We start from the raw sequence: 113,855 nt of genomic DNA, 5'->3' as shown, positions 1-113,855 counted from the left end.
GGTGGAAGGAGAAGGGGAAGAGAGAATTTTGACCAGGCTCCACGCCCAGCACTGAGCCCCACATGGGACTTGATCTCACAACTCTGAAATCATGACCTGAGCCAAAATCAAGAATTGGACATTCAACCGACTGAGCCCCCCTGGAGTCCCTTTATGCGATAATCTCATAAATCATCTCTGTGTAAACACTCTTTATTTTACTCAGTAATTATTTACTGAGTTCCCAATAAGTGCTAGGTACCCAGGTTTAAAGAAGCATGTAGATAAAAGGTGTCAGGAATGGATTTTTTAGAGATAATGCCTGAACTGAGACAGCAACACTGAGGTCAGACAGATTCAAAGGGGTAAAGGGCGGAAAATGAGGGGAGTATATAAGCCCGTAGTAAGACAAGGGAGAGAAGCACACAACATGGTAAATATCTGTCTAAAATACAGGAATCAAAGAGGAAGACATCACCAGCAGTTCAGAATGGCAGAGAAAAGTGCAGACAGTAGAAAGGGTTGGAGAGTTTAGCAGAACTCAAAATTATGAAAGCTTTATATGTAATTTTAAGATATCTGGACACAAACATATTTTCAGCAATGGTTCACAGTCATATTTGCATTTGATACAGGCCACTCTCAATGCTGTGGGGAGGGATGAATTTGAGGGGCATTTTAATATAAGATGGGAGATGAATGAGAAGGCACTGATGAAAAATAAAGATGAAGCACACCTGAACTGACAGACTCGTTCTAGAAATATTGAGGATATAAAATTATCAGGGCCAGTACAGAATAAATCTATTCTAAATGAATAAACACACAATCTTGTGTCCTTAGCAACCAACTCTGCTCATTACTTTACAAAAGGTATCAAGTGTGAATTATTCTACATGAACTGTTTTAAGTTGCATGTATTTATTTTATAATTTTTCTGTTCCATATCTTCCTGTGTTACAGGAACCTATAGGTGCTTTGTTTTAAAAGTCCTGCTTCTTGGATCCACCAAGCTCATGAGGAAGTAACAGGAGCAAATCACTTGTATAGGTAAATAACTTTGAATTTATTGTCTGTATTCACTACTCTAGGAGATTAATTGAAAATCTTTTGAAAATATAGCGTTAGTTCTACAAGTAAAGAAAGAACATAAAACTACAGGGCTGAAAAAAGTACTGTACAATTTATTAGTACCAATCTGATCATATGACTGATGAAAGGCCCTCAGCTAACTGGTACATTAAGTAGAGCACAAATTAGAAATGGTTAATCAATAAACTGAGTATCAGGAGAATATTATTTTTAAATGATATAGTACTCCTGAAAACCAATATTCCACCTATTCATCAAAATTAATGAAGGGGGGTGCCTGGGTGGCTCAGTCAGTTAAACAGCTGCTTTCAGCTCAGGTCATGACTGGGTCCTGGGATGGAGTCCTGCATCGGGCTCCCAGGTCAGTGGGGAGTCTGTTTCTCCCTCTGCCCCTCCTCCCACTTTTTCTCTCAATCTCTCTCAAATAAATAAAATCATTAAGTAATAATAACAACAACAATAATAATAATAATAAAGGGGCATCTGGGTGGGTCAGTGAGTTAAGGGTCTGACTCTGGATGTCAGCTCACGTCATGATCTCATGGTCATGAGATCGAGCCCCACATCAGACCCCATGCTAAGCGTGAAGCCTGCTGCTTAGGGTTCTCACCCTCCCTCTCCTTCTGCCTTCCCTCCCTCCCTCCCCACTTTCTTGCTCTCTAAAAAAAAATAAAAATAATAAAACAAGGAGATAGAAAATGTGTACATAATTGAGAAGACAGTACTATATAGTAAATTCTCAGTGATTCCCATTATGGCTGGGAAAGCCAACGCTAAAATAAAGTCATAGAGAATTTAGGAAATATTCTAATATTTGGCTTGGGAAGCTGCTTTTTCTAGTTACATTGAATATAATTTGACCAATACTTGTGAATTTAAAGCTATAAAAATAAGGCTAAGAAACTTTGTTTTCAATAAGCAATCTTTAGACCTCTACTTAGTATTCCCAGCTGGGCACAAGCATCTAAATATAATCCTGCCACCCACTCTAAAGGGAATGCTAAAAAAAAAGCCTAAAAGAAATTATTTTCTCCTAATTCTTTTTTTAAAAAAGATTCTATTTATTAAAATTTAAAAAATATGTATTTCAGAATTAGTGTCACACTTACTGATAATAAAAATTTTAACATGTAGGGAACCAATCCTGTAATTCTATAATTTCCAAAAGGAGTTTGATTTGGTAGATCATATCGGTCTTTTAAGGGTTTTTGGAAACAACTATCAAATCAAAAAATTAAATATCTTTACCAAAAAAAGCCATAGCTTCCATATCTCATTTGAATAATAAATACCAATATGACCTGTATCTTTGATGTCCAATAGACCTGAGGAGGATGAATATGTGGCTATGATTTACCCCATGTCTAGCACTCCATCTGCTTTCAGTATTCTTTGTGGCGCTGCTGTGATTAAATCTGTTCTAGTGCAAATACCCTCAAACCATCTTAAGTGAATTCTCTGGAGTTTCCTGCTCAACTCCAAAATTCTCAGCTAACGAGCCGTTCTTTTTTTTTCTTTTTTAAAGATTTTATTTATTTATTTGACAGAGAGAAATCACAAGTAGATGGAGAGGCAGGCAGAGAGAGAGGAAGGGAAGCAGGCTCCCTGCTGAGCAGAGAGCCCGATGTAGGACTCGATCCCAGGACCCTGAGATCATGACCCGAGCCGAAGGCAGCGGCCTAACCCACTGAGCCACCCAGGTGCCCTACGAGCCGTTCTTTTTCCCCTTGTTCCCATGACTGTCCCCTTCCTCAAAAGTAATTACTGAAAAAAAGAAAAAAGAAGTAATTTCTGGGGACACATGAATAGAGCCTTGGCTTGCACATCTGGCTCTTGATTTCAGCTCCCATCATGATTGAAAGGTCCCTGGATAGAGTCTCACATCTGCCTCCAGGCTTGGAAGCTGGTCTCCTCCAGAGAGGCAGGCAGAGAGAGAGGTGGAAGCAGGCTCCCTGCGGAGCAGAGAGCCAGATGCAGGGCTCAATCCCAGGATCCTGAGATCATGACCTGAGCCCAAGGCAGAGGCTAAACTCACTGAGCCACACACGTGCCCCTCACCATGTGCATTTTTAACAAGGTCTCTGATAATTCAGTAAAATTGGAGAAATTCTGGTCCATACTGAGTTGCTGCCACATTCTGTTACCTTAACTTCACCTTCTAGAGCAAGCCTCATGTTCGTCACTATCAATTCCTCAAAACTGGAAATGTCTTAAAAGTCATTAACTTTCTAAGCTCCCCTGATTCCCTTGAACTGGCCCTGCTCTCTTTCTCCTTCCAATTCTCTTACTTTGCACTCAATGATATTACTTAGGAAGTACCACCATTTTATAAGCCATTAAGACACACACACACTTACTGCTGACCAGGACATAGCTCTGCATAATCTGCCACGTCAGTCCTTAATGTTTGTCCAACTGTGAGGAAAGCAGGAAGGGGGGGGGCGGAATTTTGGTATACTACACTGACAGGTTTTGGTAGTCTGCTCCTCCTTTTAAAAGAATTGACCTAAAGCTTACGTGTTTTAAAAGCTCTTTTTCTTAGGCTTGTAAATTTCTTTTGTTCTAACATGGATATCAAGCAATAACCTCTCCCTTATTTATGTCCAATCCTTCACTTAAACTTGGTCAAAAAAATTAATCATAATTCAGAAGAAGACTGTGAGCATTTTAAATATTGAAATGTACTTCTTTCCATTGTTACATTCCTATTGTAAAATTTACCTGATTTGGATGTTTGTCTTTTCTCCATTTCTCCTCCTTTCTTAGAAACAGAACGTTTCTCCTTGACAGGAGGCTCCAGAGGTATTGAAACAATAGGATTAGTACATAATGTACATTCCATACAATCTGTAGTTAAAAAATCAAAATAAAAATATAAGTTTTACCTTCAAGAAAGAATATTTTCCCGGAGACTCTAAAATGCAAAAGGGACATATAGTTAATTATATGTACATATGAAAAACAACTAAATTTTCATGCAGTTCGTACTAAGATGAATCCTCATGCCTGGCTGTGGTTACATTAGGTTTTCATTTTCTGTTTCTAGAGATAGGAAGGTGGCTTAGGACAGTGACAAGACAGAAATATGAACCCATTATAAGTATTGAACAAAATAACCAAATATATGCTCAACAAAACGTGCAGTTAGGATTTCAAAAGTCAGATGATGTTTCAAAGGAGCATACCTAATAGAGAAGACTGCACGTATACCGATGTGAACATGCTGACTGATGGGGAGAAAAGCAACTTTTCATAAGAGGAATAAATGATGACCCTGAGAGGACAAACATGAAAGCCAATGGTAGAATGCTACATCACATCCTTCATGCAGTACAGCGGAATCCTTTTTATCATTATACTACAAGCATTAACCATGTTCTTCCATTTGTCATGTAATTTAAGCAGTCCACGTTTGTAATGTTAGCTCAAATGAAGGCATAATTGAGTTTTCATCAGAGAAAGCATTATGAATTGATTGGCTTGGGTATACACTTGTGGGATAAGGGTTACTAAAAGTACTCATTTTGTCCATATCCATGTGGACTACTGGTTTGCCTACATTTCTTGTATCCTCTAGTTTAGCCATCTTAAAGTTTCTGGGTTTTTTATTTATTTATTTACTTTATTTATTTGACACAGAGAGAGAGAGAGAGCACAAGTAGGCAAACAGGCAGACAGAGAGGGAGGGGGAAGCAGGCTCCCTGTTGAGCAGAGAGCCCAATGCGGGGCTCGATCACAGGACCCCGAGACCATGACCCGAGCTGAAGGCAGAGCCTTTAACCCACTGAGCCACACAGGTGTCCCCATCTTAAAGTTTCCTGATCCACTCATGCAAGAAGGTATATAAAACACATCTTAGAAACAATGTACAATAAGCTTTCAATATGGAAATATGACTATCAAAATGGAAAAATGCTATTTAATTGCCACAGAATACTTAGGCACTGAAAATCTTTTGTATTTCAGAATCAGTGTCATACTTACTGATACTAGCAATTTTAGCATGTAGGGAACCAACCCTATAAGTACTTTTGTTTCCAAAAGTAGTTTGATTTGGTAGACAATGTCAGGGTTTTTTTCTTAATTTTTTATTTCTTTTCAGAGTAACAGTATTCATTGTTTTTGCACCACACCCAGTGCTCCATGCAATCCGTGCCCTCTATAATACCCACCACCTGGTTCCCCCAACCTCCCACCCTTACCCCTTCAAAACCCTCAGATTGTTTTTCAAATAGTTTGTTTTGCATCATCTCTCATGGTTCACCTCCCCTTCCAATTTCCCTCATCTCCCTTCTCCACTCCATCTCCCCTTGTCCTCCATGCTATTTGTTATGCTCCACAACTAAGTGAAACCATACGATAATTGAATCTCTCTGCTTGACTTATTTCACTCAGCAGAATCTCTTCCAGTCCCATCCATGTTGCTACAAAAGGTGGGTATTCATCCTTTCTGATGGAGGCATAATGCTCCATAGTGTATATGGACCACATCTTCTTTATCCATTCATCCATTGAAGGGCATCTTGGTTCTTTCAACAGTTTGGTGACCATGGCCATTGCTTCTATAAACACTGGGGTATAGATGGCCCTTCTTTTCACTACATCTGTATCTTTGGGGTAAATACCCAGTAGCACAATTGCAAGATCATAGGGAAGCTCTATTTTTAATTTCTTGAGGAATCTCTACAATGTTCTCCAAAGTGGCTGCACCAACTTGCATTCCCACCAACAGTGTAAGAGGGTTCCCCTTTCTCCACATCCTCTCCAACACATGTTGCTTCTAGTCTTGCTAATTTTGGCGATTCTAACTGGTGTAAGGTGGTATCTTGATATGGTTTTAATTTGAATCTCCCTGATGGCCTGTGATGATGAACATTTTTTCATGTGTCTGAAAACCATTTGTATATCTTCATTGGAGAAGGGTCTGGTAGTATTTTCTGCCCATTTTTTTTATATTACAGCATGGTACTGGCATAACAGACACATAGACCAGTGGAACAGAGTAGAGAGCCCTGATATGGACCCTCAACTCTATGGTCAAATAATCTTCCACCAAACAGGTAAAAATATACATTGATAAAAAGACAGTCTCTTCAATAAACGTGCTGGGAAAACTGAACAGCTATATGTAGAATAATGAAACTTGACCATTCTCTTACACCGCACACAAAGGTAAACTCAAAATGCATAAAAGACCTCAACATGAGACAGGAATCCATCAGAATCCTAGAGGAGAACATAGGCAGTAACCTCTTCAATATCAGCCACAGCAATTTCTTTCAAGATATGTCTCCAAAGGCAAAGGAAACAAAAGTGAAAATGAACTTTTGGGACTTCATCAAGATCAAAAGCTTCTGCACAGCAAAGGAAACAGTCAACAAAACAGAGAGGCAGCCCTCAGAATGGAAGAAGATATTTGCAAATGACAGTACAGACAAAAGGTTGATATCCTGGATCTATAAAAACTCCTCAAACTCAACACACACAAACAATCATGTTTAAAAAATGGGCAGAAGATATGAACAGATAATGTCAGTTTTTACAGGGTTTTTCAATCAGCAATAATATCAATAAATTACCTATGTTAAAAAAATAAAAAGCTATAGCTTGCGTTTCTCATTTAAATAATGAATATCAATCTAACATATATCTTTGATGTCCAGTAGACCTGAGAAGGATGAATACGTGGCTATGATTTACCCCATGTCTAGCACTCCATCTGCTTTCAGTATTCTCTGTAGAGCTTCTGTGATTTAATCTGTTTAGTGCAAATACCCTCAAGCCATCTCAAGTGAATTCTCTGGAGTTTCCTCCTCAACTCCAAAATTTCCCAGCTAATGTGCCCTTCCTTTTTCCATCATTCCTGTCACTGTCCCTCTTCTCCAAAAGTAATTCTGGGGGCACCTGGGTGGCAGCAGATTTGCCATCCAACTGTTGATTTCGGCTCAAGTCATGATGGCACCGTCTTGGGATTGAGCCCCACATTGGGATCTAGTCTCAGAAGTGAACCTGTTTGAGGCATCTCTCTCCCTCTCCCTTTGCCCATCCCCCTAATCACTCACTGTCTCTCTCATTCTCTCTCCCTAAAATAAATAAAGAAATCCTTAAAACAGAATTATTTCTGGATCTATGGTCTTGATTGTTCTGCTTTTACACCCATTTTTCTAGGGTTCATCTTCACCATTTCTTTCCTCTTTATTTAGCACTAGTATCTCACATCTATAATCTCTTTCTGCATCTCCTTGCTTCCCTCTAGCTAAAAACGTGCTCACAAATAAAAACAAAATAATACTTCTCCTTGATCCCATGGTGTCCTGAACTATCCACTGGCCCTTCCAGATATCTCTACAGAAACCCCTTGCTACAGAGCACATGACACAGGGACCAAAGACATTGGCATCACCTGAGAGGTCAGAAGCAGAATCCCACCTGCTGCTCACAATCTGCATTTTTAGTAAGGTCTCTGATTACTAAAGTTGGAGAAATTCTAGTCCATTCTGTGTCTGCTACCACGTTCCTTTACCTTAACTTCACCTTCTAGAAACAAGCCTTATGTGCATCACTATCAATTCTTCAAAAGTGGAAATGTCTTAAAAGCCATAAGCTATCTAATGGACTTTTTATCATGGCTAAAATTTCCTTGATTTCTCCTGAACTGACCCTCCTCCCTTCTTCCTTCCAATACTCTTTCTTTGCACTCAATGATACTATTTATGAAGTACCACAACTTTTATGCCATTAAGATACACACATAGCTCTGCATCATCAACCAGGGAAGTCCTGAATGTCTTCCCAACCATGAGGAAAGAAGTAAGAGCAGGAAAATTTTGGTATCCTACTCAAACAGGTTTTGGTACTGGAAGCTCACCTGATATTATTCTTGCAATTCATATAGTCTGCTCCTCATTTAAAAGAATTATTTTGGTGGGGTTATGGGCATTGGGTAGGGTATGTGCTATGGTCAATGCTGTGCAGTGTGTAAACCTGGAGATTCACAGACCTGTACCCCTGCAGCTAAGAACACATTATATGTAAATAAAAAAATAAAAAATATTAAAAAGAAAATAAAAAATAAAGAATTGTTTTACTTTACCACCTTCCACTTTAAGAGCTGCTTATTGTCCTTCATTTACTCCCTGTATTCTTGACTTTCTTTTTTTTTAATTTACATTTTATTTATTTTCATCATAACAGTATTCATTATTTTTGCACCACACCCAGTGCTCCATGCAATCCATGCCCTCTATAATACCCACCACCTGGTACCCCAACCTCCCACTCCCCGCCCCTTCAAAACCCTCAGATTGTTTTTCAGTGTCCATAGTCTCTCATGGTTCACATCCCCTTCCAATTTCCCCCAACTCCCTTCTCCTCTCTATCTCCCCATGTCCTCCATGCTATTTATTATGCTCCGCAATAAGTGAAACCATGAGATAATTGACTGACTCTGCTTGACTTCACTCAGCATAATCTTTTCCAGTCCCGTCCATGTTGCTACAAAAGTTGGGTATTCGTTCTTTCTGATGGAGGCAAAATACTCCATAGTGTATATGGACCACATCTTCCTTATCCATTCATCCGTTGAAGGGCATCTTGGTTCTTTCCACATCAGTCACTCGTTTTATCCTTTCCACTTATTTCCTGATGTTCCTTTGGTCTTAGAGTATATTGAAATGGAACCACTAATTAATCTCCTTTTTGGCACCCTCAATTTCATCTGTTACTGACACTGACACCTGATAAGACTTCAACTTATCTCCTTTTCAATCTTTCTCCTCTTTATCTCTAATTCAATAGGTGACTTTCTTTGGATATTTAAATATATCAGTGTTCCCATTTTACATCAGTATTTTATCAAATGACTTTTTAATAAAATACAATTCTTACCTTCTACTTGTTCTTTTAATGTACTTGCCCCCTTCTGATCTGCATTTCCAGGTAAATGAACAACGTATGTTTCTGGAAGACTCTCAGAATTAATCTGTTAAAATGAACAACAAAAATGAGTTGCATAAAGATTCCCTAATACTTTTCTAAGAAAATATCTGAATTTCCTACATTAATACTAATCAGACTCACAAATAAGGAAAGCATATACACTTGAAAATAATTAATAGTAATCAGACTCACAAATAAGAAAAGCAAAACATTTGAAAAACTCATATATGCTTTCTAAATTAAATATAATGTTTAATCTTCATTTGGCCACTGGCTGTAAACTGAACATCAAATGCCAGAGTAAATATTTTCTTGGACAGAACACGGACTTATATGTACATTTCCACAGGAACTAACAAAACACCTAACTCTCCTTTGCATTCCCCACCAAAATAAAAGGATATTAAAAATATGTATTAAATAAATTCTTTAATAAGTATATTTGCTACAAATTTAAACTGTTCCTAACAGCAGAACTTTTTTCCATGTTAAAATAGGACACTTGACATAAGAAACCTTGGAGTAGACCATGTTGAGTATAAAGAGTACAGTGTGGTAACTGCTGCTTCATTTGGATAAACAAAGGCTTGGAAACTTTATTGACAGGATAATGGTTAAAGGCAATGGCAAAGTAGGAAGAAAAACTTTTCTTGAAATTATGTTTAAATAATAGCAAAAAGTTTTATATATAGGTATGAAACTCTCCAAAAAGTATAATAAGCTTTCATAAGGGAATAATAAGAACATTTATTTATTAATTACCTAAAAGGTACCAGGCACTTATTTTAGTATACCCATTTTCATTTATACAAACAACAATAATACCAATGGTTATGACAATGGGGTGGATCTTCCTGCTTCCTGGGCATTCCAAGACATTAGAGTGAAATGATGAACAGGTGTGATCCACAGTTCTGTCTGTCTAGAATGTCTAGAAGGTCTCCAAGACCTTCATACAACTGGTCCTTCTCATCCTTTACTTGGCAGTTCTTGCCACACTCAGAGAGATTGTTTCTGACCAACAAAATTCCATACGTGTTCTCATCCCCATTCTAACTGCAAACTCCCCCACTATTCCCTAACCTAACATTCCCATTTTCTTTATGTGAATCACTAACAGTGACTTACAGTGGGTTGTTGTTTCCTCATTTTTCTGCTTCAACCACTACAGCCTAACCCCTCAACTTGTACAGGCTGGTACATAGCTGGTATTCAATAATAAATGTATTTAAGGTCAAAACACTTAAAATAATCTCACTGAGGGGGAATCTATATGGATCAGTCAGTCAAGCAACTGACTGTTGATTTCAGTTCAGTTCATGATCTCAGGGTTGGGAGATTAAGCCCCATGTTGGGCTTCATGGTGAGCATGAAGCCTACTTGGGAATCTTTCTGTCCCTCTTTTTCTGCCCCTCCACATCCCCCTCACATGCTTGCTCTCTCTCTCTTTCTCTAAAAAACAATAATAACAAGCTCACTGAGAAGGTCTCAAGTACCAAGTCACTATACTAGGTATCGATCCTTGCACAATGCAAGGGTTAAAGGCATTGATAGCCGTGCAGTCCAAACTCCACATATAACTTTGGATTCCCCAAAAACTTTACTAATCTCCTATTGAACTTCCTACTTCAAAAGCAGTTAGACTTAAAAACAGCAAAAGTATATATTAAAAACCAAAATATTGAAATAGAAGACCTTTTATCTCTAGAGTAGAGATCATTAGATCTCTAGATCTAATCTACTTCTTAATCCTCATTTGACCATTGACTCTGTAAACTGAGCACAGAAGGTCAAAGTAAATTATAACCTAATGAACTTACCAATAACGTAAAGTCAATTAACACATTTTGTATGTCCTATATATTATATACTGTATTCCTACAATATAAACTAAAGAAAAGGTTATTAAGAAAATCATAATGAAGAGAAGATACATTAACAGTACTGTACTGTATCAAAAAAAAGTCCGAGTGTAAGTGGACAAGCAATTCAAACCCATCTTGTTCAAGGGTCAACTGTATACCTATGCAATGTCACTGAAATTTAACATAGCCCAAATTAGAAATCCACCTGCCCATTCTAACTTTCCCCTTCTTTTCTTGACACTACTGCCATTTATTTTATGGTCCTTCAGAAATCTTCACATTTCAAAAAAGTGTCCTCGATATTTAGTAAATCACTAAATACTGCTGTGATCATTTTTGTCTGGTATTTCTATAGTGCCCTTAACAGTTTACAAAGTGTTTTCACATTTGTTCTTTACACATACCTGAGAGGTAGGTATTAGAACCATTTTTATGAATGAGGTCTGTGACATTCAAACAGGTTAAACAAGTTTTTCTGGGATCCCACAGCTACCAAGTGACAGAACCTGGGTGCCACTGTATCTTTTGACTTCAAACATGGTGCTTGCAGCACTGTGTAGCACCTACCTGTGCTAAGAGATCAGGCCCTTTTTACCTCCTTCCATAGCCCATCACCTTAGAAAAGGTCATCATTACTTTACACTCATGCTTCTACAAGTATGGTTGCCACAAAGATACTCAAGGCATACTATTTTAACTATCCAAAATAGTTTTTACCTATTGAAAACACCACTAGACCAGCGATGCCTGGGCATTTCTGGGATTTAGCCCCACATGACAGCAGGGAGCCTGCTTCTCCCTTGCCCTCTGTCCCTCCCCCAACTCATGATCCCTTTCTCTCTCTCTCTCAAATAAATAAATAAAATCTTCTAAAAAATAAATAAACAAAACACCACTAAACCAATAATACCACTAATACCATTATATTATTGTAATTTTTATTATAATCCCAATACTCTTTGTAAATTTACTTAACAATCCAAATAAAATAGTTTCAGGGCCCCTGATGGCTCAGTTGAGCTCTGTGCTCAGACTGGAGTCTGCTTCAGATTCTCCCTCTCCCTCCCACTCACTCACTCTCTCTCTCAAATACTTAAATAAACTAAATATTTTAAAAAATATACATATACATATGCATATCATACATATAGATAGACAGATAGATAGATGATAGATAGGTAGATAGACTTTCAAGTCCCAGGCATTATCTTTTCAAGTTCCAAGTTGTAAAAAACTAAAAATCTGAACTCTTTCTAGATCTTATTAGGGGTTTTGCACATCCATATACACCACAGAATCATATATATGGCCATAAGCTGGCCTGGAGTAATTCTTTGGTTATTTAGATAACTTAATTTCAAAACAAAGCTAATTCCTTATCACGTCTAAGCCTCCGTTTTCTGCAACACTACTACACAGCATTCATTAGGTTAAGTTTGTAAAATAATAGAACTGTATTATGCTGTATTATTATATTTAGCACATAAATATTTTATCAATTACAGGTAAAAAGTATAAGGAAATAGTTTTTCTGGGCAAATGAAGAGATGAGAGAGTAAAGTCTAAGTATCCCTTTTACATTTTAACATCATTCCATGCTTTTATTTTAAAATAATAATAAAACAGTACCTCAGAATCCCAAGGTGGTTCTTCAGTTTGTTCTGTGAATGCTAATGCTGACAGCGTAACTATAAAATACAGTCACAGATACATTAATGAGAACATGTATTATGAATTTTAAATGTGTATACAAGCCTATCCCCCTTCATGATTACTTTAATAAAATAAAAGTAAAAGCAGTAAAGATTTTTGGAGGGTTGAAGTATTTTCAGGAAGAAAAAGCTGGTAGCAGTTGGGATACTTAAAAAGAAAGACAGCATTGGGAGGGAGACAAACCATAAGTGACTCTTAATCTCACAAAACAAACTGAGGGTTGCTGGGGGGAGGGGGTTTGGGAGAAGGGGGTGGGATTATGGACATTGGGGAGGGTATGTGCTTTGGTGAGTGCTGTGAAGTATGTAAACCTGGTGATTCACAGACCTGTACCCCTGGGGATAAAAATATATGTTTATAAAAAATAAAAAATAAAAAGAAAGATGGCAAAAAGAATAAGAAAAATATCTTAAAGAAATGGGTAACATAACTGGATCTACATACTGTGATATTTTCTATACTAGCATTTAAGCCTAGAAAAAAATGTATGGATGTTCACTAACTTACCATGTCTATGATTTTTATCTGCCCTGTCAGCAGAAGTCAAACAGTCATTAATTGTTTGTGCTTGTGGAACACTTTCAGTGATACCATCGTCCTTTGTTCCAGTTGCTGGCCTCTCCTCTCCTTCCTATAAAAACAACAAAAACCAAAAACCCAACTTCAGAAAACATCACATCAATTCACGTGCTCACCCACTCACTCAGAAAGACAAAGGCTTCTGTCAAGTCATAGGCACTATCTTTGGAGAAACTGGAAATATAAATAAAAGAGACTGCCATATATACTAGTAGGGGTAGAGATGGACAAAAACAAGAACAGAAGAGTATCATTTACTAGTTCTACAGGTGAAGTGAATAAAGCACAGTGAAGGCACAAAGGGGAAAACAGTTGTATATGGGAAGCTCAGGAAATGCTGCAAAGGTAGGGCTGTATTTTGAGAGAGAGACAACACAAAGACGGTGCGAAGGGCATTCTAGAAAAGATAGAATGAGCAAAAGGATGATGTATGGAATAACACAGTAAGTGACGATAGCTACAGAAGGTGGCAAAACTGGAACACAATTTTTGGGTGTGGGATAGAGAGATAGAATTGGAAAATCAGGACTGAAACCAAAAAGGCAAGTGTCATGCAGGAATATGAACTTTCTCCTTCAGGTAATGGGTAGCCACTAAAGAAGCAGAGGAGTTACATCACCACAAATATATTCTAGAAAGGTCACTCTGACAGCAATGTAGAGATGAACATAAAGGAACCCAAAGGACACCTGGGTGGCTCAATGTGTTAAAGCCTCTGCCTTCGGCTCAGGTCATGATCCTGGGGTCCTGAGATCAAGCCCCAATCAGGCTCTCTGCTCATCGGGGAGCCTGCTTCCTCCTCTCTCTCTGTCTGCCTCTCTGCCTACTTGTTATCTGTCTGTCAAATAAATAAATAAAATAAAAGAAAGAAAGAAAGAAAAAGGAACCCAAGCCAGAAGAGGATTTCAAAATTATAGGTGAGAGAGGGAATTATAGTAAGATATGAAAAATGGGAAGCAGGTACAAAATAATGAATGCAGAGTGTGACTAAATGTGGTGATTTTATTTAAATATTTTTTGAAGGTTTTATATGTATTTGTCAGAGAGAGAGAGAGCACAAGCAAGAAGAGCGGCAGGCAGAGAAATCAGCAGACTCCTCGCTGAGCAAGGAGCCCAACGAGGGACTCAAGCCCAGAACCCTGGGATCATGTTCTGAGCTGAAGGCAGATGCTTAACCGACTGAGCCACTCAGGTGCCCCTTTTTCTAATTAAATTCAATTAATTAACATATAATGTATTATTTCAGAGGTAGAGATGTGATGATTTTTTTCTAAAAGATTTAATTTATTTATATTTAGAAGGAGATGGTGTGTATGCCGGTGGAGGGGCAGAGGGAGAGGAAGAGAGAGAATCCTCAAGTAGACTCCCTACTCAGTATGGGGCCCAATCAGGGCCTTCATACCAGGACCCTGACATCATGACCTGAGCAACACCAACAGTCAGATGCTTAACCGAGCAAGCCACCGAATGCCCCTGGATGTAGTACTTTCAGGGAAGTTTGGAGTCCAGGATTTTTCCTACTTCAGTGTTTCAGTGGTGCTATCTACTAGGATGGGGAAAACAAATGACAGAGCAGATTACAAAAAGTCAGGGAAGAAGAAAGGGTCAGAAACAATGTCTTCAACCTGGGACATACCAAATTTGAAGCACCCAGGAGACTTTTTTTTTTAAAGATTTTATTTATTTATTTGTCAGAGACAGAGAGTACAAGTAGAGGGAGGGGCAGGCAGAGGAAGAAGCAGGCTACCCACTGAACAAGAAGCCCAATGCAGGACTCAATCCCAGCACCCTGGTATCATAACCTGAACCAAAGATAGATGCTTAACTGACTGAGCCACCCAGACATCCTGAAGCACCCAGAAGACTTATGAAGAAAGTTCTAGACAAATACATTTGGAGTAGGAAAAATGACATTACTCATAATGTTAAAAAGATAAATATTGGGTGCCTGGGTGGCTCTGTGGGTTGAGCCTCTGCCTTCAGCTCATGTCATAATCTCAGGGTCCTGGGATCGAGCTCCACATGGGGCTCTCTGCTCAGCAGGCAGCCTGCTTTCCCCCTCTCTCTCTGCCTGCCTCTCTGCCTCCTGCCTCTCTGTCAAATAAAAGCATAAAAATCTAAAAAAAAAAAAGATAAATAAATATACTAAATATAGATATACTAAAATGTACTAATCTGATATGATTAAATAATGTAAACCTACACAGAACTCTTGAAATTTTCAGAATAAAAATAAAAGCAGGGAGGAAAAAACCCATGGGATTCAATATTTCAATTATATACTTCAACATTAGTTTCAAGGATGCAAAATATATTTTATTAGCGTAGGCAAGTTAATGGGCGCCTAGGTGGCTCAGTTGGTTAAGCATCTGACCCTTGATTTTGGCTCAGGTGACGATCTCAGGTTTATGAGACTGAGTCCCACATCACGCTCCTGCTCAGCAGGGAGTCTGCTTCTTTCCCTCTCTCTTCCTCTCCCTCTGTCCCTCCACCCCCAACTCTCTCTCTCCCTTGCTCTGAAATAAATAAATCTTTAGAAAAAAATATATAAGCAAGATTCATTTCTGTAATGAATACCATTTTTAAGATTAATGAAGATTTAATTGCAAAACACCAATTCAAGATTTTTATAAGAATACTCATTTTTAAAAATTAATCTTAAAAGATTTAAATTATATAAGAGAAATATGGGATTTTAGAATTCTGAGGCATTTTTAAGTACTACTATGATGTATGAGAAAAATATAAAACTCTATTTTAAAATTCACATGGTTTTCTTATTCCACTGTGAACAGCATATTTTACCAGTAGTTAAGGACCAGAGAAAGAATCTAGTATTAAAAAATAATCATGATCATCCAAGTTGAAGGTTTTTAAGTCTCCAAATACATGTGTCATTATCAAGCAAGACCCAATATTCACATGAGGAAAGAAGAAAGGGACAAAAAAATATATCAAATCACCAGTATTTCTGAGTTTCAGATATGAAAGAATTCACATGTTAAATTTAACAACTATGGGAACTCCTGGCTGGTTCACTGGGAAGAATGTGTGATTCTCTTTTTTTTTTTTCAATTTATTTATTTTCAGAAAAACAGTATCCATTATTTTTTCACCACACCCAGTGCTCCATGCAATCCGTGCCCTCTATAATACCCACTACCTGGTACCCCAACCTCCCAGACCCCCGCCACTTCAAACCCCTCAGATTGTTTTTCAGAGTCCATAGTCTCTCATGATTCACCTCCCCTTCCAATTTACCCCGACTCCCTTCTCCTCTCTAACACCCCTTGTCCTCCATGATATTTGTTATGCTCCACAAATAAGTGATAATTGACTCTCTCTGCTTGACTTATTTCACTCAGCATAATCTCTTCCAGTCCCGTCCCTGTTGCTACAAAAGTTGGGTATTCATCCTTTCTGATGGAGGCATAATACTCCATAGTGTATATGGACCACATCTTCCTTATCCATTTGTCCGTTGAAGGGCATCTTGATTCTTTCCACAGTTTGGGGACCGTGGCCATTGCTGCTATAAACATTGGGATACAGATGGCCCTTCTTTTCACATCTGTATCTTTGGGGTAAATACCCAGGAGTGCAATTGCAGGGTTATAGGGAAGCTCTATTTTTAATTTCTTGAGGAATCTCCACACTGTTCTCCAAAGAGGCTGCACCAACTTTCATTCCCACCAACAGTGGAAGAGGGTTCCCCTTTCTCCACATCCTTTCCAACACCTGTTGTTTACTGTCTTGTTGATTTTGGCCATTCTAACTTGTGTAAGGTGGTATCTCAATGTGTTTTTGATTTGAATCTCTCTGATGGCTAATGACGATGAACACATGGAACTGGCACAAAAACAGACACATATCCAAGAAAAAACAATTTGCAATAAATAACTGGTCCACTAAAGATTTATTTAGGCATGAGTATTATAAAAGTCATGTTAGAAGAAAAGAGAGAAAGAAAAAGGAAAAGAAAAGTCATGATACGATAATTTAAAACTCACAGTAAGAATCCTTATCCTAGACCAAATGTCCTATTTCCTCCATCATGGGAAAGCTTTTTCCAATATAATTTTTTCTGTCATGATACATTTCCAGCCTATTTTTTCAACCTTCATTATTTAATGGAGTTAAAAAAAATTCAACTTGTCATATTTCTATAAAATGGTTTGTTCTGACCAACTTTCCACTTCAAACATAAAATGATGATAGGCAGGCCACTGTTAAATTTTAAGAGTAATAATACACAAAACTAAATTTAGAGCAGGAAAATTAATTTCACAAGAGAGTACATTACCTTGGTATTCAAACTTAAGTCTTCAACACCTGATGCAGGCCATGAAGCATCATCATCACCAGGTTTAATGGAAATACTTTAGAGCAAAAATACACAACAAAAACAAGTTCGTGAAAAAGAAAAACTGAGTTAAAAGTCAGCTATCTACATATTGAATGAAGTTTCTTGATGTAATTGAACTTTGACCTCTGTTTTTGTTATTTTTTATTTTAATTCCAGTATCATTAACACACAGTGCTGTATTATTTCATGTAGACAATATAATGATTTGGTAATTCCATCACCCAGTGCTCATCACGACAAGTGCATTCCTTAAACCTTAGCTCCTATTTCACCCATTCCCCCACCCATCTCCCGTCTGGTAACCATCAACTTGTTCTCTATATTTAAGAGTCAGTTTCTTGGTTGTCTGTCTCTCATTTTTTATTTTTTTCTTTGCTCATTTCTATTGTTTCTTAAATTCTACATGAGTGAAATCTTATAGTATTTGTCTTTCTCTGACAACTCTGCTTAGCACAATATTCTCTAGTTCCCTCCATTTCAGTGCAAATGGCAAATTTTGATTCTTTTCTATGGCTGAATATTCCATTGTATATATATATATATATGTCACTTCTTCTTTACCATTCATCTATCAATGGACACTTGGGTTGACTATTGTTAACTAATGCTGTAGTAACCACAGGGGTACATGTATCCCTTTGAGTTAGTGTTTTCATATTTTGGGGAGTAAATATCCAATAGTGTGATTACTGCATTGTAGGGTAGTTCAATTTTTAACTTTTGGAGGAAACTCCATACTGTTTCCACAGTGGCTGCTTTAGTTTGCATTCCCACCAATAATCAAAGAGGATTCCTTTTTCTCCATATACTTGCTGACATTGTTACTTGGTTTTTTTTTTTTTTTTAACCATTCTAACAGGTATGCAGTGGTTATTCATTGTAGTGTTGATTTCCATTTGCCTGATGATGAGTGATGCTGAGTATCTTCTTAGGTGTCTGTAGGTCATCTGTATGTTTTCTTTGGAAAAATATCTGTTCGTGTCTTCTGATAATTTTTTTACATTTACTTTTTTATAATTTTTAATATATTTTTAAATGTATTTTTAATTTGTTTTCAGCATAACAGTATTCATTATTTTTGCACCACACCCAGTGCTCCATGCAATCCATGCCCTCTCTAATACCCACCACCTGGTACCCCAACCTCCAACCCACTCCCGCCACTTCAAACCATTCAGATTGTTTTTCAGAGTCCATAGTCTCTCATGGTTCACCTCCCCTTCAATTTACCCCAACTCCCTTCTCCTCTCTAACTCCCCATGTCCTCCATGCTATTTATTATGCTTCACAAATAAGTAAAACCGTATGATAACTGATTCTCTCTGCTTGACTGATTTCGCTCAGCATAATCTCTCCCAGTCCCGTCCATGTTCTTACAAAAGTTGGGTATTCATCCTTTCTGATGGAGGCATAATACTCCATAGTGTATATAGACCACATCTTCCTTATCCATTCGTCCATTGAAGGCATTTGGTTCTTTCCACAGTTTGGTGACCGTGGCCATTGTTGCTATAAACATTGGGGTACAGATGGCCCTTCTTTTCACTACATCTGTATCTTTGGGGTAAATACCCAGTTTTTTTATTTATTTTCAGCATAACAGTATTCATTATTTGTACACCACACCCAGTGCTCAATTCTGATAATTTTTAAATTGGGTTTAAAAATTTAAAAATTGGGTGTTTTGGTGCTGAGTTCTATCAATTCTTTATATTTGTATACTAACCCTTTACTGGCTATATCATTTGCAAATATCTGCTCCTATTCCATAGGTTGCCTTTTTGTTGTGTGAATTGATTCCTTCACTGTGCAAAAGCTTTTGATTTTGATGTAGTCCCAACTTGCTACTGAGGCAAGAGCAGTAAAAGCAAAAGTAAACAGAAACAGACCCAGAAATACAGAGAATTCTGTATCACCAGAAGGGAAGGGGGTGGGAGGATGGACAAAATGGGTAAAGGGGAATGTGAGGTTCAGGATTCCAGTTATAGTAAGTCACAGGGATACAGGTACAGCATAGGGAATACAGTCAATGGTATTGTAATAGCATCATGCAGTAAGAGATAGCTATGCTTGTGGTAGGCATGGTGTAACATTCAGAGTTCTTAAATTGTCTGAAACACAACATCACATTAAGTGTCAACTATGCTTCAATTTAAATAAATAAACAAACAAATATACACATGTTAAAGAACAAATTTATGTTATTAGTGGGAATACTGTTCCCAGAGAGGTTAAAAACTATAAGGTCCAACTTTTTCCCTACACAGGTCCTGCCTTATTTAGGTCTACCTGAACCTTCATAAGCACTGAGATACCCAAGAAGAGAGACTGCTATAAAAATAGAGTCCTGGTAGCTGTGCCTCTATTTCCCTATACACCGCCTAATATTTTCTTTCTGTGAGCTCTTAGATCACTCTTTTGCAGGGCTCAGTCGTACCCTCCAACCTTTTAAAACTTTAGCCTATGAAAGCAGATTCCCAAAACAAGCACACCTTCAAATGGCCAAGAGTAGGAGCCATGTCCTGCTCCTGAAGGACAAGCTAAACTGAAAGTCATCCATGTAATCATCTCAATGTAGACATGTTACCAACTACCCAAATGAAGCTCTGTTACTGATCTGACAGCCAGTCCTAGCCCACCAAACCCTACATGTACATGGGAAAGACATCAAAGAATTAGAAAAAGAGGTGGAGTGAGGAGACCCCTACCTTGGGCCATATATCTGTGTGGTTCAGAATCTCCATTCCCCCTTAGATACTCAAGAGGATCTTAGCCAAGATTGGGCAGGAAGTAGATGATATCACATTCCTATATGCTGTAAAAAGCCTTCCTCATGGCTCAAATGATTTTAAAACCTCTCAACAGCGGGGAGTGGGAAGTCGGGGTACAAGGTGGTGGGTATTATAGAGGAAACGGATTGCATGAAGCACTGGGTGTGGTACAAAAATAATGAATACTGTTATGCTGAAAAGAAATAATAAATAAATTAAAAATAAATAAATAAATAAGAGAACCAAAAAAAAAAAAAAACAAAGAAAGAAAGAAAGAAAGAAAACCTGAAGTATGCTAGTTCATTCAATTAAACAAATCATCAAAAAAAATGCTCGTGATTCTCTTGAACCCTCTATTTTAATAAGCTTTTCTAAACAACTCCCAATATCCTATGTCCTTCATTCCTTCCCATGTGTGTGTCCTTCATTTCTGTAATCCATCTTTATCTAACTTATCATATGCCCAAATATTGTGACATCGTTTCTAAAACTCTTATTCCTATCCAACCCAGTGTTGTTATTCTTGAAAGTTGGCCTCTCCTGCCAATTCCTTCCTTACGCACCTTCACTGTGTTCACTAGACCAACTCCCCATCTTTCTATTATTAAAACATTCACCTATTAAGATGAGAAAAAAAGGGGAAACCTGAATGTAAATCTCATTTCTGTCACTTATATCCAAATGAGTTACTTTAATCTCTTTTGCATTTCAAATTCTCGATTTAAATAATCACTTGGTGAGGATGTTAAACACAGGTTATAGTACCAGAGAGTATTTTGATTAGTTCATCTCTAAGATGTCCTAAAATCCTGAAATTCTATGTGCTTTTGATTTTGTCTACAGAAAAACAGAATACTTACCTGGCAGAAAGGGAAAAAATGGAATAAAAGAAATGCCAAGAAAAGCAGAGAAGAAAGAAAAAAGAAAAAAAAAAACAAGAAAAGATTATAGAAAAGTCAACAGAGAAAAGGAAAAAAATCTACAAAAAAAGAAAGAGCTTCAAGATCAAGGGAACTAGCCTAAAGGAAAAACTAGAGTGGGAAGTCAGTAAACAGAGAATCATTTAGAAATATCTTCTAAAGAGATGATAAAATTAATTAACATATCAAGGCCTACACCTAAATTACATATACATCACTTCTGGAAAATCATTCATCTCAAGGAGAGCAGACATCTCTATGTCTAAGAACTTGCCTGATTAGGTCTTGTTTATATAAAAGCTATGTACTATGGCCATAGGTAATGAGAGCCATTCTAAAATCTTTGACAGTAAAAACAAGAGACTAGTTGCCACTGCACTAATTACCCCTAGTTATCATTAGTTGTCAAATATATTAGGACAAATGCTTGGACTAACCTGGTCTCTTAGGAAAATCTAAATAAGCAAACACATAACTACATTTGACTCTCTGAATTGATCTGACTAGGATTTGTACCTTAACCCCAGTGCTGCTGAGGGACAAAAGAATCGGTGTGGGAGTCACACAGGCTGACAGTCAATTCATGGGTCTACTACTCGTTTGTGTGTGTTTTGTTTTTTTTTTTACATTAAAGGATTCCTTTATAGTATGATACCCTCCTTAAACAGAAACACAATTCAAACATAAACACACTTGTAAAACTCTTTTTCTCTTAATCAAACCTTCGCTGACTACCACATTCAGCCACTAGCGGCATTTGGATGCAAAGGTTTCACTTGTGCTAATCTGGACAAGCCAAGGCAGAGACTCTGATTTGGAGACTTAACAGACACCCCTGCCAGTGGGCTCCTGCTGCTGTTGCTGCTGCTGCTGCTTCCAGACAGCGCTGGTGGCATCTACTTATGTTTTCTGCTTCCAGCTTCAGCTGGAAGGTTTGCATATTTGTAGTGGTTTCCAAATGGCCTCTTCACTGATAAAGCCGTTTTTGGTGAAGGCTGAGATTCTGATTTCAGGGCAGCTGGAGCACAGTCTCTTGAAGTCACTTCCAAAGTATCACGTTTGGATTTAGGTTTCTTCTCCTTTTTTTCAACTGGGGATTTTACCTTCACTTCTTTCTTTTTAATTTCTTCCACTTTATTTTCTCCCAGAGTGAAGTTAGCATCATCATCTTCACTCTCCCTAAAATCAGACTCATCCTCAGACTCTCCACCAGCGGTTCAGAGTCATCAGCACTACTGCCATCACTGCCTTCCAAAAGAATCTTCCTCTGTTGTACCACAGCTTTTGATGCTGCTTTTCTTTTCCCTTAAGCACTGCACACATCATCTTCCTCGGTAAGCTTATCCAAATCTAAATCATCACTGGCTACACTGCAATCGGAGAGATGGGGAGCCTTAGTCATTGTCCCAATTTCGCTGCTGCCACATTTTTTTGGTGCTTGTATCTTGAGCCTCTCCCACATCAATGGTGACCGCTGGAAGTTCCTTCACTGATAAAGCTAGTGCCACTTCTAAGTCTGGCTGGTAGAGCTCATCACCTAAAGACATCCTTTTTCAGGGGTTTTCTCATGTAGTGGGATATCTTCTTTCTGGAGATTCTTCAGTTTAGGTTTCCTTGTTTCTCATATTAACTCTTTTGGCATTGTTCTGGGCTTCTTATTCAAAGGTGTGGTTGCGGAAACAAAGTCATCATCGCTGCCAGAAATTTCAAACTGTGAGTAACTGACTAGTTTCTTATGCCTCACCGGGGGCACCATGGCCCCCTCCAAGACTGAAAATTCACAGTGTTCAAGCTCTTGTTAGCAGCAGTGGCCATTTCTGGGTCTGCTACTCTTTAACTATAGAATCATAGGTCAATTAATCAGTGTTCCTGAACCACAGATGACTAATTAATAAAAAAAAATGGGCTGTAACAGCACATCTACTTCGTGATGCTATTGTAATGACTATATAAGTAATAAATGTCAAGCACATAATATAGTGCCTAGCACACAGTAGAACTCTCAACAAATGCTTTTCTCTGCATTCCCTTGTTAACACAGAATTTGTTAAAAAAAAAAAAATCCACAAAAATCCTACCTGGTTATAAAGTCTTCTTCAGAAGACTTATTCTCTGTAAAGAAAAAAGCAAAATACATTTAAATCAACAACAGAGAAATACAGAATATTCAAAGTCTAAGACTGATGTTGTGTTAAAAAGTATTCTTCAGGACCATACCTGGCAACCACACTGGAGTGAATATTAATTATACTATTGGTAGGCAGTTAACTCGCTAAGAAATCTTACTTTCTCCTCTACATTTACCAAATGGAAGAAAAGAATGCTATTTATCAGAATTTGATACCTACAAGTGGATGTTTATAATGACCACAATTTTAACCAAACCCTTGAGACTGACAGAAAATGGTGTCATTAGCAGAATCATCATCATAGACTGACAATGTCAGGATTCTTCTGAATTCTTCAGGACTTTCACTATGAGACGCAGTTAAAAGAGACTATACTTATTTCGCTATAACACAACAGAACTTCTCCAGACCTCCAGCAGGGGCTGTTAAGTTTGGGGTGAAACACCTCATCACAAAGTTTGGTCTACAGCCACTCTACTTTGCAGCATGGCAAAACATAGCAAACAGACTCTCTCTGGCCTTATTTCCAATTGCAAGGTAAGTATGAATGCTTTTAGTGATTTTAATGATTCTGGTTCTCTTGAGATGACCTATTTTTATTGCTGGAGAGTCTATCTGGATCCACCTCTTAGACCAGAATGGTACCAGTGATTTGGCTAGGTAGCAGGATATGATGTCATTGTTCTCAATATTCCCCACTATGTGACAAACGTCTGTAGAAATCACACTTTTTCAGTCTGTAAGGCATATGTCATTAGATCCTACACTGATGAACATAACAAAGGACAAAGATTATCTTGAATCACTATATTCAATTACCTCGGAATTTTAATTTTTAAAAAATTCAAGAAGATATCCACTGTATGATTGCAACTATATGACATTCTGGTAAAAGTAAAACTTTTTAAGTTAGGAGTTAAGGGTTGTAGCAAGGGGAACAGGCACAGCACAGAGAAATTTTAAGGCAGTGAAACTATTCTATGTGATACCACATGATAGATACATGTCATCACACATTTGTTAAAACCCATAGAATGTACAACACCAAGAATGAACCCTGATGTAAATTATGGATGTGGACAGTAAAGATGAGCTAATATAAATAAAACAATGTACCACTGTGGTTCAGGATGTTAGCAACAAGGAAGGCTACACGTGTAGAGGAACATGCGGTAAATGGAAACTCTCTGTACTTTCTGCTATATTGCGCAATGAACTTGAAAATGCTGTAAAAAATGAGGCCTATTTACTGTGAAGGAAAAAAACAAAAGGTATCCATTGAGACTGCTAAGTGTTGGTACAAACCAGGTGATTTATCTAGTACTTATTACTTGATTTCCTTCTGGGAACCAGAATTTTGATATATGCTAGGGAGAAGATGCCTACATGATTATCACTTAAAGAAAAATTCAGGCACTGAGTATCTATAAGATTCTTGTATTGGCAGACAACATCTCACACGAGTTGTCATGATTTGATGCTGGAAAAATTAAGTACACCCATAGGCAGAGGATTCTTAGAAGCCTGCACTTGGCTTCCTCTAGACTTCACTCCAGGCACCTTTTCTCTGCTGATTTTGCTTTGTATCATTTCACCATAATAATCCACAGACATGCGTACAAATATGCTGAGACGTGCGAGTTCCTCCAGTGAATAACCAAACCTGGGTGTCATTTTGGGGGCCTCTAATACCGATGCATTATATGCAATTTTTATGATTAAGGTTGATGTTTTAAGACACGATTACAGTTAGAAGGTTATTTCACAGAACACCTTTCCTTGAATCTGTTTTTCTTAGTATTTGCCTGGGAGACTGCTGTATTTCTATATCCATTTGAATAAAGGCATAAAAGGAATGGATGAAATAATGTCAGAAAATAATGTGAAACAAGTAACAATCGTATTTTAATTGGGGGAAAAAAAAAGAGAATTCTGATGGTTACCAATATGTCCTACAGTATAAAAGTTCCTATAAAAAAACTAAAAGGTCACATAAATTTTCTGCAACTTAATAGGGCTTAATTCACTTCTATTGTAGTTATGAATCGATAAGGTAACTGGGATAATTATAGAAAAATATATAACTATCATACACAGTATAATAACACACTATTGGTTATAGAGATTTTTGTTTCCACTCGTTTTCTTAATTTCTTAAGAATTAGAAACAGTTCACCTATTAAAGGCAGTTGTTGACAAACTGCTCAAAAACTCAGAAATACTACAGTCAAAATGTAGGATGAGTTATCCACTCCAGCCTGAAAATAGTGGATTTGATCATTAGAGATCAACAGAACTCATTTGGGGGAAAACAAAGTGAGTTATCTTATATACATAGGTGGTTAAAAACTTGTCAATCTAATCGGCCACATATTCTTGTTAAGGCACAGTTTACCAAATTCTGAAAAAATACAAAAGCATGTCACATTAAAATTTCCGATAATCCGGAAAATGCTTTCAATCTTGGCTAAATATCATCACTAACTCTGTCACTGTGGTACAGCTACAAAGAAATTTACCATAAGAAACAACAAAATATGAAATACATTTTAGATGGGGTAGCCTGTTACCTTTGAAGGAAATAAACATATGGTAGAAATGTGTTCCAATAGTGATAGATTCCAAGACAGTATTCCTTAGTGCTTTCTTTACAGATGAAATTCTTTGGGACTTCATCAAAATCAAAAGCTTCTGCACAGCAAAGGAAACAGTCAAAAAAACAAAGAGGCAACCCATGGAATGGGAGAAGATATTTGAAAATGACAGTACAGAAAAAAGGTTGATATCCAGGATCTATAATGAACTCCTCAAACTCAACAAACACAAAACAGACAATCATATCAAAAAATGGGCAGAAGATATGAACAGAGACTTCTCCAATGAAGACATACAAATGGCTATCAGATACATGAAAAAATGCTCATCATCACTAGTCATCAGGGAGATTCAAATTAAAACCACATTGAGATATCACCTTACACCAGTTAGAATGGCCAAAATTAACAAGACAGGAAACAACATGTGTTGGAGGGGATGTGGAGAAAGGGAAACCCTCTTCCACTGTTGGTGGGAATGCAAGTTGGTGCAGCCTCTTTGGATAACAGTGTGGAGATTCCTCAAGAAATTAAAAATAGAACTTCCCTATGACCCTGCAATTGCACTACTGGGTATTTATCCCAAAGATACAGATGTCGTGAAAAGAAGAGCCATCTGTACCCCAATGTTTACAGCAGCAATGGCCACCACGGTCGCCAAACTGTGGAAAGAACCAAGATGCCCTTCAACGGACGAATGGATAAGGAAGATGTGCTTCACATACACTATGGAGTATTATGCCTCCATCAGAAAGGATGAATACCCAACTTTTGTAGCAACATGGCCGGGACTGGAAGAGATTCTGCTGAGTGAAATAAGTCAAGCAGAGAGAGTCAATTATCATAGGGTTTTACTTATTTGTGGAGCATAACAAATAGCATGGAGGACATGGGGAGTTAGAGAGGAGAAGGGAGTTGGGGGAAATTGGAAGGGGAGATGAACAATGAGAGACTATGGACTCTAAAAAACAATCTGAGGGGTTTGAAGTGGCGGGGGGTAGAGGTTGGGGTACCAGGTAGTGGGTATTATAGAGGGCACAGATTGCATGGAGCACTGGGTGTGGTGCTAAAATAATGAATACTGTTTTTCTGAAAATAAATAAAAAATAAATTTTAAAAAATGATCAGTAAAAGTAGAGATATCAGAAGAAGGCAAATGAAAGAGGATGGAGAGAGACAGCACTAACAAAAATAGTCCAGTACTGACATTTTTTACTGACACAGAATCCCTGGCAAATGAGAACTAGTATAGTCAGCATATCACCTTATATTTCCTCCTTGATATTATACTAATTTTCTGCAATAAAATACTTAGAAGGGGTCAGTTTCTCCCAAACTGCTGGTCTGTGTAAAATATTTCTGATCAAAATTTAAAATTGTCAAAATACAGCTGCATCGTGATTCCATTTCAAAGATAGGGCCTGACAGTGACTTCCTGCCTATTGCTTCCAGATTGTGGCCCTAGTATTAATCCAGGAGAATGTACCAGGGACTTGAAGAAAAGCTCAAGTACCTCTAAACAAAAAAAGTAAGAAAGACAACACTTTTCCTCACACTTGACCCCTAGGTTTTGACAATTATGGGAAAATGTTGGCCACTCTACTCACCAGGCTAGACCATTTCCCCTTGACCCTGTCCAGGTAGATACTGCAGTTAGAAAAAGTTAGGGAAGACCTTACTTGATGTGTTATTTTTCCATATTTGGACACAGAATGTACCAGTCACATAAATAATAGACCTTACAACTCAAAAATGGTTCCTTTACCATTTTTGGTAAGGACTTTTAAAAGTTAAATCCAACTTTTTTTAGTGATTTTATTTGATACAATTAATACTCCATGAAATTTTTTTTCAAATTTTTCAACAACATTTCCTCTAATTTCTTATCCTAAGTTTCCCCAGCCACTTCTCAGTCTTCTCTACCAAGTCTTACACCTCCATCCACTCTTTATATATTGGTATTCCCAGGCTTTGTTCACTGGCCTTCGTCTATTTCTATATGTTTTCCATCATGGACAAGCTCAATCTTTGTCCGAGCTATGACTTTGCCTAATAATTCTAATCAGTTTATTTCAAATAAGCACCTCCAAACTTGATGTTCTATATCCAGCTAGAAACTCCTAGTATTCAATTATCCAATTACTAAAAATATACTACATGGATATTCCATCAAATTCAACATATACAGAAAATACCTGGTCTTCCCTATTCCCACTGCACTCCGATAAAGTCCTACTCATTCTTCATGGCCAGTTTAAATGTTAGTGTACAACCTGGAAATGTATGACTCTTCTAAGATTTCTTCTTCCCCCTCCCCTTTTTTAAGATTTTATTTATTTATTTGACAGAGAGACACAGAGAGAGAGGGAACACAAGCAGGGGGAGTGGGAGAGTGAGAAGCAGGCTTCCCATGGAGCAGGGACCCCAATGTGGGGTTTTATCCCAGGACCTTGGGATCATGACCTGAGCTGAAGGCGGCTACTAAATAACTGAGCCACCCAGGCATTCCCCTCTCTCCTCTTTCTACATTCAATAATCATGAAACTGTATTAACTATACTTCTTTTCTCTCATTGCTTTATATTTCCCCTGCCACTGCCCTACACAAACATGAGCTCCTAACTGATGACTTCCAGAAGAAAAAAAAAAAGCCACCAACTAATGTTATTTCTTAAATGAATAAAAAGTTTTTAAGCAAAACAAATGAGAAAGGGGGCACCTAGGTGACTCAGCTAAGCATCTACCTTCACCTCAAGTCATGGTCTCAGGGTCCTGGGATCAAGCCCCATACCAGGCTCCCTGCTCAATGGGGAGTCTGCTTCTCCCTCTCCTTCTGCCCCTCTGCCCCACTTGTGCTCTCTCTCAAATAAATAAAATCTTTTGAAAAGTTTTAAATTTTTAAAAAATCAGAAAGATAAGGCCTAGAAAAAGAACAACATTGTAAATTGAATAAATTGAGCCTCCTGATGTTTTCAGTATAGAGGAGAGAACATTTCATAATGGACTGATACTAGACTAAGGAAATATAAGCGTCCTTTATCTTCCAGTATCTCTACATGGTTTTTTTCCAATCTATCCTCCACATGAGGGGTGACCAAACTATGGCCACAGGCCAAGTCAGACCAGTCACGTGCCTGTGCCCCCATAAAACTTTATTTACAGTACCAGATGGTTGGCTCTTCTATTCACCTATGTATTGCTATGGCTGCTTTCACACTATAGTGGTATTTGTAGTTGAAAAACCACAGGGCCTAAAATATTCACTGTCTGGCCCTTTAGAGAAAAAGCTTGGTGATCACTATTTTGTGCCACAACCAGAAGGCCCTAATTCAAATCTAATCTTGTTACCCTTCTGCTTCACATTCTCCAGTGAGTCTCTGCATCAAGTACTGCTGGCTCCCTCCCCAATAACCGTGCCATAGTCTTCATTCTTGCTGGAAAACCACAACTTTATTTGGATATTTATTGTCCCAAACACGAAGAAGGTGGCCTTACCCCAGCTTCAAAAGGAAAAAGGATTATTCTAAGCTAATCACAGTACCTGGTTTACCAGTGGCTGGTTTAGGAACAAGCATGTGATATAACCAAGCTTATGAGATGTTAGAGGAAAGTTGCTGCAAGCCTCTGAGTTTTCTTCCTATTTAAAAGAAACATATAGGGGTGCCTGGGTGGCTCAGTTGTTAAGCGTCAGCCTTCGGCTCAGGTCATGATTCAAGGGTCCTGGGATCCAGCCCCACATCAGGCTCTCTGCTCAGCAAGAGGCCTGCTCTCCCTCTGCCGCTTCCCCCTGCTTGTATTCCCTCTCTGTCTGTCTCTCTGTGTCAAATAAATAAACAAAATCTTTAAAAAAAAAAAAAAGAAAAGAAACATATAAAGAAAAACAGTCCTTCCAGTCAATGGATATTGTCATATGAGAATATGCCTCTAACTGTTGCTAATTAGCCAATCAGGAAACGGCATAGACAACTGGGATCCTGGAGACATCACTGATCCATCAAACCAATTCTGGTTCCTACTGTTTTAGTCCCTGTTTTGTTTGGTTTGCTTTTTTTAGATATATTTATTTGAGAGAGAGTGAACGCATACTAGAGAGAGTGCACAAATGGGAGAATGGCAGAGGAAGAGAATCGTCAAGTAGACTCCATGCTGAGCTTGGGGCTTGATCTCATGACCCATGAGACTGTGACCTGAGCTGAAACTAAGAGTCAATGCATAATGACTAAGCCACCCAGGTGGGCCCATTTTAGTCACTATTATAAGTCACCTGTTAATTTGCAGCTAAAAGCATTTGACCTGATAAATTTCCCAAGGTCTACAGGGTAAAATCTACACCTTTCCATGGTACTGAAAAACTTTCATTAGCTTGCCTTAGCTAAGTATTCACTCATTCCAACCATTCCCATAGCACACTTTCTGCACCAGCAAAACTGAACTGCTCCTAAGTGCTCCGAAGTTCACTCATACATCTGAGCGTCCGCACTGCTGTTCCCTCTGCAAAACATGTAATCTCGATGGACGTTCCTCCTGCCAAACATGGTTCTTCTGCTTATTTACCTGGCAAACTTACTACTCAGTCTGCATACTATCGACTTACATATTAAATACCAATAAAAACATAACAATGAGAATTATAAACATTAGGGGACTCTGGCCCATACTAAGCATGGAATAAACTAAATAATAAAAATAAAATAGTGAAAATAGAGTAAATAATAAAAATGACAATGATAATAACAAACTTCTGGAGGGCAAGGATTGTGTTTTTTGAATGTTTGTATTCTACATCAGAGTAACAGTAGCTAAAAGACACTTGATAGTTATTTGCTAAGTGAACAAATGAAAATGAGTAAATTGCAAAACCAAACCAACCAACAGCTTTCTTTGATAAAAGTCTACTAAATTAAATGTATCTTCATACATTTCAGATTGTACAATGCACTAGGTGCCACATCTAGGAAGCAATGGTAGCATTTTTGTTTTTGTGAACCATTTTTGTGCATTTATTATAATCTGTTGAGCCTCAGTTGCCCCATTTGAATTTTTATTATAATAATCTCTTTACTAATGGCAACAGAGTATCGTGTTCTAACAAAATTACACTATCCTGGGGTGCCTGGGTGGCTCAGTGGGTTAAAGCCTCTGCCTTCGGCTCGGGTGATGATCCCAGGGCCCTGGGATCGAGCCCTGCTTTGGGCTCTCTGCTCAGCAGGGAGTCTGTTTCCCTTCCTCCCTCTGCCTGCCTCTCTGCCTACCTGTGATTTCTCTCTGTCAAATAAATAAATAAAATCTTTTTTTAAATTACACTATCATGACAATTATGCAACAAACAGAAGAAAACATTGCTCTAATAAAGTCAACATATCTCATTCTCTTTTACTAATGAGAAATTAGTAAATAGTTGTTAATGGTGAGATCTTGTTGATACAACAATATGTAAAACAACCTATGCTTCTCAAGGCATTTCTTTTCTGATTTCTGTACCATAGACGGTCACCTTTAAAGAAAAAAAAAAAAAAAACAGTCTCACTGGTATTGCTGCATACTAGCTAAGTTTTCCAGTTCGTATTTTTTGCCATTTCTTTACGGTACCAGGAATGTATTGTAGAGTTCCCAGTTTTAAGGATAGCTCCTTTTTTAATGAAACAAATCAGTATGTAATAATATTTACTAAATGTAAACCACTTGTAAAACTTAAAAGATCCATTTTCATAACAAGTTCAATTTGTTTTAATATGCTTAAAGAGGACATATAAAACATACTAACTTAAAAATCTTTCTCTTATTTACACAAAGATATAAGGGATTTTAGGGGTCATGATTATAATAATTTCTTTTCAGACAATAATGCCTTATATTTTAAATTCCCTACAATTAAAATCCTTTTTTGTTATTGTTCACACTGAGGCACTTTTATTTTTTAATTATGTTCAGTAGCCAGCATATACTACATCGTAAGTTTCGGATGTAGTGTTCAATGATTAATTAGCTGCGTATAACACCGAGTGCTCATCACAACACGTGCCCTCCTTAATACTCATCACCCAGTTCCCCCATACCCCAAGCCCCTCCCTTTCATATCCCTCAGTTTATTTCCTGGAGTCCGGTCTCTCTCATGGATTTGTTCCTATTGTTCATGACAGTATTTAAATTCTTAAATAATTCTGAATACTGGACTATAAAGAAAGATACTAATGCCCTTCAAGGGATGAATGGATAAGGAAGATGTGGTCCATATACACTATGGAGTATTATGCCTCCATCAGAAAGGAAGAATACCCAACTTTTGTAGCAACATGGACGGTACTGGAAGAGATTATGCTGAGTGAAATAAGTCAAGCAGAGTCAGTCAATTATCTCATGGTTTCACTTATTTGTGGAGCATAACAAATAGCATGGAGGACATGGGGAGATAGAGAGGAGAAGGGAGTTGGGGGAAATTGGAAGGGGAGGTGAACCACGAGAGAATATGGAATCTGAAAAACAATCTGAGGGTTTTGAAGGGGCGGGGGGTGGGAGGTCGGGGTACCAGGTGGTGGATATTATAGAGGGCACGGATTGCATGGAGCACTAGGTGTGGTGCAAAAATAATGAATACTGTTATGCTGAAAATAAATAAAAAGTAAATTTAAAAAAGAGAGAGAGAGAGAGAGAGGCTTTTTCCCACTGTGTATTTGTTCCTCCTTTGTTGAAGATTATTTGCCCATATAGTTGAGGGTCCATATCTGGTTTCTCTACTCTGTTCCACTGGTCTATGTGTCTGTTTTTATGTCAGTACCATGCTGTCTTCGTGATCACAGCTTTGTAGTAAAGCTTGAAATCAGGTAATGTGATGCAGCCAGTTTTGTTTTTCTTTTTCAACATTTCTTTAGCAATTTGGGGTCTCTTCTGATTCCATACAAATTTTAGGATTATTTCCTTCAGGACTTTGAAATATACTGGTGGAATTTTAATCGGAATGTCTTTCTAATTGCTCGAGGCAGTATAGACATTTTAACAATGTTTATTCTTCTGATCCAAGAGCATGGAATGGTCTTCCATCTTTTTATGTCTTCTTTGAGTTCTTTCATGAGTGTTCTGCAGTTCCTTGAGTAGAGACCCTTTACCTCTTTGGTTAGGTTTATTCCCAGGTATCTTATGGTTCTTGGTGCTATAGTAAATGGAATTGATTCTCTAATTTCCCTTTCTGTGTTTTCATTATTAGTGTATAAGAAAGCCACTGATTTCTGTACACTGACTTTGTATCCTGCCACATTACTGAATTGCTGTATGAGTTCTAGTAGTTTGGGGATGGAGTCTTTTGGGTTTTCCATATAAAGTATCATGTCATCTGCGAAGAGAGAGAGTTTGACTTCTTCATTGCCAATGTGGATACCTTTTATTTCTCTTTGTCTGATTGCTGTTGCTAAGAACTTCTAATACTATGTTGAACAAGAGTGGTAAGAGTGGGCCTTCTTGTCGTGTTCCTGATCTCAATGGGAAGGCTATGAGCTTTTATTTTATTTTATTGAGCTTTTATTCAATTTTTATATTATTGAGCTCTTATTCAATTTTACTGAGGATGATATTTGCTGTGGGTTTTCCATAGATAGGTTTTATGAAGTTGAGGAATGTTCCCTCTCTCCCTATACTTTGAAGCGTCTTAATCAGGAATGAATGCTGGATTTTGTCAAATGCTTTTTCCTGCATCAATTGCAAGGACCATGTGGTTCTTTTTTCTCTCTTCTATTATTGATTTGCTCTATCACATTGATTGATTTGCGAATGTTGAACCATCCTTGCAACCCAGGGATGAATCCCACCTGGTCATGGTGGATAATCTTTTTAATGTGCTGTTGGATCCTATTTGCTAGGATCTTGTTGAGAATCTTAGCACCCATAATCATCAGTGATATTGGTCTGAAATTCTCCTTTTTAGTGGGCTCTTTGCCAGCTTTGGGGATCAGGATAATGCTGGCTTAAAGACAGTCTCTTCAATAAATGGTGCTGGGAGGGATGCCTGGGTGGCTCAGTTGGTTAAGCAGCTGCCTTCGACTCAGGTCATGATCCCAGCATTGTGTGACCGAGTCCCACATCGGGCTTCATGCTCAAAAGGGAGCCTGCTTCTCCCTCTGCCTCTGCCTGCCATTCTGTCTGCCTGTGCTTGCTCCCTCTCCCTCTCTCTCTCTCTCTGATAAATAAATTAAAATCTTTTAAAAAATAAAAAATAAAATAAATGGTGCTGGGAAAATTGGACAGCTATATGTAGAAGAATGAAACTCAACCATTCTCTTACATCATACACAAAGATAACCTCGAAGTGGATAAAAGACCTCAACATGAGACAGGAGTCCATCAGAATCCTAGAGGAGAACATAGGCAGTAACCTCTTCAACACTGGCCACAGCAACTTCTTTTAAGATATGTCTCCAAAGGCAAAGGAAACAAAAGTGCAAATGAAATTTTGGGACCTCATCAAAATCAAAAGCTTCTGCACAGCAAAGAAAACAGTCAACAAAACAGAGAGGCAGCCCACGGAATGGGAGAAGATATTTGCATACGACAGTACCCAGGATCTATAAAGAACTTCTCAAACTCAACACACACAAAACAGATAACCATATCAAAAACTGGGCAGAAGACATGAAAAGACACTTCTCCAATGAAGACATACAGATGACTATCAGACACATGAAAAAGTGTTCATCATCACTAGCCATCAGGGATAATTTAATTAAAACCACATTGAGATACCACCTTACACCAGTTAGACTGGCCAAAATTAGCAAGATAAGAAACAACGTGTGTTGGAGAGCATGTGGAGGAAGGGGAACCTTCTTCCACTGTTGGTGGGAATGCAAGTTGGTGCAGCCATTTTGCAGAACAGTGTGGAGTTTCCTTAAGAAATTAAAAATAGAGCTTCCCTATGACCCTGCAATTGCACTACTGGGTATTTACCCCAAAGATACACATGTAGTGAAAAGAAGGACCATCTGTACCCCAATGTTCATAGCAGAAATGGCCACGGTCGCCAAACTGTGGAAAGAACCAAGATGCCCTTCAATGGATGAATGGATAAAGAAGATGTGGTCCATATTCACTAGGGAGTATTGTGCCTCCATCAGAAAGGATGAATACCCACCTTTTGTAGCAACATGGATGGGACTAGAAGAGATTATGCCAAGTGAAATCGGTCAAGCAGAGAGAGTCAGTTATCATATGGTTTCACTTATTTGTGGAGCATAACAAATAACATGGAAGACATGGGGAGATGGAGAGGAGAAGGGAGTTGAGGGAAATTGGAGGGGGACATGTACCATGAGAGACTATGGACTCTGAAAAACAATCTGAGGATTTTGAAGGTGCAGGGGGTGGGAGGTTGGGGGGATCCAGGTGGTGGGTATTATGGAAGACACGTATTGCATGGAGCACGGGGTGGGGTGCTTACACAATGAATTCTGTTACACTGAAAAGAAATTTAAAAAATAATTGAAAGATATTAAGAAAGGGAAAAAAAATAGGGGCCCCTGGGTGGCTCAGTTGGATAAGCATCTGCCTTCAGCTCAGGTCAAGATCCCTGGACCCTGGGATTGAGCTCCACATTGGGCTCAGTGAGAAATCAGCTTCTCCCTGTCCCTCTGCCTGTGCTCTCTCACTTTCTCTGTGTCAAATAAGTAAAATCAAGAGGTGGGGGAGAGAAAGAGAAAGAAAGCAAGAAAGTGAACTTAACAATTTACACTTACGGTTTTGGGTTTTTTTCCCACTATTCTTTCATTATCAAAACTTTTTTACTCTGACTTCTTCTATGTGACCACCAAAAGTACTTCACTCTGAAAAGTCTTACCTGGATTGTTATTTTGCGAAAAATTTTTAAGTCTTTCTTCTGTATGTTTGGCAATTATTTGGTGATTGCTACATATAAGAAGGGTGATAAACAATGTTACTATTTTAATACTGATATGAAAAACATTTACCAAATATATCAAATTCATAAGTGTATTTGAAATAATATCAGAGCTAATATAAAAACTTAAATTACCCTATATACTTCAAAGTAAGGTGAACTAGTCATGAAGTAGTAATTTAGCAATTAGTAGTGTTAGCTTGCCATAATGGAACGTGTTTTTAATTCAGTGGTCCTAACTCTATAATCACAGCTATTTGCTCTTGGAGGAGCCACTTCACTCTGTCTCCAAGTCTTCCTCTATAAAACAGGCATCTTACTGCCTTATTTCACAATGTTGTTAAGAGGACTTAATGAAATATTAAAACATGGCCTCACGGGAAAGGTGATGCCCACCACTCTGGGAAGGTCAGTATGACACCTTTCATCACCTCATAAGAAAAGGCGCTCTGCAGGATTTAAATCAGGCTTGAGATACAGGCCTAGTAACAAAGGGGAAGGGAAAGCCCAGGCTCTTCCTGTAGCATTATTTGAACCTCTTTAACAGCTTAGAAGAGCCCCAACTATCATCTGCTAGCAGGATAGACAAGCAAAATCCTCGAGCTGTACTTCATTATGAAAGTCTGCACTAACATATGGGCTTCATGTAAGGCTTTTGAGTGTGAAGGGAAGGGTGTGTATGATTAAAGCCAGGGGGCCTGGCGGCCAGAACAGGGTGTGGTGCCTTGGAATAGCAGCTGAGCATATAAGCATATGTCATAAACTAAAAAATGTTGTAACTTTGAAGTCTCATTGTGGGTCACCATGAAGACTGGAGAATGTGGATCAGCAAGGGCTTCCTGGGAGCAAAGGTTAATCATAACCAGACTACAGGGGGGAAAAATTGCCTTCTAGAGAACAGGTCTGTATAAGAAGTTATTTGCAGGGGTGCCAGGGTGGCTCAGTCCTTTAAGTGTCTGCCTTCAGCTCCGTCATGATCTCGGGGTCCTGAAATTGAGCCCAAATCTGGCTCCCTACTCAAACCCTCCCCCTGCTCATGCTCATGTTCTTGCTCTCTCTCTCTCTTTCAAAAAATTAATTCTTTTTTTTCATTCTTTCTTTTTTTTAAGATATTTATTTATTTGAGAGAGAGAATGAGAGAGGGAGAGAGAGAACATGAGAGAGGGGAGGGTCAGAAGGAGAAGACTCCCCTCTGAGCAGGGAGCCCACCTGTGGGACTCAATCCTGGGACCTCAGGATCATGACATGAGCCAAAGACAGTCGCTTAACCAACTGAGTCACCAAGGCACCACACAGCAATATTGCAGCAATAGAATCAAAGGAAACAAGGGAATGATAAGAATTTCCTTTTTTTCCTTCCAAATGACTTGAGAAAGAGGGTGGTCTCTTTGGTCTTAGGGAACTCCTTAGGTTCTTGGAAAATTCAAAGGGGAAAGAATAGGAGATAACCGTCAAGGGAAAGGATAGGATTTTCTACTAAACTGAGCATCTCAGGACCCAAGTAACTAGTGGGGTGGGGGGTGATGATGGGGCACCTAGGTGGCTCACTTGGCACTTGGTTAAGCATCTGCATTCAGCTCGGGTCACAGTCTTGGGGTCCTGGGATTGAGCCCCACATCAGGCTCCCTGCTCAGCAGGGAATCTGCTTATTCCTCTGTCCCTACTCTGCCCCTCTCTGAAATAATTATAAATGAAATCTACAAAGAAAGGAAAGGAGGAGAGGGAGGGAGGAGAGGGAGGAAGGGAGGGAGGCAGGAAGGAATAAACACACAGATGTAACATTCTTTGTACCCCATGCATAACAGTTATCCTTGGAATGAAACAGATACAGTTACGATCCCTAAATATAAAGGTCTCGATAGTCCTGAGATAAAAAAAAAAAAAAAATCCTGCACTCATTTCTAATGCTGACTAGTCTAGCCTTTGTCTTGGTTTCTGGCAAGTGACATGGGCTAACTCACTGCAGCCCCAAAATTGCCGGAATCAAACTACAAACTCTCATCTGTTACATAAGAACTAAGAGTTCAATTATTTTAAACTTCACTTTAGTAATAACTGACATTTTAATGTAAACACTTACCCATCAGATCCACTAAAAAGAGCATAGTCTCCTGCCGTCCATCCACGTTCATCTCGAGAAGAGGTATTAACACCTTGCTGAAGAAGAAGCCTGACTATATCTGGAGATTTAGAAGGTGCAGCAAACATGAGGGCTGTTCTAAAATAACAGAGACATAACTTCACCCTTAGGAACTTAGGGTTATCTAAACAGCAAATTTCATATACGTTACCAGGTTAATATCTTTCCTGTCAGTACAGAATTGACCATTAACAACTTCAAGTGTTTATTTTTGTAAATTACCTCCATGGCTAAAAATAAAAGACAAAAAAGAAGCCTCTTGTCCCACCTGGGTATGATAGTAGAAGTTGCTAGTTTAAAGTCATTTTATGAACAAGAAACTATGCTGAGATCACTTAACTAAATGAGTGAAGATTTTAAAAAAGAATTCCCCATTTTTTTCCTTAAGCTGATTCAGTGTACTTCCAAGCCTTCTAGAGGACAGGTCTGTATAAAAAGTTATTTGCAGGGGTTCCTGGGTGGCTCAGTTGGTTAAGCCTCTGCCTTCAGCTCAGGTCATGATCTTAGGGTCCTGGGATCGAGCCCCACATTGGTCTCTCCGCTCAGTGTGGAGCCTGCTTTCCCTCCCTCTCTGCCTGCCTCTCTGGCTACTTGTGATCTCTGTCAAATAAATAAATAAAATCTTTTTTAAAACAGTTATTTGCAGGGGTGTTTGGGTGGCTCAGTCATTTAAATGTCTGCCTTCAGCTCAGTCATGAACTTGGGGTCCTAGAAGTGAGGTTCCCTGCTCTAACCCCTTTCCCTGCTCATGCTCGCTCCCTCTCTCTCTCAAAATAAATAAATAAATAAATAAATAAAATCTTTAAAAATAAAAAAATAAAACAACAAAAAATCTACTTGCAGGCTTAAAATAACAGCATTCATACTAACAATAATAAAAGAGTCATAGTTGCAGTTAATGGTACTAAAATAAGCATGGTTAGGCACTAAATTAAATACTATATATATAAGATATTATTTACACACAACAACCCTTGAAGGATATATTATCCTCCTTTTCATATCAGAGAACGTATCTGATGATGATAAGTAATGTTTCCAGAGTCACATACCCAGCAAGTAGGAAAGGAATTAAGCCTAGTCTTGTGTCTATCTAAAGTCCATCTCTTTTCTCTTTATCATAAACCTATGATTTGTCCTCACAAAAAGAAAAATCTATTCAATTAAAGTTATATTTCATCCTTCTACCCTTACCAATGGAAACTATATATATATATACATATACATATATACATATATATATGATCCCTTTTCATGATATATCATGAAAAAGGATGATAAGCCCACCCTATCTGGTAATAGTAATTAATAATCACTTAGGGATCATCTAACATCAGTATTCTTTACAAAAAAATTTAAAGCAAGGAGTCATCCAAAAGATAAAACAACTCCTATTTATGTTTAATATGCATCTTTTAAGGAAAATGTATATAAAGTAGAAGTTTCTAAAAAATACTATAAAAGGGTTAAGAAGTTTAATACTGTGTCATAGAATAAAAGGAGTCCACACTTTATAATAAAACTAATATGAAACCCTTTTAGCTAACATAAAGTCATATGGCAGAAAAAAAAAAAGACTGCAGATCACATCAGTCAATAATATGAAAGAATATAAATTTTGTGTATACTGTTCTTCATGTTGCCCCATCAGAATAATTGCTTTCTGCCTAACTGATGACATGTCGACATTTTTCACTATGTAATTATAAATTATCCTCTTCTTATTAAGTTAATCTTTCTGACTTATTACCACCCTAGAACAATATAAGTTTAAAAAAAAACAACTACTGTACCTTTTAAACTTATCAACCACATGTACATCTGCTTTTTCTCTAATTAACAATTCCACCATTTTGTGGTTGTTTTCATTTACAGCAAGTAAAAATGGTGTGAATTCGACCTGTAAAAGTGTAAAAACAATTTATAATTTACAAAATTACATATTTCCATACTGAATTTTAAAACCTATAAAGGATCCTCTAACCTTAAACACATACATAAGTACTCTCAACCCCCCACCTTCCCCAGCCCTCAGTCTTCCCCACCCCCTCACACCGCCCCTACCCTCCCCCCCGCCCCCACCCCCACCCCTCTCTTTCACCAGCTGCTCCTTCTCTTGGCAATAGCCCTCCTCAGGGGACCTGGGCAGCTCAATCTGAGGGTCTGCCTTCAGCTCAGGTCCTGAGCCCAGGGTTCTGGGATCCAGCCTCACGTCAGGCTCCCTGCTCAGTGGGGAGTCAGCTTCTCCTTCTCCCTCTTCCCCACCCCTCTGCTCACATCTCTCTCCCATTCTCACTCTCTCAAATAAATAAATATTTTTGAAAAAATAAAATAAATTAAATTAAGTTAAATAGCCCTCCTCCACCTCTTCAACAGATTAACTGTAGTCATTCTCCAAATCTTACTTCAAACATTGACCGGTTCCAAGAATCTCGGCTTCTATCACAGCATTTACCACTGTATACTCCACTTATTTTATTGTACCCATCGAAACCAAGAGCTTCTTGAGGGAAAGGACTATATTTTATCTCTGTATCTCCAAACTCTAAAACATAGCTGTAAAAGCTGAAAGTATTTTTACTGAGTTAACAGCCTAAAGGATTATCTCCGGAGTAGTGTTTCTTAAATTATATTCCAAAGAACATATACTTCCTGGAAGGTGAGGATTGTGCCTCAATAGAAAGATTCAATGATCCGTGAGGATTGTGCCTCAATAGAAAGATTCAATGATCCTCGATGTTTGAGAAATATTACAGAACTGCACATTATCTCTAGCGCAAAAGAAATCAGTTTAAATTTGCTTATCCCCATTTTACAATACTTTCATGGCAAACATTAACATTTCAGAATTAGAGTTTCAGGGATACAGTGTTGAGAGCTTTCCAGTAAAGGTGAAGCTTTTCTCCAGGTTATACCAACATGCTTGATTCTCTTCTATCAATGGTATCAGGATCCCAGATGTCAACATAAAGCACTCTTGCTCCAAATGGGTCACTAAGGAGATGGACTCTGAATTAAAAGAGCAGCTGTGGGGCATCTGGGTGGATCAGTCAGTTAAGTGTCTGCCTTTGGCTCAGGTCCTGTTCTTGGGGTCTTGGGATCCAGCCCTGCATCAGGCTCCCCTACTTTTCCCTCTCCCTATGCCCTTCCTCCCTACTCATGTGTGCACTCTCACGTTCTCTCTCAAATACATAAGATCTTTCTTTTTAAAAAAGTTCATTAAAGTGAAATCTTAAAACTTCAAATAACTGACTTGACAGTTTACAGCACTGTTAGCCAAAGCCGGCCTCTTTCAAAACTTGAAGAAAACCAACACTTGGGTCAACAAAAACTTAAGAACTATAATCAATTGTAGATAATTGCTGCATTTAAGAATGAAAGTGTATCAAAGACTAGTATTAATATCAACTGAATCATAGAAACATAGATCACTTCCCTATCCCTATAACTAGATCATGGTCTTAGAGCAGAATAAGGCATATTCCATGTAAAATTACTCAGAATTACTACTTGGGTTAGCAGTCAAGAAAGAAAAATTCTTGCTATGTGAAGAACATGCTTCTCTCCTTATAAGTCTGCGTATGTGCTTTCTTCCTGCTTTCTTTATTTACAGTCCCTAAAAAAATGTATTTCCAATCTTAGACAATTAAGTTATTTAAAAATATTTTCATTCAGGGAATGCTCGAGCTTCTACGTATGAAAAATTGACCCTATCTATGTCAACCAACAGTGCTTCCTTAAGGGCAATGGTAGGAGGTAAGGCATGTCAAAGAAATAACAAATGGAAGAGTGAGTGTGGTCCCCCTCAACTCCCCATGCACAGCTACTACCCCCTGAGGACCTACACAATGCTGAGCAGGAACTACTCTGTGAAATGGGAGACCCCAGTGTGGGACATGGCAGGCAGAGTGGCTATGAGCACAAGTAGATGCCCCTGGAGGATGTCAGGACCCGATCCCCGTGCTCTCATCTTCAGAACCTTGGGGCCTGCAGTGCCCGGGGCCTGCAACCTGCTGCTTTCTCCTCCCACTCAAACTCACCCAAGTTACCCCACTGGGTCATGGTCTCCCACCCCTTCCCAAGAGCACCCGTTTCCTAAGCCCCTGCACAGCACCCAGCCTCCATCATCACCTCACTCCCCTCAGGCCTTCAAGCCTTTGTGGGCTCTGAGCCCACCATCCACTCCCAAACACTAATGGGAAGATTCTCCTCCTGGGGTGGAAGGGCGGCTGGGAAACAGAACTCTACCCTTTCCGTGGGCTTCATCGTTCTCTAGTCCTCCCTGCCCTGGCTTTGGAGTTGTTTCCCTGGTACAGGACTTGATGTATAGAATTCAGTATTTATTATTTATTACATATAGGAATAAATACATAAATAAATGTTTTGTAGCTAAAATATATATGTGTGTGTGTGTGTGTGTGTGTGTGTGTTTTAAAATTTTGAATACTTTATAAATAATGTTGACGTACCTTGTTTCTTGCTTCAATATTTGCATGGTATAAAATCAGCTTCTCTACTATTGATGTGTTCTCACCAGCAACAGCATAGTGGAGGGCAGTATTGCCAAACTTATCCGTAAGATCTGGATTAGCCCCATGTTCTAAAAGAGTAGTTACACATGCCTCTTCCTGGTATTGTACAGCCTGTCAGTAGTATCCCAAGAAACAGAGTGTAAATTCTGGGAATTTAAAGCAAGCATGCTACAACCAATTAGTTACATTTAATTGCAATAAATTTTCATTCTAAGTAATTAAATCAAATCCACCTCAGGCAGACACAGCTGCTACCACACACCTTCATTAGAGGAGTCCTATAGTCTCCATCATAGAGGTCAAGCTTGCATTTCCTCTCTACAAGAAAATCTACCATGTCGGCATGGCCGATGGTACAGGCCAGATGGAGAGGTGTCCTATGAAAGTGAAAGAATGTTTTAGGAAATTATAGTGCACAATTTCAAAACATGCAATTAATTCATGTAATTGTAAACATTAAATAGCATCTTATTCCTTTGACTCAAAAACAAAGATTTCATTTTCTTTTGAAGAAAGTACAATAATTATTAGTGATCATTCACCATACTAATAAAAGAGCAGTCTATCTGACTAGGTAGAGCATGACCTCAGGATTCAGCTCAACCTACTTAATAGTTATGGCTCAGCCTTATCCTCAATTTCCTCATCAAATAATGGAGATAAAAACAGTTAGCTCATGTTCCTGCCTTGCTCAGTTTGAAGGTCATGTGACTCTTGATCTCAAGGATCATGAATTCAAGCCTCATGTTGGCTACAGAGATTACTAAAAACTAATAAAAATAAAGTAAAGAATAGGTATCTCATGAGACCTCGTCACCATGCTTAAATGAGGATCTATGCAAAGTTTGTTACATATTATTATTATGACTATTACTATTGATACTACTGTACAAATCCCATTAGGTAAAGTGATACAATCATGCCTACTTCTCAGATATGCTTTAAATATTCACAAGAATACTACATATCAATGATTCTAGGAGGCTCATTTTGTCACCTTTTAGTATCTCTGACATTGGAATGTGATTTATAATTCAAAATGTCTTACAACTATAATTGGCAGAATTTTTTAAGATTTCTTATTGGTATACAAAATGGTGGGGCATCACACAATCAATGTGCCTTACGTTAAATGTAATAATGTTATATACATACAACAGCTCTACTGCAGTTCTAGTCACATGGTTGGCATTTAAATAAATTTTAGTTCTTGAAAGCATTATAGGAAAAGAGGACTAAAATAATGAAGAATTCTTTTTAAGTAATTCTTCACTCTGATTTTCAAGAAACTTTAAGCCAAAGGAAGCTCAGGATTCAAATAAACAGGAACAGTTTTATTTTTGTACATTATGTATTTTATATATATTTTATATGAAATAATATATTTTATATATCTTATACATAAATATATCATGTTTATATATGATATATTTTCATATATATTATATGAAATAATGAAATTATTTTTTTCATTTTATTAGATTTATAGATCATATGAAAATCAAGAATTACCAATTATCAATATTAGTATTTAATACCATTATAAATAAATAAATAGCAGATCTTTCTTCACCACTTATGAATGATTCACCTTTTCCTACTAATATGAAATGTCACCATATTGGGGTGTTTGGCATTTTCTTCTCTACCCCATTCATTCATCTATCCTTTCAGCCATTAGTAACTGTGTAATTTGTGGAAATTTAAGATACATTTTGATATCTGGAAGGGTATATCTGTCTACTTATAAAAATTTAAGTTTTTATTTTAATTCCAGTTAACATGCAGTGTTATATTACTTTCAGGTGTACACTCTAGTGATTCCAAAAAATTTCTTAATGTCATCACAATGATAAAAGACAGCAGGAGTAACACAAAATTCTTAAAACCATGATGATTTTATTTGCATTATGGAATGTCGATAAATACAGGAAGAGTACACATTTTGAGAAATACGTCTTCCTAATCACAAACAGAACCATCTTCCCAATTCAAAATTTATTTCGACAGCCATTCAGTAAATAACATACATACAAAGTGGACACAGATAAAAATTATATATTGGATTTTATCGAAAGAATTTGTAGCCCAGAAGTTGATCTATTATGGGATTAGACTTTTTTTATAACATTATCGTATAAAAAGATGTCCATTAAATATAAAATACTGGAGGTGCCTGGGTGGCTCAGTCATTCAGCATCTGCCTTGGGTTCAGGTCCTGATCTCAGGGTCCTAAGATCAAGTCCCCCATCGGGCTTTCTGCTGGTGGTGGGGGGCTGCTTCCATCTCTCCCACTCCCTCTGCTGTATTCGCTCCCTCTGTGTCTCTGTCAATAATAAAATCTTAAAAAATAAAGTGAAATACTGTATATACTTCATTTCTTTTCTGTCACTATTGAAATGTGGTTCAGTCATATCAAAGCTGTCTCTCAACTGGCCTATATGGGGACTTATGAGTGGGTCAAAAGGCAGCTGAGGATTTTGTTTTGTAGCTCAGCCAGCCTGGGCGCTAGACCCCTTGCTGCCCAGCCTCAGGAGGGAAGACCGCCAAGTGCCCTCAGTGACAGGAGGGTATTTACCCCAAAGATACATATGTAGTGAAAAGAAGGGCCATCTGTACCCCAATGTTCATAGCAACAATGGCCACGGCTGCCAAACTGTGGAAAGAACCAAGATGCCCTTCAATGGATGAATGGATAAGGAAGATGTGGTCCATATACACTATGGAGTATGAGGCCTCCATCGGGCTCCTTGCTCCGCAGGGAGCCTGCTTCTCCCTCTGACTCTGCCTTCCACTCTGTCTGCCTGTGCTCGCTCTCACTCACTCTCTGACAAATAAATAAATAAAATCTTTAAAAAAAAAAAAAAAAGAAAAAGAAAGGATGAATACCTAACTTTTGTAGCAACATGGCCGGGACTGGAAGAGATTATGCTAAGTGAAATAAGTCAAGCTCAGAGAGTCAATTATCATATGGTTTCACTTATTTGTGGAGCATAACAAATATCATGGAGGACATGGGGAGATGGAGAGGAGAAGGGAGTTGGGGGAAATTGGAAGGGGAGTTGAACCATGAGACACTATGGACTCTAAAAAACAATCTGAGGGGTTTGAAGTGGCAGGGGGGTAGAGGTTGGGGTACCAGGTAGTGGGTGTTATAGAGGGCACAGATTGCATGGAGCACTGGGTGTGGTGCAAAAACAATAAATACTATTATGCTGAAAAGAAATAAAAAATAAATTTAAAAAATGATAACATTAAAAAAAAATTCCTGGTTCCTTACCTCTTTCTCTTTTCCCTCTTCCCATTCTAGTTCCTCCTGCATTTACTCCCTGGCATTTAGCACATCCATGAACTACATCCTGAAACATACGCCCTAATTTAGAAACCTGGAACTGCTTGCCTATAAGCTCCTTAAGTTTTCATGTCCTCAAATGAGTACCCTGATTTATCTGGCCTACTAAGTTCTTACCTAGTCTCCGAGAAAGAATTAACTTTCCTGTTTTAGTCTTAGCCCAATTCCCCTCATGGTCTAATTTAGGCCATTTTTGTAAATACTTTAAATCTTCTGAATAGTTCAGTTTTTCTGGTAGGGCTGGAGCCAGAAGTGTAACCAGCTCCTGCACTGTTTTTTTGGGGGTGCTTGCTTTGCAGGTTGATCTGCTAATTGGTTTCCTTTTGAAGTCAGATCAGTCCCCTTTTAGTGTCCTGGGCAGTGCATAACGGCCACCTCTTTTGAGTCCCAAATAGCTGGGAGGAGAGCCAGTACTACTTCTCTGTTTTTAATTCTTTTTCCTTCTGCTGTTAATAGGCTCCTTTCTTTATGAATAGCCCCATGTATATGGAGAGTAGCAAGGGCATACCTGCTGTCCATATAGATGTTGGCAGTTTTACCTTTGGCCATCAGCAGTACAATCAGCTCCGCTTTTTGCACCGATGTTCCATGTGGCAGGGCTGCTGTCCAGAGTTCCTGCTCAGGGGAAACCACCGCAGCCCCTGCATCCCTTTCTCCATTGACCATGTAACTACTCCCATCCATGAACAGAGTCACCTCTGCATCCAGAAGGTGAATGTCTCTGAGGGCCGGCCTTACTTCTGTGACTCGGGTTAGGACCTCCCCGCAGTCATGTAGGTGGTGAGCCAGCTCTACTGGCAGCAGCGTGGCTGGATTTAGCACCACTGGGGGCCGGAAGCTCACTCTTGTTTCGTTGAGGAGGAGGCCCTGATACCCTGTCACTCGGGTGTTCATCACTCATCGGTCTGGTGGATTCTGGAGGAGGCCTTTGGTAGTGTGGGTGGTGGTCAAGATGAGATTTTGACCCAAAGTCAATTTACTTGCATCCTTGACCAGGAGGGCCATGGCAGCAATTATGCAGAGGCAAGGGGGAACCCAGCTGCTACTGGATCTAGTTTCTTGCTAAGATATGATACTGGCCTTTGCCAAGCCTCCAGAGTCTGAGTCAAAACTCCTTTGGCCACCTCTGCTTTTTCATCCACATACAACTGGAAGGGCTTCTGGGATGGCCAATGCTGGGGCACTCAGTAAGGCTGTTTGTAATTCCCAAGATGCTCCTTCTGCCTCAGCCATCCACTCTGTCATAGTGAGCCCACATTTTGCCAGTTCATAGAGAGGTCAGGCAATCTCCGTAGACTGCAGTATCCACAGCCTACAGTAGCCCACCATCCCAAGAAACTCCCTCACTTGTTGGGACGTGGTGGGGCGGGGGTATTGGGTGATCACCTGTTTCCTGGACTCAGACAGTGAACGCACTAACTCATGGAGATCAAAGCCTAGATAAGTAGCATGGCTCTGACAGAGCTGTGCTTTCTTTGCTGACACCCAATACCCTTTTCCTGCAGAATCTGTAAGAGAGCTCCCATCCCCACGAACATGACTCATAGTCCTCAGTGGCTATTAGCAAGTTATCAACATACTGTAACAGAGTGACTCCCAGGTTAGAGGTTCTATACTCATGCAAATCCTCATGTAGGGCCTCTCTGAAGATAGTGGGTGAATTCTTGAACCCTTGGGGAAGTCCTGTCTAGGTGAGTTGGCCTTGAAATCCTTCCTGTGGATTGGGCCACTCAAAAGCAAAGAAGGGGCTGAGACTCCCTTGCTAAAGATATGCAGAAATATGCATCTTTGAGATCTAAGATGGTATAAACAGTTCTTTGGGGGCCCAGGAGGGAGAGGATGGCATAAGGATTAGGCCCCATTGTTTCCTGGAGGGTTTGGAGAAGGCTCCCTTCTCTTGTCTCCACTGGTTCTGAGACTGGCTCGTAAAGAAGGTATTCATCTACAGCTGCCACAGACATCTGCACAGTTGTACATTTATGTCTTTCTATGCCATTCACACCTTGTACCAAGACTTCCTCTTCAGATAGTTTTCCCATAGGTTTCAATTGATTTTCCCTCCACTTCAGTTTTTACCTGAGGTTTGGGGAGGGGCTCTGAACCACAGCCCCTTCAGTCTCTGGAGGACAGCATGGCCATCTTCCATTCGGGGCACTCCCTGGCCCAATGCCCTTTTTCCTTACAGTAAGCACACTGATCTGAATCTACGTCTTCCTGCCTGCCTTCTCTGTGCTTAGGCTTTTCCTTCCATTTACCATCCTCTACCTGCCAGATTGTAAGGCCAAAACCTTCCTCCTGTGCATCCCTGTTGTTAAACACCTTTTCTACTAGTCCCACTCACTCAGTCACATTCTTCCCTTCCAATCCTTCAATTTTCTGAAGTTTCCTCCCTATATCTGCAGCTGACTGACTGGCAAAAGCAAGATCATCTAAACAAGCTATCATGCAACTTCCCTGATGTTTACCTCAGGTTGTGTAGCTTAGGTAAACAAGCATTTAAAGACAATCACATGTAGAAGTTAACATCCATAAAGGTGTATTATTAAAACATAATTTTTCTCTCTAAAATAGCCCTCATTTCCAGAGATAACCAAATCAGGACTAATTTATTTGAAAAACAAGTCCAGTTTTAACAAACTTGGCCTAATTACTTACATAAGCTCTGCAAGAACAGTGAGTGATCATATAAATCTTTTAGAATCTGCTTTGCTGGAACTTCTCATAAGGAATCTCTAGGTTGAACTTATAGTAGCCTCTCCAGGCCAGAAGCCAAGCCACGTACTTGCCATCAGACATGCCTGCAATACCTCTCGATTTGGGCGAATTCCTCTTCCTGAGGTCCCCAAAGTATCCTGAGGTTCCTGCATCTGCCAGGAAGTTATATCCTTTACTCGCCTGGGGAGGCTGTTGGGAACTCTCTAAGCAAGGTATCAGGCCAACAGTACCAAAGGGCTTTCAGGCTCCAGGTTTTATAAAGTCCACCTTAGTTCCTTTAAGCTGTCTAGGCATAGCTGAATCTTTTCAAATATGACATTCCAGTCAAAGCCTTGGTAAAATAACCAGTGTTTCCAATGGTGTCTTGTTACAAGGAGAACCGATTCTTACTGAACTTGTGCAAATGACTGATTGCCATGGAAGAAAGAATACTTGCTGAGACCTTTCGGTTTCAGAGGGTTCAGATAGAGAGAAAGAGTTGAATACCTTGATTTGTTTACAAATGACTACTTTTACATCTCTGTAAGTTACAGATAACTTAAGAAAAAGTTTAACAAGCCTGGAAAAGCAAACACTACAGAACCAGTAATGTTTAAAATAAGACAAAACATCAAGAGATACAACATTACAATCTTTCAGTTCATCTAGTCCCATGTTACTAATTCTGGTTTAGTCTGAATGCAGCTTTTACTTCTGGCAATTCTTACCCATTTTAGTTCCAGGATTTTAACATATCAAAGACCTGTATTTGTCCTGAAAGTCTACCCATATGAATTTCCTTTAAGGCGGAAGTCATTTTACAAGAGAATTCTTAGAAGGCAAATTTATGAATCAGTTAAGTACAAAACATGTTCACCAGCAGATTTCAAAAGCACAAAACAGTTCCAGCAACCAACGCTCTAGCATTTTATCCCATTTGGTTAAGACCTAGATGTACAACAAATTTAATTCCATTTGTCATTCAAGCAAACCTTCATGTTTTCACAGTTTCAGGATACCAAAGACTTTGAGAGCTACTTTAACAATTACCCATTAAGACCCTGAGACAGACAATTAACCATCAGTTTAGTAACCTCTTTCTTAACATATTTCATGTTCCACCTGGGCCCACTCCACTTCAGATGCCATGCTCTCCTGCCAGCAAGGGGGAGGGGCTAGGCAGTCCACATCGGGCCATAGAAGACAGGAACTGCCCCAAAACAAAGAGAGTTTCAGCAGCTGCTTGGGAATATTCCTTAAAGTCTCTGTCTCGAGTTAGACTAACCACAGTCAGTTCCAGTTATACCCATTAAAAGTCAGAGTCCCCTCATTCTCTGCTTGCCCCATTTTTTCAAACACAGCAAACAACACAACAGACAACAACAACAACAACAAAAAAAAACAAGACAAAGACAACTGCAGGCCCAGTGGTCCTGCCACAGGTGGGGATTTTCTAGGGGGACTCGAAACCCCTGACAGCCTAGGGGGACTTGAACCCCCTGGCTGCCTAGGGGGACTCGAACACCTGGTGACAGCTTAGGGGGACTCAAACCCCCTGACTGCTTATAGGGACTTGAACCCCCTGGCGACCTACCAGTGGAGGGAAGGGGCATCCCCGCATCCACTCTAGCCCTGGGGAGCATGGCTGCTCCAGCTCCTTCCCGGTGGGCCATACCCTGGAGTTCCACAATCAGACAGACAGGATCCCGTGATCTTACATCCAGAGGCTTTTCCCAGAAATCCTGATACTGGCTCAGTGCTCATTGTTTTTTCCCGGACAATCCCGTAATCAAAGGAATGAGACTGATACAAAGCAAAGGTCAAGCAATGCTTTATTTCGCCCCAAGCATCGAGAATCAAACTGACCGCTCAGGGCTGTCTCTTGCAAAGAGATGAACCCTCCCAGCCTCACAGACTTTTCTAGAGGTCGTTTAGCCGGGCTATACACAGGTGGGCAATGAGATTGTGATACACAGAGAAAACTGCACAATCATGCTAGGTCTGCAACACACAGAGAAAACTGCCTGGGCTTTCTCTGTGTGGCCAATTGAATTTCAATTTACCCTAGTAAATATACGGATGGCCAACTGAATTTCAATTTACCCTAGTAGATATATGCGCATCCCACTGATTGGATGTCTTCACCTGGCCTGACATGCCCTTGTATCTATCTAGGCTTTGCAAGTAATTTCCTCAGGGAGGGGCGGGGTCAATCTAAGTTCACTACATAAACACAAAATGACTCCCTCTGGCTACGCAGGCCCTTAATGCCTATTACCTTTTCCTCTTGTCTCTTTTATTCACGTTCTTCCCACGCAGTAGCAACTGATCCATATTCCATATATCACCCAGGAGAGCAACTTTGTGGATCTTTTTGAGCTCTTTCCGGCGGATGTTATACCGGGGCTGGGTCTCCGTGACTTCCTCCTTGTGAACCCAAGCCATCAAGTCATTCATCCCCTCGATGTCCGAGGATGAGCACACCTTCCCACTCTGAAAACAAAAAAACTTCTTCATTGCAAAGCCTAGAGGCTTTACCACCACTTCACCTTCCGCTTGGCTCTTCACCGCTTCTAGACACCAACACCAGTGCTAGAGATAAGCCGAACCCACCACGCAACAGTTCGGAATCTTGGAGCACCTAACAACGGTAACTATGACGCCAAGCACAAATGCGCATGCGCAACTCTGAATCCGGCGTGGCTGCGCCTGCGCATAAAGGGCAGCCACTAAGGGTGCCCAAAGCACACGTGCGAGGCTCAAGCCTCACAGATCGTAGTGTGGCAGAGCCTCCGCTCGGCTCCCCGCTCCGGGGCGACGGGGCAGCGGGCCTGCGGGGCGGCGGGGCCTCCGCTCGGCTCCGGGGCGGCGGGGCGGCGGGGCGGCGGGGCGGCGGGGCGGCGGGAGGGCGGGGCCGCGGGGCCTCCGCTCTGCTTGCCGCTCCGGGGCGGCGGGGGCGGCGGGGCGGCGGGGCGGCGGGGCGGCGGGGCGGCGGGGCGGCGGGGCTTCCGCTCAGCTCCTGCTCTGGGGCTATAAATCTGAATAATAATAAAGACTCAGAGGACCTACAACAAACTAAGAAGTGTTTATTCATGAAAATTACTGAAGTTTGATTGGAGTTGTGAGAGTCTGCTGTGCTCTCACCTCCCATGCCAGAAACCTGTCACTTAGAGAAGGGACTTGCCTGACCTGAGGCAGAGTAAGTCAAAGGGGTGGCCTCCATGCTAAGCAGACAGGGTTCTCTAGCCTGAGGTTGCAATGCTGTTTGGTAACAGTAGCAAGGTACTTAACTGTAAGCTCTGAGAGGTCAGAGAGCCATCTGAATGTGATAAGCACTATACATAAACTCCAGGTTTACCCAAGGCATGCAGTTGAAACTGAAGCTGGTTCAAGCCACCCACATACCCATGGTTGCCAAGCCATGCACATATACGCAAAGAAGCAAAAAGCTTGTTAGCAAAAACCAGGCAGCCTTGAAAATGACCCAAGTGTTGAATGGACTTAGAAGCCCACACAGATCCATCAGCAGAGGAGAAAGCATGAATAATGGGGTCTGCACACAACATCTGCCCAATCGTTGGCTAAATGTGAAAGGATGCAGGCACAGCAGCAACATGTAGGAAGCAAGACTTAAAAATTTAAGAAATGAACAGAGACATCAATGGCTGCACACTGCAGGAGAGACAGACTTCATAAATTTACTGGAGGCAAGTTATTAAGCAGAACAAGACAACCCCCTGGGGTGGAAATCAGAACCCCTAATTGCTACATTACCTGAAATTCAACAAGATTATAAAACAAAGGGACAAGAAAGGTGACCCTTACTACAAAAAGCATTAAGGAGAAACCATCTAAGTATTTCCAGATGGTAGATTCAGCAAAGATTTAAAAGCAGCTACATGGACATGGTCAAAGACGAATGGAAATAGTGCTGAAAACCATGATGAAAATGACACATGAAGAGTCTCAATAAAAAGATACAGGGGTGCCTGGGTGGCTCAGTGGGTTAAGCCTCTACCTTCAGCTCAGATCATGATCTCAGGATCCTGGGAACGAGGCCCACATTGGGCCCTCTGCTCAGCAGGGAGCCTGCTTCCCCCTCTCTCTCTGCCTGTCTATATGCCTACTTATGATCTCTCTGTCAAATAAGCCTTTAAAAAATAAAAATTTAAATTTAAAAAAAATACAAAGTAAAAGAATTGAATGAGAACTTACAGCTGAAAAATACAGTACCTGCAATGGAAAATTCAACTGATTTGAGATGACAGGAGAATCAGTGAACTTGAAGAATCAACAGAAATTACTCAATCTCAAGCAGAGAGGTAGAAAAAAAAAAAAAAACAATAAAGAAAATGAACAAAGCCTGAGACCAGATCAACGATAAGGAGATCCCCAGAAGGAAGACAGAAAAGGATTAATAAATATATTTGAAGAAGCAATTGCCAAAAATTGCTTAAATTTGATGAAAACCTAATCTGCAGATCCATGAAGCCCAGTAAATCCTAACCAGGAAATAGACAAGGACATCCACACCTAAACGTGTCATCATGGGGTCAAACCGCTAAAATCAAGGATAAGCAAATGAACACAAAACCTTGAAATCTGCAAGAGAAAAAAACCAACCTATCACAAAAGGAGACCAAAATTATGATTAACAGCTGACTTCTTACAAAAAAATAATGGAAGCTAGGAGTCTATGGCATAACATAATCTAAATGATTACAGATTTTTAAAAAAGGCAACCATGTATTCTATATCCAGCAAAACTATTCTTAAAAAAAAACAAAGGCAAAAATAAATGACATTCCCAGAGAAAGACTGTGGAAAGAAGAGTCTATAAAGCACTAGTTATGTCACTGTATTGTTGAGTTGCTGTAACATGCACAGATATAACATATGACACTAGGAGCACAGAGAAGAAAATGAGATCTACTGAAACAAAGTTCCCACATTTGACCAGAATTAGAGTAGACTGACAAGATGCACACAGTCATACCTAGATCAATCACTAAGATCTAACTCAAAAAAGGAGGAACAGAAGAATCTCTTGGGATATGAGAAAACCAGGAAAGAAAAAGCAAAGTGGGAAGTGAAGAAACAAGTATATCAAAACTAAATCTGAATTAACTAAACACTCCACTAAACAGAGATTGTCAATTGGATTTTTAAAAAGCAAGATTGATAAAGAACTTGTGTTCAGAATATATGATCTCTTACACCACATAATAAGACAACCCAAAAGGGACAGTGAGGGTGCTCTGAATGGATGTTTCTCCAAAGAAAATATACACACGGCCAATAAAACAGGAGAGGATATCACTAGTGTAGCTAACCGTATGTTAATCCATGAGGTATTATTTCATTCACACCAGAATGACTCTCTAAGAATGACATTTTTATCAAAAAGTCTCTAAGAATATGCTGTAGAAGATACGGAGAATGATGCATTTCATCAGGTCCGTAAAAAGGTAAACAGAAACTTACTACATGACCCAGCAACTTCTACCCCAGAAGTCTGTCTAGGATAAATAAAAACCTGCATCCACACAAAGACATGTATACACACAGGGAGAAGGAAGGAAGGAGAGAGTGACAGGGAAGGATGAAAGAGGAGAGAAAGGGGAAAGGGAAGTGGCCAATTAAAAAATGGGATAATGAATCTGGACCAAAGGTACACGGGGTTCCTTGTATTATTCAAGTAACATTTCTATAAGTTTGAAATTAGATCAAGATTTAAAGCTACCAAAAAAAAAAAAAGAGGCAAGATACTGTATAGCAAACTCCCTCTATCAACTTCTTCAATTAAGACCATATACAGCTTAAAAGTTATTAGAAAACTGTAGGTAATTTTAATAAAATCACTTCAAGAATATAATCTGGTTGCAAAGCCAATACAATGAGCTCTAAAATAATTCTCTATTCAGTTAAATAAAGTCATCTGTAAATCCTGTAACAACATGTTCATATTCACAAAATCTGAATGAAAAGCAAATATGATTTTCCATAACCAGGAGGGTAATAAAATTCACTTTGAAAGGACTGAGATTTGGGGTTAATCTTTTAATACCAAGCAAAATTGTATAGTTATTCAGATTTTGAAGTGACTTGCTTTTTATTTAACAAAATATTTGCTGCTCTGAAATAAATTTCATTAGAAAGAATGATGATGTATAAAACAACAACAACAAAAAAAGACCATGAAAATACAAGCTGCATTTCTAAAAGGATGTAATCATTTAAATTTTGATTAAATCTGTACATTTACAATTCTATCTTAGATAGACAAAAACAGAACTATTTTTTATATGGACAATCGGGAGCACAATAATTAAGTGCATCTTAATGAAGGTTCCACTGACCTATATAGAAATATGCTTCACTTGAGCCAAACGGCAGCCTTTCTTCATCAAAGATAAATGGTACTATATAAAAACAAAGATAAGCCTTTGATAATTTTACGTTGCCAAGTAAAAGTACTTCCCAAGAGCTAAAGGCACAATTTTTATTTACATCTAGTAGAGGAACCAACCATAAAATCATTACTTATTTTCAACTGAATAACTGATTAACATTTCTCAAATAAGCTTCTTCCAGTCCTAGTAGTTCTTTATTTTTCTTAACACATTTGCTAGGTTGATAATTTACCATAGGTGTCATCATGAGAATAACCAGAATTAGATTAAATGTGAAAAAAGAGAGGCAAAGTGTTTCACACTCTTGAGTGATACCAAGGCAAGAATGGGAGAAAAGCATCGCAAAAGGAGACTACGGAAATGCTACTTATATATTCCTGCAGCAAAACCAGCAATGCATCCATTTTAAAAGTTATCATCTTCGGGGCGCCTGGGTGGCTCAGTGGGTTGGGCCTCTGCCTTCGGCTCGGGTCATGATCTCAGAGTCCTGGGATCGAGAGCCCCGCATCAGGCTCTCTGCTCAGCAGGGAGCCTGCTTCCTCCTCTCTCTCTGCCTGCCTCTCTGCCTGCTTGTGATCTCTGCCAAATAAATAAATAAAATCTTTAAAAAAAAAAAAGAATTAAAAGTTATCATCTCACTACCAATTTCTTTCCCTCAAGAACAATTTGAATCTCTTTGGCATCCAAAGTCTCATAAGTTAGTAAAGCTTCTGCTAGATTCTTACGCTCTTTTGCATGAGTCTTCAAGATACGTTTCGCTCGTTCTTATGAGTCCTGAAATGACAAAAAGGAGGTATCTAAGAGGCAGAAAACGTAGTAGAAGCAAAAAGCATAAAAAGTATATGCCTTTAAAAAAGTGAACTATATTCATTTCTATTTATAAAAGATAAAAGCATGAAGCTCTTTTTAAAAATTAACATAGAATGTATTATTTGCCCCAGGGGTACGGGCTTGTGAATCATCAGGCTTACACATTTCACAGCACTCACCATAGCATATACTCTCCCCGCTGTCCAGAACCAGCCACCCGATCCCTCCCCCCACCTCCCCCCAACAACCCTCAGTTTGTTTTATGAGATTGAGTCTCTTAAGGCATGGAGCTTTTAAACACCAGCATGAAGCCTACTTGATTAATTGATTGATAGATAAGGCAACCTTGGTTCTCAAAGATTAGTTTCATACTTGGAAATGTTCTATTTTAACCTCAAAATGTATCACATGGATAAGTGAGGACTACTTAGACAGATATACTTAAAGATACATAAATATATACTAAACTTATCTGTTTTTCTATTCTTATTTGGTAACAACTTACCTCTCAGTCAGTGACCACTATATCACTGTAAAATGAGTTTAACAACACCAAGAAGCATACGTCATATAAAAATAACACAATTATTAAAAATAAAGATCCTTAGACATTCTGAACAAAACTGTTATGGTCAAGTGAAATATCAAATTAAAGAGAACATATAAAGTATTATAAATATGTCATGGAATATTGAAACTAAAAACCTAGGATGAATTAGTATTAACTTTATAAACTCCATTGGAATGAAACCCGTACACTGTAACATGTGAGACTATGCTAAGGTTTTTATATCTTTAAGTTTCATATACATTTGAACCTAAAACGTATACTAAGCATCATTTTCCTTAATAACAATGTAAGTGTGCCATCTAGTGGAAAGAGTACCTAACGCCCTCGCAAGCTTAACATTTCAGAAAAGGATTAAGAGCAAAGAAAGAGTATTTCCAATGCTCTAATACTAGAAGAGATAATTTACTCAAGATAACATAAACATTAAAAAAAGGAATAAAGATCCAGGCAAGGGAGAGAGAATTCCTCTTCTGAAACACCTTCTAAACCTTTCCAACATATAAACTTTTCATAAACTTAAAGACTTTAAAGCTTTTACCTCCTTGAGTTAATCAAAACCTGGCCCTCCTGGGGACACTCTGAATCCCTCGACTGACAGCTACTGATTCCCTCCTATCCCAGATCTTTCAGAGTAAAGAGGTGAGACCATGGCTCCCCTCACCACTGACAGACGATTACTTTACCATCCTCTTCTATAAAGCATGATTTCTTTGAAGTTTACACCATCTGACTTCAACATCCTTTATTCAGCCATCTACAACCCTAATTCCAGTTCTCATTCACTAGACTTTCTGCCACGTAGCTCAGTCTTTTCCATTCCAAGACCTGCCTTCATGTACATCCAAATGGAATGCACATATCCAACCTCTGCACTAAGCACCAGACCCACGTATCCCTCCCCACGTGAAATTTTCACTAAGACACCTCAAATTCAGGAGCTGAGCTGGTTAAGTGTCTGCCTTCAGCTCTGGTCATGATCCCAGAGTCCAGGGATCGTGCCCCACATCAGGCTCCCTGCTCAACAGGGATATCTGCTTCTCCCTCTGCCCCTCATGCACCCCACTTTATGCTCATGCTCTCTCGCTCTCTCTCAAATAAACAAGTAAAACCTTAAAAAAAGTAAACACTTCAAATTCAATATGTATAAAACTCAGCTTGTAATCTACACACTTCCCCAACTTAGGTCATCATCAGTGGTTTCTCAGTCAATGGCACACAACTAGATGGCACCAGGCAGAAATCGAGAACACAGCTTTGTTACGTAATTTAGCTGCACTCTCACCCAAATATCAGAAAGGCATTCGATTCCACTAGATCAGAATCTCTTGAATGCTTTCATTTTTCTCAATTTCCCCTCTCACTGCCCTAATCCAAGCATCTGCACTGCCTTAAGCAGATTACACAGAACCTACTCACTCATCTCACTGAATTGACGCTCACGTACTCTGTACTGGACCCTGCAATCAAAAAGGCTTTTGTTTTCAAAGACCTTTATGCTTCATTCTCAGTGTATGTACACAGCGAGGCACAAAGCAACTAATATTTGTGGAATAAAATATGTTTCAGAGTGAAAAACTAATAAAGATTCAAATAATCAAATATCCTCCCTATTCTAACAACACTATCGTTTTACAGATGATGTAGAATATTTAAAATTACTGATATTGACAGTTCCTAGCCTATGGCCACAATAAAATAAAGATTCAGTCTATGACCAGAGGCTCCCAACTACATACTGAAATCGTGGCTTCAATGGTGCACTCATTCTCTTGATTATATATAGTGACAGCTCTACACAGGGGATAACCATTATCTTCTGGTAGCACCTATTTAGGCACATTAATGACTAGACAGATGAATAAGCACAGAAAAAAAGGAATTATTACCCTTAGAAGGATTCTAATTTCTTGTTCAATAGCAGATTGAGTTTCTGGACTCAGTTTCCCAGTATCACTGTAGATCATAACTCCAAGCTAAAACAAATGAAAAGAAAGAAATTGAACAGAAACACCCGAAACCACTAATGCATGTAAACAGAGGAAGTACTATCCTATACTTAAGGAAACCTCATCAAGGGCAAGGAAGAAATTCAGGATACAAATTTCATCATTCTTCTGAAAGTGTAAGACTAAAAAGCATGAACAAGAGAGAAACTTTAAAATCCCAAGTATGGTTCTGAGTACCTTCTTAGAAAACCTTTGCCACTATTCTAAATCCAGAAATCCACAATGTAGTTACTAGAAGTGCTGTATGAAGCCACAGTGATAACGTAGGAGAGTGAAATACATGGGAAGGGCAAAGTAAGCAAGCTCAGCAAACAGAAGTTTTATGTCATATGAACAGAAACAGGATATCTTATCGTTTGCTTAACTCATGACATACTACTATTGTCCAAGCAGCAAGAATGGAAAGTGAATACTATACTTTAGCACTCAAAAAAAAAAAAAAAGTTTAGTTTAGAATGAGCTGTGACAAATCTACTCGGAATGAGAGGGGGAAAGTAAATGTTACCAGTTTATAACAAGAACCCTCTCTCCTAAGGTGCCTGGGGTAGCTCAGTGGGTTAAGAGACTCACTTCAGCTCCAGTCATGGTGCCGGCGTCCTAGGATCAAGTCCTGCACTGGGCTCCCTGCTCAGCTGGGAGTCTGCTTCTCCCTCTGACCATCCCCCCTCTCATGCACGCTCTCTCCAATAAAATAAATAAATAAAATAAAGTCTCAAGAATAAAAAAAGAACCCTGTCTCATAAGGAGACACTTGGCAAATCATTTGATACATGAGGGAGGGGTAAAATTAGCTATTCCCTTTTCGCTCATTCCAAATTTTGGTAACCATCCGCTTTGCAATTTTGGCTGCATTATCAAAATCACTGGAAGCCCCTAAAATTTAAAAATATACATAGACTCAATATTTTAAAATATTTTTATATCAGCAAGCACAATATGAACTAAAGCCATTCTTTACAGCCAACCTGTTGTGATATGGTCAGTTCCAAAAATAATCTCCTCAGCCCCTCTTCTTCCCATACTAACATCCATCTGCACAAGCAGCTGAGCTCTAGTTTCATTCCATCTGTCATTCTCAGGCAAGAGGGACACCTAGACAATTGGAAACAAAGAAAAACTCCAGACACAGTTGGAAATATTTACATTAATGATTAGAATTATCATCTGGCTCTTGCTATAGCACTTAATGTCATGATGCTGACAGTTCAGACATTTAGTAGAGTTGGTCTCAGAGACTAATGACAAAACTGGCATTATACAAAGGAAGAAAAATTCCTTACAAAGCAAAAGTTCATTTTACATGTCATAGCTCTATAACCCTGCAATAGGATAATGCTGCAAGAGGATGGACTTGTACACAGGTGCTGTAAAGGGCTTAAAATGTCTATCGTTAGAAAGATAAGAAAATGAAACTTGTACTCAGTGAGAAAAATCTTAAAGGACTATGGAACCACTAACCTAATTTCTTTGTGGAGGGAAAAAAGCAGTGACATATTTAAGAATGATACTTTGTTGTCATTCAAGACTTAAATTTCATCATGTAGATATATAATATTTGAATTCTTAGTATTCTTTATTAGCATATAAGTTCATGAGTATCTCTGATCTCACAATGGTTCAGAATGTTAAAGAAGAAAGTTATCAGCAAACTTAGAACTTAGTTGAATTTTCTTTTAAATTGTTTTCCTCAACAGTTTCCTACAGCTTTTAGAGAGTGTTATTTTAAGGAAAAGAGGGGGAAAAAAAGATACATGTCCAGGTGTTGGCCCTCTTGGCATGATTGTAGCTTTGTTGATAGGCATTGCGTCCTTAGTGTAATATGCAATAATAGCATGAGCGGATTCGTGATATCCTGTGATGGTTTTGTTTTTATTGTCAATCTCCATGCTTCTACATTCATGCCCTAAGGATAAAAATTTAATTGAATAAAATCATTCCATTAGTAAGGTATATTTAGATGAATGAAACCCACTTGCCTTTAAGCAATTCTTAGAGTGACATGACTTAATATCATTAATAAGTTATTTTAAACCAAAATAAGTTGCCAACTGACAATCAAATTTGTAAGAGCTGTCCTCTTACTCCTTACTATCAACCAGGAAAGTTTAATCCTATTTCCAGAAAATAAATTTAAACAAGAAATGTCACAACGAAATTGTTCTGAAGTTCATTCAAGATTTAAAATCAAATACTTAAAATTAGAAAAATTTTTCTTTTATCAGTACAATTATTCTTTTATCAGCTATACCAGACAAGAGTAAACACATAGGCACCCCCTGCCCCCAAACTGTATAATCATATAAACTGTATTTGTTCTGTAAGAGGCCCAGTTGTGTGGCTACTTTGGAGTAAATATTTTCTTGCTCCTATAACTTTCTTTATTATAACACTTTTCTCAAAAAGAATTTATTCTCTAATATAATGAACAGTGTAAGACAGGGAAAATGAAAAAGAAAAAAGAACCTACCCATTAGAATTTTATCTTTGGAAAACTCTAGTTCCTTCATGGTAACCATTTCTTTTCCATCAAGAGCTGCCTTTAATGCAGACTGGTTCACAAGATTCTCCAACTCTGCTCCAGAAAAGCCAACAGTACCTCGAGCTACAATTTCTGGATCCACAGCTATGTAGATAAACACAATATTAAAATTCCAAAATGACTCTTCACAAATGACTCATATTCCAAAAGAAAAAAGAAAATAACTATCCTGAACTAGAACTTAAAATATTTATATCACTGTAACTACAAAATAAACTTACTTTTTCTAAAGGAAAACCAAAATTGCCATTAAATAAATCATTAAAATCCCATTAGGACACATCACAAAAGTTCTTAAATTTAGACAACTTTGTGAAAAATAAAGAAATGCAGAGTTGCCAGACATGATTTATAAATCTTTAAATTATAACCTAAACTGTTATTAGCCTAAGCACAGCTGAAAACATTCAGAAAACATTTTGTTTTCTGAATTTCATCTTGAAATACTTTATACTTAAGTGTTTAGTATTATATGTACCTTTATAAAAGCTACCCCTATTAAAGGAAACATACCAGGCTTTTTTTAAAAGATTTTATTTACTTTTATTTGAGAGAGAGAGAGCATGAGAGGGGAGAATGTCAGAGGGAGAAGCTCCCTCATGGAGATGGGAGCCCGATGTGGGACTCGATCCTGGGACTCCAGGATCGTGACCTGAGCTGAAGGCAGTCACTTAACCTACAGAGCCACCCAGGTGCCCCAACATATCAGGTTTTATAAATTGATTCACCTGTCCTTGAAAATACTAGAGCTTAATTTAATAGCTGCATTTATTACTCAAGTGGGTCCATAATATTTTCCTATGTTTTGTTTTACAGTTTGCTTCTTTTTGGTCCAAAGTGATGACATTTTATGTGCTTTTTCTATTATTTCATATTTTACATTCATCTAAAACCACTTATATTTATCTTCAACAATTATCTAAATATTCTCAAGAAAACATTCCTTTTTAAAAAAAGAATTTTTTTGAAAATTGCTAAATTTTGTCAATCCCATTTACAATTGCACCCAAACCCATAAGATACCTAGAAAAAAACTCAACCAAAGAGGCAAAGAATCTATACTCAGAAAACTATAAAGTACTCATGAAAAAAATTGAGGAAGACACAAAGAAATGGAAAAATATTCCATGCTCATGGATTGGAAGAACAAATATTGTGAAAATGTCTATGCTACCTCAAGCAATCTACACATTTAATGCAATCCCTATCAAAATACCATCCATTTTTTTCTAAGAAAGAAAACAAATAATCCTAAAATTTATATGGAATCAGAAAAGACCTCGAATAGACAAAGGAATATTGAAAAAGAAAGCCAAAGTTGGTGGCATCATGATTCCAGACTTCAAGCTCTCTTACAAAGCTGTCATCATCAAGATAGTATGGTACTGGCACAAAAACAGACACATAGATCAATGGAACAGAATAGAGAGCCCAGAAATAGACCCTCGACTCTATGGTCAACTAATCTTCAACAAAGCAGGAAAGAATGTCCACTGGAAAAAAGACAGCCTCTTCAACAAATGGTGTTCGGAAAATTGGACAGTCACATGCAGAAAAAGGACTATTTCCTTACACCACACATGAAAATAGACTCAAAATGGATGAAGGACCTCAATGTGAGAAAGGAATCCACCCAATCCTTGAGGAGAACACAGGCAGCAACCTCTTTGACCTCAGCCACAGCAACTTCTTCCTAGGCACATCGCCAAAGGCAAGGGAAGCAAGGGCAAAAATGAACTATTAGGACATCATCAAGATCAAAAGCTTTTGCACAGCAAAGGAAACAGTCAACAAAACCAAAAAGACAACTGGCAGAATGGGAGAAAATATTTGCAAACAACATATAAGACAAAGGGCTAGAATCCAAAATCTATAAAGGGCTCAGCAAACTCAACACCCAAAGGACAAATAATCCAATCAAGAAATGGGCAGAGGACATGAACAGACATTTCTGCAAAGAGACATCCAGATGGCCAACAGACACATGAAAAAATGCTCCACATCACTTGGCATCAGGGAAATACAAATCAAAACCACAATGAGATACCACCTCACACCAGTCAGAATGGCTAAAATTAGCAAGTCAGGAAATGACAGATGCTGGCGAGGATGTGGAGAAAGGAACCCTCCTACACTGTTGGTGGAATGCAAGCTGGTGCAACCACTCTGGAAAACAGCATGGAGGTTTCTTAAAAAGCAGAAAATAGAGCTACCGTATGACCCAGTGATGGCACCACTGGGTATATACCCTAAAGATATAAACGTGGTGCTCCAAAGGGACACGTGCACCCGAATGTTTATAGCAGCAATGTCCACAATAGCCAAACTATGGAAAGAACCTAGATGTCCATCAACAGATGAATGGATCAAGAAGATGTGTCATATATATATATATACATATATATATATATGTATATATATATTGCATCCACCAAAAGAAATGAAATCTTGCCATTTGTGATGACATGAATGGAACTAGAGGGTATTATGCTTGGCGAAATAAGTCAATGAGAGAAGGACAACTATCAGAGATCTCCCTGATATGAGAAAGTGGAGATGCAATGTGGGGGATTTGGGGGATAGGAACAGAATAAATGAAACAAGATGGGATCAGGAGGGAGACAAACCATAAAAGACTCAATCTCACAAAATAGGCTGAGCATTGCTGGGGTGGGGGGGTCGGGAGAGGGTGAGGGGGTTATGGACATTAGGGAGGGTATGTGCTATGGTGAGTGCTGTGAAATGTGTAAACCTGATGATTCACATACCTGTACCCCTGGGGATAAAAATACATTATATGTTTATTTAATAATTTAAAAATAAATAAATAAATAAATTATAGATTTTTAAACTAAAATTACTAAACTTAATTTATTATTTTAATTGTTTATTTTATATTTAATCATTTCATTCATTTATAGTTATAATAATTTATTTATATTTAATCATTTTATTTATTTATTTAATCTGTTAATTAAACTCTTTTTTTAATTTATTTTTAAAATTTCTTTTCAATGTTTCAGGATTCATTGTTTATACACCACACCCCGTGCTCCATGCTATACATGCCCTCCATAATACCCACCACAGGGCTCACCCAACCTCCCACCTCCTCCCCTCCAAAATCTTCAGTTTGTTTCTCAGAGTCCACAGGCTCTCATGGTTCATATCCCCCTCCAGTTTCCCCCAATTCCCTTCTCTCCATCTCCCCATGTCCTCCGTGTTACTCCTTATGCTTCACAAATAAGCAAAATCTTATGATAGTTGACTCTCTCTGCTTGACTTATTTTACTTAGCATCATCTCTACCAGTCCCATCCAACAAAAGTTGCTTATTCATCCTTTCTGATGGAGGCACAATACTCCATAGTGTATATGGAACACCTCTTCTTTATCCATTTGTCCACTGAAGGGCATCTTGGTTCTTTCCACAGTTTGGTGACTGTGGCCATTGCTGCTATGAACATTGGGGTACAGATGGCACTTCTTTTCACCACATGTGTATCTTTGGGGTAAATACCCAGTAGTGCAATTACATAGTCATCGGGAAGCTCTATTTTTAATTTCTTAAGGAATCTCCACACTGTTCTCCAAAGTGGCTGTACCAACTTGCATTCCCACCAACAGTGTAAGAGGGTTCCCCTTTCTTCACATCTTCTCCAACACAAGTTGTTTACTGTCTTGTTAATTTTGGCCATTCTAACTGGTGTAAGGTGGTATCTCAATGTGGTTTTGATTAGAATTTCCGTGATGGCTAGTGATGATAAACATTTTCTCATGTGTCTGTTAGCCATTTGTATGTCTTCTTTGGAGAAGTGTCTGTTCATGTCTTCTGCCTGTTTTTTGACCTGATTGTCTGTTTTGTGTGTATTGAGTTTGAGTTTGAGTTTATAGATCTTGGATATCAGCCCTTAGTCTGTACTGTTGTTTTTGAATACATTATCTTGTTTCATGGGTTGCCTCCTACTTTTGTTGGAGGCAACCAGCTTTGCTGTGACAAAGCTTTTGATTTTGATGAAGTCCTCCAAATTCTTTTTTGCTTTTGTTTCCTTTCCCTTTGGAGACATGTCTTGAAAGAAGTTGCTGTGGCCAATGTTGAAGGAGTTACCTTGACATGTTCTGATTTAGGATATTGATAGAGTCCTTCCTCATGTTAAGACCTTTCATATATGTGTTTATATTTGTATATGGCATAAGAGAGTCATCAAGCTTCATTCTTCTGTACATAGATGTCCAGTTTTCCCAACACCATTTATTGAAGAGACTGTCTTTTTTTCCACTAAACATTTTTTCCTGCTTTGTTGAAGATTATCGACCATGGAGTTGTGGGTCCATATCTGACACTCTGAAGACAAGATGAAAAGATAACGACAACCAGAAGCTAGATGGAGCTTTGTGGTTTTTTCCACTTATTATCTGTTTTATAATTGTTCATATTTTCTTTATTACTTTTTTAATTCACAAAGATATTACATGTTTTCAGTGACAAGTATAACCATAGGGGGACAATAAAAAAAGTTAAGATTCTGAACACACACTTGGATAGACATGGCTTTGATTTCTATATATACAAACATATATCATCTATAGCTATACAGAGCATTAGATAATACATAAAGTAGGATATGTAATATATATAGATAGATAGATTATAGTATTTTGTAAGAATTTATATCCATTAATTTGAACTTTGCTTTTAAATTTTTACTAAGACTATAGATCTTCCTTTAGCTCAGTATATATACATATATTTAATACTTCTACCAATTTTGTTTTTAAATTTAAATTCAATTAGCCAACATACCAATATATCATTAGCTTCAGATGTAGAGTTCAATCATTCATCAGCTGTGTATAACACCCAGTGCTCATCACGTCAAGTGTCTGCCTTAATCCCCATCCCCTAACCACCTCCCTTCCAGAAACCCTAGGTTTGTTTCCTATGGTTAAGAGTCTCTCATGGTTTTTAAATTAGAATTATTTTATCACTGACACTATAAAATTGTAAGTGCCTAATGCTTAAAAATGTGTTTGTTAGAACAAAAATACTTTTGCTTTAAGACACATGAAAAAATTTCATCATCACTAGCCATCAGGGAGATTCAAATTAAAAACACATTGAGATACCACCTTACACCAGTTAGAATGGCCAAAATTAACAAGACAGGAAACAACATGTGTTGGGAGGATGTGGAGAAAGGGGAACCCTCTTACACTGTTGGCAGGAATGCAAGTTGGTGCAGCCACTTTGGAGAACAGTGTGGAGATTCCTTAAGAAATTAAAAATAGAGCTTCCCTATGACCCTGCAATTGCATTACTGGTATTTACCACAAAGATGCAGATGTAGTGAAAAGAAGGGCCATCTGTACCCCAATGTTCATAGCAGCAATGGCCACAGTCACCAAACTGTGGAAAGAACCAAGATGCCCTTCAATGGACGAATGGATAAAGATGTGGTCCATATACACTATGGAGTATTATGCCTCCATCAGAAAGGATGAATACCCAACTTTTGTATCAACATGGATGGGACTGGAAGAGATTATGCTGAGTGAAATAAGTGAAGCAGAAAGAGTCGATTATTATATGGTTTCACTTATTTGTGGAGCATAAAAAATAACACAGAGGACATGGAAGATGGAGAGGAAGGGAGTTGAGGGAAATTGGAGGGGGAGATGAACCATGAGAGACTGTGGACTCTGAAAAACCATCTGACGGTTTTGAAGGGGTGGTGGGTGGGAAGTTGGGCCAGCCTGGTGGTGGGTATCATGTAGGGCATGTATTGCATAGAGCACTGGGTGTGGTGTCTACACAATGAACTCTAGTACGCTGAAAAGTAATTTTTAAAAATAAATAAATAAAAATAAAAGTTCTAGTATCATTTGATAGATATTTTCATGTTTGGAAGAGTAAATATGATTAAATGTTGCAAGTTAATGCCTCTCATATCCATTAACATTAAATATTTGAAGATTATTATCTTGGATGGAGTTTTGTTTCTTATTTCAATTCCAGGATAGCCAACATACAGTGCTATGTTAGTTTCAGGTGTACAGTACAGTGATTCGACAATTCCACACGTCACCCACTGCTCATCACAAGTGTGTTCCTTAATCCCCATCACCTATTCCAGCCTAGACTGGCATTCTGAATATAAATATTCAGAGAACTCCTTGTAAAACATGGCTCAAGTAACAGGTTCAATAACCAGAAGGCAGAACAAAGGTTGATAGAGATAGATAGCAGGCAATCCACATAAACAAAAACATGAGAGCTAGTCGCTCTAGGAACAATAATTCTACAGCAGTCTATTATGAAAGCTACACTGTGATAGCTTCCTATCACAACTGCTTTAAGTATAGAATGTTAAACCACAGACTTAGGCAAAGATTACAAAAAAAAACTATTAGATCAAATTAAAATATGAATAACTTCACTGATAAAATTTAAAAATTTAAAACTGCTATAAATTTTATTTTAAAAATACTCTCCACCACTCCCAGACTTTTGTGATATAAAGTTGTCAGAAGATTCTTTTAACAACTTTACTGAAATTTAATTCACACATCACAGAATTCAAAGTAGATAATCCAGTGGTTTTTAATATAGTCAGATTTGTGCAATTACCAACAATCTAACTTTTTTTTTTTTTTGCTTTTTTATACCACTTTATTCCAACCTGAGCACCTCAATATAAAACTAAACACTGGTGAACTGTTTTCCTTACTAATTCTGAATTACTGTAATGTACAAGTTCTGCTAGCAGTTCAACACTTAAATAGATTAAATCATCTCTGACACATGGTAGATTTCATATAATGAAAATACCTAGAACAATTAGTGCAATATACTGAACTGATCAAAATAAAATGGACTTTGGAAAACAAGCCTGCAAGATTGTTACTAACATACTGCAATACTTATGTTACAAATTACTGGTACATTGTTTATTATGGTTCTAAGCCATGTAGGAACAGAAGCCCCTTCCTTTCAAAGGGAGAGAAAAGGAAAAATTAGCTGTTTTAGTAACTGTACATTTTGTATACTTTTAAGTAATTCTTAAATATTACAGGAAAGTAATAAACATATATGGAGACTACAGTGCAGTACCCTATTTACAGTACAGCTGAAGATCGAATTTAAAATAATCAAGTTTGAATGTACATAATTGTTAGTGCATTGACTATATTATGTCCAAAGGGAACAAAAGCTCCCTCCCTTCCCCCAAACAATAAAACCTATGTAATGGCTAGCAGTGATTAAACAGAAATCACAGACACCTGGTTCGTTCCACTTCTGCTGAAGAGCTCACCTGTTTGAAGGGAACACTATCCATTAAGATGCATTTATCAGTATTCATACTCTTAAAACAAGATGAGGTTACATTTGACTTTTTTTTAACCCCACTAAAAATATCAGGACTGGCTATACTTTAGATACCACTAATGTTCGTGTTTTCCCCCCTGAAGATGTGGGACTGTTTTCTTGTGGTTAACTTGTTAAAATGTGGAATGTACATTTTAAATATGCATACTAAGAAATTACCAGTTGCCTGAATACTGTAGCTAAGCATAAATATTTTTAGAACCTCCTTCTAAAAAAAGACTGTTTTTGAAAAGCCCAAATTAATAAGTTCCAAATCTTTTACATAGAAGTGGCTGGTTAACTGTGGGTTTACATCATCCTTTGACTCTATCCCTGGTGACGAGAAATGATTCCCTAACCGTCCAAGGAAACAAGCGTACAGGCACAACTCTCATTCCCCCCTTCTACTTCTGAAACATTAGTCAGAGGGTCACATGCATGTTATTAAAAATTAAGTTCAAAACACTTAAAATAATTCTGTATTAGAAACTTGACTCTATCATAAGTCTCTTCTTTTTGGAAGTCATACTGGGCTGTTTAAATGCTCCAATTCCACTGTCATTAACATTTAGGAAGCAGAAGAAAATTCCAGCAAGTTCAAACTGGAGGTTTAGTTACTACAACACTGACTCCTGGTTGGCTGCGTGGGTTCAGTAAGGTCTACTCCTCTTCCTCTTGCAGAATTTGCTCCTGGATTCTGTGGTTCATTCTTTGGCAACTTTTTAGCTATTGCCATGAATATTTCATTTACATTCATCGATGTTTTGGCTGATGTCTCCATGAATAATAAACTGTTGTCATCTGCATAGGACTGTGCTTCCTGGAAATCGACAGCTCTTTTATTTGCAAGGTCAGCCTTGTTTCCTGATAAAGCTATTACAATGTTAGGACTGGCTTGCCTCTGAAGTTCTTTAACCCAGTTTTTGGCTCTGGCAAAGGACTCCTCGCTTGTGATATCATATACAACTATGGCTGCTTGTGCTCCTCTGTAGTACATTGGTGCCAGGCTATGGTATCGTTCTTGACCAGCTGTATCCCATATTTCAAACTTTACTGTTGTGTCATCAAGACACACAGTTTGGGTTAGAAAAGCAGCCCCTATGGTACTCTCTTGAAATTCATGAAACCGGCCCTTCACAAAACGAAGCACTAGGCTGGATTTCCCAACAGCAGACTCTCCCAGAAGTACTAGTTTGAACTGGCATATTTTATTTCCAGTATTTGGCCCGTTGGGTCTTGTTGCTCCTCGATTAGCCATGTCCAAATTTGAAAGAAGTCCCTAATTTCAGTCTCTTAAATGAACTTCCAGGATGCAAGGTGTCCATTTTTTTCTTTCTAGATGTAGAGAAACCTGAGGCGGCAGCACGCGGAGCCGCGGGGCTGAAGCCTCCCGGCAGCAAGTCCCAGGCGTAGCCCGAGAAGAGGCTGAAGCAGTGGCGGTGGCTTAGACGGTGGCGACGCGTCTCCTCCTCAGGCCGCTCCCCTCAGACTGGACCGTGCGGGGATCGTGCCGTGGGGCCGCCCCCGTCCGGCTCCGTCTCCGCCTCTCTCCGCTCCGCCTTCCTCTTTCCTTTCTCCTCCTTCACCGCCGCCGGCGCTCGAGTTCCGACTAATTCTTCCTCCTCCTCCCTCCTCTGCCTCCTCCCCTCAGGCTAGCCGCCGGCTCCGCCGCGAACCAAAACACAAACACTCAAGTCCCAGCCCGGGAGCCACTTCCGCCGCCCCAACAATCTAACTTAAGAATATTTTGATTCCCCCACTCCAAAAGAAATCCCATAGCCACCAACAGTCACTCTTCATTCTTTCCTCCTCCTGGCAGCCACTTATCTACTCTCTGTTGCCCCCGATTTGCGGATTCTGTACATTTCACATAAACAGATCATATGTGATGTTTGGTGATGGGCTTCCTTCTCTTTTAAAGTTCATCCACGTCTCAGTATGTATCAGTACTTGTAAAAAACGGTCTTTTAATACATACTTATCAAATGCCTCTGGGAAGCTTGTGGCTCCTATTATAACTCCTTCACTGGGTTTAAAGCTAGTAAAAAAGAAGGAAAGTAACATTTCACTGAAAATTAAAACAATACACATATAGAAATGCTCTACACGAAACTATCATTAAATTTGGTAACAGTAAAGAAAAGGGACTGATCCTTTTTATACCCAAAGTGATAAGACATCCCTATTATTTTTTTAAAAGAACAAATATTACTAGGCCAGTACTCAATAAAACTGCTAACAATAAATCACAAAGTCATCTATGATTACATGCCTTCACAGTATTTGTTCTACTTAGGAAGACATGACCGGACAGAAAAGGCTAGGGAACCTAATTTGTGAAAAATTATCCTCAAGCTTACCAATTCAAATTATTTGCTCCTAGACTTCCTGTTTGGTTCCAAAAGGTCATACATGGTTTTAAGAAGTCTTTCCTTCTGGGATACCTGGGTGGCTCAGCGGGTTAAAGCCTCTGCCTTTGGCTCAGGTCATGGTCTCAGGGTCCTGGGATGGAGCCCCGCATCAGGTTCTCTCTGCTCAGCAGGGAGCCTGCTCCCCCCCACCCCGCCTGCCTCTCTACTTGTGATCTCTCTCTGTCAAATAAATAAAATCTTAAAAAAAAAAAAGAAGTCTTTCCTTCTTCCAAAGCAACCCCACTTCTTGCTCTTTATATTATAAACACTCATGCAAACTTTTAACCTACCACAACACTAAAAGTGAGTCACGAATTTTGTAGGAACCAGCAAACACTCTTTACGTCTCCAAACAGACTAGTATTCTCAATGGGAATCATCACTTTCCTGTCATGATACAATCAATGAAAAAAGGTATAGAGTCACCAATTAAGAAAGGTTGATACCTCAGTCACCCCACTAGTAATGGAAAGAACACAATACAGAGAATGCAGCTTGTCTTGACTTCATACACAGAGACTACTCTGTTGCCTACAATTTTTCCTCTTTCTTTCTATTTTTGTTAAGATTTTATTTTAAAGTAATCTCTATACCCCACGTGGGGCTCAAATGTACAACTCCGAGAGGAAGAGCTGCATGCTCCACTGACTTAGCCAGATGCCCCGCTATTTCTCTAATGTTCCCAAATATATTACCATATCCCAAAGACAGATGAAGATTCAATTACCCATTCATTTCAGCAAGAAGCTGATTTATAGTCTGCCTTGAATATGGATGCATTGGAGACTCAATTCGCTTCCCACCAACAGAACCTAATTCATCAATAAATATAACACAGGGAGCATTTGCTTTTGCTTCCCCTAGGAAAAGAGAAGAGATACAAATAACCTTAATGAAATCAATGTTTTTTGAACAAAATCATGTAAGTATTAAAAAACCTGTAAAACGGTCAAAGGCAACAAAAGACATTCATTAAGAAGAAGTCCATAAAAATGAGTTCTCTTTCTTTTCTTTAAAACTGATTTAAGAATGGTAGCCTCAGAAAAAAAACTGTATCATATAAAATGATATATTATAAAAACAACCAAGTATTCATTCTTCTGACTGTACAAGCCACAGTCAGATCTGAGGCTAACTATTCCTTAATTACATACTACTGAATTAATGAATAAGATAGTTTTAAAGAAGTTCCTGAAGAGAATCACTACTAGAGACATATGTTTTACTTTGTTTTAAAATAATAGTCAAGTGCTTTCAACCTCAAAACTATGTATGCATTAATTAATAACTATTTGTTTCATAGGTTGACATCAGGTTTTATTTTTATTTTTTAAGTTGAATTAATGAATAAGATAAAAAGGACAACAGAAAATCCAGCTTTTCAACAGGCCCCAAGCTCACCTAACACTTCTAGCTCCCTATTTGGGAAAGTACAGTTCTGTTTTAGGTCACACATTAAATTACCTAAAACCAAAACCTCACAATGGCGAGGTCAGCTATCAATCATAATTGAATAACAAATAGGTAAGAATCCCTCTTCCCCTAAAATTAACAAAATTACGTATTGCATGAAAAGTACATTAAAACGTACTAAATAAATTTCTGATATGGCTGGCTCCCACACTCACAAACATTTCATCAAATTCTGATCCAGAAGAATAATAAAAAGGACCATCAGCTTCTCCAGCCACAGCTCGAGCAAGAAGGTTCTTTCCTGTCCCTGGTGGTCCGACTAAAAGTATTCCTAAAAGAGAAAACAAATACACTAATTCAACTTAAAAAATAAAAATAAAACCTGATGTCAACCTATGAAACAAATAGTTATTAATTAATGCATACATAGTTTTGAGGTTGAAAGCACATGACTATTATTTTAAAACATTTAAAATCCTAAATTTGCAGAGATTCATACCAACACTTTTATACACTGCTGAACACTGTCAGTAGAGATAGTGGGCAGTATAGAAACAAACCTTAAATATGAGTGCCCCATTTAACTTACCAATTCTGTTTCTAGAATTAGAATACAGAATAATCAATAAATAAATGAGTAAATCTATAATTTATTCTAAAGAGATAAATAAGGATGTAGGCAAAGCCTTGAGATAATAAGATGACCATCACAAGTGCTGATTTTACTATTTTAGTTAAAAATGTCTGAGTATAGTTGACACACAGTTACATTAGTTTCTCGTGTACAACATAGTGATTTAACAAGTTTAAACATTATGCTGCTCACAAGTGTAGCTACCCTCTGTCACCATACAACATTATCACAGTATCACTGACTGTATTTCCTATGCCTTTTACTCCTCTGACTCACTCATTTGACAACTGAAAGCATGTTTCTCTCTTTCCTCTTCATACATTTTGCCCAGCCCTCACACTGCTAATTTTAACCACAAAACACTGGAAACCATAAAAGCTTAATGTAAGTGATTACAGCATAGCATGATCATTTGGTCCAAAGTCATTACCATCTTGGACCCAATTCTAGCATATGGTTTTCCCTCACACCAAGAAACAATTCTCCAACCCCAGTCGGGCACCCTAACATTCCAGTCAATTCGGATGCTACCCACCTGGAGATAGCATCAAATACCGTAAGTTAAGGACTTCGTCCCAAAAGACCGCAGAATACATACTAACTTGTGGAAAGTTCCGGCCCATTTATCACATGGTTGATTCTCCCGGCAACCAGCTGCTAACCTTAGGTGTGTCCTAAATTTGACTCATTAACAGAAGACAAATCTATTCCTGTCATCACTATAAAACTACAAGAAATGGGACTAAGACATATGTATTTCTTTTTTATTAAAGATTTTTTTTTAATTTATTTGACAGAAATCACAAGTAGGCAGAGAGGCAGGCAGAGAGAGAGGAGGAAGCAGGCTCTCTGCTGAGCAGAAAACCCCATGCCAGGCTCAATCCCAGGACCCCAGGACCATGACCTGAGCTTAAGGCAGAGGCTTAACCCACTGAGCCACCCAGCAACCCCTAAATATATATTTCTAATTATAAATCACAACAGTCATTAAAAGAGAAGACATCAAAGACAAATGAGACTATTTCACAAATTAGTATGTTTTAAGGTTATGAAAGATCCACATCCACTCCCATAATAATGGAGTGAGGAGGGAAGCCTGGGTGGCTGAATCAGTTAAACATGAGACTTCAGCTCATCTCATGATAGGGTTGTGAGAGTGATCCCAGCGTGGGGCTCTACACTTAGTGCACAGTTTGCTTCAGAGTCTCTCCCTCTGCCCTCCCCCTGACTGGCTCCTGTACTTGCACGTGTGCTCACTCACTCTCTCTCAAATAAATAAATAAGTAAATAAATAAATAGGCTAAACAACTTTTTTCAGATTGAAGAAAAATCAAGAGGTGCCTGGGTGGCTCAGGCAGTTAGGCAGCAACTCTTGATTCTGGTTCAGGTCATGATCTGTCTGATTGAAGATTCTCATTCTCTCTCCCTCTGCCCCTCCCCACTGCCTGCTCTCCCTTTCTCTCCCTCTTTCTCTAAATTAATTTTTAAAAAAAGATTAAAGAAAAATCTAAATGTGTAAACCTGGATTGAGTCTTAAACCTGGATTTGGGGAGGGGGTTGGGAGGACTTCACTACAAAAGGTATTAATAAGAGAAATGCAGAAATTTGAATATAACTAAATTTCATAATTAGTTCTGGAACCGTGTGAAATTGCCTGACTTTAATAACTATACTGGTGTTATATAATAGAATATTCTTATACTTTAGGATATACATAACAATGTATTTGGGTTAAAAGAGCATGATATCTATGATTTACCCTTAAACAGTTTAAAAAATACATTTATGTAAAGCAAGTAAGCAAATGGGGCAAAGTGCTAAAAAAAAAAACTACTGAGTTTGGTTAAGTGTACAGAGGGTTCTCTGCACTATGCTCACAATTTAAAATCTGAAATTGTAATAAAATTCAAAATCCCCTTCCTCCCAAAAAAAGGTTATTAATGGTATGTTGAGAATGAAGACTTATTTGTAAAATAGCCATTAAGAACTAAACCTTAGCTTTTAAATCAGTAAAAATTAAATCAGCAATGCATTTTTTTTTTTAATGTCAAGTCATAGTAAAGGGAAGGTACCTTACCTTTTGGAAGTTTACCTCCAAGCACAGTAAATTTTTGTGGATTTGTCAAGAATTCAAAAGACATCATTAAAAATGTTAGCTATGAACTTAAATTAAAAGCACATTTATGAGTGTACTTTTATGTATTTATTTTAAATTACACTGGTTTAATAATACATTTGCAGCCAATTTGCATCCCTGTATTAGACAACTATAAAGAGTTCTCAGTGGGGAAAAAAAAGAGTTCAAGTACATTGGTCAGGGTTAAAAAGAAACTACCTGATAAGAAGTATACCAAAACATGAAACATCTCTGGGATGAAGGGCATTATGAAAATCTAGAATTAAACTCATGACTCTCTTAGATTCCTAGATCGTTTTCTAGGACTTTCTCTAGGAAGTATATAATTGTTCCAGAGTAAATGAGTGTTTTTTGTTAGGCTTAGGATGGTCTTCGAAATTTACTGATGAAATTATAAAACTTAATAAAATTTTTGTAGAATTAACAGTCGTAAGTAAAGCTCTGTCCACCCCTAAGGAGAAATGCATACATATGTTCACCAAGAAACACAAGAGATATTCACAAGAGCACTCTTTAGGCCAAAACTAGAAACAACCCAATGTCCACCTAATGGAGAACACAAACTATTGTGATTCATAGAATAATCTGCAATGGGGATGAATGAAGTAAAACTTCATGTAAAAACATGGATGGATCTCATAAACATCATGTGGAATGAAAGAAGTCATATACGCTACATGTATTATGTTTATGTAAAGTTCAAATGCAGGCCAATTAATATATGTTATGAGACAGAACAATGATACGCTTGCAGTAGGAAGAAAGGGACACGAGGAAGTTTCTGGTAACATTTCACTTCTTGAGCTGGATGCCAATAATATACTGAGTTCACTGTGTGAAAACTTACTGAGGTACAGATTTGTGATTTGTGCAGTTTTGTGTAAATGCTAAGCTTCAAAATTTATGTTTATAAAGAGATCTGGGGGGCTCAGTCAGTAAAGAGCTACCTTCGGCTCAGGTCATGATCTCAGGATCCTGGGATCAAACCCTACATCAGGCTCTCAGCAGGGAGCCTGCTCCTCCCTCTCCCTCTGCCACTCCCTCTGCTTGTGCTCTCTGGCACACACTCTCTCTTGAATAAATAAATAAAATCTTTTAAAAAATAGCATCCCCCAAAAAAATTTTTTTAAAAAGTATATAAAAAGAGATTTAGCCCTTTATCCATTAAAATACATTTTTTAAATATTCAAAGATATCCATATACTGAAAGAAGGCCAAAAGACATTCGGTCAAGGTAATCAATAACTTTAAACTTTTAAACAGATTAGATGTCATCTACTACTAAAGCTACATTTTCTCTGCCCAAACTTTCTGTCAAGAAAATTCCCAACTGAGGTATATAAAATCTATATAGAATGGAGTTTAGGGATCAAGACAATGAATGGAGTTATAAAAGCCCTTATTAGTATTTTTATGGCAACTATATGTAAAATTATTCCTACAGAACCAGAAATTCTAGGCAAGGAAATGAAATTCCTATACTAGCTCTTTAAGAGTTGGTAAAACTGATCACAGGTACCACCTACTGACCCACCTATTCTGGTAAATGTTGTAAATTACATTGGTCTATATAAATTTAGATTCTATAGCGATAGTGGCAATATAAAATTGTAACATTAATTATAGTATTTGTTTAGAATAGCACAGAAAACTTCGTGATAATCTACAAACTTTGGGATGAGCCCTTTCTAATATTATCGATATGTCTTCTTTAGCTTCATAATCAGAATTGGACTCATTCCAAAAGAAGTGTAGTCTATTGAGTACTGAAGTAAATACATTGCAGGGAGAAAGGAAGAACGCCTCACTGACCATAATCTCAGCACAGGTTCAATGGAGAGCAAGCTGACTGCGCATCTTAACATGGGCAGGGCCCTCTACACTCATCAGTTTTCAAATACTCACCGCACCAACCTCTTCCTCAATTATTCTCTTTTCGCATTCTGACAGGGTTCACAGCTGTTTAAATTGGCAAGGGAGGGGAGCCTGGGTGGCTCAGTGGGTTACAGCCTCTGCCTTTGGCGCAGGTCATGATCCCAGGGTCCTGGGATTGAGCCCAGCATCCGGCTCTCTGCTCAGCGCAGAGCCTGCTTCCCCCTCTCTCTCTGCCTACTGTGATCTCTCTCTGTGTCAAATAAATAAATAGTATCTTTTTTAAAAATTGCCAAGGGAAGGGAAGGACTACTTGGTATAAAATTATCATAGTGTATATGTATCCTGATACTTTATTTATCAGTATCCTGATACTTTATTCCCTAATAGTCGAGGCTGTGAAAAATATTTATGCATAGATAGGGAACAGAGTGTGGAAAGAGTAGGTGCTCTCATTCTACTCCATATTAAAGTGGACTTTTGACTGATCAAACAAGTCAGGCACATTAATTCTTAAGATCTTTGCTCTCTCTCTTCCTCTGGCTACAAGTGTCCTTTGCTCAAATACATACATGGTTTAGGCACACCTGGCTGTCTCAGTCAATAGAGCATGTGATTCTTGATCTCAGGGTTGCAGGTCTGAGCCCCATGTTGGGTGTAGAGGGTTTCAAGTTTGAGCCCCATGTTGGGTGTAGAGATCACTCAAAAATAAAACCTTAAAGAAAAAAAAAAAACACATGCATGGTTTACTCCATCATCTTCAAATCGTCACCCAATGTCACCTTCTCAATCAATCAGACACTGAATATCCCCATTTAAAATTGTGATCTTTAGGGGCACCTTGGTGGCTCAGTGGGTTAAGCATCTGCCTTTGGCTCAGGTCATGATCTCAGGGTCCTGGGATTGAGCCCCACATCAGGCTCTCTGCTCAGCAGGGATCCTGCTTCCTCCTCTCTCTCTCTCTGCCTGCCTCTCCGCCTACTTGTGATCTTGTCTGTCAAATAAATAAATAAAATATTTAAAAATAAAATTGTGACCTTTCACTCCAAAATCCCAGTCTTATTCATGCTGCTCCATATTTTTCCTACAATGCTGCATCACATTTGAGCATACTTTATTATTTCCTCATATGCAATATTATGGTTTAGTTTCTGTTAGAAATGACAGATTTATTTCTTCTGTCCCAATACCTAAAAGAGGGCTGGAGAATATGCAGTGAAGCTAAAACTTGCAAGGTTCTAATCACAGCTTCGTTTTTTCTAGGGTCCAGCCTCACCCAGGAGCCCACCAGAGTGGCCTCATACAAATGACAGTGCCATCACCCAGGAAATTCCTGGGGATTTAGAAGCCCTGTGTCAGACATCAGCATCAAAGACCAAACTGCAGAAGCAAAGATGCACTTAGTACTCTTGTCATTTAGAGAATTACAAGAGTTTTAGTGCCTCGAACTAGAGGTAGAGACCAATATATATATTTTCTATTTTATACCTTTAAAATCAAATATTGACCTTATATAATTACATAATATTTGAAGAGTGCAGGGTAAACTTTTTAACTTACTCCTTTAACATGTTCAAAGGTGACATTTTTCATCTGGACAGGATCTACTGCAGAGTCAAGCCCTGTTGTCCTGAAGCAGACTAAAGAGAACAAAAATAATTGTTTATATATTTGTTAGTTTCCTAAAATTTCAACCACCCTATTATTCAGATGTAAGAAAGTACAGAAAATTATATCTAAGTTTACATACATTAATTCATAGTGAAGTAAAGAAACTACATCTTCCAGATTTCTAGACCATGTTCAAGAATAAATGACTCACATTAAAGTGACGTCGTTTTTTTTTAAGATTTTATTTATTTGACAGAGAGAGACACAGCGAGAGAGAGAACACAAGTAGGGGGAGTGGGAGAGGAGGAACAGGCTTCCGCCAAGCAGGGCGTCTGATGCGGGCTCCATCCCAGGACTCTGGGATCATGACCTGAGCTGAAGGCAGACACTTAACAATGGAGCCACCCAGGGGCCCCTAAAATAATATCTTTACACCTTCCAATTAAAATAAAAAATTGAGGCACCTGGGTGGCTCAGTGGGTTAAGCCTCTGCCTTCAGCTCAGGTCATGATCTCAGGATCCTGGGATCGAGCCTCACATCAGGCTCTCTGCTCAGAAAGGGAGCCTACTTCCTCCTCCCCCTCTGCCTGCCTCTCTGCCTACTTGTGATCTCTCTCTCTCTCTCTCTCTGTCAAATAAATAAATATTTTAAAATGAAAAATTATTTCCCTCTTCCCCTATCATATCTAACAAGAGAAATTCTCAAACTCAACTCTGCATAAAAATCACTTGAGAAGTGTATAAATGCAAGTTCCCAGGCCATGGCCCAGAACTTCTGGTTTGTAGTTCTAAAAAAAGGCCCAGGACAATTTGCAGTTTTAACCATCACCCTAAATTATCCTGATACAACTGGTCAGGGATGCATACCACAAGATACACTGTCTTAAACCCAATATAAAAACTGGCACTAACATTTTTTTTAAAAAAAGGGAAAACCTTAAGAGATTATTTCACTTTTCATGCAGCCTCCTCCTCTAGCAACTGTTATTACTTGCCCTCAGATGATATATATCAGTAATGACATCCTTAAGAATGACAGTGAGAACTTGGAAAGACAGTAAAACACTTCAGATCAACTACAGGGAACTATTAAAAACTTTCTTAAAACCTCTCCCCTTTAGTTAAACTTCCCTACTCAACAGATGTAAGTGAGTAAATAGAGCAATTTCTAATTTCCTCAGAAAAAGACAAAAATATTGTCTTTAAGACAGAAATTTAGGTGCAAAAAAAAAAAAAAGATCAGTAAGCAAAACTAGAGTTTTGTTGAAAACACTTAACATACCAAGAATACACAAGTTGGCAGAGCTAATGTACACTGGACACTAACCGTTTTAGCCCACTACTTTGTTTATTTAAAGATCTACACAGGGACTCCTGGGTGGCTCAGTTGGTTAAGCAGCTGCCTTCGGCTCAGGTCATGATCCCAGGGTCCTGGGATGGAGTCCCACATTGGGCTCCTTGCTCGGCAGGGAGCCTGCTTCTTCCTCTGCCTCTGCCTGCCTCTTTGTCTGCCTGTGCTCGCTTGCTCTCTCTCCCTCTGTCTCTGACAAATAAATAAATAAAATCTTTAAAAAAAAAAAAAAAGATCTACACAGAGGGACTTTATAAATTATGCAAATTAGATTTATAGCCAACCACTTGAACCTTATAAGAAATTATTAGGCAATGCACTTCATATTTTGATATATATTTTGGTTTAATATAAGAAATTAAGAAACATAAAACAATAGCCAGAACTAACCCACCCCTCCAATATTGATCATATGGTGTCCCTACACTGGTTGTGTTTTGAAAATAAGGAGACAAAAGAAGGTGACTCTAACTATAAAAAGAATATTCTGGGGGTGCCTGGGTGGCTCAGTGGGTTAAGTTTCTGCCTTCCACTCAGGTCATGAAATCAGGGTCCTAAAACTGCTCAACAGGGAGCCTGCTTCTCCCTGTACCTGGTGCTCCCCATGCTTGCATTCACTCTCTGTCAAATAAATAAAATCTTAAGGAAAAAAAAAAAAGAATATTCCTGGAAGTTAAAATCTCATCTAAGGTTTGATGCCACAAAAAACTTAAATTATCTGGGGTAATATGCAAGTTCTGGGATGAAGTCCTGATCCAGACCAACTGCTATTCTTTAATTGCTATTAGTTTTTTCTCTCAAGGTAACCAATCATAAAGAACATAGAAAACACGAGGTAAAAACTGAATAGCTGAGAAAGCAACACGAACTACTTAGGATGGGCATTACTACTTCATTTTAGACTGGTAAACTGAGAACTACGAGAATCACTTGAGGCAATTCTTAATTATATACTAAATTTATATATGTGTGTGTATATATACATATATTTTTTTAAGATTTTATTTATTTGAGAGGGGGAGAGAGAAAGCACACAAGTGGGGGAAGGTGCAGACGTCTCTATCCCAGGACCCTGAGATCATGATCTGAACTGAAGGCAGATGCTTAACCAACAGAGCCACCCAGGAACCCCAAATTTTTATATACTTATGTATTATATATAAATTTTTCATAAATTTATTAGTGTGTCTTTGAAATAGCAGACTATTTCACTTTGTATTGGTATTATAAAATTATTCTACATGTTTTTAAGTTTTATAATTGGACAGGTGTAACTTTCTAAAAGTCTGGGAAACCAACCACTAACAGAAGCTAAGCTAACATTTTTGCTCTAACATAATCCTTGGAACATTAACAAAATATTAATTATTTTCTCAAAATAAAACTTGAAATTCGTACAATGTCTAAAGGAACTTTTCTTGTAACCCACAAAGCAATGTAAATAAAATGAGCCCTGATAATGCAGGGCTCATTATATTGGCATGTAACCATAACAGATTAAAACTTTTCTACTTCAATGCAAAAAACCACCTCAAATTGACCCAATCTGTGAAGTGTTGACTTAGGAAAGAAAGGCCTAGACACCAGAACAGTAAATGCTGGGGTGCCCGGGTGGCTCAGTGGATTAAGCCTTTGCCTTCAGCTCAAGTCATGCTCTCAGGGTCCTGGGATCAAGCCCCACATCAGGCTCAAGTCATGATCTCAGGGCCCTGAGATCAAGCCCATTAGGCTCTCCGCATAGCAGGGAGACTGCTTTCCCTGCTCTCTCTGCCTGCCTCTCTGCCTACTTGTGATCTTTCTTTCTCTGTCAAATAAATAAATAAAATCTTTAAAAAACAAAACAGGAAATGCTTCTTCTCTCCTGTCTAAGGCAGACTATGAAAAAAAAAGTCGACTATTTAAAAGATTAAAAATAAAAGTCAGATAAATAAAAAGAGCCTTTACCAGATAAAAATGGATTTTTTAAGAGTCCATAAATGTCAAACAGCAGCAGAACGAAGAGAATCAGACGAGTTTGTCTCAGAGAATCTGGAGGAGGAAAAGAAAACAAATCCTTAAATCAAATAACAACAATGACAAATGACACCTTGACGAAAAGCAAGAATTAGGTTATTGACGGTAATCATATTACATCAAATGCAATTTTGGAACCTGACATTCTTTTGTATAGTTTCCATGATTTCCTTTCAGCACCCTGTTATCAAAAACCTCATGAAGGCACTCATGCTTCTGTCCTTGACTCTAGTTCTCATTTGAAAAAAGGGAGAGTGTCAAAAGGTATTTCCATTTTGACACAGCTTAAGTTACAAATATAATAGAATATAACCAATGAAAAGATGCATATGTGTTAGAAAAAGTATGTGTAACCACTTAAAGGTAGAACTATGACTTCCTTTTAGATATTCTTTCCAAATATGGATGGTGTCTAATCAACTTACCGTTGGTTTTTTGCGTTAGGGCTTGAGATTTCAGAAATCCCTTGGCAAAACCAGTTTAAATGCATCTTGGTGAGCTTCAGGTATATTTTTGGTTTTCATGAGTTTGTCCAAACTCTTAACATCTGATCCCCTGTCCCGCAACAGGAACCCCTAAATACATAAATAAGGCATCAGTACTGACTTACTATATAGATAACACTGCCCAATAATATAATGATCACTTACCAAAAAATCCTTTCAAAAATTGTAGAATTTCTAGTTTTTGTTGACCATCAGAAGAATTACACTAAGACTCAAAAATAAATTACTCAATCAACGGCAAGGAAACTAACCCTGGAACTTACCCTTCCATCAGTCGATTAAGAAAGAAACTCTCTGTAAGAACACAATATTGAAAACAATAGGTCGTCTGTGGACTCAGGGTTCCAATGGTTTGAGGTTCACACTCCTTTATCTCTACTAGAGGAAAAACCTCATTAATTTATTAAATGTTTACGGAGTACCTTTTACAAACTTGGACTTGTACAGGTTGTGAAAATGTAAAGATCAATGATCAAAATGTTTTCAGTCTACTGGGGAGAGAAAAACAAATAACTAATTTTTTGAAATCATTTTGATATCATGTTAGAAATTCTAGGTCTGGGAGCACCTGGGTGGCTCAGTCGGTTAAGCATTCGACTTTTGGTTTAGGTCAGGTCATCATCTCAGAGTCATGGGGTCAAGCCCAACATCAGGCTCTGAGCTGAGCAAGGAGTCTGCTGAAGATTCTTTCCCCTTTCTTTCCCTCCCCCACCTTGCTCCTCCTCTGGTCTCATGCATTCCCTCTCTCAAGTAAAGAAAATCTTAAAAAGAAAAAAAAAAAAGAGGTTCTAGGTCTGGTGGCAAAATAAATGCTACCTCAGAAGTCAAGAGAGGTATCACAGAGAATAGGATTTCTAAACCACAGGGAACACAAAGCATAAACAATGTGACAGAGCCATGAAACAACAGGCCTTAGCAGTCAGGAATGGCAAACGATCTTGTATGATAGGACTTTAAATGCCAAGAAACAAGTCGGAACAGAGGTTCAGAGGGGGTGCCATATTTAAAGATAAGAACAGAAAAATGGTTGGCAGAGGCCAAATGGATACTACAGCAGGAAACTGACAAGAAAGCAGGGGAATACAATTATTACATTAAAACATTTCAGACAGATGGTGGGTTGGTGGCAGTCTGGAGGCTGGAGTCTGGAGAACTAGGCTGCAGCTCAGAGCTTTCTACCTGGCCTCTCTGCCATGCTCAGCATGTCTCTCATCTGCAGACTATTTCCCACATCACAAGCTGGCTGCAGCCTTCTCAGGACCCCATTCACACACAACAGCATTGAGCAGAAGGAGGGGGACTGTTTATGTAGGTGCCTCTGATAAGAAGAGAAGAGCCTTTTCTCCAAGAACACGAAGGCCTCTCACATGCAGTGGCATGCCCGCATCAGATTCAATAACTGACAAGGAAACCGGGTCAAAGTGACTGGCTTACATCCATTAGAATTTCTTGCTGGGGTCTGGATACTGTATCTTTCTCAAGGCACATGAGTTAGGGTTACACACTGGAATGTAATAAAGGCTCTACATCCCCAGAAAAGGTGGGAACAGCTTTTAAGTAGGCAAACAAGATTTTTATTTTGAGTAACACTTCTGGAAACTTTGACATGCTTCCCAACGTGCATGGAAGAACACCAGTTCCAACTGTCCACAGCCAACCTCAGACCACCTTGACTATCCTATAATTCTATCCCATCCCGGGAATAGTATGAGACGTCATCTGAAACTGTGCTAAATTAACTTGCTCCATTTAGTCTGCTTTTTACGTGGCTAGAGAGGAAATAAGGTGGGAGCAACATCTATTTCTTCTGAGAAATTGGGCTACTCTATCCACAACCTCCTCTGGAAGAACATACACAGTAGCCTGCAACATCCCTTTCATGTATGCCATTGAAGGTTCTGCTGGCCACTTCACAACAATGCTCAAGACAGCCCAAACCTAACAGTAATCGCACACCGCTTTCTTTTAGATAGAAAAGTAAGTTGTAAAGCAATATAAGAAATCTTTCATCTAACTATTTATTGAGCTCCTATTACATTCTCTTGTCTGGGACTATGGAATTAATGATTGGCAGACATAAGTCATGACCTTGTAGAGCTTGAATCCAGTAGGGAAGACAGGCGTTATTGGCTAACAATAATAATAGAAGCAAATGTATAATTGTCAGTGATAAGCACCAAGAAAGAGCTGCAAGGCAGGTTCACAAAGGCAGACTTGAGGAGCTAAAGCTTGAGCTTATATTGTAGGAAGATAGGAGTCTGCCTGGGAAGTAGTGGAGAGGTAGAAGAGTGATCCAGACAGAAGGAGCCTCATATGTGGCAAGAGAGAGCATGGCCAGAGAGGTCGGAGCATAGAGGAGTGAGGGAGTTGATGCAGGAGAAAGGGAGAGGCCAGATCATATGGTGACTTATGTTTAGAAACAGAGTCTTTATCTTCAATGTAAAGGGGAGTTTCTGAAGTGTCTTGTCTAAGTGGTGGTATCAACAGATTCATATTTGAAAGGGTTATTCTGCCAGGGTGAAGGTCAGAATGCATATAAGCCATTTTTAAGGCTAATAATGCAGTATTCCACATTTTTAAAAAATGTTATTCAGACTATGGTGGAAACTGACAGAAGAATTCAAAAGATGTTTCAAAAGTAAAAATTACAGAATTCAGTGGTTGATAGGATGAGAGAAAACTAGCCTGTCCAAATGAATGGTGGTTCCAGTCAATGAAAAGGGAACATAGAAATAGGACTTGGAGTAGAGCGGATATCAAAAATACATGAAGATCTCATACAACTCAATAGCCAAACAAAACAAAACACAGTCTGATTTTACAATGAGTAGAGGCTCTGAATAGACATTTTTCCAAAGAAGATATACAGATGGCCAACAGGTACTTGAAAAGATGTTGGACATAATTTCTAATGAAGGAATTTCTAATATACATGCCAGCTTTTCAGACATTGGGCCTCGTTAGCCCACTAAGAATGGATGATTGCCTATCTCATTTCCTTAAGATCAATAGGACAATTAACAGGGTAGAAATTATTCCTTAAAGTCAGGCTTCTTACCTGGTTTTTGGTTCATACCACTCAGATAGAACCTTTCTTTCCACAGCTTTGCTGTCAAAGTAAATGTTAAATACTCTGAGAATGCTGTGTAAAATAGTGTAGAAAGTATCATTGTAAGACTATGATCAATTCTTTCAAACTAAGCAATCTAGTTTTCATAGTGAGGTGGAGGCAGGGGGACATTTTATTATAAGTCTGTTTCCAAGTTTTCCATAAGAAAAGCACAGTCATCATGCTAATATAATGGGTTGACCCTTTATAAAATAAACTTAACCTAACATATATGAGTATATAATTAAACTTCTCAGTATGCTGTTGAGCTCTACAAAAGCTTCTAATACCTGGCACTAAGAACATTTACCCAAAAGAACTCTTCTATTCTTATATTCTCCAGATTTGGCAAGAGCCATCTTCCCAGGCACTCACTACAGAACAGTTATTACCTTTGTGAGATGGAAATTAATGAAAGTAACTACATCTAAAGCTTTCATTATTGACACAATTACATGACCACACATCAGTATAAGGAAACATCTCCAATTCCCCACTTTGAACACAAAAATTTTAGTCCCAAGATTTACAATGGGTCAAAGGAAATCCAGTCACATTTGGTGATGGGGTGGGAAGGTACAGAGGGAGGGATAGAAGGAGGGAGAGGGAAAAAGACTGATTTTAGTTCAGGAGACTCTGAGACCAGAAATTCTTCTCGAGTGAACCTGCTTACCCATGGAAGTAAATGGCTAAAAAGAACAGGAAATACTAGAGGGTAACAACAGATCAAACCTTTAATTCTCTCTAAGAGACTTTCCTCCTAGGTTGAAGATCTCCAAACTTAGATCTAGTCCTTATCCATAATTATAAGCTGTGCGTTTTCCCTGCATTTAGTAGATTAGTTCTTACTACATTGGGAACATTGGCCTGGGGCCATGTTACTATCCAGATACTTTCTTAGGAAGATATAATGGACATGGGTTACATTTAAAATCTGCCCATAAACCTTTTCTTTTGAGTATTGCATCTTGTGTGGTCCATATAATTCTTTTTTTTTTTTAAAGATTTTAGTTATTTATTTGACAGACAGAGATCACAAGTAGGCAGAGAGGCAGGCACAGAGAGAGAGAGAGAGAGGGAAGCAGGCTTCCTGCGGAGCAGAGAGCCCGATGCGGGGCTCGATCCCAGGACCCTGAGATCATGACCTGAGCCGAAGGCAGCAGCCCAAACCACTGAGCCACCCAGGCGCCCCGAGGTCCATATAATTCTTGTGCCAAGTGGACACACAACCCAGACCCATCAATAGGGTCTTTGTAGGAATACTGGGAGAGAAATTAATAGCTTCTGAAATTGATGGCTATGAAAATCGTGAACGTCTAGTGCAGCTGGGGCAGTCTATCCTGCAACCTGGACAGATGTGAGGAAGAATGAAGACAACAGGGGAAAAACAACAACAACAACAACAACAGAACCAACAGTGGAACATCTACATGCAGCTGTTTGAAGTTATTCAAACCCTGAGATTTTAAGCCTCGTGTGTGGATAAACTCCCATTTGTTTAAGCTACTTTGCACTGGGTTTCTACTAACTATAACCAAAAGGGATTGGACTGATGAAGAGAAGGAGAACAGGGAATGAAGGGACGGTGAGGACAGGAAGGTCTTAGAACTATAGCTAGACAACAGCCTTACAACAGCATTTATGACAGGAAGGTGGCTGGTTCCCCATTGGTTCCCTTCATTTGTCTTTTGTAGGCCCAGGACAGTTTGCTAAACCAGAATATGGTAACAGAGTTAGGTCAGAGGTGATAAGTGGGTGGAATTGCCTTCTACTTTTCACTTCTGCTTTAGGCACGCTTAGGCACACCAATCTCTTCCTTCTCCTTCTTCAAACACAACCTCAGTACTCCCCTCACTTCAAAATATCATTTCTAGGAGAGTTCAACTCTCAGCACAGCTAACATTCTTACCTTCCTTCTCCTCCTGCCTATATTCTCTGCCAGCTCATACCCTTGGACCAGACAGGGAACCCCTGGCCAAGACCACTTTACATCTGACTTCTCGTGGTGTAACCCAGTTTAAGTTGCCCAATGCCCTTTCACACAAAACCCCCAGGAAAAACTCCTTTCCCTTGGGCTGAGATTCCAACCATTTAAACCAATTAATCCCGTGCATATGCGATGCATATTATAAATCTTATTCCACCTACAAATTCTTATTTAATACTGGAACTCTAGCCTTATAGTCTATGAGCCCGTATTTGAGGGAAAGTTATAACCAAATGTCCCCTAACAGCTCGTAATCTTTAAAAAAAATGTAAAAAATGAAAAACAGTAGTGTCACACTTTTAAAAATAGGAAACTGGTGCCATCTTGTGGTTACAAAGAAGTAAAAATAAAAATTTTATCTCACATTTTCAATATATTAAAGAATCATTGCCAAAATCAGGCCCACCTTAAACAATCGTTTCTCACAGTGTTCTGAAATTCCCAGATAAAATCTCTTTATTCTTCCTTCAGAATATTGATCATGTGGAGAGTTTTCCTTGTCAATCAGACTTATTGCTATCTCAGCCAGGAAAATCTAATTTCCTGAAAAAATAGTTTCTATCCGCGAAGCTGACTTTTTACCTAAGCATTACATTTTAGAAAGAAAGACGTGTACTTTTTTTTTCTCAGAGTGAAGAGGCATAAAAGCTTTCATATTTATTTTGTTTTCCCCTATTTATTAACAATTGTATGCTCCATTGTTTGATTTTCTCACATCATTTTTGGGAAAACATTATTTAATAAGAATTCTGGTAACTGTAGTAGCATTGGCCAAGGGGCAGTCTGTAATCAACACGCTGCTTAGATAATCAGTAGGGTTTTAATGATTCAGGAAGCAACTTCCTGCCCTTTGTTTAATTAAAACAGCTTCTCTTGGAAAAAAAAAAAACAAAAAACAAAAAACTCTTTCCTGACCAGTATTTACATGAAGAATTGCCCATGTTAAAGGAGGCAGCAATCCATGCGACAGCGTCATTAAGCCAGCTCCATGTTGCGCTGTGCCAATGGGCACTGTCCACGGGGAAATGAGAGCTCTTATAATCTTGAAAAAATAGAAAAGCCTGCCTTGGCCACAGTGATCAGGAAGTGAGGTTTAGCTCTCCCCACAGGGTGATAACAGCTTCTGGGAAATTGACTCTGGGCTGTGTATCTATCACTTGCCCTAAATCAACAAATTTGCCATCGATTGTGCCATATTGCCACTGTGCCTAGCAAAGCTTGATTCTCTTCCTCATACTCCAGCCAAAATCTACTCCTGGTGCAAAGGATTAAGACGATGCAGCAAAGAAGGCAAGTTCCAATTAGATTAATTGAACCGGTTCTCTGTCCAGCAAACTGGCAGGGAGCATCCCCCAGAAGGTTGTAGAGGCTCCGTCATTGCTGATGGTTACCTGGGTCTCTTCCCATGCCCCAATGTCAAGGCTCTACCATTTGGCTCCAAACCCAATGTCCAAAAGTCACCCTAAACTTTTTCTCCCTTACCTCCCACATCCAATTAATTGTAATTTCTGCCAGATTAGCCTTCTAAATCTGTCTTAGTTTAGCTCTTCTTTTCATCTTGGCCCTTGGACATGACAGCTCTTTTCAGTTCTTACTTACAAATAATTCTTTGCAGCTAACTAAGCTGTAGAAATCTGGGGGGAAAGTTTGAAACAAAGATTACCCAAGTTCTTTGTTTAGTAACAAAACCAAAAACCTGGCACTCCTCTCCTTCAGGTTCTCATTCTCTATTGGGTGTAGCCTCCAGGGGCCTTGCCCTTTCAAATCTATCAGATCTTCAGTATCACTCCCTTAATGAATCTTCCATGGCTCACTATATATGTCAAGCTGAAGTCTCCTCCTCGACACGGACTCTTGCGCCTCCTGCTCTGGCCAGGCACACTAGCCATCCCTCTTCTAACCTCTGCCTCACACTGCATGCTCCCTGTGTGCACCTGCTCTGGTAGCTGGGCCTCAGCCCACGTGCCTGTCTCCAACACCCCATTCACATCCCGTATGTGCCTCATGACCAACTCCTACTTGTAATTTATATCTGAACTCCAATATCTCTTCCTTCCAGGCCTTTCCTTATTCACTCACACCCCCAAACACACCCACGGTCCTCTGAACCCCTGAAGTGCCTGTGTGTCTCTACTATGACACTTGGCATGTTGAATTAATAGTATTCTTCAATCATCATGCTTTTTCTTATGGAATATTTAGTGATTAAATGTATAAACATCAAAGAAGAAAGACAGTGACATTAAAGTTTTGGCCAAAAGATACAAGATTTTTTAGATAGAAAAGATGAATCAAAGACAAACTTCAAGAGGACAACATAGGAAGATCCTGAATGTTCCTCCTCCCACAGACACTACAAATCTACAGCTATGTGTGGAATAATTTCCTCTGAAGAAGTCCTGAACACTAGATGAATGGTGCCTCCACAACAAGGAATAAAGAACCACACTGATACGAGTAAAAGAGGCAAAAACACCAGCCTACACACAGTGATCCACGATTGGGAAGGATCCCCAAAATAAGCAGCTTTTCTCTGAGGAGCAAGGAGTTTGTGCCCATACCAGGCACCCTAGCCCTTGGGTCCTGAACTGATGAGATGAGACCCCAAAATGTAAAATCAATGGAGATTAAGTCCAAAGGAAGCATAGAATTGTAGGGAACAGAGAACCTGTCCTTAAAGGGCTGGGGTACAGACTCAATAGCCCTGGGACCCAGCAGTTTGAAAAGCACCTAGACCATATGTGAAGAAGACTCACTTACTAATTAAAGTGACTGCCAGAGAGGCAGGAAGCTACGAGGACTCCCTTCAGAGAAGGAGTTGTTGCCAGGCACCACTTTTGTGATCTCACTCTCCCTCTTGAATGCTGGGGCAGGTAGGTACCATTTTGGCAATCTTCCTCTAATTTGCTAGTGCAGGTGGGTGTGCCCCACTTCCCCCACACCACAGCTGCACCAAAGCCAGTAAGGCATGCACCCCACCTCCAACACACTATACTTATACCTCAGCCAGACAATTCCCCTACCCCTGCACACACTATACAGATGTGGGCCCACCACAGCCAGCAGGCATGTGCAGCCCACACTGGGGACTCCTTTGCAATGCCTGCTGGACAAGGAGATTGAGTTTCTGGGCCCCATGGTCATTTTCTATATAAGGTCCCTCCTTCAATACTGTACAGATAGCCATTTCACTTAACATAGACAAACACAGAGAATCAGGCAAAATAAGGAGACAGAGGTATATGTTCCTAAATAAAGAATAAAACAAAACCTAAAAACAAACAAACAAACAAAAAAAAAAAGAAATAAAGAAAACAAGCCTTAATGAAATTGAGGTAAATAATCTACTTGAGAAAGAGTTCAAAGTCATGGTCATAATCATGCTCACTGAACTAAGGAGAAGAATGGAGGAAAACAAAGTAAGAACCCCAAAGTTCAGAGTATAAAAGAAAGTACCAAGCAGAAGTCACAGAGCTGAAGAATACAATAACTACATGGAAAAAATACACTAGAGGGTTTCAGCAGCAGACTGGATGAAGCAGAAGAACAGATCAATGAGCCACAAGACAAAGCAAGAGAACTCGCCCAAATAGAGCAGGTAAAAAAAAAAAAAAAAAAAAAAATTTAAGTGAAGCTATCTTAGGGTACTTGTAGGGCAACATGAAGTTGAATAACATCTGCATTATATGGGCTGCAGAAGGAAAAGAGAGAGAGAAAGAGCCAGAAAACTTATTTGAAGATGTAATGGCTGAAGACTTCCTAATCTGGCAAGGAAACAGACAAACAGGTCCAGGAAGCCCAAAAAACTCCAACCAAGATGAACCCAAAGAGATCCACACCAACACCCATTATAATTAAAATGTCAAAAGTTAAAGATAGAATCTTAAAAGCAGCAAGAAAACAACTTGGTATGTACAGAGGAAGCCTCATAAAACTATCAGCCGATTTTTTGGCAGAAATTTTGCAGGCCAAAAGAGTGGCATAATATATTCAAGGCACTGAAAGAGAAAAAACTTCCAACCAGGAACATTTTCCCCAGCAAGATTATCACTGAAATAGCAAAAACAGAATTCTTTGGTAAGCAAAGGCTTAAGGAGTTTATCACAACACTGATCTTACAAGAAATGTTAAAGGGACTTCTTTAAGCTGAAAAGAAATGGCTTTAAAATAGTGGTGAGAAAAAAACAAAAAAGTAAAAATCTCACTCGAAAAGGTTAATATAAAGTAAAGGTAGTGGATGAATCACTTAGAAAGCTAATGTGAATGTTAAAAGACAAAAGTAATAAGATTAAAACTGCAATAATTTGTTAAAGGATAAATCAAATTTTAAAAATATAAAATGTAAAATCAAAAATCTAAAACATGGCAGGGGAATAAATTTTTTCTTTTAAGAAAAAAATAGATTTTCAATGAGGGATACATTCTTATGGTGATATTTAAAAGATGCATTAAAAGATGATTTATAAGGGCACCTGGCTGGCTCAGTGGGTTAAGCCTCTGCCTTCAGCTCAGGTCACGATCTCAGGGTCCTGGGATCGAGTCCTGCACTGGGCTCTCTGCTCAGCAGGGAGCCTGCTTCCCGACCTCCACCGCCTGCCTCTCTGCCTACTTGTGATCTCTCTCTGTCAAATAAATAAATAAAATCTTAAAAAAAAAAGATGATTTATGAGCTAGCAATTTTCCTATCATGCAATTCTGATTTTCCTTTCATATTGCCAATTCCTGTTATACAGAGGACAAGTTTCTTTAGGGATTTATATAAGTAGTATTTATAATTTCAGATGATTATTATAAAAATTATATATTTAATCTGTGGGAGGAAATCAAAATAAATATTAAGAAATCTAGAGAAGGTTCTTCTTTCCTAATTAAGGGACATCTTTAAGAAATTGAAAAGAAGAAGTAATAGAGCTACATATAGAACTACAAGAATGTCCACAAAGCAAAAGAAATTTCAACATTCTGGTATTACCCCAAGTGGAGAGAGGAATTTGGGCAGCTAAAATATCTAAAAAGTAGAAGTCACTGAAAGAGAAACTAAAATGAAGAGAAGGACAAAATAGAAGGACAGGAAGTGTCAGAAACAAACCGGAAGTGACTAATGTCCAGTTTCATCCAGTTTAAAACAAAACAACTTTATGTATTCAAATAAGATATTGGTAGCTGCTCTGTTGAGTCTTCGAAAGTTCTGAGTGGGTGGGGGGTTTCTTCTGATTCTATTGTTGATTTCCACACTTGCATCAACTGTGATCTTCTCAACAAAAAGATGTCCCATTTGTTGTGTTATTTATCTATTGCTGGGTAACAAAATACCCCAGAACTTAGTGGGTTATTGTTCAAGATTCCCTGGTTGTCAATTTGGGTGGGACTCAGCTAAGCAGGTCTACTGCAGGTCCCACCTCAGGTCATTCATAAGGGTCCCCAGTCATCTGATAGACTGCTTGAGATGGATTCATAGGTCTCGAAGTTGGTGCTGGCTGGCCCTCTCCACACATTCTCTGATTCTTAAAGAGACCAGCCCAGACTTCTTTACACGGAATTCTCCGGCAGCAAGAGAGACCAGCTCCAATGCACAAGAACTTTTTGAATCAACCAATGTCATGTGTGCTAATGTCCCATGAGCCAAAGCAAGTCTCATGGTCAAGCCCCTGTTTAAAGAGAGTAGCAAACATACTCCAGCCCTTGAGGAAAGGAGCAGAAAGTTTCCATAGCACAGGGCATACACAAAGGGAGAGGAGGAATTTAGGACTATAAACGATCTCCCTCAAATAGCATCTAATTTATTTCTGAGGGTTCTGCAAATGTTCAAGATGCCGGTGGAATTTATATCTGGCACTTGCAGAAGTCAGTGCAGTCTACTGGAGGCCAATAAGGAAATCAAATGTGCAAAGATCTGAGACCAACCTTTTGTCTGTGGTTTGGAACCTGTCTCCTATGGATTCCATGCTTGAGCTCATCATGCCACCTTCTTTTTAAAAATTGTCCTCTGGATCCCTGTTTCTGCAGTTGTAAGCCCGAATTCCTTGGTGTGGCATTTGAAGCCCTTCACTATTTAAAAAAAAAAAAAAAAAAGATTTTATTTATTTATTTGAAAGATGGAGATCACAAGTAGGCAGAGAGGCAGGCAGAGAGAGAGAGAGAGGGAAGCAGGCTTCCTGCGGAGCAGGGAGCCTGATGTGGGGCTCGATCCCAGGACCCTGAGATCATGACCCGAGCCAAAGGCAGCAGCCCAAACCACTGAGCCACCCAGGCGCCCCGCCCTTCACTATTTTCCCTTCTTGACTGTGGTTTATTTATAGGAAGCTAGTTTGATTTATAGTTAGTAAATATACAGTAAGCTATTAGATTTAATACATAATGAGTCAAAGACAATGGAATCAATTCCTTCCTCACTTAGAAATATTGGTGGTGAAATACTTAATGATTTCACAAAATCATTAAGGTTGCCATGTCTCTTCAAAGATGCTTTTTATAGCTACCTAAGAAGTATCAGTATCCTCATTCCAACTATCTGGAAGGAAATAGAGCCTGAGAGAGTATGCATGGAGAGTTTTAACAGGCCATCCTTGAGTGATGCGCACCCACTCTGCTTCATTCCTTTAGAACTTAGTTGTGTGGTTACTGAAATAAAGCCTTATAACCCCACTTCCAAATCATTCATTTCTTCCCCACATCTTGGTGTCTAATCCTCTTCTGTCCTTTCTCCAACTGATAAACTCATGCTTACTATTTAAGATCTAGCTTTAATGTCACTTTCCCTGCGAAACGACTCCCAACTCCAGAAAGTTATTCACTCTTTACATTTATCCCCATCAAAGCACTAAATGTACTGATTAACTAGATGTATTATTAAAAGGACTGACTAGCTCCATTTTAAAAAGATCATAAGCCCTTCCCAGTAGGTAGATGCAATATTCGCCATCGTCTAGAGATTGCACAGCTTTGTGTCTAGATAAAGTAGAAAGCTGTTGACTGAATGAATCCAGTCATGGTTTCCAATTCAGGTTTTCAGGTAAATCATATAACGCTCTGCTCCCATTCAGCGCTATTCCAGACTATCCCCAGTCAGACAATGGAGTGATCATGGTAGGCTTGAAACTCCCAATTTCTGCATTTTGACAAAACTGTACCCCACACCTTTTCTCCATGTTCTTTCATATCTGGGAGACCGTACAGATCCAGACGAAAAGAGGAGCTCGGTAATAGCCAAACCAAAGTTCAGCAGTTAGCCTGAGACCAGAGAACCATTTAATTGTACTTACTCCCTCATCAAAAAGAAGGAAAAATGTGTATCTGAACTGTTGATAAAACACAAATCAAAATACACACACTTTTTTTCTATCCTCTTAGCAAGTATTTTTTAAAATTTAATGTTCCTCATTGCTGGAAAGGGTGAGACATTTTTCCTCTTAATTTAAGAAAACTTTCAAGAAGTTTTAAGGCTTAACACACAAAGATGTGCTGAGACAGGCGCTGCCCTAGTCTTCAGATAGAAGTAGAACCTTAGTACACCAAGGAAACAGCTTGGAAGTACACAGCAAAAACAAAACACAACAAAACCCATTAAAATGTTCATATCTTCTGCTCTCAGATTCTCATTTTGAAACATATATTAAATAAATAAGCAAAGATACCAGCAAAAACTAAATGCACACTTGTTCATGATAATATTCCTTATAATACAACAAAAAGAAACAACCTAAACTGTAGGTTTAAAAACACATAAACTTTTGAAAGACTAACAAATACACAGAATGTATAAATACCATGAGTCAATACCGATATAAACAATGGACTGGCAGACAATTGGGGGAAGAAGAGGCAAATCTATGCAGACGAAGTTGAAAAAATTTACGTAAATACTCCTTTTTCGAGGAGGCGAAGCGTAGCTCTAGACTCCTGACATGTGGGCTCTGCAGAGTGGTTTCCTTCCAAAGAGGACCACGTGGAGATGAGGGTACTTCAGCCAGATTATGCAAATGGGCATCAACGGTGATCAATTACACAGACAGCATGTATCCTTGACATGATGTGATGATAACAGTACGCTACTTATGTGGTCTTCCTCCGCCAAAATCCATAGTCCCAGTCCAGCCATGGGGAAAAAAATATCAGACAAATCTCAATGGAGGAACATTCTACAAGGAAACTGACCAGTACTCCTCAAAATTGTCAATGTCATCAAAAACAAAGAAAGCCTGGGATTGCCATAGCCAAGAGCAGACTAAGGAGACATGACAAATAAACATAATGCAGTATCTTGGATGGGATTTGGAAACAGAGAAGAGACATCTGAAAAAAACTAAGAAATACGAATAAAGCACAAACTTTAGTTAATAATAATGTGTCTGTCAATGTTTGTTCATTATTGTAACAAATGTGCAGATGTAACAATATTAAAGTAAGATGTTCATAATAGGGAAAATTTGGTGTGGGATGTACGGGACCTTTCTGCACTCTCTTCTCAATTTTTCTATAAATCTAAATTTGTTCTAAAAAATAAAGTTTATCTTTCAAACTGCATTTAAAAACCCACAGAATGGTGTATAACTAATATGTAGCTTAATATGTGGATTACAAACTAAGGTCATGTCTCTTTATTCAAATTCAGTCATTCTTAGTGTCCATGTGGTTACCATGAAATTATCTTTTCCTTCCTTATCCTCCCCCTTAAAAACAAAAAAATGTTGTGCTTGGGCCTAATGACATTGGTAATAACAATAATTATAATTGCTAACATTTATTGAGTGCCAGACACTGTTTTAAGGACTTTATGTATATTAACTCATTGAATCCTCACACCATCCTGAGAAAGCCCTATTTTATTGCATGCCCATGATGATGTTTGGCAGTTTCATATAAAATTAAATATATACCATTTGGCCCAGCCATCCTGTTCCTATTTATTTATCCAAGGGGAATGAAAATTTACATTTATACCAAAACATGTACACGAACACTTTTTAAAAATTTATTTTATTTTTTATTTTTTATAAGCATATATTTTTATCCCCAGGGGTAACATGAACACTTTTTTTTTAGTTTACTTATTTTCAGCATAACAGTATTCATTATTTTTTCACCACACCCAGTGCTCCATGCAATCCGTGCCCTCTATAATACCCACCACCTGGTACCCTGACCTCCCACCCCCCCGCCACTTCAAACCCCTCAGATTGTTTTTCAGAGTCCATAGTCTCTCATGATTCACCTTCCCTTCCAATTTACCCCAACTCCCTTCTCCTCTCTAACACCCCTTGTCCTCCATGCTATTTGTTATGCTCCACAAATAAGTGAAACCATATGATAATTGACTCTCTCTGCTTGACTTATTTCACTCAGCAGAATCTCTTCCAGTCCCGTCCATGTTGCTACAAAAGTTGGGTATTCATCCTTTCTGATGGAGGCATAATACTCCATAGTGCATATGGACCACATCTTCCTTATCCATTCGTCCGTTGAAGGACATCTTGGTTCTTTCCATAGTTTGGCGACCATAGCCATTGCTGCTGTAAACATTGGGGTACAGATGGCCCTTCTTTTCACAACATCTGTATTTTGGGGGTAAATACCCAGGAGTGCAATTGCTGGGTCATAGGGAAGTTCTATTTTTAATTTCTTGAGAAATCTCCATACTGCTCTCCAAAGAGGCTGCACCAACGAACACTTTTAATAGCATTATTCATACTACTGAGAAACTTGAAATGAACCATATTTCCTTCAATGGGAAAACGGATAGACAAATGGAAATACATCCATATGATGGCATACACTCAACAGTATAGAAAAACCAACTACTGGTCTCCGTGCAACACAATTTCATTCTCTACATGATCACAGTACTGTTTAACATGCTTCTCTGTGCCTTGGGTTCCCCCTAAACAGGAATTCAGCTTAGTTGTTGAGATGTTGAAGAGAATCAAGTTCAGTTTTTCCCCAAGACTACTTCATAATTTCTTCTATTAAGAGAAACATAATTTCTGATGGTCTCTTTTGTGAGGTTAACACTGCTGATGATCATTGCTTAGAGACAGTAATTCACTAAGGATTTGCAATATGAGGAGATTCTAATTCTGTCCTCCATTCTGGAATATTTCTGCAAAAAGAAACTTCCCTTCCCTTCAACCACAGACCCAAGATAAATGTTGAATAGGGATTGCGCAACTTAGTGCAAAAAAAAAAAAATTGAAATGAACTATATATATATATATATATATATATATATATATATATATATATATATATTACTTTTGTAGTAAGAAAAACAACAAATCTTTTTAACCATGAAGGCAGAAGGGATGCTTCAGTACTTTACAAGGGTAAGTCCTCACTCCAGACCGGGGATCCTAGCCTCCACCTGGACACCTACAATGGTGTGAACCCCTACATCACCAAGCAAGGTCCCCAGGCTAACACACACGACAAGGTGCCTGGCTGCTAATGATGGAAGCTTGGTCCCATTTGAGGGCCAGAGGAATTCCAGGCCGGGCTGCTCAAGGCACAGCATCCAGCTGCCAACATTGCTACTGTCCCTCCCAATCCCTAACTATGAAAAGCTTGTCCCAGGTTCCCGTCTGTCCCAGAAGCCTGACCATATGGAGCCTTAATGCTTCTCCGGCCACGTGCCTGAATAAAGGCAGAGTATTCTATCGGTGGCCCCATTTCCACAGGCAGAAAGAGGCAGTCAGGATTCCTTTCCTAACTGAAACAGAAGGAACAGAGAAGAGATTGGTGAGTTCTCCCAACGTCCATACTGGTAAGAGCTGGTAAGAGCAGGCTTGCACCAGCCAGTGTCATTAAATTCTGGTGCTTGCTCTGGGAGCTGGAACATGCTGCTTCCTGCCCAAGCAGAGTTGGTGACAAACTCAAAAAAGAGCACAAGCTCATGAAGCATCGTAAAACCCCCACATAGGGCTTTATGGGGTGACATATTCTCCTGAACAGTCCATGAGAGACACGCAAAGGTAGAGAGAAAATGCAGTCTCTGGGAGAGACTACAACGGGTTTCATTCTGAGTTCCAGTTGAAAGAATAAAAAGGCAGTGAAGTCACCTGTGAAACTCCTGGGATTTTCTAGAATTGGAGAAAAAGATGTTTCACTTGAAACCATCCGTGTGCTTTTTCTATACTTCACAATTTCAAAATGCTTTGGAGAACTTAAAGGGGGAACTTCCTGTAATTCTTTGTAACTCTATGCTAGGGGTGACTAATAACTCTCAATGTCTTGACCTCGGGGATACTAAGATGTCTAAAGACTGTGCAGGGACAGCAGCAGGGACAGTGTCAGTATTCTAACAGCAATTTGGGGCAAAGGTCAGGGTTCGCTGCAGAGCTGCGTTAGGTGAACATTCATGTTAGCCTGCTAGAGGGAAGGCAGTGACTCGCCGGCTCTTCTGCTGAGCACAGACCCTTCCTACGCCAACACAGTTCTAACTTACTCATCAGGCTAAACCTAGAAGTCAGTGTCATGGCATCCGATGTAATACTAAAGAAATGGAGAAATACAGACCTGCAGGGAGCTGATAGAGCATTTCCTTCTGTCCAGGGCTGTGTGCTTAGCTGGCAATGGACACACACAGTGATTAATGTCATGCGTAGATCACGTAGCAAGCAACCAAGAGCACTTAGATGACCATGGTAAAGCACAAGGCTGTTGTGTGCAGCCACGCAGGGTAAACCAACACACAAACCCACCAAAAGCCAGGAATGGAGGGGAAACGTATATCCGTTTGGGGGTTTGGACCTGAACTGGTCCTAGGACCTCCAGAACTGAATTCTCTCTGTGTCCAAAGGAAAATGAGCAGTAGGTCGGGGCTTGCAGTGCCAAGAAGAGTGTGACAATGTTTAGTCTGGAGAAAAGAAGACTGAGGCAAGACAGAAGGTTTCACATGTTTGAAGAGCTGTCACATGAAAGAGAATTTGACTGTGCTCAGACAGGGGGCAGGAGCCAGCGTGAAATGAAGCAGGGCGATTTTAGCTCCCTCAGTTCTGTAAGTCAGATCTCTCTGAAATGGAAGGAGCTGCCTGGAGAATAGAGCTTTTCTGCTGGTGGGTGTGTGTGAGCAGACAATGGACACACATCAGGATGACTGCAAAGGCCTCATTCAGCCCCAGCCAAAGCCAGCATTGAGAATTCAGCCTTGTGCCCTCCCGGACGGCAGGTACCAGACCAAGCCCTTTGGTTTTATAAATAGGACCCTCACAGGTCTGGGTTTCATCATTCCTTCCCCATTGCAGATGAAGAAATTGGGACTCAGGCTAAATGGTCGGCCTGAAGTTGCTCCACTAATATCAAATATTGCACACTCTCCATCACACTAAATAAGGCATTAGTCTCCAAGCTTCTTGAGGAAGTCAAGGTATTATTTTTAAATATTATCAAAATCCTACATTCCTAGGGCCATCAATAAAATTCTCTCAAGTATAAAACCTAACAGCTCCCTTTGGGGGACCCAGGTGGCTCAGTGGGTTAAGTGTCCAACTACTGGCTTTGAATCAGGTCATGATCGCAGGGTTGTGAGATCAAGCCCCACGTCAGGCCCCACACTCAGTGTGGAGTCAGCTTGAGATTCTCTCCATCTCCCTCTGCCCCTCCCCCCTGCTTATACGCCCTCTCTCTCACACGTAAATAAGTAAATAAAATCTTTAGAAAACTAAACAAAACGAACAAACAAAACCAGCGATTCCCCAAACATCTGATGGCATACCAATGGCTCTCTGTGCTGGAAGTCCGATGGTTTCATCACTAACAAAAGGAAATAGAATGAACGGGCTCCTTCTTAAACGTCTACTAGGGATCACAGAAATCAAAGTTTGCATTATTCATACCATACAATCACTGCAACACTATTTCTTAAACAAATGGTTTATATGTTTTTGTGACCACTATACTTGTTTTATCTTGTGACCATGCTGGCTCGACATCAGTCATTCTCAAAGTGTGGTCTGGGGATCCTAGGGGTTCCTCAAGATCCTTTTAGGAGGATCCACAAGCTCAAAGCTCTTTTAAAACAAACATAAGTTCGTTGTTTGCCCTTTTGGACTCATTATTTTCTCTCTATGGTGGTTTTTTGCAGAGGTCACATGACTTGAGATACCACAACAGAGTGAATAAAGAAGCAGATGTGAGAGTCCATGTGTCTTCTACGAAGCCAGGCATAGAGACATTTTCAAAATCATAAAATAATGCCACTTTTTGCAGTAATTTTTTTGTTTTGCAAATTAGTTATTTTCCTCAAAGTGACTTATGCTAACATGTAATTGTTTTAAATAAATTAATGAATAAATGTTTTAAATAGATTAATGAATAAATATTTTTAAATTTCTCAGTTTTATGTTCTAATGTATAAATATTAATAAACACAATGGCCATAAATAGGAGCTTTCTGGGATCCTCCATAAATTTTTAAGAGCATAAATGTATATGTGACATGTGTTTACAGACTAAGAGTCAGTTAATAGCAATTTAACTTATTTTACTTTGAATTTCACACACCATAAAAGGTGCTTACCTGTCTTCTATTTTTAACTATTGATATCCACCTTAAAGCCATCCCTCTAATGGCTTCCAGGAATCTGAATTCTCCCTGTCTCCTGCCAGATAGGACTCAGCCAAGGCACCCCAATGGAATGGCAGCCCAAACACTTGGCTGTCTAGTAACTGTACTCATCTTTCTGTTTTACAGATGACACTAACACTTGAAGGTTGTAAGGCTCTAAGTTTATTTCTTGAGCATTTATCCATCTCATCTCATTGGTACCTCCCTGTGTCATGGACTTCTTGACCATCTGAAGAGTATGTCATTTGAATCACCATGCAAAGAGGCACTGACGTATTCTATTTGCTATATTCAAGAACTTGAACCATTTGAGATTTTGCCCTATTTGCAAGCTAACAATTTAGCATGACACAATCTCATGGATACTGACAGAAGACATGAGACTCCTGGGTCAGAAACAAAGAACTTTATTACTCATAGTAATAGCAATAACCTGACTGTCAGCATTTGGACCACTTCTTCCCGTCCCGATTCCCACAAGGTAATGAAAAACAGGCCAGGTGATGCTTACACACACATTGGACTGAGTTACAGGAGAGGAGCACTGAGCGTAAGGAACCCAAATTTTTTTATAATGGGCAGCAAACCTGCCTGATTTTTGTCCCAGAAGATGATCTTTATTATGCTGGACAGTAAATAAAGCTGCCCTTTCCTTCAGGAGACTCTATTAATCCTATGAGGTTGTTTACTATATAAACATCTTTGAAAAGATGGTATAAAACAAAAGCAGTTAGTGTCTCTGCAGATAAGACAGAGAGAAAATGGAGACTTGTTTCTCAATAACCCCTCTTCCCTTTATACACAGTCATCAATTTTGGACCCAAATCTGCACCATTTTCTTCTTCCCCAGCGCCCCAATGTTACAAACAAGCCATAAGTCCTTCCCCTTCACTTATTTGGGTGTGATTATCCTTCCAAAGAGTTTTCTAGGTTTTTTTTTCCTTTCCACCTGACACAAGATGGATATTTAGCCACACTCTCCATGCCTACAACAAAATTCAGAAACAAATTTTTTTAAAGATTCCATTTATTTATTTGAGAGAGAATATGAGTAGGGGAGGGGGCAGAGGGAGAAGGAGAAGCAAACTCTCAGCTGAGCAGGGAGCCTGATATGGGGCTCAATCCCAGGATACTAGGATCAAGACCTGAGCCAAAGGCAGGTGCCTAACCGACTGAGTCACCTAGACGTACCCAGAAATAAATTTATAGAGATATCGAAGTAAGAACTAAAGAATAAAAGAGGAGAGGAGAGCTGACAAAGTAAAGTCCAGATGAAAAACTCATTCTAGAGAGGCCTGGAAGGGTATGAATAAAATGGCTTCCTGTCCTTTTCAGAAGGGGCATTCTTAATTTTCTGTAAAGAAACTTCCTCCTAGACCAAATAAATATGATGTTCAATCTAACAGTCACCTTTTTAAATCTACTTAAATTTTTGGAAGCATACCCAAGGAATTGCCAATAACAATGTCTTCTGGAAAGGGCAACTCTGGTCAGAGGAGGGAAAAACATTTTCACTTTATTGCATTCTATTCTGTTGACTTCTATGATACTAGCTTAACATTATTATTTGGTGTTTGCTTTATTCCCCCCATTGTCTAGGCTATCTGGCTATGGGTTTCCCAAACTGAAGCTGTCCGTTCTCTGCATCTTAACCTAGTAACTAGGTCAAGTAACTAGTAACTTTGCCACATCTTGCAGTTGGCCTAGCAAAAAGCAAAGAAGATATCAAGAATGTCTAATGGGAAGAACTCTAACACAACCAATCCCAATGGAGCAAGCTTGCCACTCAAAGTAGGCTGAGAAGTGCTTCAAGCCAATTCTTAAATAGTCTCAGAAATGCAGATAGACCTCAGCAATACCAGGTGAATGGAAAGCAAAAATGCTGGATTAAAGTATTTGTATTTGAGACAGAAATACCATGAATTTCAAATTATCTCATAACAAAGACAACATGTACTCTAGCAATCCTTGAAAGGTGAAGGGGATAGTTCTTGTCAAAGTCAAGGCTTGTCTACCTTTATTACCTTCTGTAAATTAGTAAAACATTATAATGGAAAGAAGCTAAGGTGAGGAGTCATTAACACCTGGGTTTGCAACCCAAATTCCCCATTAATCAGATGTGTGACCTTGGGCAAGTGACTTGACCTCCCTGAGTTTCAATTTCTCATCGGAAGAAATGGGAGCAAGAACATCTACATCCATTTGATTGCTGTAAGTAAGTAAAGAGTTTGCCACAGAGGGTGTTCAGTGAGGTGTTGCTGTGTAGACACGCAGGGATTACAATTTATTTGTTCTCCACAGTGTCAGTGACCTGAGTCATCAGCTCTCGTTTGCTGATGAGAATCTGTGCCCCAACTCAGAGCTCAGTGTCCACTTAGAACAGGATGGGAAAAGTTGGATGTTAAGAATGTAGATTCTGGGGACGCCTGGGTGGCTCAGTTGGTTGGACGACTGCCTTCGGCTCGGGTCATGATCCCGGAGTCCCGCATCGGGCTCCCAGCTGCATGGGGAGTCTGCTTCTCCCTCGGACCTTCTCCTCGCTCATGCTCTCTCTCTCACTGTCTCTCTCTCAAATGAATAAATAAAATCTTAAAAAAAAAAAAAAAGAATGTAGATTCTGGGGGCGCCTGGGTGGCTCAGTGGGTGAAGCCTCTGTCTTTGGCTCAGGTCATGATCTCAGGGTCCTGGGATCGAGTCCCACATCGGGCTCCCTGCTCGGCGGGGAGACTGCTTCCCTCTCTCTTCCTGCCTCTCTGCCTACTTGTGATCTCTGTTTGTCAAATAAATAAATAAAATCTTAAAAAAAAATGTGGATTCTGGAATCACACTGCTTGGGTTCAAATCCCAAGTCCACCATTTCCTAGTTGATGATCTTGAACACACTCATAACTTCTCACTGCTCATTTCTTGTGAAGTAGGGAAAAACCAACCTCAAACAGCAAAATGTTAGCTTGCTTGCCACTGAAACAAGACTGAATAATAATACAAATAACATTATTAATTTGTACTATTAGAAGGGCGAGTCCAGGAGTCAAGTAGAATCATTCCCCAAACCTGAAATTCAAAATGAAACAGGAAATGCTAATGTCATTTTTAGAACCAGCAGGGGTCTCAGTGATTCGGATGTTTGGAAGAACTTTCTGAGAAGAGGCTGCTGCCAGAACGGAAGGGCTGAACTCCAAAAATTTCCTGTGCTCCTTTTGGTGTGTAGAAAAATAAACTAGTTGTCTTCATAGCTAGTTTTTAATAGTCCTGTGTATGAGCCTCACATTTACATAGCAAATACTAATCAATCAAATTTGTCATACAAAATACAGCAGGTGAAGAGTTTAAACCCTTACCAGATTATGGGAGGAAGCCCTTGGGAGACATAATCAATTTAAATAGAATCTTTTGTAAGAATGATACAGTAGAGGGGCGCCTGGCTGGCTCAGTGGGTTAAAGCCTCTGCCTTAGGCTCAGGTCATGATCTCAGGGTCCTGGGATCGAGTCCCGCATCAGGCTCTCTACTCGGCTGGAAGACTGCTTCCCCACCCCCCACCGTCTCCCTCTCTTGCCTACTTGTGATCTATCAAATATATAAATAAAATCTTGAAAAAAAAAGAATGGTACAGTAGACCCTTGCCATTCATGAGAATATAATTATAAGTCCCACAGATCACAACGCTGATGACAACACAAACAACACCAGAACAGACGATGAGTTTTGTCATGCATCACATTTCTTTGAGGGTCATGTTTTCTTTGTTGATCCTCCAACCACTTGTTAACTGTCATTTAAAGGTTAAAGAAGTTTTGTCACACTCAGTGGAGATTTTTCACAAAGAAACATACCCCTTTTCAATTCCTAGAGCTACCCGATGCAGACCTGCAGCCAGGCTGCCTGAATTCAGTCCCTCCTCATACTTTGGGCCGAGGGACCGTGGGCACACCACCCAGCACCTAGGGAACTCAGGTCCCCCATCCCACCATGAGACAACAGCCCCTCCATCCCAGGCTTGTTGTGGGACCAAAGCGCAGAGATCTGGGGCCAGAGTCTCGCCCGTGTAAAATGTGGGCCTCAGTGAGACTTTGTTTACCTTGTGATGTTATCTCCTGCCAGCCCATAAAAATAAAAAGAGATTGTAAATCTGCAAATGTCGTAGTCTAATACTATCTCTCAGAGTAGCACAGGGGTTCCAGGACCTACGTAATTAGTTCTAAGCTCTGCAGTGCTGCTCTCAGATTATTATCTTCATTTCACAGTAAAGGCAGTTGAGGTGAGTAAAGATTCATTCCCTGCTAAATGTCACCCAACCGGAAAGATCTAAGGCTGGCCAGCCCCACTGCTATGGCCCTCACACCCATTGGTTGGGCCAGGTGGTCTTTCCATAAACCTTTAACCACACCCTGCGCAGAACACCTGCTTTTAGTAAAGGCCCAGGGCCACATGGAGGCACAGACCCGGGGCCCTGAGCCAAAGAAGCCCCATCCCCTCGGTCACCATTCACTCTCCTTTCCCACCAGTTCACCGATGATGACGCAGGTGGTAGAGCATCTCACAGCCCTGATGCACGTGCTTGGAGATTTGTTTGCCTTGTTAGCTACGGTCTGGCAAGATCTGTTACCACCTGCCAGGACAGAGTTGCACTGTCATTTATACCGGATAAAGAATAGACTTTCTCAGGGAAAGGCAAAATTAAATAGGTCAGGGGTCAGCAAGAGAGAAGGCATGACGCTTTATTTCAAGAAATAGGTACAAAAGATAAAAATAGAGCAGACACAAGCAGATTTCCTAGAGAGTGTAAGAATGTCAAAGGTTGGGGTGGTCGGGATCTCTCAGAGCTTCTTAAACAATAGGAGTTATTAAGTCCAGTGCTCCTGCATATCAACATTACTCCCCAGAAGTGCTCCCAGGCTGTGATGTTTACCAGTGGGACCAGGAATAAAGAATTCACTCCACTTAGGCAAAGACGATACATCACGTTGATAAGAGAAAACATAAAAGCCATATGATCATTTCAATACATGCAGGAAAAGTATTTGGCAAAGTACAACATCCCGCAGAGTAGGGCTAGAGGAAACATGTATCTCACACCATAAAGACCTTCTATGAAAAAAAACCCTTAGCTGGGGCGCCTGGGTGGCTCAGTGGGTTAAGCCGCTGCCTTTGGCTCAGGTCATGATCTCAGGGTCCTGGGATCGAGTCCCACATCGGGCTCTCTGCTCAGCAGGGAGCCTGCTTCCTCCTCTCTCTCTGCCTGCCTCTCTGCCTACTTGTGATCTCTCTCTGTCAAATAAATAAATAAAATCTTTAAAAAAAAAAAAAAAAAAAAAACCTTAGCTGACATAATCCTTAGTGGTAAAAGAAACAAACAAACAAACAAACACACCTGAAAGCTTTTCCCCTGAGCTCAGAAACAAGTCAGGCATGTACCCCCTCACCACTTTTATTCAACATACCGCTGGAAATCCTAGCCACAGCAATCATACAACAGAAAGAAATAAAAGGCATCCAAATCAGTAAGGAAAAAGTAAAACTTTCACTATTTATAGATGGTTTGATACTTTATATAGAAAACCGAAAGATTCTACAAAAAAGTACCAGAACTGATACATGAATTCCGTAGAGTCATAGGATACAAAAATCAATGTACAGAAATCCGTTGTTTTCCTATACGATAATAATGAAGCAACGGAAAGTGAAATTTTAAAAAAAAAATCCTGTTTATAATTGCAATAAAAACAATAAAATATCTAGGAATAAACTTAACCAAAGTAGTGAAAAAAAAAAAAACTGTTCTCTGAAAATTATAAAACACTAATAGAAGAAATTTAAGATGATACCAAAAAATGGAAAGATATTCCATGTTCATGGTTTGGAAAAACAAATATTGTTAAAATGTTTTTACTACCCAAAACATCTACAGATTACTGCAGTCCTTATCAAAATACCAACAATATTTTTCACAGAAATAGAAAAAACAATCCTAAAATTTATATAGAACCACAAGAGACTCAAATAGCCAAAGCAATCTAGAAAAAGAAAAACAACATTGGAGGTATCACAATTCCAGATTTCAAGCTATATTACAAAATGGTAGTAATTACAATAGCATGGTACTGGCATAAAAATGGACACATAGATCAATGGAATAGAGCAGAACACCCAGAAATAAACCCACAATTATATGGTCAATTAATGTTCCACAAAGCAGGAAAGAACATCCAATGGAGAAAAGACAGTCTCTTCCACAAATGGAGCTGGGAAAACTGGACAGCTAGATGCAAAAGAATAAATCTGGACCACTCCCTTACATCATCCTCAAAAATAAACTCAAAATGGTTAAAGACCTAAATATGACTCCCGAAACCATAAAAATCCTTGACAAGAACACAGACAATAACCTCTCTGACATTGACTGTACCAACATTTGTCTAGAAAAGACAAGGGAAATGAAAGCAAAAATTAACTATTGGGACTTCATCAAAATAAAAGGCTTCTGCACAGTGAAGGAAACTGTCAACAAAACTAAAAGGCAACCTACAGAATGGGAGAAGATATTTGCAACTGCATCCAAAATATATAAAGAACTGGTACAACTCAGTACCCCCAAAAAGCAAATAATCCAATTAAAAAGTGGGCAGAAGACATGAACAGACATTTCCCCAGAGAAGACATCCAGATTGCCAAAGGACACAAGAAAAAATGTTCAACCTCACTCATCATCAGGGATTATCTTATGATGCAGTAATTGTTCTACTGAGTATTTACCCTCAAAATAGAAAAACACTAACCCAAAGGAATACATGCACCCCCCAAATTTACTGCAGCATTATTTATAATAGCCAAACTATGAAAGCACCCCAAGTATCCATTGATAGACAAATAACTGAAGATGTGATATGATAGATAGATAAGACACACACACACACACACACACAATGGGATATTATTCAGCCATAAAATAAAAATGAAATCTTGCCATTTGCAATGACATGTATGGAGCTAGAGAATATAATTCTAGGCAAAATAAATCAGTCAGAGAAAGACAAACACCATATGATTTCACCCATGGGTGGAATTTAAGGGACAAAACAGACAAGCAAAGGGAAAAAAGAGAGAGAGAAACCAAGAAATAGACTCTTTTAAATATATATATATATATATATATATATATATACACACACACACACACACACACACACATACACACACACATGTGTGTGTTTGTGTATACACATATATATATTATTTATTTATCTGAGAGAGAGAGAGACAGAGATAGTGACAGAGACAGCAAAAGAGAGCATAAGCTGGAAGGAGAGGGAGAAGCAGACTCCCCACAGAACAGGGAGCTCAACATAGGTCTCAATCCCACCACCCTGGGATCATGACTTGAGCCAAAGCAGATGCTTAACTGGCTGAGCCACCCAGACTGAGAAACAGACTCTTTACTATAGGAAATAAACTGATGGTTACCAGAGGGGAAAGGGGTTGGTGGCATGAGGGAAATGGGGGATGGGAATTAAAAAGTACACTTTCCATGATGAAATAAAATAAAATACATCAATTTAAAAAAAGAATTCTCTCCACTTTGAGTGCAAGGTCTTTCTATGGGAACCCCCTCACCTCCCGCTGATGAAACCTGCTTCACTCTGAGTTCTAACTCCCTTATGTGACTCAGAACTGTGAGGTTTTCTCCTAAGCCCACTCTCCTCACCAAAAGTAAATCTATTTTATTACTCTCTATCGACCTCACTTTCGTGGGATTAAGCATTATGCTTTTGCTTTTCCTCCACATCCCTGTGCGAGACTATGCTTTTGCATTCTGTTCTACTTCATTTTTCCCTATGTCCCTCACCACCCACCACATGGTTTCACAATGAACTCTGGAAAAAAAAATCCTTCTATGGCAAAAGCTTCACTAGAGAAGAGGTTACGTCCTTCTCATTCTCTGTCACATGTCCAGCTCCGGGGAGACGGGAGATGGGGGGCGTGGGGGTCTGTGGGTATTAAATAAATGAATGAAGAATCAAATGAGTGAAAACCACAGAAGGTCCTCTTAAACTTTAAAAGTCCAAGAGAAGGCAGTTTTCACCAATGTGTGGATCAGAGTTGGGCTTTGAGAATTCTTTTTTTTTTTTTTATCTCTTGCATTAAAAATGAAGAAATAAAAATAAAGAAATAAAAAATGAAGAAACCAAAACTTGATTTTGGTTTCCCACTCTCTAATACCTTCCTGTTCACCCATTTCCCTAAAATGAGTTTTTGGTGGACAATTAGGATATTCAAGGTTAGTAATCACAACCTTAGGAGAGCCTGCGTGGCTCAGTTGACTGGGCTCGGGTCATGATCTCAGGGTCGTGAGACCGAGCCCCACATCGGGCTACATGCTGGGCATGGAGCCTGCTTAGGATTCTCTCTCCCTCTCCCTCTGCCCCTCTTCCCACATTTCTCCCTCTCTAAAAAACAAACAAACAAATAAATAATAATGATAAGAATAATCACAGCCTTAACCCACCTCAGAACAGAAGTATATCAATTAACTTTTTAAGGTACCCAGTGAAACACAAAACAAATGAAGACTTCTGTGTAACACTCCCATGGGTACCTGTGGGCATGGGTTGCTTAAGATTCGGTCAGGCTATAAACAGAGGGGTGTTCTGCGTGACTTCTCCAGGGGCTTCTGGTTCTGTGATGTTCTTTAGCACAGGCATGGCATGGTGGCTGAAGGGGCTGCTTATATCCCTAGGCTTTCCAGGGGTTGGAGAGAGAAGAGTCTGTGAAAGTGTGACCAGCAGCCTGAATTCTGAAAACTCAGCACTAGATGGCGTCACCTATTTGTCCAGTCAAGGAACTGGTTTTTCTATGCCATCGACATTTTTGGAGCAGTATTTTTTTTTTTTTCTTTTTAACTCGGTATCCTGTGGTGACTATTTTTCAATGATCATTCTATAATCAGCAACATTAACGCCTGAAGCAGATGCACGAGAAGCCTGGGAGAGCCTGGTGTGGAAATAGGATCTCCAGATATGTGGCCTGGCCAAAAAACAGCTCTCTGTAAACCGTGGTTATCAAATTTCTACCCAACCCACTTTCCTATGCAAACTTCAAAGGCGGAGAGCAGAAGGACGTACACAAATAAAAGAGGAAACAAAATTCAGTTCTGAGGAACACCACTCAGTGTTCAGTTTGTTCAGTTTGTGACGTTTCCAAGGTTGAGTCTGTGCCTTTCCAACAATAGGAGAATGTCGGGTTTTAACTGGGCTTATGATCTGATGCATGAGTTATTGCTCCTATTGTGTTTTCTCCCCCACAAACCTTTCCTGAATGGCGAGTCTCAAGTACATGAGTCAAGTCTAAAGGCACAAGTCTCTAGGGGCCAACAGGACTTGGTCCCTGTCATTGACTCTTTGGGCTAAGAATGATACTCACCAAATAAGAGTGCAGCCAAGACTCTCTATAACTCTTCAAGTCTCTTGCATGAGCCCAAATGCTCTCCAGGCTAAAAACAGTAATCGCTAGCATTTACTGAACACCTGAACACCTACTGCATGCCTGGCCATGTGCTAAGTCCTCTGAATGCATGTTTCATCCCCCAAGAAGGCTTTGAAGAAGGTACTATTAATATCACACCCATTTTATGGTAAATGAAGAGAGACTTATTTATATAACCTTTTCAAGGTCATGCAGCTAGGAAGTAGTAGATCTAGTTTCAAACTCAGGTTTAATTAACTATAGGTTATGCCATCCCCCCCACCCCAGACTAATAAACTGCCAAGAAATTTTTTAAAAATTCTTCGTGGAAATTTCCTGTAACACAACAAGGGAGATTTCAGGGGGATGGGGACATGATGGGCAGAGCTGATCTTGGAGTGTTTCTAGAGGCAGATCTGTCCGCCGTGTGGCCTCTGAGGGCCCCATCACATGGCCCTTCATAAAGACTCTTAGGTCAACTTAGGTAAGCCGTTTCCGTGGCGCTGGGAAATGGTGTATTTGCCGCTGGAACGAGGGCCCCCTTACATATGCACATGTGTCTCATGAAGCCAAGATGATATCAAAAGTGGGAGACCCCGAGCATCTGATGTCTCTCTGTATCTAGAGAGTGATAGAGACAGTGAGAGAGAGAGAGAGCCTTACACTTTTCAAAACACTTCCTCTCACTCCTCATTTGGTTCTCACGACTGAGGTGCGAGGTAGAAGGAGGTATTGTTATTTCCACGTGATACATCAGGGTCCAGCTTTGCACAGCCCCAGCTGGATTTGCGGGCCGTCAGTGTGGTCACCCAGGGCTCACACTCAGAGGGCCCAGAATGTGGGCTTTCATTCATTCCCATCCAAAATGGTGGCTATATTGTGGTCTTTGAGTTTGTGCTTTATAAAGGAAGTCCGGTAGGACGGCGACACAGAAGCTGGGATTGGAGTCTCCGCTCACCCGGGGTCTTGCCCTCCACTGGTTCCTGGCTGCCCAGTCCTTGGCTACTGCCCCTTGCTCCGGCTGCCCACCATCACCCTGGGGAGGCCTAGCAAGGACATGGACAGGGCCAGGGTAGGACCAAGAGGGTCTGTGTTCACCCTGCAAGTGTCCCTGTGCATGAAGGAAAGAGATTTTAAAGGGAAAATAAAAGGCACCGTGACAGGTTGAGAGAGAAAGAAAACAGTAGAAAGGAAACAGCTTCCCCCCTTCTCCTCCCCGCCTGCTTTTAGGACAAACCCACATTTTGGTTTTGCACCTAGCCCTGACCCTCTGAGCTGTTTCGAAAAGCAATGCAGAACCAGATGGCCTCCAAACTGCTGGCCTGCTATGCCTTCCATTGCAACAGGTCACGAGAGAGCTGTCGTCTTACAAAAGAAATCGGTCAAGTTTCCCCCAACCACAGTCTCTCCTTCCGGGCATTTAAAAACCAGGTTCAGTTAAAAAATGTATTTGTGCACATCTAGAATGAACATTTCCCATGCCAGGGATCTCAGGCCCGGGTTCATCACGGCTGTCTCCCCACACGCCAGCAGCAGCCCCTCATTCATAGCCGGTGCTCAAAAAAACATTTATTGAATAAAGGAATTAGTTACTGTTCAGCAATCCTTCTACCGAGGGGTGTTCTCCAGAAGGCGAGGCCCGTGTCTTTGTTCCTGTTCCTCTTGGAACTCAGCACAAAGCTGAGCCCGGCTCCATTCTTCCTGGTGGATCGGCTGGTCATCTGAGCAACATTGCAAAAGTCAACAGACAATGTTTTTCTCCGGTGAAGTCCCACTCGCTGTGTCTTCCTACCAGACAGCTGCCAAGGGCCCCCGAGAGTGCCAGGAGCGTGGCCCACGGGCTCACTGGCGAATGGCCACGGAAGAAGCGTCTGGGGAGGGGGAGGTGGGGGCCTCCTCAAGAAGGAACATGAATTGCTGGCTCTTCCCTCCTCATCTGTCTGGCCAAGTTCCTATCTGCCTTGGGTAGAAGACGAGGGGGCCGGGCGCACCCAGCCACGGGAGGCCTCCGAGCAGAGCGGCCCCAGGGCAGGAAGGCAGGAAGTTGCAGTGGTGAGCCACGGTGGTTCCAGCCTGCAGCGTTTCACAGATTTCACAGAACGTGGATGCAGCCTCTCGTAAGGGGCTGACCACAGAGCCCTCGAGGCTGGCATGCCTTACCCCGCTTACCTGAAATCATGTGCCAGGAGGCCAGTGATGCACAGAGAAGTTCCAGCGAGGATGTCTGAGGGGCAAGCCACCTGGCCGGGTAATCCGTTTCCACGGGAATGCATTCAGTTACGCAGAACTGTCAGAATAAAGCCTTCCCGATGCCACACCCAACTTCAGATGAAAATCTATTTCCCCCGCTGCTGGGGAAAAGAGACAATACTTACCTTTTCTTGGAGAAGAGATGTTAAAGAGCCATGCTAAGGATGCTAATGGCATTTAGGTGTCTAAAGACTTCACTGTTTTCAAAATGAAAACATTGCTGTCCGTTGCCCTCCATATTCACAAAGGGCAAAACAGAAGGAAATAGAGAAACAGTCTCCAAAAGAGACTTTGAGTAGATGGAGCAGGTGCTTTTTAACATAAAGATGACTAATCTATGAAACAGGCTTCCAAGAAAACTATAAAACCTCCCTCACCTTTAGACAAAAAAGGCAAAGTACTTGCATATTCACTCAACACACATTTTAACAAGCGCCCAAGAGGTGCACGCCCAAAGTGTATGCGAGACTCCAGAGCAAAGTAAATAGGAGTCCGGCTTCTAGGAATAAGGTCAACTAGAAATTCTGAAACCCTCCTGCTACAAAGCCTCCGCATAGAAGATGAAATATAGAGTGCAAAATTTTTGATTTTGAATCGAGAAACTTGTAAGGAACGTAGGGAGCTCCCGCAAGAACAAGGGAGAAGACCAAGTTCAGGGGGGCAAGACAACCATGCCTCCGGCTAATCCAGACGAACCTCTAAGCAGCTGCATTTAGGGACACAGGAGACAAGTCTCGTGCACCACTGAAAAGGAGTCAGCTCGGCCAACACTCCTCATAATCTGAATACACACACACATGCACACATACACATATACATACATGCATATACATACACACACACACACACACAGCCCAGACCCAGTGGTAATAGATGTTGACTACACTTACAGTGATGAGCACTGAGGAATGAATAGAATGGCCAAATACCATGTTGTGTATTCAAATCTAATATAACATTGGCTGCCAACATGCTTCAATTTAGAAAAGTCTCACCTTGTGGCTTTTCAAGGCTGTGCACCCTACTGGTGTGAAGGCTGATCAGGGACTCTGAATACTCAGGGAGGATTTTAAAACCTCATCCTAGAGCCAGCGCAGAGATAGACCTCGCCTCTTTCCTTTGGCCACTGTGCCACTGTTTCAAGCTTGGAGGCTGTCTCTCTAAAACAAATAAACAAACAAAAAAATCTTGAGAAACAAACAAACAAAAAACTAAAAGACCTGAAAGAAAGCCACAGAGAAGATAGATTATATATGAGGGAGTGAAAATAAAATGAACAGCTATTTCTTAACAGCA

The 113,855-nt window shown here is 39.3% G+C and overlaps 1 protein-coding gene, 1 long non-coding RNA gene and 3 pseudogenes across 5 annotated transcripts; all 5 read right to left on the bottom strand.

Annotated features, from left to right (window-relative positions):
- Positions 1-9,000: 9,000 nt before the first annotated feature.
- Positions 9,001-17,547, bottom strand: LOC309857982. The gene is made up of 4 exons (XR_014308000.1): positions 17,470-17,547; positions 13,095-13,218; positions 12,504-12,562; positions 9,001-9,052 (listed from the first exon to the last, which is right to left on the bottom strand). It is a non-coding gene; the product is annotated as an uncharacterized lncRNA (long non-coding RNA).
- Positions 17,548-21,963: 4,416 nt separating this feature from the next.
- On the bottom strand, positions 21,964-22,979 carry LOC309857986 (RAD51-associated protein 1 pseudogene; annotated as a pseudogene). The gene has a single exon. The product of its transcript is annotated as an RAD51-associated protein 1 pseudogene (transcript).
- A 318-nt stretch (positions 22,980-23,297) lies between these two features.
- Positions 23,298-51,060, bottom strand: LOC309857984 (uncharacterized protein; the record flags this gene model as incomplete). The annotated part of the gene is made up of 7 exons (XM_082750673.1): positions 23,298-23,335; positions 35,766-35,833; positions 37,906-38,043; positions 39,759-39,865; positions 42,435-42,608; positions 42,760-42,874; positions 50,822-51,060. The coding sequence occupies 7 exons, from the start codon at positions 51,058-51,060 to the stop codon at positions 23,298-23,300; spliced, it is 879 nt and encodes a 292-aa protein (XP_082606799.1).
- Positions 51,061-55,031: 3,971 nt separating this feature from the next.
- On the bottom strand, positions 55,032-89,297 carry LOC309857983 (ATP-dependent zinc metalloprotease YME1L1-like; annotated as a pseudogene). Its single transcript has 15 exons — positions 89,106-89,297; positions 82,115-82,264; positions 81,621-81,704; positions 78,275-78,354; positions 74,783-74,861; positions 72,250-72,402; positions 71,386-71,518; positions 70,226-70,285; positions 61,104-61,108; positions 60,811-60,966; positions 60,095-60,246; positions 59,309-59,435; positions 59,142-59,216; positions 58,224-58,310; positions 55,032-55,730 (listed from the first exon to the last, which is right to left on the bottom strand). The product of its transcript is annotated as an ATP-dependent zinc metalloprotease YME1L1-like (transcript).
- Positions 67,600-69,962, bottom strand: LOC309857987 (ras-related protein Rab-5A pseudogene; annotated as a pseudogene). The gene has a single exon. The product of its transcript is annotated as a ras-related protein Rab-5A pseudogene (transcript).
- Positions 89,298-113,855: the final 24,558 nt, after the last annotated feature.

This window comes from Mustela nivalis, assembly GCF_964662115.1.
Source record: "Mustela nivalis genome assembly, contig: HAP1_SCAFFOLD_1653, whole genome shotgun sequence".
In the NCBI taxonomy this organism is placed as follows: Eukaryota; Metazoa; Chordata; class Mammalia; order Carnivora; family Mustelidae; genus Mustela; species Mustela nivalis.
This window is presented reverse-complemented; position numbering and strand designations above follow the sequence as displayed.